General features: G+C 41.7%; 5 protein-coding genes and 1 long non-coding RNA gene across 14 annotated transcripts; all 6 read left to right on the top strand.

The window, feature by feature from the left end:
* Nucleotides 1–8,632: 8,632 nt before the first annotated feature.
* mad2l2 (mitotic arrest deficient 2 like 2) lies at nt 8,633–15,230 on the top strand. Its single transcript, XM_034206983.1, has 8 exons — nt 8,633–9,005; nt 9,355–9,473; nt 9,585–9,656; nt 13,000–13,100; nt 13,181–13,275; nt 13,638–13,711; nt 14,170–14,262; nt 14,379–15,230. The coding sequence occupies exons 1-8, from the start codon at nt 8,966–8,968 to the stop codon at nt 14,415–14,417; spliced, it is 633 nt and encodes a 210-aa protein (XP_034062874.1). The 5' UTR covers nt 8,633–8,965; the 3' UTR covers nt 14,418–15,230.
* A 634-nt stretch (nt 15,231–15,864) lies between these two features.
* Nucleotides 15,865–19,845, top strand: tmem82 (transmembrane protein 82). The gene is made up of 6 exons (XM_034206982.1): nt 15,865–16,149; nt 16,245–16,317; nt 16,475–16,670; nt 17,567–17,981; nt 18,670–18,857; nt 19,247–19,845. Exons 1-6 carry the CDS (start codon nt 16,056–16,058, stop codon nt 19,325–19,327), a joined length of 1,047 nt encoding a protein of 348 aa, XP_034062873.1. The 5' UTR covers nt 15,865–16,055; the 3' UTR covers nt 19,328–19,845.
* A 3,658-nt stretch (nt 19,846–23,503) lies between these two features.
* Nucleotides 23,504–48,822, top strand: spen (spen family transcriptional repressor). 6 transcript variants are annotated; one of them, XM_034206979.1, is made up of 15 exons: nt 23,504–23,938; nt 26,558–26,878; nt 33,256–33,870; nt 36,305–36,462; nt 36,572–36,772; nt 36,862–37,013; nt 37,128–37,253; nt 37,357–37,470; nt 37,557–37,670; nt 37,758–37,858; nt 37,974–45,765; nt 45,900–46,244; nt 46,336–46,530; nt 46,689–46,865; nt 46,981–48,822. In XM_034206979.1, the coding sequence occupies exons 1-15, from the start codon at nt 23,856–23,858 to the stop codon at nt 47,110–47,112; spliced, it is 10,626 nt and encodes a 3,541-aa protein (XP_034062870.1). In that variant the 5' UTR covers nt 23,504–23,855; the 3' UTR covers nt 47,113–48,822. The 6 variants fall into 6 exon arrangements, with proteins under 6 accessions (XP_034062870.1, XP_034062869.1, XP_034062871.1 ...); XM_034206978.1 differs by having other exon boundaries at nt 37,971–45,765; XM_034206980.1 differs by having other exon boundaries at nt 23,856–23,938; nt 46,707–46,865.
* Nucleotides 48,823–75,574: 26,752 nt separating this feature from the next.
* On the top strand, nt 75,575–98,473 carry epha2b (eph receptor A2 b). 3 transcript variants are annotated; one of them, XM_034206973.1, is made up of 17 exons: nt 75,575–75,737; nt 76,418–76,497; nt 78,050–78,698; nt 89,779–89,934; nt 90,117–90,476; nt 90,752–90,882; nt 91,017–91,188; nt 91,277–91,376; nt 92,068–92,123; nt 92,229–92,354; nt 93,045–93,230; nt 93,343–93,404; nt 93,531–93,740; nt 93,880–94,029; nt 94,164–94,357; nt 95,128–95,283; nt 96,682–98,473. In XM_034206973.1, exons 1-17 carry the CDS (start codon nt 75,578–75,580, stop codon nt 96,788–96,790), a joined length of 3,057 nt encoding a protein of 1,018 aa, XP_034062864.1. In that variant the 5' UTR covers nt 75,575–75,577; the 3' UTR covers nt 96,791–98,473. The 3 variants fall into 3 exon arrangements, with proteins under 3 accessions (XP_034062864.1, XP_034062863.1, XP_034062862.1); XM_034206972.1 differs by having other exon boundaries at nt 93,045–93,242; XM_034206971.1 differs by having other exon boundaries at nt 93,045–93,251.
* A 1,857-nt stretch (nt 98,474–100,330) lies between these two features.
* On the top strand, nt 100,331–112,858 carry LOC117540348 (ephrin type-A receptor 4-A-like). The gene is made up of 3 exons (XM_034206981.1): nt 100,331–100,416; nt 112,249–112,404; nt 112,587–112,858. The coding sequence occupies exons 2-3, from the start codon at nt 112,353–112,355 to the stop codon at nt 112,856–112,858; spliced, it is 324 nt and encodes a 107-aa protein (XP_034062872.1). The 5' UTR covers nt 100,331–100,416; nt 112,249–112,352.
* A 195-nt stretch (nt 112,859–113,053) lies between these two features.
* LOC117540352 lies at nt 113,054–118,838 on the top strand. Of its 2 annotated transcripts, XR_004568159.1 has the most exons (4): nt 113,054–113,149; nt 113,261–113,697; nt 114,245–114,474; nt 116,604–118,838. It is a non-coding gene; the product is annotated as an uncharacterized LOC117540352 (long non-coding RNA). The 2 variants fall into 2 exon arrangements; XR_004568158.1 differs by having other exon boundaries at nt 113,261–114,474.
* The last annotated feature ends 2,422 nt before the right edge of the window (nt 118,839–121,260 follow it).

The following is a 121,260-nucleotide window of genomic DNA, read 5'->3' as shown; positions in this document are numbered from 1 at the left end:
CCACTTTGAATTGCATAAGCTAAGTGTTGCTACATAACATACAGGGACAGCCTTCGATACAGCAGACAAAGTCCACATAGGCATTTGGATGAAAGCAATTTATAAATTCGAGGTTTTGCACTTTTCTGTTAAAATAATATTTTCGGTATTTAATTTATAAATGTTATCTGTGATATTCTTTAAGTTCAGTAAACAGAACTACGCTTCATAGCAGGGTTTAATTCAACAGAGGGTTCTTGGAAATACGTAGGCTATCAATGTTTTTTTATGGTATGTATATACTTACTCACATAACATCAGTGCTTGAATTGGAATGAAAAAGGTGCCAGTACTCTAAAATCAGCAACTTTTTCAAGTCAATTTTATATATACAGCCCACAAACAAGAATTTGGCTACTATAATGCTGGTGGGTTTGTCTCTTTACTACTGTATATTTTAGAAAGGTTCACTGTACTTAACATTTTTTATGATAGGCAGCGGATATGGCTAAAGCTCAGTAAGGTCAATATTAACTGAAAATATAGCAATCAAAGTCTAGATCTTCTGCTGAAGACACATGAAGCAGAGACCTTTCAGGTGAGAGCCCCTCTGGTGGTGTTCAACATTAATGACAAGGAAACAAAGCTCTGGTCAGAAGCATTTTTTATAAAAAGCTTTAACAAAATTAAGTATTTCTGTACATTTTGAATGCAATCTAACTTTCCAACTCAGAAAACGAAAAAGTGCCAAAAGTCTTCTCACATGGCTGAGCTGCTTTGCAATATACTTCACCACTGAAGAATACAAATATGTATAAAGTAAACTATGATGCAATCTAACTTTCCAACTCAGAAAAATGATAAAGAGCATGAACAAAGAACATGTAAAAACAAATGCAAAATTTGCACAATCTAAAATGAGAAACTGTAACTGCAAGTAACAAAGTCTGAGCCATGGTAAAGAGTTACATTGAACACCAAGCTGATCAGATAACTCCCTGGTTGGTCTGAAGTCCTTCTATCTCCAGGATCTGTACAAATCGGCACATTATGCCAAAAGTCTTCTCACTGGGTGAGCTGCTTTGCAATATACTTCACATTGTTAGAAAAGGCTCCAGAAGGCCTTGGGGACATCAGTATCAGGGGCTGGAGCTGGACAGGCTCTTTCATCAGCACTTCTCCTTCCCTTTGCCAGCCAGGACCTCACATACTATTCCGGATTGAACTGTCCTAGTGATGGTCCATTACATTTAATGAAAACCAGGCTGGACAGTCGGCTGACAGAGAGAGCATTCCTTTTTGCAGTAAGGATATCGTTCATGCAGCTGAATGCCCGCTCACACTCACTAGTGGAGACAGCGATGGTTCGGACTGCTTTCAGTAGAGGCTCCATGGCAGCAGGTGTACGGGATGCCCTGGTTTCCTTGTATTTGCGAAAGCCCTGAACAGTCTCTCTTCTGTCCACATTCAGCACTTCGCACAAACGTAGCACCTCCACGTCCACATACTGTACGTCTAACTCCTCTTCAGGCCAACTTCCAGGATGGATAACTTTCATGTCCTGGATTAGCTGATTGTCCCGGGCCTCCCGGCCATGTAATGGGATTTCTCTTGTGCTGACATGAGAGGAGGTTGTGGAAGTCATTCTGTGTCTCAGATTCTCTACCATACTGCGGAAAAACTGACCTGCATGAATCTGTACAAGCCTGCCATTCTCACGCAGGGCAACACCCTTGAAGGACTTCTCAGCTAGAGCTGTATGAACTGTAGTCATGTGTGGGCCAGGCATGGCGACCATGGATTCAAAAACTCGTATTTCTCGAGTTAAGAGCCTATCTGCTGTAGGCAGTGTCATCTCTCTTTTTTGGAGTTGCCGAGAGAGGTCGCTGAGCTCTGTGAGCGCATCGTACATCAGTCCCAGATTGCTGACAAACGTTGCAGATGTGAGCACATCATCCAGGCCCTTGTACTTTGCTCTGTCTCTGGAATCCCTGCTCGTGTCGTTTGCAGCATTTGTGAAGTGATCATGAAGCACTCGGTAGTTTTCCCAGACTGCTCTGACGCTCCTTTCACTTGAAGCCGCAGCGGATGGACAAAACACGCCCTATCACCAGGAGACGCTGTCCGACTGCTTGCGCACACTGCGCTAACTGCCTCTGATTTTTGGGGGAGGCATGGAACAAGGAATAGAGTTTGTCAAAAAAGATCTGGAAATGATTGAGCCCTGAGACCTCCTTGACCACATCCCCAACTGCCAGCTCTAGACGATGATTGGAGCAGTGCCACACAAACAGGCTTGGGAATTTACTACACAACTGGGTAGCAACGCCTGTTCTCTTCCCTAGCATGACTGAAGCCCCATCACATGCAAAAGAAACGAAACACTGACCTAAAAAGTCCTCGTTAAAATCTCTTCCAAGACACTCCATTAACGCCTTTGTGATGTCATCAGCCGTTGTTCCATCCAACTCGATCAGCTCCCAAAAAAACGTTTCGGGCTCAGCATCAGCTAATGCTGAGCGTAGACACACAACAAGCACCGTTTTACCACTAATAGTGGTAGATTCATCGACCAAAACACAGAGTTTTCTTTGGTTTTCTGTAATGTCTTTTGCCATTTTTTTCTTCAGCTCATGAGCTATGTGGTCGATGATTTCGCCACAGGTTTTATTGGAGTGCAAAACCCTGCCCACGTTCAGCCCATTCAGTTTCTGTACATTCAAATCAATTGGCATGTCTGTGAATGGCCGGCTATGTTTGCCAATTTTATATGCCGTTCGAAAAACTCTGATAGTAGTGTCTAATTCAGATTTATGCATAGACTGCACTTGATGTTGAATAGTTTCACGTGAAGCAGATGTAAGGATGTCAGCAGCTTTTACATGGGCTTGTGATTCTTTATGTTCTTTGATTTTTTTTCTCAGGCTAGCTTGTTGTTTGCCCTTGTCAACACCGAAATGAGACACTGCACACTCACCCCATTCAGTTGACAGTTTCCGTCCTTGTCCAGTGTGTATTCCCAACGATTTGACATCTCTGCATATCCGACATCCTAGCTTCTTATCTTTAAGAAGGAGCCATGCATTGGTCTTGCAAAAATATTGCACCTGGTCCGTTGTCCAGCAGTCAGGTGCATCGCTTTGCCCGGTGTTGGTGGTGGAAGTTGCGCCAGCAGCAGCTAACGTTAGAGGCTCTGGAGGAGGCGGCGGAGCTAGTGCTAATGCTAATGCACTAGAACTTGGAGCAGGAGGATCAACCAAAGAAAGCTCCCCATCAGACACAATTTCCAACACAGGCACAGCATTCTCTGTATTTGAAGTTTCTTCCGGCGACAACCGCTGTCTTTTTGCACTTTTATTAATCCACGCTAACATTTTAGAAATGCTAATTTGTGACGTGACTTGCTTTCCTTCTCTCGGGGGCGTGCCTGCTCTGTTCTATCACTCTACATAGCCACCCACTGGGTGGGAGTTGCACTGCATAAACACAACACACGTGCATCTAGGTATGTAAATTGTAAAGCATTAAAACATGGTTTTACTAACAGTTTTCAGTATGTTGTTACTTCGGCATTATTATTATTATTATTATTTTGAAACGTGTATTACTATTAAATCACGGTCAAATAGGTTAATTTTGACATAGTCGTTTCCACCACAGTATTTACATGGAGAAGATAAGCCCCGCCCCCTCTCCAGCACGTTCTGTTTGAATGACAGGAGTAAACAGCTGACAGCCGCTGTGAAACTCCAGCGGTTAGAGCGATGAGAATGTCCGTTCGGCACCTCATGACGCATCTACTGAGTACCGGGCGGCTGTATATATATATATGGATGTATAATAAGAACGGCGGGAGAGTGTTGAGTACTGGCACGGTGCATGAGTACCGGAGTACCGCCAGCATGCCGGTACTGAGCAAGAAGTGCCGGTACTCCATGGGTCAGAACCAGAAGTGCCGGTACTGCGTACCGGTGAGTACCGGCCCAATTCCAGCACTACATAACATACATAAAAAAAGATTAATGGAGCTCCTTTATAATGTGGCTAAACCACTTCGTATTCCAGAATGGCATGACTTTATTTTGAAGGTGAAACCGATTGATTTCCGCTAATATGATTCCACCTGGTGAATCTATCTCAGTCTATTGTGAAGAAACTAGGGCTTTTGGTAGCACTACACCAGGCATCCTCAAACTACGGACTCCGGTCCGGATCCGGACCGAACCACCACTGTCTCCGGACTCTGAGCAAATTATACTTTTCATATGTATTATCTCTCTGTATTATATGTGAGACATCGCCACAACGCATTCGCAACGAGTCAAAATTCTCCGCTATGTCCACTGCAAACAGCGCTCTGCATGTCTGACTGTTCCACTGTGTTCCACCTGTGTGTGTCAACGCTTTGGTCCAATCACATTCAGCATCCAGTCAGCGTTTTTTCCCCCCAAACAATCTGCGAATCAGAGGCACAGTAGGGCGGGTCTTCGCGGAATGCGGGTGGGAAAAATGTGTGTGTCTCTTTCAACCTGTCTAAGTCAGAGCGAGAATTAAAAAAAAAAATTCAGAGCGAGAGTTAACAGCTCATCTAGTTCCATCTGTACTGTAGCTAGTAGCCTAGTTTCACCTACCGGGGTGGCAACTGCCACCCTTAAAAATAGGCCTTGCCACCCCAGCTGCCACCCCAGTTGGCAGCTTTGTTTTGAAAGAAAAGTTGTGGCTCATCGGACATTTATGAGAGAAAGTCTCTAATGTCCGAGTGCAAGTGAATGCAGCACAAGATGCACATCATGTAACCCCTCCCCCGGTCCTGGCGCGAGCGTGGACATACGATTTGCGGCGATTTCATTTTGAACTGGACGGCGCAAAACGAGAAGCATTCGGACCCAAGCACTGAAGGAATGAGGTATTTGCGGTCTACAATGACAGAGAAGAGACTGTCAGTTTGGCTGTACTCAGCATTGAATCAAAACGCACTAAAGCTGTTGATCTTAATACGTTTGTGAGGCGTTTCGCTGAACAAAATGGTAATCGCCGCATTCAGCTGTAATAGACATGTCAACTTGATGCTCTGCTCACGGATGAGCATACACAACTATTAAGATGATGACCTTACGTGTGTAAATATATTTTTTTCTTTGAGGGGGTCTGCCCCCAAAAAACTGTTTTAAGTCCTGAGAAAGTCAAATAAGACGGTGTGTAAAACTACACTGCCCAGCCAAAAAAAAGTAACCACTTTGATTGAACTAGGCCAGTAGGTAAGGACTTTCCACTGGATAATAACTGAAGTATAAAATAATGCATGACTGAAGTGATGGAGACCATGTTGAAGCCAAACAAAAAGAGGAAATAACAGGTCAAATCAAGCAAATCCCCCTCTCAGATTCTACAGCAACCAGAAGAACATAAATACTGGCTGGTGATTTGATTAATCAGCTTTGTGATGGAATAGAAAATGCACAGTGCATTTCCTTAGCTGTGGGTGAGTCCACTGACACCACTGACAATGCTCAGTTGCTGGTGTTTGTGAGTTTTTATGATGAGGCAAAGGGGGAGTTTGTTGAAGATGTGTTGAGCCTGACGAACCTCAGTGGACACACAAGGGGGAATACATGTATAAAGCAATAATGGGAATGCTGAATGAAAGAGGGTGCAGCTGCCTTTATTCATAACTGCAGCTCTTACACTGCGACTCTGAGGGGTCAAGCACAGACACAATAACAATGAAAACTGCTGCATACAGATTATTTTTGTTTTTGCAACCTCGTGTTAAGAATCTTGTTGCAATTGTTTAAAAGTTTGAATGACCGTAATAAACGGACCTTTGTCTTATTGAAACATTTATTTTGGACCTTTAAGATTTGTATTTGAGTACCCCTGCACTACACTGTATAATAAAAGTTATTAAATATATTACACAGATGAATTGTCCAGTAGCCTACGGATGGCGTTTTTAAAAAAGAAAAGAAAACACTTTACTTGTGTTTTAAAAACGATTTGTTTGAGTTTCCTTCAAGTATTAACTTTACTGAATACCCTCTGTGATCAAGGTGTACCTGACCCATGTGACATTAACCAGAGATAGGAGTTGGCGAATCACTCTACTAGAGCTGGAATGTAACTAAGTAATATATTGTACCTGCTACATTAAAGTGCTGAACACATTAAAGTATTAATAATCAAATAATAATGCAGGTTTATAAATCAATTTAAATGCTAATCTTTTTTTGTGTAGAAACTATGTAATGACACTTCTACTCCACTACAATTCAGAGGTATAGTGTACTTTTACTCCATTACATTTATTGTATACCTTTAGTTACTTTATAACCAGCACGGCCCCCAGTAGACCCCCCCCCCCCCCCCCCCACACACACAACAACACATTAACACCTCTTGTTGTTAAATACCAACTAGGCCTATGTGCATTGTGCAATATGTGCAATATGTGCAATATATATATATGCCGTTAAAAATTGTGCAATACCTGGCTGCTAAATCCTCAGAACTGTTACAGGGTGTGTATTTTTGTCAAATGTGTAACTTTTTTATTATCTTTGTAAAATGTGTAACTTTTTTATTATAATTTCTTTTTTTTCTTTAGTACTTTTTTTTAGAGAGACAGCAAGCGCATTTCGTGGCATCTGCAGGCAGTGGCAAGTCTTTCCGGCATATGCCACAGAGGCCGCTACTCTGTGGTAGCTGTGGCAAGTCCTTCCGGCATATGCCACAGATGCCACAACTTGCCGAGGCATCTGCCGCTGCTCAACGGGAGTTGCCACAAGATGCCAGAGTAAGAGAAGGTTTACGGTAGCTGCCACTCGCCTTTCGTGGCAAATGCTGCTATTTAAACCCGTATTTATCGTGTAAAATGTCGCTGTTTTGGCATGACTTTATCGAACTGATCTGTACACAGGACTGATGATCTGTACACAGATGGTCCGATCTCTATTTTTTTTAAACATTATAATTTCTATTCAATTTTACTTGGAGCATGGTTTGCTAAAATAAACAAACATGCTATATTTATGATGAAATATTGGCGAGTGAGGGTTGCAACGCCCTTGGCAATTTTCGCTTCTTGAGGGGAGTTTCCACTGCTTGCTACGATAAACCAGGTGTATGACTAGTAAAGACAAATAATTAACAAATACATCTGTATTGATACAGCAACGTGTACACTGGTGTTATTAGACTTGGCTACAGACTTATGGCAGCTGTAACTGATTGCAGTTGCCACTGCTAGTGAGATGCTAAGGTTTACTTTATAAATTAGGCAAAGGACTTATATTTGCCCCATGCCTTCAGCAGCAGCAGGCCATTCATTTGATTTGATCCAGTTATGAAATGTCATCATTTCGACAATAAAGAAATGCTACATAAACGTTATCTTGCACGTTTTATCGAATCATCTCCGTTTCTAACTTTCAATATATTTAAAAAGAGATCTCTCTCTCATCTGCGTGCGGGGGCGGGGCCTCACAGACATGCTGCTGCGCTGTGCACACAGTTCTGCCGGTAATGAATATTAGGATACATTTTGTGAGGAAACTTTTCCACCAATAATTCCAATAAGTATTCCAAAAATGTATTCACTTCAGGTTTACGAAAGTAACTGTATTCGGATTAGTTGTTTTTCAAATGTAACGCGAGCTGAATACAGTTAGGCTACTTGGTTTTTGTATTCTGATTACGTAACGCCGTTACATGTATTCAGTTACAACCCAACCCTGTGTACAGATCATCAGTCCTGTGTACAGATCAGTTCGATAAAGTCATGCCAAAACAGCGACATTTTACACGATAAATACGGGTTTAAATAGCTGCATTTGCCACGGAAGGCGATCGAGTGGCAGCTACCGTAAACGTTCTCTTACTCTGGCATCTTGTGGCAACTCCCGTTGAGCAGCGGCAGATGCCTCGGCAAGTTGTGGCATCTGTGGCATATGCCGGAAGTACTTGCCACAGAGTAGCGGCCTCTGTGGCATATGCCGGAAGTAATTGCCACAGCTACCACAGAGTAGCGGCCTCTGTGGCATATGCCGGAAGTACTTGCCACAGCTACCACAGAGTAGTGGCCTCTGTGGCATATACCGGAAGGACTTGCCACTGCCTGCAGATGCCACGAAATGAGCCAGGCCCTACTGTTTTTGTATGCATGCTTAGGTAACATTTAGCTGTCTTTGGCTCTTTTTCTGCTGTAACAATGTACATTTCCCCTCTGTGGGACTAATAAAGGTATTCTGGTTCTGATTCTGATTTGTAGATATGGATTAATAATGTAAAATATAATCAACACTTAAATAAGGCTTTAATTACACCTGGATTAAATTCACCATCTACCCTGCAGTATACAAAGTCATTCAAACTAGCTGCACCTTTACCAGCTTTGAGAACTCTTTAATGCATCAATAATTATAATCAAAACAGATCATATTATTCTGAAATGGGCCAATCTGCAGAATGAGTACTTTTTATTTTGGTACTTCAAGTATATTTTGATCCTAATACTTTTGTACTTTTACTTGAGTAACATTTTTGATTTAGAACATTTACTTTAAAGAGAGTATTCGGACACTGGTACTTCTACGAGTACTTCTCCCTCCCTATGCTCCCTCCTCTGGTCACCAGTAGCTGGAAAGCCAATTGTAAACAACGAGTGACGTCAATTTAATGCGCGACCAAGCTTTAAATAAGGTGGAAAAAAGCCGCGTTCGAGTGGTGAAATCGATTATATCCTTAGTTCGAATTAACAACATACATTTAAATCATTATTAACCTTCATTTAAGCTTGGTAGAAAATAACATTTCCCTCCTCCCCCGCAGTGGTTGTCATCGTCTAGCCGGGCAGAGACAACAGAAGGAAATCTAACAACTTAAAAACAGCCTCGAGATAATGAAAGCTCCACACACTGGCGCTTTGCTATGGATAGCTAGCTAGACAATTAGCTTTTCGTTTCATTTTATAGTTTTTGGGATAGAAAACATGACAACTCTAACAAGACAGGACCTCAATTTTGGACAAGGTAAGACAAATTAACCGGCGGCATGAAGCAATTAATCATCCGTCCTTTAGTTGTGGCTCAGAGCCCAAAAGCCTCCACACAATTCAGGTGATATATTTGGCAATGGATTTTGAGCAAGCCAGTGAATAGATAATCAATTTACATATATATTTAGATGTATGGGTGTATACTGGATTATTCGGCTGTATAGCATAATGCATATCAGCAGTGTTTTTCTGTAAAGTCTCCCTTACTTGCTTAAGCACTGTGTTGCTTCTGAGCTAATGCGGCAACACTAAATTGGCAGGAATTTGCATTGAGTTTGGTCTTACAAGGACAAATGAAACGCATGGTTGTTTCTCTTTTCCAGTGGTTGCTGACATCCTGTGTGAGTTCCTGGAGGTCGCTATCCATCTCATCCTGTATGTCCGGGAGGTTTATCCATCGGGAATATTTCAGAAGAGGAAGAAATACAATGTACCAGTTCAGGTATACAGAAGACAATCATTGTAATTACTGCATGCTCACAGTTCTTAGGAATGCTTGTATCCTATTTGATCCCCAATAATGTTCTTCTGTTTTTGGTGTGTTTATCTTCAGATGTCATGTCACCCAGAGCTGAATCAATATATACAAGATACACTTCATTGTGTAAAGCCACTCATTGAGAAGGTAAGACATGACATCAAATCAAATCAATTTTTATTTATATAGCACATTTATAAACGATGTTTGGTCGAGCCAAAGTGCTGTACATATAATAAAAATAGCCTACAGTAGAGACACTTTACAGCAAATACAACAGCACAGATTGTTCAGAATATCAGTATGAGAAAAACGACACCCTCTATCCTTTGACCCTCACATCGTACAAGGAAAAACTTCCAGAGAAAACCCACAGTTTAAAGGGAACATGGGAGAAACCTCAGGGAGAGCAACAGAGGAGGGATCCCTCTCCCAGGACGGACAGACGTGCAATAGATGCCGTGTGTAAATCGAAGAGATAATACATTTTACAGCATAGGTAGACCAAATGTTAGGAAATGCATGTGTCTGTAATAAGAAGATGAATCCACGAGGATGTCATGATGCTTAAGACATGATGCTTTCTTAAGTGGGCTGGCTCCAGCTTATATAGCAGAACTCCTCCATCGCTACACCCCAGCCAGAGCTTTAAAGGTCCCATGTCATAGCCATTTCTACTGATCATAATTCCATTGTTGAGGTCTACTAAAATAGATTTATATTGTGCAATTTTCCAAACTCACATTGGTTTCTCATACAGCATCTCTGTATAGTATGTGTATTCACTCTCTGTCCTAAACGGCTTGTTGGAGCTCCTGCCCCCCCCTCCCTTAGAGCCCAGTGGCCGTCTGCGAAACCCAGCCCGAAACCAGCCGAGCACACACACACACACACCCGCAGCCTGGCCGGAGAATTCATATCACAAGTCACAGCAGCAAAAGGTTCTGACTGCACGGGTGGGTTGTCATGTCAATTCTGCTCAGCCTATCTCTCGATAGACCTTTTAACTAGTTTACAGAGAGTTAATGAGCATATTGGGGGAGGTGTAAACATCTGTGGAGCTACAGGAGATGTCTCTCCCATCTCTGGAGCTTAGAAAGCCAGTGCTCCCACAGTCGTAAACTCCCCTATCAGGCCATAAAACTTGACACTAAGTGCTGGAGCACATTCCTTAAAGCTGGCGTCACAAACAGGATTTGTTATTAACGTCAACAGGCAATAGGGTTAAATATCTTAGGAGTAAGGAAGAATTATTCTCTAACAGTACCCAGGAAAAAAAAGAAATCTCCAACGAGGCGTTCTGGGGCAGCATAGACAGGTATTTTCTGTGTTAGAGTTTTACTCAGGGTACACAGGGTGTACTTTGAGGGTTTGTGACTCTGCAGACCGTTTACATGCAGAAAAAGCTACATAACACACAAGGGGACGTGTAATAACCAGAAAAGCATGACATGGGACCTTCTCAGTGGATGTCTGCTCACCACCTCAAGCTCAACCTTGAGAAGACTGAACTGCTTTTCCTTCCAGGAAAAGATTGTCCCACTCTTGACCTAACAATCAACATCGGCACCTCTATTGTTTCCCCGACTCAGACTGCAAAGAATCTGGGTGTGACCCTAGATAACAAACTGTCCTTCACTGCAAACATCGCTGCTACAACCCGTTGCTGCAGATACACGCTTTACAACATCAGGAGGATACGTCCCCAGCTGACCCAGAAAGCGACGCAGGTTCTGGTCCAGGCTCTCGTCATCTCACGCCTAGACTACTGCAACTCCCTCCTGGCTGGTCTACCTGCATGTGCCATCCGACCTCTGCAGCTCATCCAGAATGCAGCGGCTCGTCTGGTCTTCAACCTTCCTAAATTCTCCCACACCACGCCGCTCCTCCGCTCCCTCCACTGGCTTCCGGTAACTGCTAGAATCCACTTCAAGACAATGGTACTTGCTTACCATGCTGCGAATGGATCTGGCCCTTCCTACATCCAGGACATGGTTAAACCGTACACCCCAGCACGTGCACTACGCTCTGCATCAGCCAAACGGCTCGCTGCACCCATCAGCAAAAACACGTGGGTTTGCTATCCTGGCTCCAAAATGGTGGAATGAGCTCTCCATTGAAATCAGGACAGCAGATAGCTTGCACATCTTCCGGCGCAGACTGAAAACTCGTCTCTTTCGACTCCACTTCGAGCGATAGAATTGCTAACAAAGCACTTTTATACTAATAAAGGACTGGCTTTTCTAAAGCCAGTTGAGTAGCACTTGAAATGTTTTTGCTCTATGAAGCCTGATGTACTTATATGATTCTGTTTTCTTCAAGGTTGTATCTTGTTGGTCGAACGCACTTATTGTAAGTCGCTTTGGATAAAAGCGTCAGCTAAATGCAATGTAATGTTAAGGTCTGCTGACCAGCTGCTGCTGATAGTGCCATAGACCAGGCTCAAAACCCGAGGGCACTGAGCCTTCGCAGCAGCTGGCCCTAGGCTCTGGAACAGTCTGCCCCTCCATGTGAGGTCGGCCCAGACCCTAGGGGTTTTTAAATCTACACTAAAGACTCACTTCTTCTCTCTGGCCTTCTAGTCAGAGCGGAGTACGACTCCTGATATTTCCCTGTGTTTTATCTTTATATTTGCTGATGTAAACTATTGTCTTCTGTTTGCTATTGTAGTAAAGTGTTTTTATTGCATGTACAGCACTTTGGCTCGACCAAAAATCGTTTTTAAATGTGCTATATAAATAAAACATGATTTGATTTAAGTACTAGTTACCACTGTTAAAAATATTATGTTAGTAATAGCCATGCATCTAAATTCTGTGTATAATAAGAAGAATATACTTCAAGTATTGAAAGTACTAAATGAAGAAAATGTCTCCCGTGGCTCTTATACAAATACATATTATATCTCTAGATTAATATCCAGAATATACATATACCAGAACATATCGAGAAACCTGTAGTTTGTAGAGGTTATCGTTAACTCTTATTATAAACCAATCTGTTGGGTATTTTGTCCATTATATGATTGAACAAAATAATCAGTTTGTGAAAATTGTGAGATATGCACTCAGAACCCAAAGTGACACCTTCACAATGTTTGTTTTATTAATTAATCAATGAAGGGCAAAAGCAGCAAATCTGCTAAAGAAACATTACCTAAACAATCAAAAAAGTTCATCATCTTATTGATTCATCTCCTAAGTCTTTCAGCAGTACCAACTGTTGGGTAGTTTAATTAACAACAAAACCTAATATTTTATTAATTATTATGTTTTTAAAAAATCTAAATTGGTAAGTAAAGGTATAACGTGGCATGAGAAGAAAATGCCCAAGGGAAGTACAAGTACTTCAAACTCATATAGAACAAGCTACTCCAGCAAATGTACATTAGGTACTGTCCAGCACTGATGCTGACGTGGTTAATTTAGGAGACGCCTGCCATCTCTTATCTACATGGATTCCCTGCTGAAGTTTTTCATTTCCCTCCCAGAACGATGCAGAGAAGGTGGTGGTGGTCATCATGGACAAAGAGCATCATCCAGTAGAGAGATTTGTGTTTGAGATGTCCCAACCTCCACTGCTGTCCATCAGGTAATTCCCTTTCTTCTTTTAAAAAAAAAAAATCAGTAGTCACACTAACACACTAACTGCCTTTGGTTTTGTTTTTACAGCTCAGACACTTTACTGTCACATGTGGAGCAGCTGCTGAGGGCATTCATCCTGAAGATCAGTGTGTGTGATGCTGTCTTAAACAATAACCCACCAGGTAACGTCACTAATGATATGAAGATTCACTTCTTTGAAGATTCTAAAAAAGTGATTTGCTCTGATTCCCTGACAAAACTCTGCCCAGCTTAAAGTGTTATCTGCCAATCTTGAAAAAGGAGGCAGGATTTGGGTGAACCTGGGGTGAATGATAAGCCTGTAAGGCATGGTTCAGGGTAGCAAATTCCCTGATCTAACTCTTCAAAAGTAGCATGCATTAAAGTAACAAGTCTAAGGACTAGAACGTCAGATGGGAACCAAGCTTTAATGTCAGTGTGTTGAGATCATATCATACTTTAATTGATGTTCCAGTTGGAGTAAATACAATTCCTACATTTCTTTTTGACTTGTTGTTTGTCACAGGGTGTTCATTTTCAGTGCTGGTACACACCAGAGATGCTGCTACTCGCAACATGGAGAAGGTTCAAGTCATTAAGGTGAGGTTTTAAAAAATGCAAACATACACATTAATAGAATACTTCATAGCCCCTAAACTGCCATGTGTATATCATTTACTTATTGACTGTTACCTTGAATTATTAAAAAAAAGTGTTTCTCTTGCATGCGTCCACAGTCAAGTAAAACTGCCTTTAGAACAAAACATCCATTTTCACATCCATACCGCTTATGCAGTATAATCCAAGTAACATTAATGGGAAAAAAGCATTTTGAATGAAATACAAAATACAATGTTTGACTGTGCCTCCATACAATTTCATTTGTCATGAATTTAAAAAAGGTATTCCTTTAAATAATGGTGTGGGATTGTGAATATAATAGTAGAGTCTGAATCTGTTTACTTTTTGCTCGTATTATAATCACCTCTTATAATATGGTAACACTGAACAATAATAATAATAAATAATCTGTCACATTTGTGCATTTCCCTCCTCAGGACTTTCCATGGATAGTTGCTGATGAGCAGGAGGCCCACATGCAGGAGCCGAGACTCATCCCGCTGAAGACCATGACATCCGACATAGTAAAAGTAAGCATCCCTCTCAATCAGTGCATCTGCTATAAATAAAGTTTTGTTGAAATGCATCCTCTTGAAATTCCCCAAATTGCTCTTATTGTTTATTGATTGCTCTCTATCTTTTACAGATGCAGCTCTATGTGGAAGAGAGAGCTCAGAAAACGTAGGCCTGGGATGATGTTAAACAATGATAAGAGTATAAAACACAGTCTATCGCAGCTGGAAACTGTCTAAAAGAAGACTTCTATATATAAAAGCGCTTTGAGGAGTCCCAAAGACTACAGCTGCCTATATAAATGACTCAATTTGCTATTTAATAACAATCGTAAAAAAACATAGATCATACACACACTGACATTTTATTCAGAATTATTACTGTTTCAGAGACCGATTGGATCCCATGCCACACAGATAAGCATGAATATGGTTGTTATGAATTGTGTTTAATGCTTTCCATGCACATCTTTAATGTGACATTATGATCAAAGAAGAGCTGTCACACCATGACGATAAAATCCCAGGGAAGATGGAAAACACCATTACAACAAATATCACCAGCATCTTCTACTGACAACAGGTATCAGTTCAACCCTCAGCTGTGTTGCATCTTCACTGTTTTGTCAGGGAATTGTTTTTCCCAAAGCTCCCCAGAGATGGTCTTTTCCCCACAGGGTGTTTGTTAGACCTTTATATCCCACTATAATGTCGCACTGAGTCATAGCAGGTCTGTGCATGGTATCTACAGCATTACAGACGGGGGAGGGATGCAGTGTGAGAGTCTTTGGTGGGTTCCTACGCAGTAACCGGGACCTGGGTGTGTTTACCCGTGCAACCAGTGGTTATGTTTACCCATTCTTATGTGATTCATTCAAAGTTGTTGTAAATGTTGTGTTAAAGGAACAGTTTTAACAGCTGAAAAATCTGTGAATTTATATGTATACAAATATGACATGGTAATAAAATATGTTTTTAAAGCACCAGCTCGAGTAAGATCGTTTTAGGATGATTCTTGGTAATATGCTAAAACTATTTTCCTATCTGGAATAACACTCGATAATGAGACACTGGAGACAATGACAGCAGGATGTTGAATGCCAACACATTGCTTTCTCTACAGTGCTGATTGATTATTACCTTTTTGAGTGAATTTAGACATAACTTGTACTGGACATTTATTTTATTAATCATGAATACTTTACAAACTGTGGGATAGAAACTTTGGGATTTGAGCCTTTGCAGACCATTTACATGCACACAAACCTGTAGAACAGATATCATATTTGAGCTCTGCATCTTTAAAGACAGGCATCATTTATTTTTCGGTTGATTTCATTTAAATCCCTCGTGTTGGAAGTTTGCCTTTTTGTTTTCATTCGGAATGACCAGCCTTGTGGTATTTCAGTCTCTATAAAAAACAAAACTGAAATAAACCTCCAGGCAAAATCATGTTTTAAAACAAGATCTATTAGATAAAGAAGTCATCATTGGAGCAATGCTTACAATGCAACTCACAGATAATTTGAAAACACCCCCTGCCATCAATGTAGAGTGTAAAGTATGGCGCAGTAAGCTCCATTATCTTGTAATGACTCTGAAGGCCTCTGCTCCAGCGATACTCCTGTGACCTTTGGTACACAGGACAGCGCTGAGGCAACAGAAATAAACAGAAGAGCTGAGCTGTTCCTCCACATGTTTGTAACCTGATCTGGAATACCAAAAACACGTCTGCGATTCAATTCACTTACATTTTCCTCCATGGATTATTTTGCTAAAACCTACTACGTTTAAAGGCCAAAGGTAGTACGATGTTCTCCTTTGTTAGATCGCTCATTCCCACTTCCTACTTCCTGCCGGCTTGGTTGACTCTTGATATAAATCCACTGGATAGTTTGCTTCAAGGTGAGTTTTATGTTCTCTGACGTCCACATTGCTGGAGTTTTTTAAACTGTATGTGTGTGTCATCAGTTAAAATGTTAATGTTACATGATCTGCAGGACTGGTAGGTGCATGTGGGATCTCTCTGCTATGCTCCCTCATAAGACTGCACTTATTTCTAGAAAAAGAGAGGTAAGGATTCTTAATATATCTCTTTTTGCTCATTTACATTACCCAACCATGCTTGTAAGATTTGCACCATTATCAATAATATTGTATTTAGTGCTGGTACAGATCTTGTATAGTTCAGTTTTATTTATTTCTTGATTTGATTTCTAACCTCCTATAGTAGCTGTGATAACAATGAAAAAGAAACTATCAAGAGGACACAGAGCCATCAAAGCAAAACTAAACCTGGACTTTTTGGGATGCTCCACTTCCTGTTTGTGACTGTGATGCTGTCTGTGGTGGGGTCTCGTGTTGCCTCCCTGGTGGTACTGGAGTTTTGTCTTCGAGCTGTGTCTGGACTGGTTACAGCGGGAAAGGTACGAAATTAATTATGTTGTTTAAAAACAAAAGACTTTTCCAGTCTTCTATTGCTCAATAATGCTGAGTTAAGAGGAGATACAAGTGAATAAGGTACAAAGGATAAACTAATACATGTATCACCATTAAACCTCTCTAGCTTTTAACTTACATTAGGACATGTTGAAAGTGTATGTTAAAATAGGCAATTGAGGCATTTGTACTTCATATATATTCAAAGCAGGAATCTGGCCGTATCTGGTGAAAATACGACATATTACAGTCAAAGGTTTTTACCAGAAGGAATTTTGTAAATATCTTATTAACAGAACATACTGTCAACACAGCCATAAAACAAAATACATTTTGCCACAGGAATTCTTTAGGGAAACAATGTTGTGAATCAGGCTATGCTTACATCTTTGGATCATAATTAGGATTGCATCTTGAAAGTTTGCTATGTAAATGCTGTAGAAGTGGAGATTTCTGTCTCATTTTGGGAAAGCATCCTAAAAAAGAGATTTCTTGTAAAATTCCATACATTTTCCAGGACATACAGGTGAATATTTAAAACAAATTACCATTCATATTTAGTTAACTTGATTTGTGGTCGTAATAAGTTTACTGAAATATTAAGTTAAATATAAGGCATTATCAAATACTAACTGTTCGCCAATTAATGAGGAATCTATAGACCCAAATTGACAACTCTGGTCCAACAAACAAAAGGTTTTTTCTACTGGTGTGAAAGAAGATAGTTATGGAAGCCAAAATAACCCAAACCTTAAAATGGACTAGTGCACCTTTACTATCCCTCCTGGAATGTATGCCATCTTGATGACTCTATCATCACAATCAGCCATCATCTCATTTGGAGCATACATTACTTCTGTTCATATGCTTCTTCATTCCCCAGGAGTACAGTAAATTCGTGCAGCAGCTGTTAATGCAGAGCCAGTTCTCTCTCGGCTGTGCCCTGACATGCAGTCTTCACTTTCTCCACGAGGGGGCGCCGCAGCGCTGGCTGTGCCTGCTGCTGGCGGCTGCTCTCAGCTGGTTTCTGTCCCGGCAGACCACCCGGCTGCTGCAGCACGTCACGGCTATGTATAAACTGCACAGCTCACAGCGCTACTGCGGCATCTGCATCGGCCTGCTCACATCCGGCCGCTGTGTGCTGCCCATGCTGTGCAGGGCCATGATCATCACCTTCTCTGTGGCTGTGGTGGCCGCCATATTAATCATCAATCAACACTTCCTGTCTGCAACTGAGGCCCTCAGGTTCTGGACCCCCCTCACTATCTGCTACACACTGCTGGTTGTGTACATGCAGGGTGAGGAACATGCCAAGTGGGAAACATGTCAGAGATTATTTTGAAACACTCTGTGGAGGAAATTAACTAAGGACATTTACTGTAGCATTATAGCCTCCTGTAGCCTACTTGAGTATTTCCAATTTCAGCTGCGTTCTACAGTTCTACACAACATCTCCATCATCTATCAATATTGGAATTTTAATTCCACTTATTTGACACTTGTAGTTACTACTTTTTACATAAATATGATGTCTTGATATAGGCTTTCAGGCTTTCACTCAGTTGTACACAAAGTACACAATTTACTCAACAGTGATGAGTTACAACATTAAAACAGCTCTTATATGTATTTGTTGATAATGTTCTATATTAATACAACACTTTTGAAAGAGCCATTCTTCACAATGAGTACTTTTACTTTTGAGTACATTTCGCTGATAATATTCGTCTACTTTTACTTTAATAACATTTAGAACTCTATTTGAATACTTGAAATTAAGTATTTCTGGACTGTGGTATTAGTAAGTTAAATTAAGTAAATTAAATTATCAACTCTTTCCTCCACTGTAAACACACATGAGACACTGATGAATCCGGCCATTAATGAAAAAATGCATCCATCATTATCTTCACACCCTGCTGCTGTATAGATCTACTTTTCATTCTCATTTTTACTTCCCCCTAATTCTATGTGTTGGTTCTGCAGAGGAGCAGCACCGGCTGCCCGGCAGCCAGGCTGTCCTGAACACGGTGGTGGTGCGTCTCGGGGGTTTGATGGTCCTGATGCTGACTGTTGGACGTTGGGCTGATGTTCTCCACATCATAATGTGTTTCCTGGGTGAGGCTGGCTGTCTAATCCCCACCATGGATCTGCTGGATGCCACATCCTCGCAGGTCAGTGAGTCTCCCTGGAAGCAGCGCACAGGGCTGAAAGCACTTTTTGTCCATCGGGACCCAGAAAACTGGGGCAGAATAGCAATGTGTTCATTAGACTGGGTCCCAAGATGAGGCTGAACTTCTCTAACTTGTATCCCAGGTGGAGAAGGTAAGATCTCCAAGACAGAATGAGGTCAAAGTGTTCTCAAACTCTGAATACTGAGCTTACTTTTCCTTTCACTGAGCTAGCCTGATAAAACAGTTAAGCATTTCAAAAAAGAAAGCATACACAGTCGATACAGTGATTATTAAAAATATATATATATATGGTTGGAGCCAACCCCATGAAATGCTCAATATAATGTGTGATCTTTTTATGAGTAATAATTCATCTGTCATATTCACAGGAGGAAGAGGATTACACAGAATACGTCAAAAGAGAGCATCACCGAAGACCAAAGGCCCAAGAGAAAGAACATCAGAGATAGGGATTTCATTTTTTTGTTGACTTCTTTTAAATTAAGTACTATTATTGCTGCATCCTCAATTCATTATTTTGTATTTAGATGTAATGTTTTTTCATTAAAAAGTCCAAGAAACATATTAGTTCAATTTGTTAAAAAAAAAGCCCTTATATGTAAAATATTAAAAATACCAACAGTATAATCTTACGAACATAACTTTCTTATCATGCATATCTTCCACCTATGCTGTCTGCTGTTCTCTTATAAATGTGATTTCCTTTATGACTCATAGATCATCAAACTTGCCTCAGTTGACAAACCTGCAGTTATGGATGATTTCATAGGAGTCTTTGTGACGTCTTTGATTAATTAATGCTGCAATCTTGGAGAGATGCTGCTCATACTCCTGGGGAGAGTCATTGTTCCAAATCTTTCTGTAGCCTGGGGCCGTTGTAAACCTTTCCACAGCCTACTGATAAATATATGGCCAAATAAGACAGTTTTACTTTATGTTATATTAAAATAATAAGCTAAGAAAACTAGCTGATCATTGTCATTGTCTCACTAATTGGTATGATTAGGGCATGCAGGTTTAAGAATGCATTTTATATTGCCTTTAATTAGTTAGAAACGGAATAAGAGTTTTTCTCTTTACCTTTATAATGGACACAAATAATAATAATAATAACTTTATTTTACTGTATAGCACCTTTCATACAGGGGATTGCAGTTCAAAGTGCTTTACATCAGTAAGAAATAAGACATCAAATCAGTGTAAAACAAGCAGCAAGAGCAAAGCATAAAGTGGGATAAAATAATTAAACATAAAAACATGGGGAATAAAACATAGAGAAATAGTGCAATGTCAATCACAGAGAAATAGTGCAGTATAATAGTGTAAAGTCAGTTAAATGCTTTGGTAAAGAGATAGGTTGTAAGCTGCCTTTTAAAAATGTCTAACAGATTGGCTTCCCTAATATTGTTGGGTAACGTGTTCCACAGTTTTGGGGCGTAGTTTACAAAGGCTGCATCACCGATCTTCTTATGACTCTTTCTGGTGACCTCTAATAGATAAATAGCTATATTCGATTAAATTAAATATAACCATAATATAATACAGAATGCAGACTACGCCACAGGGCCTATATCATGAATTTGAAGGTGGTACATCACACACAGCTCGCAGAGGAACCAACAAATATGTATTAGCATAGCACATGGATTTAAGGTCAGCACAAAACCAGCTCACAAAAATGTCCACAGCTTGTTATTTTTCATCTGTTTTCGCGTAAATCAGAGCTGCGAACGTTAATAAAAAATGCAGACAATAACTGCGCCACAAACAGCTCATGCAATGGGTAAGTTCTTTAATTTAATTTAATTATTTTTGAAGGTTAGCTACATTTTCACACAACCATGGGAATATAATATAATTCCGCTTTGACATGTCTCTCCGGAGGTTGTCTACTACAAAAGAAAAGCAAAATGGCTGACGACAACGTTAGTGCTATAAAGTCACACAAAATGGCGTTAGACAAAGAAAAGGCTGCGTTACTTGCTTTACATTTGAATACTAGCCCTTATACATACTTACGGACCAAACTAAAGTCAATAACCCGTAAATAATAGTTACTATTTTATACAGATACTTATTTCGCTTTATAGGCTACCATAGAAGAGATTTGTTTCTCTTTTACCGTCTTTACATGCATGTATTTGCAACATTGTCTCAACGTCGAAAGCTGCTGCCTTCTTGTAACCATTTATACACTGAGACCCACATCACATTATATCCATATTTGAAGCCGATGTAATGCCCAATAGATGTGCCTTTATTGAGAGCTGTGGACTGAAACATATTCCATGAGAGGGTTTTTGATTTATCATTCCTTATTCCTTGTCAAAAAAGGCGTGTGAAATTACAGTGGTCACATTAGCCTGACGGTCCAGTTCCCAAAATAATCCAGGTCTGAGAATCACTGCAGACAGAGAAAATTTAGTTTTGGTGTCTAGTCGATCCACCAAAATAGGAAATTGTACTCCCACAGGTTTATTAGGTTTTTACTGAATATAGTTCCACATCAGGACGAGTTCAGTAGACACAGAGAGTACGTTCTCCATGAGCACCCGAACATGGTGAAAATGCCCATTGAAATGACTGAGTACTTCAGCACCTCCTCATGATATTTCCAGACTTTTCTGTTCTCATCTGATAGGCACGCTGGGCGCATGCGCAGAACAGCTGTGCGTGTCCCCGGTTACCGCAGTTTGACGCATGCGAGCTTGTCACCTCAATAAGAATGCTTAATATAGTAACACAAGCAGAAAAATGCTGTTGTGTAGTAACAGAGGTTTTCTTAGCAATATTTAATTACATTTTTTTTTGTTTTTGCTAAACGTTACATTCAGCTCCAGCTATGTTGGACACAATGTACTGAGGTGTAAATGAGCTCAAACTGAGGTCACAGATTATTTAATTTACAGATGTAGTATCAAAGTAATTTCACAAAAAGCGACACCAGACAAGTATTATAAAAGCAGGGATAGTCTCCCAAGAAAAAAGCACACGCCGCTTTTATTTACCCCTCATCAATGTCTTTAGACCTATTGCTCATGTTACTTATTAGCTTAAAACAAAGCTCAGACCAGGTCAAAGCTTTTGACTTAATAGCCCTACATTTTAAAGCACACTGCTAGTAGTAGTAGTAGTAGTAGTAGTAGTAGTAGTAGTAGTAGTAGTAGTAAATTAGTTTAGCTTAATTTGTCCTGATTGAGCAGGTACAATGAGTAAAAAGTAGACAGTGTGAATCTCCAGTGTTTTATGAATACATTGTGGTGTTCCATTGCATTGGTGCATTGTCCTTCTACACATAGGCTACATTACATTTGGTGTAACTGCATTTTTTCGTATCAATCACACATCTGCTAAAAGTTCTTACTTTAAATGGTATATATATATATATATAAAATGTTATTTAACTTGTTTGTGTGCACCTCAGAATAAATTGAAAGTAGCCTATAGACTCTTGCTTGCTCTTGTAAAGCATGCAGTCAATTTGTTAATGGATAGATCGGTTTTGGTGATATTCACTAATTATAGGAAATGCTCAAATGTTGCTAAACTATAGTCAAATATTACGCATTTGTGATCAGAGTATTTCTCTGCACATGTTTCACTGTGGTAATATGTATATTATCAATAAATGAGGAGAGAAAAACACATATAATGCAGAAATGTTCAACGTCTCCTTCGGTTTTGATATACATAAATGTATAATTGAATGTTAAATGTTTGGGCCAAAATTGTGTTCAATAAAAGAAAACTATTAATAATAAATATTATAGGCTGAATTGGTTTTTACGATTTACCTTATCCAAGGGCTGCTCATTTAACCTCAGAGCAATATTTGAGAAATGTAAATATAATGGAGTTCATACAGATCTGAGTGATGTCACACAATATTGTTTTACATTTATATGTCTTTACTGGAGCCCATGAGGGCCTCAAATGAGCTCTTAATATTCAGAATCACCTCTTACAAACCCTTAATATCCGGTTTCCTGTAGGCTTTAGTTTCCGCTCTGTGTCCAAATATTTACAACAACCTTTTTGGACTCTGTTTAAATAGAGGTGGGTTAGCTCAGCACGGCATAATGTGTCACTTAAACCCTGCATGTAATATTCTTTTTCTGACATAATCTAGACAATGTTGTGTAATCTGGAGGCAAAAATAAAAGATGGGGCCTTATTTGTCATTAATCAATTCATTCATTTCTCAACGAGTGTTTTTGTTTTGGTTCAAAGAAAGCTGGAGTCCATCACAACACCAGTAGTTAATAATAATGTATCAGTGATATATAAATGAAGTAGGCCTACACTATAGAGTGACCCTGAATGCTCCATGAAAAATACAAATATTGGCCTATGACTCACCTGCTGTTTCTGGGCTTTGATAAACATAAAATGTTGCCTATAAGAATAACAACAATGTAAAAAGGAATATGAAAATCAGTGCTATTAACTGTATGCAAAGTGCCACACATTTCCATACCCATCTAGCACTGATGGAATCCTCCTGAAAGCTTCTCAGATGTCAACGCACCTTCATTCAACCAGGGGTTTTCTCACGCATGCGCATGGGCTCAAGACTATCTCATCGGGGAGAAAAAAAGAAGTTCACACACAAAGCCACGCCTGCGCGGTGTGCCCCTCATTACAAGCGAAGTTGCTGCATCTTTTTAGGAAGCTACATGCTTTCTTTCGACACCGAAAGGTCGCATGGTGTCAGGGACGCGCCTAGTCACGGGAACAGTCCGGAGCGCGTTCACGAGGTGCAAGATCGCGCTTTAACAGTGTAGGGGCCGTCAGTATCAAACAGCGTGCGGGGATCCAACCTAATGGTTTACATTGGTTCACAACGACCAGTCAATGATTTGCGCCGCTTATTTTTTTTCTTGCGCGGCGTTTATTTTGCAAACGTTTTCTTTTTTGCACGGCAAGGAACTGACATAGCAAACTCATCTGTATGATAGGGGAGCAGGAGCCCACAGTATGGTACGGGAAACCAGACATTTATGGGTGGGAAATTTACCCGAAAATGTGCGAGAAGAGAAAATCATTGAGCACTTCAAGCGGTGAGTAACACTAATGAGCGACGTGTGCTTGTGTGTGTTTTTGTGATGTGACGACGGGTGCATGGCCAGCATCTCTCTCTGTGTCACATTTGAGTGAAGTCGGGATAAAGCAGGAGGTTCCCCTGTAGCAAAGTCCCATTTGGCAACTGTGCTGTCAGCTCCCCATAAGCGACAACACTGTGCTGCATTTCTGATTAAAAATACAACGGCTAGCAGGCGACAAACACCCTCCTCGCGGACATATGGTTTTGCCATATTGACACTAACTTGTAGGCTTGGTGATAACTTCACTTGTCATTTCACGTTGTAGGGGTTTTCATTCACGCCATGGTAACCATTTCACTTTTAAGAAGCTTTCATTTCCACCTGGCTAACGTAAAGGAAACACGTTGTTGCTACAACAGTGTAAACAAACTTCAGCCTATACCTGGCGAGCTGCTAGCATTGTACAAACTCCATGCATTTCACAGTGTGCATCTCTGGCACACAGTATTAAGTCTACCGCCGTGTGTATTTATGATGCCAGAGAAAATCTGACCCGGTGTTTCACTTGACTCTCTAGGAGTTTGTCAGGTTACTGATTCCACAAACGGTTGTATGATTAGTTTGCACACTGTGTATTTATCTACCAAAGTGCACTGTAGCTGTTGCAAGAACCGAATTTTCCAAATATTAAGAGAAGTCAGTGAAAGCTAAAAGGTGACGCGACATCCACGCTCGCTGCAACATTGATGCAAACTGGCTGTGATTGAATCCCGTGTTAACTGATATGCAATATTGTAACGTTGTCGTAGGCTGCCTGCGACTTTGTGCGAGCACAGGAATCGGTATATTTTTGACACATTATTACCGCGTTGCTTCCCCCCCAGCTGCTGACTGGCACAGCCTGCAGCGTGATTTGATCTAAGGAAAATCAGACAACATATCGATATTTTAAATTACGATACCCTGATTGAGATCCACTGGTGCTTTTTGCACGGGCTATTGGAGCAGATTGAACCCGTGCACATTTTATGGGCTTTCGGCTCTTTGTTGTCTTCCTCGCAGGCAGAAAACAAATGTAAATATGAATTTTCGTGGGGCTGTCTGCGCGCTCTTGCCTCTCTCTTCTCGGCTGTTAAGGAAATAGCAGCCCACCTCTCCGTCAGTCCGTCCATATGTGCTGGAGAGCAGACTGCTGAACACCATCATAGTCTACATATGAGCAGCGATCTCTTCTGTGAAAGCGTCTCCGTGTGGGAAGCTGCTTAATTACAAACATAAATCATACATGTCTGTTTAACACAATTATAACCGATAAGCACCTTATGTTCCCCACAACGTTGCCACAGCATACGACTGTAAAATACACAAACTGATGATTATTCATTTGCTTTGCACTCTTTTGGTTTTCGTTACGGTTGTCTGATGCATGATTGAAGTACAAATATGATCCGCGTCTTATTCATGCAGCCGTCCACACAATAATGGGCTGGCGTTTTTTAATTTACATAAGCCCGTTCTATAATGTGCGTAACGTTATGTTTGGGGGATGGTGACTGGATTGCATGTTATTCCAATTGCGGAGGGGAAACTGTGTCGGAGGGTCTCTTTTAGCACGCCGCCTGAGCTCCAGCGTTAACCCAGAGGTAGCCAGAGCATGCAGGTGCATGACAGCCCGATGTGTGATAGAAGTCATTGAAGATGGGGGACGGCAGAATGAGTAAGCAGTGTGAACAGCTTTTCTAAAATGGCGTCGGAGGCTGTTCAATGTTGGGAACTGGCATGCCAATAAATGTATGGGCACCCTACTGTCTCTGTCGGACAGAGAAAAAACACTCCCGAAAGGTTGGGGGGGGGGGGGGACTCAACGCTCAAACAGAAAGCTTTATAACCCAAGAACTGAGCTTGCACATTTTGTATTTGGCCCATCAATTCAACCATCACTTAACGAGGTATATTGTCATTTATTAACAGACTTCTTAAGGAAACAATGGGATGACACTTACACTCATAAACTTTTATATATTGAGCAGTTTTTTAAGAGAAGGGAAAAGGAGGAAATGATAAGATGAATGTCAAATTGCACCAAAAGTGCATTGCCAATAGTGGAAAAACAGAATGAGCCATAGACATGCATAATGCATTGAGATTCTTTTTTTTAAACCCACACACAGCGAATCAGGAAATGTCACGTCCTTTTTTATGCTGCCCCAACCTCATCTGTGCGCTATCCAGCAGCTATAACCCTCCTCCTATACAACATGCTAATGTTAGAAAATATATGCATTTATTAACATGCAATGTGCCATGGTTTCAAGTCCAGTTGCTGGGTTACTGTTGCCTTGAGAGAAAGAGCAGAAAATAAGAGTAGCAGAGCCACCTTTACCTCCCACCTCTACACACACACACACACACACACACACACACACACACACACACACACACACACACACACACACACACACACACACACACACACACACACACACAAAATGACATTTGACAATTTTTATAATTTTTCAGGAAACGGCAATATTTCCACTAGTAATTAATTAAACTAAACACTGTATGGAAATTAATTCACACTAATGCAACATAACTGCCATTCAACACCTATCCCCTTGTTTTCTCTTTTAGATATGGACGTGTGGAGAGTGTCAAGGTCCTGCCCAAGCGGGGTTCAGAAGGTGGAGTCGCCGCCTTTGTGGATTTTGTGGACATTAAAAGTGCTCAGAAGGCTCACAATGCTATCAACAAGATGGGGGACAGAGACCTGCGCACTGATTACAATGAACCAGGCACCATTCCTAGTGCCGCGAGGGGGCTGGACGATAGTCTGTCCTTAGGCTCTCGTAGCCGGGATGTATCAGGGTTCACAAGGGCGGCAGGGGGAGCCGTGTATGGGCCCCCCACGTCGCTCCACAGCAGAGATGGACGCTATGAACGCAGACTAGACGGGTAAGTGGACAAAGTTTCTCTGAAGGCAGGGGGAACCATTGTTCCTGGTTTACACCTTACCTCCAAGCATCTTCCCACCATCTATTCATTTACTTGTTGAGGGGGGGAGAGGAGAAAGAGAGTGCGAGAATTAAATCGTATAGAGATCACAGCAGAGAGAGTGGTCAGCACTCCTGGATTGACTCACAGGTAGACAGAGATATTCCATAAGTGATAGCATATTGTGTATGTATAATTTAAAGGAATAGTGAATAGTTACATGTGTTGGAGATTACATCTCTTTGAGGTGGATGTATCATATGCGGAAAATACGGGGCAAAGATTGGATATCGTAAAATTTCCCAGGATTATTGGAGATTGCTGGAGAGAGAGAGAGAGGCAAAAAGAGAAAAAAAGAGAGAGTGGTCCAGCGTCCATCCATGGGATTCCCCTAATCTGGAGATACGCGCCCTGCTTGGTGGATTAATTTCACCTTTTTTTTCCTCCATGTAACAAAACAACCACATTATGTATAAGACACTATTGGATTTGTCAAATTTGGTGTTCAATTATCGTGCATATCCCACGGAGGTGTTCAATTTGGTCACAGGCTGGAGTCATGTGGATAACCTACACAGGATATTCCTCTCTGTTGGATTAACACTGCCCTCACACCGTAAGGATATGCTATCATGCTAAAGGTATGGGTTGCTTTCTTGGTTCTTTTGTTTTATTTTGGATTATATCTAAAATCAGGGCATTACCATTTGAGTACTGGGAGACCTCTACTGGTGATTCAACCCAGTAGAGACAACAGGAACATGTGAGCAAATTATTTTTTTTCCAGCCTTATTTTTGTGGAGATTATTTTTTACTTTTCAACAACTAAGACTCGCAGATTCAATGAGGACCAACATGGACTATGTTCGGATCGTACAAATTGAAAGAAGAATGCTGAAAATTAAGACTGGAAAGTTGACGTTGGAGATAACCTACCTCATGCCTGTGGATTACCTGCTCATTTCCTGAATGTGGAACTATAATTTAACCATGGATATAACCGCAAACAGAACAAAAATGAACCATTTCCTGTCTAATCTGATTTGGTTTCGACTGCATGCAGGCCTTTTCTGCTTGTAATAGAGATCGACAACAGACATGAACCTCCATGAACTACAAATGTTCTCCATCCTGGGAAAGTGCTTCTAAAAAATAAGAATTTGGATTACCATTAAGAGACATGTTCTTAATTCTTCATCGCCATGGCAATACATCCCTCCCTTTGCCAAAGGAATTTGACTTTACTGCTGTGCAGATTGCAACCAACACGGAATGTGCAGGACTTCAAGAATTAAAGACGCAAGACTTAATTTTTTTGTCACTTTCATCATTGCTGTTGTGGAATCAATGGCGCACTTCCTGGATGTATTTATTTTCTATTGGACTCGACTGCAGCAATGATATTTTTACCCCCACTTTTGGATTGTTATATGAACTCCAGTTGACATTATCCAGCATACAAAACATCCTAACCTGGATCCGTAAAAAGGCCAAGTTTGTTTTCATCATTTAAAATCCAACAGACACATATATCTAAGAACACGAGGCTCCCTGCCCGATAATGAGGATTACATTTTCTAACGTGAACAATTGTGCTTCAACTCTTTTCCATCTCCACTCAACATTTTTGCCCATTTTTTCTGCTCACAAAGTTCTATCTCCCTAGATTTTATTCGGAATTATAGGTCAAGTTACCACTCTCTCAAAAGGTTGGTATGTCCTGCCCTGTGTATTTTAGCTGTCCTCTCTAACCCCCCTAGTTTGAACCCTTGTCTTTCTCAATTTTCCCCACTAACCGAAGTAGCTGGTGCATAGATGCATTACTGTCTATATACAGAAATCTGTACCTTACCTTGTATCGTTTTCCTTTCTCTTCCTCTGAACTGACCACTTTTAACTACTGTAACCCCAGTCCTTCTTGATGAAAGATCAATATTTGAGCTTTTATTAATGCATATTAATCAAAGTAAAAAAAATCTATATAAAAAAACGGTCTTAATATAGCAAAATGACTGGGCTGTGGAAGATCCTAAATATTAAAGATTTAAAAAATGTTTTTACAATATTTGCAGTTAGAAGGCGCGGTGGCAAACTAAAGTAATAATACTTAGAATTAAATAGGAAAAGAAAATGATTTAAAGGTAAAAGGATAGAATTTAAAGATGAAAAAATTGAAATATATTCATGCAATGTGCCCATTTTCTCTGGAAAACAAGGACACAGAATTAAATAATCATTAAAATGATATCTGAATTTGCTTCCAATTCAATCTTTGTGGAGGTCCGTTTATGTCGTTATATATTGAGGAGATATAAGTCTTTCATAAAGCAAAAATACCAAACATTGCTGGATGTTCTTCTTTTGTATATGTTCCATTTCATTTCCAATTCAATCATTTTCAGGTTGAGGTTCTGACAGTTTGTAGGCAAAAACAAAAATATAACCTAAGGCCCTAGGAAAAAGCAGCGACCAAGCATTTTATGGACTTAATGATTGATCAATTTAATTAAAAATAAAAGCCTGCCTATTCATCAATAATGAAATAATGATTATTTCGAGGCTCAGGATCTTTTGTTCCTGCCTTACAGCTGCAGTTTTAAAACCCCTAGGTTTCCTTTTTTATGAGCAAGTTTATTTTGAATATTAAACCTGTCCAGCAGATTCAAAATATGATCTTAAACGCCTGAGAAATGTAACATATTTAAGATAATTTGATAGCAATTCACTCTTATTAGAGAGTTGACCATAGTCATTTTCAGGCAATATGCAGGTAGAGAGATTAAATCCATCCAAAGTCCCTGACTGGATTTAAAACGTCTCCATGTACGGTCGGCTGAAAAAACGATAATTGCTGTGAAATGGTAGAAATGTCCCAACGGTCAGAGATTTTTCTCGACCATTTATACTTTGGTATCTGTGCATTTTTTAATATCTGATTATATTCGACTGGTAGGCAATATTGCAAATCAATAAGCAGGAATGATTCATGGCAGAGCCGGCTTTACCGTATTGCTTCTTCAGTTTGATGGATTACCTTAATTAGGATTTAATTCACTGGATTAACCAAAAGCAGACCTTCCAATTTGGTTATTTTATTAACAAAATGTTTGTCAGTTAAGTTTCAAGAAACTAGACAAGAATATGTATCACAATCATGATATAAAATGACATACAGTGATGGAAGCCCAACCCAAACTCTGTGGTTAGTGCTTTTGCCTGCAGAGATAACAGGGTGCTCCGCAGCGGCACACTTTAACTGCTGGTTTGCACGGCAGAAAGATATTTAACATTAAGCTATTTATAAATAGTTTTGGGATTTTTGGGATAGAATTGATATGCATGTATTGCTCCCAGATGGCTTCTCCACATTGGAGGCCTTTTTAGCATGCTGCAGGAATGCATCCTTATAATTATGCTGTTCACGTAATCCCATAACAGTTGATTTGCTTAGCATGCACCAGAGCAGACTAATAATCAAACACTGATGGAAATTCTGCCAAAAAAAAAAGTCTAACTGAATTATTTTTTTAGCTCCATGAATTATGGAGAACCTGTTTTGTGTAAAGTGAAATTGAAGTGAAATTGAAGGCTATCTATTGAGCAGTGAGCCTGCGCCACCAAATTAGCATTTTCGAGAGCATCCGGGGGTCAAGGTAATCCATCAATTTCACAGCAGACATCGTTATACCATAGATGTTATTCATGAATCCAGCACACACATGATTAAATCAAATAAGCTGAAACAGAATTTGCCCCTGACCCGCTGTACTTATGTATAGTGCAGTGAAATACAGACATTGTGTGGGTCTTCTAAACTAATTTATCCTCAACATCCAGGAGACTCTATGCATCTCACGCCATCTTTTGTTCTTCTGCCCCATGGCAATTGCCTTTGTTAGAAAGGCTTAATGAAAGATTACCATTAATGAGCTTATAAATGGAAGTTGTTAGTGTCTATAGGTTACATTAATGTAAAATGTTTCACACGGATGAATATTTCACATAAAATAGTATAGAATAATTGCACAGTGACTTGCACTGAAAATGTATCGTAGACCTTAATTTGTCCTTAATACAAACACAAACCTGAAGTTTGAATCCTCGAAATGAATCAGATAAAGACATGGTTGTGGAAATGGTTAAAGGGTTACGTAGGTACAAAGGGTTAACTTTAGGGGATGAATGCAGTCCATCAAAGTCTTCAGTTACAGTGTGTGAATATGAGTTACACATTTGTTGTCAATTCTAAAGGTCAGGTTGGTTATTTATAAGAAACTCACCTTATGGATCATTTACCAAAATGCTTTTCAGGCATAAGAAGACACTTATGCCGTATATCTGCGGAGAAATGGCAGCAGCTTTTTGTTAACACCTTGTGCTGCTTGGTTTCTAAAGTGAGATGCAGGAAGCAGTTTTAGCTATTAAGAGTCATGTACAAAACATTCAATAATTATAGCTTATCTTTTGTGCGACAACCCATTTCCATATCAAATCAACTGGTATAAAATGTCCTATATAATCGAAAACAATTAATAACATTTCTAGTGGAAACACAACACAGCATCTTTTACAGTTGGAAAAGGATAAAACAAAAAAGCATAACAAAATGTAGCCTATGAAATATGTCTGATGGAAGTAATAAAGAGTATTTATGTGTTAAAAAAATAAGACCAAAGGATGCTGGTATCCGTTCTTCAAGTTATAAATATTCTCAGAAGTTTCTTTATGTTACAAACGTCTTTCATTCGTTAGCGACATGTGATGTGTTGCACACATGCAGTATGCAACACATCACACATCTATACACAGATGTAATCAAAACAATCTCTGATGGTCCAAATCAATCAAATATCCAAAATATGTGTACATCATCAAGGACAGTTAATAAACCCCTTCTTGGGAATTAGTTGGATTTCTTCTTTTCGAACACTTAATATTGAAATTAATTTCACTCTGAAACAAGAAAGAACATTATTATTTTTGTTGAAACTTAAATTCCAGTTTAAAGTAGATATTGACAGAAAATATAGGGAGCGAGTATGGGAGTTATTGAGGGTCTTAAAAGATCATAAACCAAGGAACATTAAAATACTAGCCCAACAAGATACAGTGCATCTTCATTTCATCAACCATAATAACATAATGGCTGTTTTGAACAGAATATTACCTTTGATGTTACACAGTTCAGGTTTGTTTACCATTAAAATCCACCACCGTTTTGAGTGTTAAATCTTTTCCATTCTCTTTTTTAAATTGGATGAAGGAGAAAACATCTTATTCAAAAGACCATTATAATGAGGGTATGTAAGGGTTCTTATATAAAACCATATTCCTCCCTGTGTTGGAACATCATGGCTAATGTTCTGATTATAATTTGATCGGAATTCAAACAGTGGTAATTGCTGTCCTGTCCCGCTCATTACTGGGAGTTGGGTAATATGACTATGCTATAATGACACAGCGGTGGTATTACCAAATTCAATTCTGATTGCTTTATTCAGAACGCGGATGTTCGGGTCTGTGCAGAGCGTCCTTGTTAGCATCGTTTCTAATGTGCACCTTCATAAAAGATGCTTTGAAGACCTTGTTTCAGGAGAACAAGTGGTGTCAAATTGTGTTACATTATAAACAAAAGGATTGTCATAAGTCACCTTCAGAAATCTTCAACAAAGCCTCCCAGATAAATGGATGTAAAAAGTGGCTTTTGTTGTAGTTGCAAGACCAGAATGACTTGACAATCTATAAAGGCGTGACTTTCTTTTAATATAAAAAATCTTTGTACGAGTCTTTTATATCCTACAATTATACTTTGAAATAAGCTATAGATTTATGTTATTTCAAACACTGAAAGCATGCTGTTTGCTAAAATATATTTTGGTTGTCCTTTGTTTATTAAGGTTTCAAAATACTGTGTTGCCTTTTACAAAAGGATATACAAGTGATGTATTCCTTTGATGCTTGAACTGAGAACATGATGAAGGATTGGCGTTCAAAGACAATACAGTTACCTACAGCACTTGTTGTAGAAATAATATCAAGTGGTTCATATGATGGCAAAATAATCTGAAACACTTCACCTTCAAGTCAAAAAAAGTTTAGAAATGCTCAGTTCATCATTTGTAGTTGAGTCGATAGGCTTGAGGAATGATCTCTCTAAATTCCTGAAAACTACCCTTCTCCAAACACTTTGTTACCCTGTCTTCCCATGTGTCTAATTAAGAAAAACCCACCAGAGACACCTGATAAATGTGTTTGTCCAATGTCAGACAGTGTCAGATGCTAGCAGCTGTCTTGAATGTAACTGTAATGTGATGTTGTTCTCTCTTCTTGTTTGTTAGGACAACTGAAAGTCGGGATCGGGCTTACGATCACAGTGCCTACGGACATCATGAGCGTCCTGGTAGCAGTTTTGAACGCCAGCGGCACTACGAAACAGATTATTATCGTGAGGCTAGAGAGAGGACTCTAAGCACAGCTGGGAGTGTGTCTGGTACCTCCAGCGGAAGCTGTACATCGGTGTCGCCCGGAGTCAGTGGAACTATCGTTAGCACTGTCGCTGCCAACACTGGAACAGTTGGATCAGCAGTGGCCACGACAGGGGGAAGTGGTGGATCTACGTCCAGCGTTGTGGGCTTCTACCGCGCCCACAGCGGGAGCCCATGCCGCTTCGAGACTCCAGAGCCTCGCTACGAGTCTCGTGCCAGGGAAACCTTTACTTTGGCCAGTGTGGTTCACAGGGACCTTTACAGGGAGGACAGGGGTCGGCACGGGGAGCGGTCGTATCGCCACAGCCGAAGCCGGTCTCCACACTCAACACATTCGCGAAATCCCTCTCCTCAGAGACTGGCGAGTCAGGCTACCCGCCCTGCACGCTCCCACAGCGGGTCAGGCTCCCACAGCCGCTCCTCCAGCTCAGACTCAGTCAGCAGTACCAGCAGCAGCACGAGTGGCAGGTGAGTGAAGCTGTTGAGATTTCTACCCTTGCGCGTGGCTGTTGTTTACCTTTGCGCATCCCACTCTGAAACAAGTGCTGGACAGAGTATTTATATATAAAAAAAGGGAACTCTGAATGCTGCTTCAAATGACTGTACACCTTTATTTCAGAGAATCAACCAGTGCTTCTTATACTTTTAATACTAATGTCGCCATCTGTTTATCATTTTCTGCTGCATACGTGTAGGATGGGGAATACATTTGGGGAGGAGGCTAAAAAAGCCTTAATGTCTGCACTCCCTGTTATTCAGTGTACATTTATAATATTAGGGTATACTCAGTACATCAAATTTCTAAGATGATCACAATTTACTTTTCAACGTTACTCTCAGATCTACAAAAAACGTAATATGGACTACTCAAGGAAAATCCTACAAACACTGTCAGGGAAATATTTGTTTGTACCACTCAGCAAAATCTTCAGAGGAACATTTAAAAACTCTAAGTCTGGCTGAATAAACAGGTGTGCTTTTCTCAAATGGAGACCCAATTTTAGAATTGATTTCTATATCGGGGAAATAAATAGTGTTCACAAAACGTCCCTATTTTTTAAACTTAATGGAATTTCTTCCCCATATTTTTATATCAACTGTATTCATTTCTGCGACTGTTTTTAAGACAACAAGCAACAACTTGCTGGTGCATTTAATTTTTTTTCACAGTTTAGTGCAGACTCCTATCAAAAATACTGTTGCTCGACATCTCTTAATACAGAAGCTGTGGTTTATAAAATTAACCGTTTCAAGGCATCATACCTCCTAATACTGTGTCATAATGTCAGAATTCACATCAATTGTTATATGGGCAATGGCGCCACCTTGAAAGATGACATCACTTACAAAGTCCATCGTATGTTTTTTCTAACATCTTTTTAAAAACAACTTGTTAATGTGTAAACCTTTGAAGCAGTGTGCACATTTCTACTTTGCCCTTTTTTGTATGATCACTACTGCATTGTTTCAGATGACTAATCTGTTTTTACAAGGCTGGTGGCTGGGTAGCTGATTGCTGGTGGGAGCCAAAGCCTGGAAAATGACCTTTGCTGCTTGTAACTGCTGCAATGGCACGGTTTTTGTCTCGCGATTTGTTCTGAATTGGTTTATTTCTACTGATCATGCTTTGGATTAAGTTTAGGTCTGCGTGTTTGATATTACATATGATGGCTGTGCGTTTTGTTACGCCAGTGAATCTGGCCTCTGCTGAATTTGACATGCTAATTGATCTGTTTTTGTATATTTGTTGTGGTGATATTTGCATCCAGATTTCCCCTCTAAGTGTATTGCTTTTTATTAGTTGATTTAGCTTATGGTAGACGATGAGTTGTACAATGTATGCATAAATAACCAAAGGTTAGGAAATTCAAATGTCTGCAGTGTGCAGTTTAGGAAACATAAGCAAGTCTGTCCATTGGATTTACTCCACTACATATATTCCCCTCAGCCCTCTCCAGTTTTTTTTGTATTACTGCATCACCTTTGGACACAGCAGAGTCCGCAGCTTTGAACAGCGTGCAGCGACACGTGTGGTTTGACGAGGTAGTGCTATGGGGAACATTTCAGGAGACGGCTGGTATATTTTTCTCACTGCCTACCTCTGTGTAATGGCTCCCCCCCTCCGTGAGATCCAGTTGGAACTGGAAATTTCTGGCCAGTGATGGCTGCATGCCCACTCCCACAGGCCAGGCTCCGTCAGCAGCACTTCCGGGAGTGTCTGAGCACAGGAGGAGAAAGTGAGAAGGAAACAAACAGCAGAGGGCCTAGAAAGCAGAGAGAAGCATGGGAATGAGGCGGCCATGAATTTGCCACTGATGGGCAAATCCAACCTTTTTGTACTGATAGCCAGATGCACTGAATAAATTGGGGAGGAAAATGTTCCTCTTCTGCTGAGAGACATTGTGCTTTTCACAGACACATTCATGATGCATGGGCTTTTATCAAAATGCATCACTATTTATTAAATCTGACATGTTCAAGTTAAATTGCCTTTTCAATTAATTCTGTAATCCTATCCCTTACCTGCAGATTAGTAAGAGAAAACGTATTTTGTGTGTCTACAAAAATCACATTTCTAACTTTTGTTATCCGCATTGCAATAAAGCATTTAGTATATATTTTCCAATATATTAATTATTTATTAGAGGCATAGCATTTAGCACTTGCAGTGTAGCACTGCAAAATAAAAAGATGTGCATCGGGTCTACAAATTATATCATTACATCTTACTATTTTTTTAAGGTTAAATGATCAATTACTACTTTCTTTTGGGTAACTTAGATGGACAACGGCAACAACAATTCGCAGTAACAGAGAATGACAATTTTATGATTTAACATCCATGATGATTAGACTATTAACTCTCAAAAACATCTAAGTGAATGTTCTTCCTTTGTTACAGTGACTCAAGCAGTAGCTCAAGTGATGAGTCCCCAGCACGCTCAGTGCAGTCTGCTGCTGTTCCTGCACCCTCAGCACTTCCTTTATCCTCTCTTGACAAGGATGAACCACGTAAAAGCTTTGGCATCAAGGTCCAAAATCTTCCTGTGCGCTCTACAGGTCGGTTTTATCCAGCAATAATAGTTTTTACTGTATATCTATTAAAATGTTTAAAAAATGTTTTACTTGGTATACACATTTAAAAGAACATTTGTTTGGTCTACTACAGATACGAGCCTGAAGGATGGTTTGTTCCATGAGTTTAAGAAACATGGAAAGGTCACGTCTGTACAAATCCACGGAGCTTCAGAGGAGCGCTACGGGCTTGTCTTTTTCCGCCAGCAAGAGGACCAAGAGAAAGCACTTGGAGCATCAAAGGGAAAGCTTTTTTTCGGCATGCAGATTGAAGTAACTGCATGGAATGGCCCTGGTACGTGCTTATCTTTACATATATTGCAACACAAATATGAATCATCAAAACGCACAAAGGTGCAAATGAGCTTTCAATGTATTTTTCAGAGACGGAAAGTGAGAACGAGTTTCGACCCTTGGATGAGAGGATAGATGAGTTTCATCCAAAGGCCACGCGAACATTATTCATTGGAAACCTGGAGAAGACCACCAGTTACCATGACCTGCTTAACATTTTTCAACGCTTTGGAGAAATTGTGGTAGGTCATTGGTGTGATGTGGTTCAATAAACGGGCCATAAAATATGCAATGCATCATTTCCAAAAAACTCATTTACTGACAGCATGTGTGTTTTTATTTTTTTATCTGCAAAGGATATTGACATTAAGAAGGTGAATGGAGCCCCACAGTATGCCTTTCTACAATACTGTGACATTGCCAGTGTCTGTAAGGCCATAAAGAAGATGGATGGGGAGTACCTTGGTAACAATAGACTAAAGGTGAGTCACGTTAAGTTATTTTACCAGTATTTCGGAGCACCATTTACTTTTGTACTGATGGAAGAAGTTATTGCTATCTGACATTTTATCGTTACTTTTTCAGCTGGGCTTTGGAAAGAGTATGCCTACGACATGTGTTTGGTTGGATGGATTAGCGTCAAACACCACTGAGCAGTTTCTTACTCGGCATTTTTGCCGCTATGGACATGTTGTCAAGGTAAGTCTGTTTTATTTCCCCACTCACAGTTGCCCATTGTTTACTTTCTGGCTCCTTGGGACTCTATTTTACTCTGTCTTCCGCAGGTTGTATTTGACAGAATGAAAGGAATGGCCCTTATCCTGTATAACAACATTGAATATGCACAAGCCGCTGTCAAAGACACAAAGGGTTGGAAGATTGGAGGCAGTAAAATCAAGGTAAGAAAAACAAAGCTTTGCTCTGTAATGTTCAGTATTCTCAATCTCAATAATCAAGAAAATGCAAATTAACCTATTTTTTTTCAGGTGGACTTCGCCAATCAGGAAAGTCAGATGGCTTTCTATCGTTCAATGCAAGCTTCTGGCCAGGATATTCGAGACTTTTATGACCTTATCACTGAAAGAAGGTTTGTGTATGTTCTTTAAGCAATACTATAATTGCCCAAGTTCTGTCAAATTAAAACTAATATTATTGATGCTTAAATATGAAAACTTTCTTTTTTTGTTTGTATTTCTTAGCAGGGATGATCGAAGAACTCAATATGAGTTTCAAGCAGAAAGACCACATTACGAAAATGTACGAACACCAGGAACATTTACTGAAGATTCACGTCGTAAATACCCTGCCAGAAGTCGTGAGTTTTTTACTGAATGGGATCCATATCAGGGAGATTACTTTGATCCACAATACTTTGAAGACCCCAGGGAATATCGAGAATACAGAGCTGATCCTTATGAGCAGGACATTCGCAAGTACAGCTATTTGCAACGGGAACGTGAAAGAGAGAGAGAGCGCTTTGAAACAGATCGTGGAAGGGATCATGGAAGGAGGACTGTTGAGCGTAGCCAAAGCCCATCTCACATTGCCTCTCGCCGTCCTGCCAGTCCTGCTGCATCTCCTTCGCTCTCCGAGAGGATACCAAGTGATTCAGATCGCCATATTTGCTGCCGATCTTCTGAAAGAAGTGGTAGCTGCAGTTCAATCTCCCCACCTAGGTTTGAAAAACTTGAAAAGGCACGCATTGAAAAGTATACTAAAACTGACAAACTTGATAAAGATCGAGTCTTTGAAGTTGAAAGAGGGAATTTGTTAGAAAAGGAGAAGCGGGCTGGACGTAAAGATCGTGGGGACAAGGACAAAAGTGATAAACAGAGGCTTAAAAAGCTAAAAGTTGCATCACCTAGTATCCAAGCATCTGAGACCGAACCTGAACTTGAACAAGATGTTGGCCCTGAGTCCGTTCTTCGAAGTAAAAACTGTAAAATCCCAAAAGAAGGCTCAAGCAAAGGAAGGTTAGACCTTCTTCCTTGTGTTGTGCAACTTACACGTGTTAAAGAAAAAGAAGGAAAGTTGATTGGCCAATCTGTCCAAGAAAAACAAATACAGAGGGGTGGTAGTGACAGTCCCAGGTTGGCATCACCTTCAGCTGACCAGAGAAGTCCTCCATTCCGTTTGGAACCATCAAAAAATGATGCCTCTAAGCATGGAAAGGTCCCCAGAGACAAACATATGCAGAGTTTAATAGAGGTTATTGACAAGGATGCTAAAATCAAATCCAAAAAACATGGAAAATCTGAAATGGGATTTGACAGTGGTATTTCTGTGGATATTGATCGTTTGGCTGCAAGGAAAAGGCGTTTTGAGGACTCTGGGAAAACTGATAGACAGAAGAGAACTATTGAGGAAGATCTTGTTAGACCTGGACTTCATAAACTATGGAGCAATGCTAAGGAGACAGATTTTGATAAGACTCTTTTGATAAAAGGGATGCATAAAAAGGAGCACCACATGGAAAAATGTGTCAGGATGGTTTCAGTTAGCAGTCCTAAAGATGGACAAGACTTTGAAAGCAGCTCTGTAGGCTTTTCTCTGGAGCAGCACTCTCGACTAGGGGAGGTGCCTGAAGATTCTACAGATCAGTCAGACTCTCCCTACCTTAAAATGGATTTAGAGGGATCTAAAAGTGAAAACAGCCCCAGTCTCAAAAAGATGTCAGATTATGTCAGTATTGATTTGGATGAATTAAAAGAACAACACAAACACATGTTGTCTGAAAACAAACAAGGAAGAGGGATGTGCAGAGACTCAGATGACGGAGATGAACACTTTGTCCACATTGATCAGAGTGTTTGCACAAAACAAATTGAACAAAGTCGATGGCACCATCCCAAACTTGTCGACCCTGATAAGTTAGTCAAGTTTAAAAACCCAGCAAGTAAAGACACTCATGACTTGGAAAATGATTATATTATGTATGATGTTCCAAAACCAATTCAGGATATGGCAAATGATGGCTTCTCTTCTAAAAGGAAAAAATTAGAGAATTTTGACTTTGAAATAGTCACTGCAAAAAGAGACCGCAACTTTTCAAGTACCCAAAAGCTGAATGAGGAGATTTATCAGAGTATCACTTCATCAATAGAACATGGTCACTTTTCTGCAAACGAGGACGAGGAAACTGCCCAAATTTCTTTGTCGGTTATAAAGAAAGATAGAAAATCTTCTCCAACAACAGATGACAAATATTCACACGCAGAGTCATTAAAAAACAGTCTGGGCCTGACAGCCACACATTTTCAGTCTTCTGACATTGATGTCCCGAAGCTTAAGACAACCTTGCTTGGCTGTGACGAGGAGTTAATGCAATGTTGGGAAAGACGAATAAAGTCTGATTCACTGAGAATGGAAATGACTTTTCCCAGTGATATTGCAAAACGTGAAACCATCCACAAACGCATTGGACAAGATTTAGAACCGGGAGAAGTGCAGTCTGATTCAGATGATGATGTAGAAATCAGACACATGTCTCCCAAGTCCAACAATTCCTTGTCTTATATCCTCAGGGAACGCGATGAGAGGATGACAGATCTGAAGCTTTCAGGGTCATTGGAAAAGAACAAGTTTTATTCATTTGCATTAGATAAAACTATAACTCCTGATACTAAAGCACTTCTTGAAAGAGCCAAGACACTGTATTCCTCCAGAGAAGATAATTGGTCCTTTCTCCCCTCACGCTTTCCAACCTCCCACAGCTGTTCAGATAAGGACAAGGTAGAGCTTGCACCCAGACCCATTCCTTCTTGGTATATGAAAAAGAAAAAGATTCGTACTGACTCCGTTGAAAAGCTGCATGATAAAAAAGAGGAACTCAAGCCACAGGACCAAGAGCGACAGGACCTGTTCGCTTCTCGCTTCCTGCACAGCTCAATCTTTGAACAGGATTCCCGTCGTTTACAGCATCTTGAACGTAAAGACCAAGATGTATTGTCTGGAGTTCTCAAACCTTTGGCAAAGCCAGGTGCTACTGAGGCACAGCCTGAAACCGGAGTAGTTGACATGCCACAAGAGCCCATAGTGCTTTTCCAAAGTCGTTTTTTGGAGCTTCAACAACAAAGAGACAAGGACCATCCACTCCCTGACATTGAGAATATCTTAACAGTGGAGATTGAAAGAGATGAAGTGCATAAGTGTGATAATGTTCTGTCTGATAAGGAATCTGAGCCAGTACTGAAGGTAAATGATACATCACTCAGCCCTACATTAACCTTGTTAACACCACCTTTTGTTCCTTCACCAAAAGAAATGTCTTCAACAGAAAAGAAAGACATATTAACTCCACCCTCAGATCAACCTTTGTCATTTGTCAAAGAAGAAAAAGTAGAGCCAGTTGTTGAGTTATCTTCAGCTCATTCTTTTTTTATGGAAGACTTGAAACCAGTTTCTCCTAAGCTAACAATCACCCCTCCACTTCTCCCTTTGGGGCCGGAAGATGAAATGGAAACAAAGGTAGAGTTAATTGAACCCAAAGCAAAAATTGGAGATAGTTTGGTGGTGGAACATGCTCCTTTTGTGGAAGTAAAGCCTCCCACTCCTGGTGCTTCACTAAAAGGTTTTGAGAAAGAGACTGGAGAGTGCCCTTTTTCTGACTATCCAAAGATTGAAGACAAATCTAAGATTATTAAAACAGAACCAGACAAACTGGAAACAAATCAGGAAACAAAACAATGTGAAGAATCTCAGAAAACTGAGACAGATAGTGACGCATGTATGCCAGAGCTTGAGGCTAAAAGAAAGCCATTACCAAACCGCAGACAGCCCAAAAATAAAAGGGCAAAACCACTGTCAGCATTACGTGCTTCACAAACATCCCAAATTGTTGCCACAGATAAGCCTGCAACACGAAAGAGTGAACGGATTGACAGAGAGAAACTCAAAAGGGCCTCATCTCCTAGGGCAGAAGTACCAAAACCATCAATTGAGTCCAGAGTCACATCCAAGTCACCAATTCATGCATCAGATTCTGAGCAAAACCTTGAGTCAAGTCTGATCCATGGCAGAACACGTCGCAGGAATGTAAAATCAGTCTACGCAACGCTACACGAAGAAGAACAAGCTGGCAAAGAGGTATTGGAGTCATCCCGCTCCATGCGCAAACGTGTTGCTGATAAAGAACCAATACAGCAAGATGTTCCAATACCAACTACCACTGCAAGGCGCGGACGCCCACCTAAAAAAGGCATCAAGCGAGGTGTAGATGTTTCACCAATTAAGGGGGAACAGCAGAAAATGATGGAAGATGACACAGAGGTCAAAGAGAATTCCACTAATGTAGAGGGATGGCGTTCACCCCGCACACAGAAAGTGCAACAAATACAACTTACTTCACTTAACAAGAAAGGAGGTAAAATAGACAAACAGTCTGGGAGCACTACAGTGCTAGATGGACAAGCTGATTTGGCAAGTCGGGAACTCAATCCTAAAGCTGATTCTGAACTGTTTGTGAAGCTATCTGAAAACTCAAGCTCTCCAGTGCACATAATTGAAAACGATCCAAAAGATTTGGTTGGAAATAGATCTACTGATGGGGACATTGAAAAGGAAGAAACCAGCTTTTCTGATAGGAGACAACTGCCTGAAAAGAGTGTTAAAATAAAAACATCAAGGCTGAAAAGAAATGCCAAGCAAGTCACTGAAGATAAATCACACAGCTTAAAAAACCTTGAGATCCGTGTTAGTGTTGATGACGTTAAAGGTTTACTTCGTTCAGAGGATGATGAGCCAGAGTCATTTGAAGCATCCACTATTACCGAAACCAAGATTGTAGTTAAACAGAATGAGGAAACAACAATCAAAGGGTTTCCAATAGAGTCTAAAGAACTTGATGCACAGGAACAGGAAGACTCCCTATCAGAACCTGAACTTCCTGATGATCCAGCAACTCTCTTAGCACGGCAGATGGAACTAGAGCAGGCAGTTGAAAACATTGCCAAACTTACAGTTGAGCAAACTCCTCGACCGTATAAGGAGCCATCGTCACAGCAACCTACCATATTGCCTCCTGTAGTCGTAGAACCAGAAGTCGAGGTTGAAGAGGAGAAGAGAGCTAATCCTGCAAGCGAGACTGAACTTGCAGCCGCTATAGATTCCATTACAGCTGAAGAAATATTGGCAGATGCAGATAGTTTTGCAGCTCCTCCTCCTTACAATGCACTTATTCCTACCCCTGAATCCCTGACATCCCCCTCTTCTAATGAGATTATGGAACCTGAAACACACATGGTGATCAACAGTATACTTGCTGCAGACTCAGATGAAGGTCCTCTGACACCAAGCCCAAAAGGGCTAATGGCAGAGTCTAAGGCAGCTGATGATACTCCTTTCCTTGAAACACCTAAAAAAACGGGCAGAGTTAAATCCAAAACCCCAAAGAAGTCAAGAGGTCGCAAAGCTGCAGCTAATAAGAAAGATACTGCTGAAGAGGTTCCACAAATAGAGCCCTCCCCAGTGAAGTTACCAGAGTCAATCTCAGAAGACCCAGAAACTATCAATTCAAAAGCAGCCACTGTTACAGCTGGGGCCACTGCAGCAGCTTCTGTGGTCACTGCCGTTGCAACTTGTAGGCGTGATGTGAAAAGTGCTATAACGGTAAAAACGCCCAAAGAGGCAGAACAGCCTGAAGTTGAACAGCCTGTACCCAAAGAATCTGCATTTCATTCAGGCAAAAGCAACATCCCCGGCAGTAAAAAGCATCCAAAAGTAGAAGAACTACCTACCCCTACTCTTGCCCCTGCGCGCCCACAACCTATGTCCCAGTTCAGTATACCTCTGTTGCGGCCTGCCAAAATGCCAATTTCGCCAGACTGGCCTCCTAGAATTGAAGAAAGTAGAATCTATGTTGCACCTCCGTGTCACGTTACAGTGGTAACTCCTTCTCCACCATCATCGACTGCATTTGGAACCCCTTCAACAAATCCCCCATTGCCTCCTGACACCAAGGCCTCAGATATTGACCCTAGTTCTAGTACATTAAGAAAAATACTAATGGAACCTAAATATGTGACTGCATCAAACAGCAATTCTATACCTACCACAATGGTGACATCTGTACTGTCGGTACCATCACGTATGTCAGAGAATGAAAATCCCTCTGAAAAAGTAGGTTCAAGACAGTTACATCATGAAGAGAGACCACCTTTACCCCCTCAGCCCATACACCACAAACCCTTTCCATTGTCAGAGTCCCAACAGAACTGTGGAGACAAGATCCAGCATACAGTTATTTCTCCTGTTACCTCTGTGATAAGTCGAATTCCAATGCCTTATGATACAGAGGAAACTCCACGGATATCTCTTAGCAACCGGAGCATTGGAATTTCTATTCCCAAGCAAAAGTTTAGATCAAACCCTAATGAGAATAATCGGTACCATGGCATGGATATAGTAGAAGATGGCACTAGAGCACGCTCTGTTGTTGAGTCCACTCCCTACAGTGCTAGCTCCAGTCCTGGCCTTAGGGTCAATACATCAGAGGGTGTTGTTGTTTTGAGTTATTCCAGTCAGAAAACTGAAGGACCTCACAGAATGAGGGCCAAAATTAGTCAAATTCCTCCAGCCAGTGTTGGTGATGTAGAGTTTCAGCAATCTGTATCAAAATCTTCAATAAAGCAGGACCCACTCATCACACCATCCCAGTCGCCTACCCCAAAAGTAGGCACAACACATACAGCTTACGGGCAAACAGGGGTTCACTTGACTGGCCAAGCGTATAACTCTCAACCTGTCATTTCCAGTAGGAAGCATGAGAGTATTGTGTGTGACAAATCTGATGCCCCTTATCACACAACAACCCAGGGGGGTGTTGTAAAGATGTACAAACAGCCAGTTAGTTCGCCTCAAGTCTTGATGTACAACCAAGCTGTGATACAGCAGCAGCATGGCAATAGAGGAATGGGGTCTGAAACTCTTCCAAAAAAAATTGACATTGGCAAAGCTATTCAGCAGTCTAACTTAAGCCCAGTCATGAGCCCACACCACCCATCACCATCTGGAAGCCGCATGAGCCCGAGCCCTAGCATCCCAACTGATCGGTCAGCTCTACACCAAAAGCAAGAACCCCAGTCCCCAAGAACAACTATTCAATCCCCTTCACACTTTGTCAAAGCCTGTCCTTCAAGCACTGCTCCTAGAGGAACCTCTGTTGTTCTTGGTCATGGCATGCCACCAATGTCTACATATCATTCTAGTATGCATCACCCGCACTCAGAACAGTCCTCCGTCATAATACAACCTCACAGTGTCACTCAGGCAATGGCTCAGGGAGCCAGGATGAACACCCCACCAATGTCTGCGATAAACTATGGAAGGCGAGGTGACTCCCTGTCTTCTTCCCACCAAGGGCAATTACAACGCTCAAACACATCGCAGCCTAATGTTATCCGAGATTTGGTACTGCAATCCCATTCAAGTCCCCAGGGGTCAGTATCAGGTGGGGGTGGCAGTAGTCTTAATGAAGAAGACAACAGACACTTTAACCAAGCCCTTAGGAGACCTTCTGTGCCCCAGCTCCAATCAGATGTAATGATGATTCACAGTGATCACCGGGTACTCCACCCAAGCATGCGCATGGATCAGTACAGAGACATGCACCATCGCCTCCTGATGCACCAGCAACTGGGAGAGCAGGCTGCTGTAGAAGCAAGACAGTCCTCAGATAGGACAACTCCTTCAGGTAAAATCTCTGGACATTCAAAGAGTCCTATAGTGGTGAAGAACATTGATATTTCCACAAAAGAATCTCTCAAACCACTAGAAGGAAAGGTGATACATCCACCCCCCAGCGAAAGTAGAATAAGGGGAGTCCATGCATCTTCTCCTGTCCTGGTGTCTCCTCACCCACATGGGGTTCAGCTGATGCATCCAGGAGCGACAGGCTCCTTTCCAATATATCGCGACATGCGAGGCTTTCCATCCCAGTTTCCAGGACATCCTTCATCTGGACACAGTCTGCCTAATCAAGGCATAACATCTACACAGGTCAGTAGAGGAACTTTTGTTACTGACATTTTTCAAATATTTCACTGTTATTTATTATGTATTGTATTGTATGGTTTTTAGAGCATGCTCATATACATACATTATTCCGAACTATTCATTTGTTTTTGTATCAGATTCCTCAGGAGCCTGAGATGAGTCACAGGGGTAAAATCTCTCAGTCATATGGGGGAGGAAGTGATTCCAAGCCGGAGAGTTCCCATCTCCGCCATGCTACCTCTACCGACCTCTCCCACATTTCCCGAATATCTCGGGATACAGTCTCCCCCTCATACCAGTCTCCCATGTCGTCTCCTATGAGTCTTACTCACAAGCCAGATCTATCTGTACAGAAAGGCCCTCCAGCCTTCCTGCCAACACCTCCACCAGTTGCACCTCAATCAAGTTCGCTATATCCACGGCCTGATTCTAAGCTGGAGCATTCGGGGCATCGTTCCATTGACATGGTGCAGCTTATGACGGTAAAACAGCAGATTAACCAGCTTGTCATTATACATGAAATATATTTTCAAGACATTACCAATGAAGAAACATGTGATTTTTTTTTTACAGAAATACCCTATTGTATGGCAAGGTATGTTGGCACTGAAGAATGACCAGGCTGCTGTCCAGTTACACTTTGTTTCTGGCAACACCATACTGGCCCAGCGCTCGCTACCGCCCACAGAGGGAGGCCCTTTTCTCCGTATTGTCCAGAGGATGAGGCTTGAGGCTTCCCAGTTGGAGAGTGTGGCACGCAGAATGACTGTGAGCAATTTCGTTTTTACTACCTCAGAGAAGCACGTTTTGATGAACATTTTGTTTAACAATAATAATCAAATAGAGACTTGATTGCACAATTCATGGATTTTGACCAATAACCTAACTCTGTCGGATGTGTTTTTATGTTTACATTTATGATAAAGAATTATCATTCATGGCAGGTGGACAATGACTACTGTTTGCTACTGGCTTTACCCTGTGGTCGAGATCAAGAAGATGTCCTTGGTCAAACTCAAGCCTTGAAAAGTGGCTTCATCACCTACCTGCAGGCCAAACAGGCAGCTGGCATTATCAATGTACCCAACCCTGGCTCTAATCAGGTCTGTGGTCATTAATACTTGTTTTCTTTTTTACTTGTATCTGTCTTTTACAATGACAAATCAAAAAGATTGAATTCCATCTCTCATCATGTTATTCTTATCTTTTGAATTACAGCCAGCCTATGTGGTGCAGATTTTCCCACCGTGTGAATTTTCGGAGAGCCACCTTTCGCGCCTGGCCCCGGACCTTCTCAACAGCATCTCCAGCATTTCCCCTCACCTCATGATTGTCATTGCCTCTGTTTAATTACCTCCGTTGTTTTTTTTAACAAAGCCAACACCAGCCCTTTTAACTCGTCCAGTTTTCTAAACTGGAATTGCCTCATATTTTTATGAGTTTGACTTAAAGAAAAGAAAATCTTATATAGCATGCACTCGCCTTTTCTTTCACTTCACCAAGTCCTTAAGTCAATCAATGACATCGAATTCCAAAAACTATACCTTTACAGAGAGGATCTTAAGGGTCGAACCGGGATTTTTGATGAGCATTTTTGATAACTCATTTCATTTTTTGCCATTTCTGGAGGTGTTGTGCATAGCTTTTCTAATTCATAGAATCCATACAGCTATGGATTGAGACCTTCCTATTGGACATTTTTTACATTCATGAAAGGGATTGTGATTTTTTTCTTTTTTTTTAAAAAGACAAACGACATGATAAGTCATTGCACTATGTTAAGGAAAAATGTTGAACTCTGTATAGATTTGAGTATAAAATTATACATGTAATGGAATTACTCTCGTGATCGGCCACACTTGCGCAAGAAAAAGATCAAGAATCATTTCAACCTGATCCATCATACTGCTTTCACTCCTTCACCATCAGCCAACTTCTACGTCATTTCCGGACTCAGCTCTCCATCCCGAGGGGACGTTTAGAGTTGTATAGTTTACGCTCAATGCCTCAACAGGGGACTACTATATAAAGATTATTTAATTTGTTTATTTTTGTTTGCAACTTCTTTAAGCCTTAGGGTATTGTGGACTATTGTGAAACTGTATATATTATAAATATTTAAAGACTGAGCAATGTGGAGAGACCAAGTGAATTATTTTACAAGACGGATCATCAAATGTTTTCTTTTTTCTTTTCTTTGGGAGGGGGCAGGGAGGGGAATAGGGGAAAGGATCTGTACATGATCCAGGAGTAATATTCAAGAAAAAAAAAATATTTTTATTGATTCTGTGCCAAAACGTCTTTTGCAAACGCTCAACACACGAAATGTATCGAGAAAAAGCGATTAGAACCTATTTTCATATGTGACTTTGTATTTTGCCCCTCAGAGGGCAGACTTGATTCCTTTTGTTTTTGTATTGGTCATCAACCCAACTCTGTTACTACAGTGCTTTTACATTATGAAGTTTTATCCTCATTTTGAAGGAACCATTATATTGTAGGGGTTGCATTTCTGTTCGTATTCCTGTTCTCCTCCTCCCTGATGTGGACCTTTACTGCCCCCTGCTGTCTGGAAATCATCCTCGCATATTTAGGACTGCATCTTGAGGTCATGTTAGCCCTGACTTCATGAAAGACTATAGCATGCTTTTTTTTCAAATTGTGAACTGAAATGATGAAGGCCAAGAATGTGTACTTGACATCATGCCGCTAATGGATGTGTTGATCATCTGTCTCCATCTCTCCCCATAACTGTCTCTTTGAGCCAAGCTGTAAATATTATTGTCCTTAATCTGTGCTCTTGTGTATTTTTCCCATTTATAATTGTCTTTTTTCAGGGTCTTTTTTTTGTTTTGTGCAACAAAACAAAGCAGTCTGAAAGAGACAGGAGATAAGGTGTGTGAAACCGATGCTGAAAGTAAAAACTGCGCTTGTCAGTTTTGTGGTGTAAATATTTCTGACTGCAAGCTGAATACTCTCATGGTTATGTTGAAGGCACTTATAATTTTTGATAAACAAATGAGAAGAAAAAAGAAAAAAAACTTAAAAAGGTGATTAATATGAAAACTGTCTTTTGATCAATCTTCATTTTGAGTGTACTTTGCTGTTCCTCCATGAGGACATTTTAAAACTGTAAAATAAATGGTTGTTTAACTTACTTCTGGCGATCATTAAATGGTCAGTCACTCTTGGTTTGTCTTTTCCTGACTTTAAAAAATGTAGTTATTTTGATGCACTGATTGAAGAAGAAACATTATTCCAGAATCAGAAAGAGGACTTATTATGCTCTTTTTCAGGTTCATATTTGTATGTTGTGCCTCTACTGTGACATGTTCCTATGCTTTAATGTTCAAAAAGGTCTTTATTTTTCTCACTGCAGTAGGCTACCTTTTTTCAGATCTGATCTGATTGGTTAGCTGACCGGCTCTGTTGTGATGTGGTCAACCGCATAAAGAAGTCCCGCCCCTTAGCCTATCACATACAACATTTTGGAGCGCTAGCCAATAGAAGCGCAAGTGTAACATTGTGATGTCATTATATGGGAGTTAAATGGAGGCATTTCAGGCAGGGCGGCAGTTTGTGGAAGAGATACTCCCTCTGGAGGTAACTTTGGGATTTTAGCCTTTGCAGAGCAATTACATGCACACAACACTTATATAACACACTTCAGGAAAGGGAGAACCTCAAACTGCATATTAGTCCCTTAACTGTGGGTAAATTAGAAGATTTTTGTTATTTCAGAAATATAAAATCAAGCTAGCTAATCTGATCACTTTCTAGAAGTCTCATGCCTCTGCAACATGTTGCTATAGTGAAAAATAATTCATATATATTATTGCTCCTCAGAATCAGTGCTGCAGTCCGTCCTGCCGTCAGAAGGTGGCAGTATCTCCCTTAACTGCATTGGAGGTCCAAGCTGTGACAGCTTTGTGAAGCTAATTCAGGCTTAAAAGTCAATTGTCATTTCAATACACTATGAAAATGATTTTGTTCTTTGGAACATGGGCCTTGCCTTATTCCTGTTGCAACTACTAATTCCGGGGCATAGTTAGTTATCTTTATATTTGATTGTGTCAAAGGGAAAGTGCACTGGAAGCAGAGAACCTTTACTCAGACCTTAGCACAATTATTTCTAACGCTAAACAATTTGGATATTGAATTATTTTTTGATTATGGTCTGCCACAGAGGGAATTGTGGGGGGTCTTGTATGCCTAAACATGCCTGTGTTTGTCAGGAAAGATTCTACTCTAAGTATTATGATGCACATTTTCTCAGCTGTTATGGATACTGAAAAAGTAAAAAGTCAAGATGATAAAAATAAATATCTACATATAAAAGTAAAAAGAGTGCAGATAAAATCATTATTAACAGCATCCAGGATTAGCTACATGTGCAAGCACTGCCAGATGTATTGTAATGTAATGACACAACATGAGTGTCACTAACAAATTCAAAGAATGTTTTTGTGTCTCAGTTTCAGAGTGGTATTCACATGGCTATGGAGCAAGACAAATGAGTGCCATGTCTGTCGAAATCTGCAGTTATAGATCCATCCCTGAGGCAAACAGCTCCATGGTCTCGGGAATTTTAAGACCGTGGCTTGAACATTTCCGGCTGTACCCGTCACATTTAAAAGTACACTATAGCCTACAGATTTAGCGGTGATTGGAATTCTGTTCGGGAACATTCAGTGGTCAGGATCTCTCATCATTTTTGGATGCTTTCCAACGTGTACATTTGAAGTGCAATTAGTTACAATCAAATGCAGGCAGCCTGGGAAAAGATACCAATTTACAGTTTATGATTACTAAGTTCTGATTAGTCAGCAAATATATATTTCTGTAACAAAAAAAACCTGCTTGCAATGCATTATGGACTTATTGTTAATTTTCATCCCACAAGGCTGATGCAGTAGATCAAGACTTGTCATAAAAAATGATGACATGTGGAAGACCAGCTGCAGCAGCGTATGCCGGGGATTGAGCAACCAAAGAAGGGTAAAAAGGCCTAAACTCGTGCTGAGCTCATTTCCCCTCTCCTGTCATTATGCCTACAGTAGAAAGAAAGGAGTGTGACCACGGAGAAGAGGTGAGGCACAAATGATTTATAGTTCCCCGACAGGCCAAGACCTGGAATGTTAATTGACGCCCTTTACGCAGCGTGAAGAAGCAGATCATATTGGGACAGTGAGAAGGCAAGACTTTATAGGAAGAAATCTGGCATACGTTCCTGCACGTTGTTCCATTTTCCTGTTACAGATTTGCAGCTCTTCTGAAATAACAGGCCCTGAGCGATGAAGCAAAGACAAAAAGGAGTCGTGTGCCGTAGTTTTTAAAGTAGATCTCATTCATATTTCTGAGCTGTTTTCCACTTGAATTCCTTGCCGCAAGATGACATTTAGAAATCCCAGTTTTAGCTCCAACATTTTAAGAATGTTGCAAATTCAGAGGTTGATTTTCTAGACTCTGATAAGTGCTTTGAGCTCCCTGCATTCCATGCTGGTGTTTGGACACTTGCATAAGAGTGCAGACTAAATCAAGTCAAAGGGATCATTCGATTTAAAAAAGACTTACTTTAATTACTTTACTGCATATTTCTAAGTGTTTGAGTGGATACCCATGAGGTTGACAACAAGCTATGACTTTGGGAAAAGTTTTGTAAACCACCACACACATTTGCAAACTTTGGTTTAGCCAATATTTAAAGAAATACAGCTATAAGAATATTTACAGAACTTCTCCTCAACAGATGGTTGCCAGGCTGCCTTTCTTGCCAGAAACCCACGAAGGCCTTAACCTTCATAACCAGAGGCACCACCTTGTGAAAAGTCCTGAGGTGCTCCACTAGCCTTTTCTTTCTGCAGAGCTTTAAGCCTGAAGCCTGATACGTGGTTGTAGATGACAACTTCAAATCATTTGGCTAAACTCCGCTTAGAGCTGCGTGGGGGAACTTTCATACAGCAGCTTAGCGTTTTGTTTAAGGTCAAAGTGGGGTGGTCAATTACAATTAAAAACATGTTACGATACTAAAAGTGCAAGTCTGCAGCTCATAATGTCTACACTCAAGGTTAATTTCCAAATAATGTCAACAATATGTATAATAGTGTTCAAGGATACAAACACATGAAACTTATATGGCACTTCAAACTTATACCTATCAATACAATAAAAAACAATTGGTTCTAGCACAATGAAGCCATACATTTCAAATAAAGAAAACAAGTCAGAACTCTCTGAATAAAAAAAACAAAACAATTATTTCGAAAAAGTAGAAACAGAGCTGTGAGCTTTTCATATTTAAAAATAAGTTTCATAGCAAGAGAAATGTGACTGTGACTGGCAGAAGTTTATGTCCTGGCTAAAATTGAGTAAGTACATGTGTGGCTGCTCGTTGGGTGTGGCTGGAACAGTGCTTGGTTTTAATAATGTTCGTAGTGGAGAAAGCTGAGCTGTAAGTAAGTAGAGCTACTTAAGTTATACCAGGGACAAATGCCTAATTTGTATATGATGAGAACTCAACACGTCAACACAAACTAAAATATATTTATCTATATTATACAGCATAATAACAAAACAAAATAACTTGTTTTAGTACTTTTAGACTTAACGAGTAACACCAAATGTGTCTGCATCTTCTGCTGTCCAAAAGGTTAGCATAATGTTATGCTAACTGTTGGTGCTAAGCCTTATCCTAAAAGAACAACATTTAGGGACATTTTAAACTTGTTAAGGCTTGTTAAGAGAGTTTGGTATAAAATGAACACCGTTCAACAAAAAGGAGAACTATGAATGTCACAAGGTTCTTGTTAGATAAATTAGCCAGTTAGCTTATTGTATTGTGCTGCAAAATGAATGCAGCTTTTACAACACCGGATCTACATTTTGTTTCATATGGTTCAGATATACAAACAAAAGAATAAAAAACAACTTTTTACACAAGGGTTTATTACCAGGGTTGCCAACTTTGGGTACCTGGCTGGAGTGAGATTTTGATATCATGGGTTTAATTACACATGCCAGCGCACTAAATGACTGCTATCGTGTCAGTAGCGGGACCTTAGCATATATATATGATATATATATATATATACAATATACAAATACACAATATTGGACACAGACTATAAAGGGCACAACGTTTCATTCATTGAAAGTCAAACACATGTTTGTTTCCACTGTTTTATTGTGTGCATAGGCCTGTCGCGATAAGCAATTAATTGACTTATCGTACGATAAATAAAAATGAACTCCATAACTTTTCTGACCCCGATAAATTGCCATTTACATGAGGATGTGACTAGCAGTTTGAAAGGATGTACTTGAATTATTATTATATATTATTATTATCATTATGTCAGTGGTCTAAAATGGTCATACAACGGTGCCGACAATATTATCGTTTATCGCAGTAATTTCCGGGAAAATGTATCCAACAAAATTAATTATCGTCAGAGGCCTATACATGAAACACACAGACACAAACAAATCTACAGACTTACTCCAAACTGTCAAATATATTAATTAACGCACTCTCACTCTCATATAGAGTACTACTCTTTGACTCTATTTTGGCCTAGTAGAACAATAAGCAGCAGACTTTTACTTTTTATCATTTCTACTGAATCTTAGATCTGTGCAATACCGGTCGGGCATTGACCAACCGGCTCCCACTGCTCTGCTGTCCGTTAACATTGTTAAGAGTGGTGGGGGCGTGGAGGGAGCGGATCTACAGCTTGAGCAGCTGTCAACTCAACATTGTAAATAACCAACCAAAAACGATCGCCGGTTCATCTTGTTTTCTTTGTTTTTAGCGTGAGATTGAGAGTGAAAGCGTGTGTCACACGCCAGATGCGTGAGAGTTGGCAACCCTGTTATTACTCTTAAACAAAGTGCTGATGTGAGCTCAGGGAAACGATAGTTATGTCTGTAACCGTAGTTACAGACGTAACTATCGTTCTATTTCGTCCCTACTGACCACCAGAGGCGGTGCTTTAAGCACTGGATGACTTATACCAACAATTTCATGGAGAATCCAAGCCCTTCCTCACTACTGGAAGCAGCGGAGCTCTGCAAAAGGACCACGTCCAAAGAATGGGGAGTGGCGACATTAACCCGATAAAACCTGGAGAATGTGCCAGAAGACGCCCACGACGCCGCGGCGCAGATGGTTTCCAGGGCAGAGGTTGTGTTAACCGAATATATTCCGTCTATTACGGATTTTTTTTTAACAATGACGGAAAAATCTGAAAGAAGTCCGTCATTTTGAAGAATTAGAACAAATTTAGAATAGTGCCAAAGTTTCCCCGCAGCAGGGCTCCGGTGTTATGCTGTTATGTCGTTTCCAGACCTTACTTTGCCGTACAAATCATTGAAATTGTCACAGTCTGCTCCATCATTCACCAGTAGTTTTCCATTCACCTGTCTCACCTGTTAACCACACACACGTTTTTGCTAACTCTCTTTCTCTACTGCACCCATTAGTTTCACTGCCAGTATTTAAACTCTCACCGGACACACACCCGTTGCCAGATCGTACTTTGCCTTCACAGTCTTTCACGCATTTGTTACCAGATTGCCTTCCCGGTTCCGACCCTGCCTGTCCCTGACCTGCCTGCTCTGCCTGTTCCCTGATCCTGGCTGTCCTTGGACTATCCTGCCTTGCCTGCTGTCTGACCCTCTGCCAGGCACTGACTCACCTTCTGCCTGCTGTCCTCTGGTTTGTTTGCCTGCACATAATAATAATAATATTGGGAGGCTGTTACTGTTCTGCTGGTATCCCTCTGCTCTGGTATTATTACCAATAAAGTACATTACCAATACTCCTTGGTTTCTCGAGTGCTGCATTGGGGCCTTCATCAGATTGTGACAGAACGATCTGGCCAGAACATGGACCCAGCGCACTCCTCTTCACCTAGAGACCGTTTCGAGAGAGTTGAGGACGCTCTCCAGAGGCAGGAAGCCTCGATAACCTCCCTGGCCACCGAGGCTCATCATGCAAACTCTACACAAAGATGTGTCTTTTGATCTGCCCAACTCACTGGACGGGCTGATTGAGCTGACTTCCCGCATGGATCGGCGCATCCAGACACGGAGACGGGAGCGACGGTCGGAGGGAGTTCAACATGCCTGGGCGCCCCGATATCCGGGTTCGACTGGGACTCCTCCCGTCACTCCAGAGCCGCAACCAGGGGGTGATGAGCCCATGCAAGTGGGTCGCACCAGCCTCACCTTGGAGGAACGGGAAGATCGCAGACGAGGTAACCTATGTCTCTACTGCGGCTGGGCCGGTCATTTTGTTTCTCGCTGCCTGGTAAAAGGCAAGGCTCAGCAGTAATGGGGAACATACTGGTGAGCCAAACCTCTGGATTGTTCCCGCTCAGAAACCATTGAGCCATGCCAGGTTGTTATTACCGGATAGCTCTCAGGCCCTTGCAGTCTTTACTGACTCTGGTTCGGACGCGAGTATTATGGACGAAGAGCTGCAGTTGGGAATAGACCGGGTTCCCTTATCTCGCCCAGTTCCAGCCAGCGCCTTAGACGGTCACCTGCTGGGGACAGTGACTCATCAGACTGTACCCGTTCACATATCCCGCTTATCCTGGGTTACCCATGGCTCCGCCTCCACAACCCATTGACTGGGAGACGGGAGCCATTTTGGGGTGGAGCCCCTCTTGTCATCAGATCTGTCTGAAACAGGCTGCCGCGCCTCAGCGTTCGGTGAACCCCAGCCGAGTTCCGGATGTTACAGGGGTTCCACCGGAATATTTGGACTTCAAGGAAGTATTCAGCAAGACGAGGGCTACTTCCCTACCACCACACCGGCCTTACGACTGTGCCATCGACCTGGATCCCGGCACCAGCCCTCCCAGGTTTCGATTGTACTCCCTGTCTGCTCCGGAAAGAGTTTCCATGGAGATTTATATCAATAACTCTCAGGCGGCTGGGATTATTCGCCCTTCCTCATCACCCGCTGGAGCGGGGTTCTTCTTTGTGGAGAAGAAAGACAAGACCCTAAGGCCCTGTATCGACTTTCGGGGCCTTAATGACATTACTATAAAGAATCGATACCCACTGTCTCTAATCTCCTCTGCATTCGAGTTGCTGCAGGGAGCAACCATATTCACCAAGCTGGACTTGCGTAACGCGTACCACTTGGTATGTATTTATTAACGATAAAATTGTTACTCTTAGAAACAAAATTAATGACCTCTTGCCTTTGACCAGTATAGTGTTATCAACAGCTCCCGGAAACGTAAATTCTAATATTATACTAGATAGTAAACTAGAATGCTTTTCAGCCATAAACCTTGAACAATTAAATTCAATGATTCTCTCTTCTAAACCATCAACGTGTATGTTAGACCCAATTCCAACTAAGCTGTTGAAGGAAGTTTTTCCATTAATTAGCACTTATTTATTAAATATTATGAATATGTCTTTATTATCAGGCTATGTTCCACAATCATTCAAAGTAGCAGTGATAAAACCGCTTCTTAAAAAGCACAACCTCGATCCAGAGGTTTTAGCCAATTATAGACCTATTTCCAATCTTCCGTTCCTCTCAAAAATTCTTGAGAAAGCGGTCGCAAAACAGTTGTGTGATTACTTAAAAAACAATGATTTATTTGAAGATTTTCAGTCTGGCTTTAGAACACATCATAGCACAGAGACAGCTCTGGTTAAAGTCACAAATTACATTCTAATAGCCTCTGACAAGGGACGTGTCTCTATTCTTGTTTTGCTCGATCTCAGTGCTGCATTTGATACTATCGACCATGATATCTTATTGCAAAGACTAGAGCACTTAGTTGGCATACAGGGAACTGCTTTAGACTGGTTTAGGTCCTATCTATCTGAACGCTCTCAGTTTGTACGTGTCAATGATGAATCTTCCACGCAAACCAAAGTTAGCCATGGAGTGCCACAGGGCTCAGTGCTCGGACCTATTTTGTTCACATTATATATGCTTCCGTTAGGCAATATTATAAGGAATTATTCTGTACATTTTCATTGTTATGCGGATGATACTCAACTATATTTATCAATCAAGCCTGATGAAATTAATCATCTAAATAAAATTCAAGACTGCCTTAAGGACTTAAAAACGTGGATGACCTTCAACTTTTTGATGTTAAACACGACCAAAACTGAAGTTATTGTACTTGGCCCGAAGAATCTACGAAACAAATTATCTAAGGATATACTAACTAGGGATGGCATTAATTTGGCCTCCAGTGAGACTGTAAGGAATCTTGGTGTTATATTTGATCAGGATTTATCCTTTAACGCCCACATAAAATCAATTTCAAGGACCGCCTACTTCCATCTACGTAACATTGCAAAAATCAGGCATATCTTGCCTCAAAACGATGCAGAGAAACTAGTCCATGCATTTGTTACTTCAAGGCTGGATTATTGTAACTCTTTATTATCAGGGTGTACCAAGAAGTCAGTCAAGTCGCTTCAGCTGATTCAAAATGCTGCAGCTCGTGTACTAACCAGAGTTAGGAAAAGGGACCACATTACTCCTGTTCTGGCTGCCTTACACTGGCTCCCTATAGAACACAGGATAGAATTTAAAATTCTTCTTCTCGCCTACAAAGCCCTTAATGGGCAGGCGCCATCTTACCTTAAAGAACTCATTATACCCTACTGTCCTACTAGGCTAGGGCATTGCGTTCCAAGAATGCAGGGTTGTTGGTTGTTCCTAGAGTCTCTAAAAGTACAATGGGAGCCAGAGCCTTTTCTTATCAAGCTCCACATTTGTGGAATCAGCTTCCAGTTTGTGTTCGGGCGGCAGACACCCTATCCGTTTTTAAGAGTGCGCTTAAGACCTTCCTTTTTGATAAAGCTTATAGTTAGGGCTGATTAGATTCAGCCCCTAGTTTTGCTGATATAGGCTTAGTTTGTCGGGGGACATCTTACTTTTTCCTTCTCTCTGTCTATACCTGTGTACTCTCATGTTCCGATTAACCCAGCTTCCCCAAATGTCTTTCTTTTTGGTGTCTATATACGCCGGGATCCGGAGTCATGGATGATCCTGCGCTCCTCTGTCCTGGATCGCGAGCCCTGGATCTTGAGTCGTGGCTGTGGTCCTGGATCATAGGTCCTGGATGGATATCCTCGTGGATTCATCTTCCTATTATACACACATACATTTGCAACATTTGGACTACCTATGTTGCAAATGTATTATCTTTTCAATTTACACACGGCATCTATTGCACGTCTGTCCGTCCTGGGAGAGGGATCCCTCCTCTGTTGCTCTCCCTGAGGTTTCTCCCATTTTTCCCTTTAAACTGTGGGTTTTCTTCGGAAGTTTTTCCTTGTACGATGTGAGGGTCTAAGGACAGAGGGTGTCGTATTGTCATACTGATATTTTGTACAAACTGTAAAGTCCACTGAGACAAATGTAACATTTGTGATATTGGGCTATATAAATAAACATTGATTGATTGATTTGCGAGGGGGATGAGTGGAAGACCGCCTTCAACACCGCCTCGGGGCACTACGAGTATCTGGTGATGCATTTTGGACTTACCAACGCCCCTGCAGTATTCCAGGCGTTGGTAAATGACGTGCTCCGTGACATGTTGGACCGGCAAGTATTTATTTACTTGAATAACATCCTGATCTTTTCCAAGACTCTGAAAGAACACGTGCACCACGTCCAGGCGGTTCTCCAGAGATAGAAGTGTGAGTTTCACACCTCCTCTGTCTCTTTTCTGGGATACATCGTGGGACAGGGGAGCATTGAGATGGACCCCTCCAAGGTTGATGCAGTCACTTCCTGGCCGGTTCCAGACTCCCGGAAGCGGCTACAACAGTTCCTCGGGTTCGCCAACTTCTACCGGAGGTTAATTCGTGGATACAGCACCTTGGCCGTTCCACTCACAGCCCTGACCTCCTCTAAGGTTATGTTCCAGTGGTCCTCCTCGGCTGAGGAGGCGTTCCAGAACCTTAAGGCCAGGTTCACCTCCGCCCCCATCCTCCGAATACCCGATCCTGAAAGACAATTTGTTTTGGAGGTGGATGCTTCTGATATGGGGGTGGGGGCCATCCTGTCTCAGCGAGCAACCAACAGCCAACAACTCCATCCCTGTGCTTTCTTTTCGGCGTTTGACACCAGCGGAAAGAAACTATGATGTAGGAAACCGGGAGCTGCTTGGCCTGGAGGAGTGGCGTCACTGGCTCGAGGGGACCAGTCAACCTTTCCTGGTGTGGACCGACCACAAGAATTTGGAATACATCCAGTCGGCCCGCAGACTGAATTCCTGACAGGCTAGATGGGGCCCTCTTTTTCACTCGGTTCAATTTCTCCCTCTCCTACCGCCCTGGTTCTCGGAACATTAAGGCTGACGCTCTGTCTCGTCAGTTTGGGAGGGAGGGAACATTCCCAGAGGCTCGGACACCATCCTTCTGACTCCTCAGCTCGTCGCCGCCCTCGCCTGGGCAGTGGAGGAGAGGGTCAAATTAGAAACATTAAAATAAATATATTAGCTGAAATGCTTTCTCACTTTCATCCCATTCAGCTAAACTGCCACATCCTATGTATGTATGGTTTATATTTAAAATACATTTAAATATTAAAATCTAAATCAAATATTTAATCAAAATGGTAAATCTAAATATTTAATCTAAATGTAAAATTGTATCTAAATGCCAAATTTAAATCTAAATGATAAGTCTAAATGTTAAATCTTGAAACAAACTCCTGCCTTAATAATACATTCTCCTGTCATTTCAGTTCCTGCCTCATTCTCACTCCTTGCAACCAACTCATTCCCCTCACCTGGTTTCCACAGCCCATTTGCCCACCTTGTGTGTGCCTCTTTACTTTTACAAAGTCAGTCTGATCTGCCTCTTTTGATGTCTGATTATTCTGCCTTCCCCTGTTTGGACTTCTTAGACTTCTTTTGCCTGATCTCCCAGTTTTGTACCTGATCTCCCCTTTACAACTAAGCTGAAATGTCCTTAATATACTGCCTGTTCATTGTCATGCTTTATGCTTGCCATGATCTCTCCAAAACCTAAATCTGAATGTTAAATCTAAATCTTAACAGACCAAACTCCTAAAGTGTCCTCTCCCTAAACAAAGGCATTTGTGAGATAATTTTTTTTCCACTGGCCTCAGCAGTCCCAAAGACAGCATTAACGCTAACAGGAAACATTTTTAAATGAAACAACCAACCACACAAAGTAGACATGGCTTATTTCCATGACAGAGTGATAAGGTCCTGAAAGACAGAGTGTGGTACTTGTTGATTGTGCTAACATGGCTGTTTGATAACGGTAAAATAAGTTATCAGAGTATATTTGAGAGATAAACATTGCCAGGAGCCTGGCTATGAATGCTTTAATATGAACATAAACTGTAAAGAAAGCGTGGAATGAGTCAGATAAGATACTGTATGTTTTCCTGTTGGATCAAAGCATTGCTGACAGGGAGAACATACAACGTTCATGTAGGTAAATACACACAGTCTCTGTCAAACGTAGAATTTTTTTATTAGGCACTTCCCACGGATTAATGCTATTTAATGCTATTTACCTTTCAATCAATTTTGTAACCCTGTAAAGAAGTTGTCATTCAAACAATACAACACAAGCTGACTTATAATACCCTTCTCCAGGCTCAATATGAAAGGTTAGCGTCAGGTAAACAACATTGAATGAAACGCAATGACATAATCACTCCACTTTACAAAAGACAAGCATTAGAAAAAGATCAAGTGACTGATGGGGTCACGGTACAAGTAAGGTGTGGACGGGTTATGGTGCAGCGATATGGCCTCACCATGGTGACTCAAACATAATAAAAAATAAATAAATTTAAAAAAACACCTTCCTCTGATAGCACAGATTAGTTTCTTAGCAGCATCTGATAATGTTATGTGTGAGCTTTCATATTCTGTCTCCATTGGTTCTTTTCGTTTCATAAAACATCTGCATTTCTGTTAGACAGAACTAATTTAATATGAGTTTTTCTTATCACTTTGTTTACATTCATGTAAATAGGAGCCAAATGTTGAAGCACCTTGAAATTCAAGTCCTTTGGGGATGCTTTAGTTCAGCCACAGACTATATATACCAGTCTACAAGATGCAGTCAAGCTATTAGCACGTTAGCAAACGTAATACATTATACTTTTAATCATTTCTTACAGCCAAACCTTTAACCAGTAACACGGTAAACTAAGCCCAGTTGTGTTAGAAAGTTTAAGTGAAATATGAAATAAAATGATGACTGGTTTATTTTTTATTCTGATTTCTTTTTGGTAGTTTTGAACAGTTTATTTAACTTATTCAACCAGATAGTCTAAACTAACTATGATGGAGTTTGTTAGTGTTCAGTTGCAAACAAATTAAGTCAATCAAGTGTGCTAACATGCTAATTAGCTTGGTTTGCTCTCGTAGATTCTTTAGAGCCTTGGTAAAAGATGTTGTGGCTGTAAACAGGAATGGAATGGGAGCAGAATTTCTGTGTTGACTTTTTTGAAGTATGCAATGCCAAAGATGGTTTTAAAATAATAGTGGATACATTAATATTTGTTGTTTTTGCGCATTGTCACCAACTGGCCATCTAGTTCCCATCAGCAAAAACACGTGGGTTTGCTATCCTGGCTCCAAAATGGTGGAATGAGCTCCCCATTGACATCAGGACAGCAGTAAGCCTGCACATCTTCCGGCGCAGACTGAAAACTCATCTCTTTCGACTCCACTTCGAGCGATAGAATTACTAACAAATAACTGCTAACAGAGCACTTATATACTAATAAAGGACTGGCTTATCTATAGCCAGTTGAGTAGCACTTGAAATGTTTGGCTCTATGAAACCTGATGTACTTATATGATTCTGTTTTCTTCAAGGTTGTGTCTTCCTGGTCAAATGTACTTATTGTAAGTCGCTTTGGATAAAAGCGTCAGCTAAATGCAATGTAATGTAATGTAGTTGCCAGCTGAGTGAACCCGGAAATGTTGAGTACACCAACGTTTTATGTTAGAAATGTATAGCAACTGCTGGATGCTTACCTTGTGTTAATTAAAAAGAATGGCATTATAGCCTATAAACAATAGTTAAAAGATAACTTGGCCAATCCAAACTATCCAGAGGCCCATAAATCTTCAAAATCAGTCCACCGATAGTACAAATATAAGTATTTTCATTTTTTTGCCATTTTTGATTGTAAATTGACTCCTCAATAACCCCCAAGATCACTCCAAAATGGTCCAAATCGGCCAAGCCATTCAAGCCATCTTCATAGGCTATAATGGTAATTCATGCAAATTACGCAATTTATGCTAATTGTGGAAATTGACCCCAATACATTTCTAACATAAAACTTTGGTGTACTCATCATAGGACAATAGGACTCTATGCACACGCGACTAATCAGAGGAGTTGCATGAAACCCTAACAGGATTTTTACCCAGTACAGAATTTATTTTTTATGTCCATGATGCCACGCAAATGCATTTTAAAACTGAAAGGACCTTTCCTTTAAGTGAAAAAAATGCATGTATTCTGATCTGTTAAGAAAGTCTTTCTTGACCAATGAAAATTAGGAACATATTTTTTCTGTAATCCTGCTGACAAAATGACAATCGAACACAAAAACCAAACCAAATACATTACCTCCTACAGTATGTACACACATGCACAGTAGTCATGTTAAATAAGCCTTTTTTTGTATGAGCATGGCTTCTTTAGATCGCTCTGGTTGATATATAACAGTGGGACTTTGTCCGTTTCTTGTTGCATGTCTTCTTTTCCGAGCAGCAGGGTTTGGGTTGTGATCTGGCTCCAGGGAGATGTGAAGTTGATTTGTGGTTCTTTCACTTTTCAAGGATAATAAAAGACAGGCTTGTGTGTAGTCCTCCATTTTTTCACCCTCCATCTATTCTGGAGTCTAACCACCCTCCGCCTCCATAACCCAATCTGTCAGCCAGTGTGAATGACTGTGAGAGACTTGAGATTTTGCTTCTGGGTTCTCGGCTGGAAAAACTAGACACAGGTCAATTGAGGTGGGTGTAGGTTAGAAAACAGTTTGCATGTGCCTGACTCACTCTGGAATAGGTTTCCAGGGGCGGGGTGGGGGAGCACAAAGAGCCATTATGCCAGTCAGGATGTGTTGATTGTTCAGCATGCTCCGCCTGCACAGCGCTCAGAGAAAATGATGCGGTTGGAATTTGTTAAGACTGGAAAATACGAAAGTAGAATTAAGGAAGAGATAAAACACAAAGGAAGGCATTAAAACAAGGACAGCTTGGATTCCTCCGCAGTGTCCTTTTCCTTCGCAACTTTGTTTGTGTTTGTTGGACAGCTAATTGTTCTGTTCTTGCTTTGCTGTTTTTTTTTTGTATCTCCTCTGTTAAGCATCCAGAGCACTAACAAACTATAAGCTGTTTACAATAATATCACTGCTGCCCTCAAACCGCAACCAAGTTTTGATTTATGAAAAATATGTGGTCTCACCAGAGATTAAGGCAGTAACCAAAGTCAAGTTTCTCATAGATGTATGTGGTGGTGAGAGACTCTGGGCCTTTTAAGTTTCAACTGGAACACTGTGACAATATTATTATTCCAACCTGGTCTCACCAGAATATATTAGTCAGCTATTTTGCATTCTTAGAGAAATATGTTCTTATTTCCAAGATTTAATCCATTTCCAAATTAATGTTAAATATCTGCCTTTAAAGGGATAGTTCAGATAGTATGAAGTGGGGTTGCATGAAGACCTTGTCCATGGTCAGTATATATACTAACTATATATATATGATTTACAGTAGATGGTAGTCAGCACATCCCAAGTGGAGAAACAGGCAGGAGTACGGACACCTAAAACAAATGGCCACCTAAAATAACAATATAAGCTTAAGTGTACGGTATATTTAATTCAGGCTGATCCCAAAAAAAACACTTCCAACTCGAATCTGCAACTTATTACAGTTGTGCTTATGCATAGGAATACTGAAGTTCTATGGTATAGAAAATGTGGTAAAAAGCTTTACTAATGTAAATCAGTGAAATTATTCTATAGCGGACACATACACTTATATTGTTTTTTTTTAGGTGGGCTTTCGTTTTGTGAGAGGTAAAGGATCTAATGGAAGATCGTACCTGACACCAGAATTACATCTGGGCAAATCAAGCAGCCTCCTCCGGAGCCAAAAGCTGAAGTCAGAGCTGCCTTAAGGTGCAGTAATGGCCCACTAATGGTTAGCAGATGCTGGCTCCAGAACATCTCTCACTATTGAAACCTATTCCCAGGAATACAATGTAAGAAAACGTTTTTCACATGGAGTAAGACTGAAAGTAATAATCCCTAAGATTTTTTGTCAAATATATGCCACAAAATAGAACAAACATTTAGATTTTTGGAATTTATGTCTCTCTGACTGTTAAATACAAGGACTTCCAAAGAAAACTCCCATCATAAGCTATGGATTATCCTGCATGAGTCACAGGGAAAGAGTTAAGAAAATACACGTTGTTGTTAATATTACCTTATGCCACTCACTTATTGAAGAAATCTCAGAGATGTATATCTCAAAACCTCTGCAGATTAAAATGGAACTATATCTGCATGGCTACACCTCACATAAGGGTATGTGATGAAAGAGGTTTTTTATGATATGAGTTACCTCAACTAAAGTCGCCCTTGGGACATTGATTATGCTATTGTCATGTTTTAAGCCTTGTTAGCGGCAACAGACTTGTGAACACCACAGGAAGAATTCCAATGGGTTTTTATTATTTAGTGATCCCCTAAAATATTCTCCTCTGCCATTGTGAAATGTCTTGATAGATATTGGATACATTGCCTAAGAATATACTTCTGATTCTGTCATCCCTACAATTTTCTTAAGCTCCACCAGCAGCTCAAGAAATACGTTTACGTAGGTCATAGGAAAGGTCTCGAAACTCTGTCTCTTGGAGACTGGGTTGCTAATAACACAATTGGTACAATCCCCTTTGAACATGTGAGCTAGAGGTACAGAAACAAAAATATGCACCTCAAATTCATAAGTCCTTGCTAAACTTATTTTCTCTATTAATCCCGTTTTACGCCCATGTGCTAGCAGGTAAAATTCAACCGCCTCACAGGTGCAAAGACAAACTTGAGTTGTGGTATTTGGTGTTTGTTGAAAGAGAAACAACAAGCAAGAACAGGCTTTTGGTGAAGCAGTCCTGACATACAGGAATTAAAATACGGCCATTCCACAAATAGCTGTGATGCGCATCTCTCTGCGCTTTTCCACTGCATGACCTAGTACCTTAGTGCGGTATGGTTCAACCCAGTCTCACGGCATTTCGTGTTATAGTCACGAAATTAATCTATTGATTCGTGTTCACCAACACGATTTTCGCACTTTTTTCGTGTACGATTTTAAAAGCAATGTATTTCTATTGGTAGTATGTTTCGTGCCTGCACCACGTCTTTTTGTCCGGTCGGGTCTTGGAATACCAGAAGCTGTGTGGTTCATAAAAACATTTTCTTACTCAATATCTTACCCTAAGCCTAAGCCTATCCCTTTTATTTTAAATTGTATAATGTCGGAGTTTTTTTGCCATCCGCGAGTAAAAGAAATGGGGCTCAGAGCCTCAGAATACTGAAATCTGTATTTTTTGTCATCTTTTTTTCCTTCTAATTTGTTATTATTTGGTGCAGGCACGAAACATACTAGGCTACCAATAGAAATACATTGCTTCTAAAATCGTTCTGTGTCAGAATACTGAAATCTATATTTTTTAAAAATCTATTTTTCCTTCTAATTTGTTATTATTTACATTGCTTTTAAAATCGTGTGACATGAAAAGAATACAAAACCAAAACATCAGCCGTTAGCTGTTAGCACTCACAGCTCCTCATATCTGTTCAGAAACTAGACAAAAGTTAAAGAAGTACAAACCACAGACTGTCTGTGTCATGGCGAATACAGTCGCTGGTTTATTTATGTCTGTAGGCCGTTGTTGTGAATGTGGACGGTCGGAGCAGCTACAACGTTAGCTTAGCCTGATCGATCCGATCTCCATTCAGAAAACAAGCATTTTAAAAGGTCTTTCGCCTGCCGTCTGTCTGCAGACCGGTATCAGTATGTTGTTACTTCGGCATCATTTTGAAACGTGTATTACAATTAAATCACGGTCAAATATGTTCATTCTGTTGTAGTAGCCTCCTTGCCAGCGATTCTCTCTGACCATGCAGCAGTCGAGAGTGTTTACGTCACTAGTTTAGCATATTCAGCCCGGTTGTTGGCCCGGTAAGAACTTCGATTTTGGAGGGCCAGAAAAAAGGTGTAAAAGTAGCCCTGAGCCGGAACTACCCCTAGTGGAAAAGCAACAAAAAAACGTGCTACGTACTGCAATGGAAAAGCGCCATAAAATGGACCACCTTCACCACAGCACCAGGACTAGAAGCTACCTCTGTGCCTGTGTCCAGTGTGACTCTTAAATGGCAAAGATGCAAGCAGGTACATGAATGCCCACGCCTGCACTGTACGTGCACAAACATGCAAGCATGCACACACACCCTGCATTCCCACACTTGAATCTATGGATGTACAGCTGCCGGAAGGCTGTCAAAACACTGCAATGTCAAAAACCTCTTTGACAGCGCTGCAAGTGAAAGTGAACATGTGTGTTCATAGTAATTTGCCATCTGGAAGGTCATTTTAGGTGTGGTTTATGGTGGCAAAGGTTAAAAAGACTGGAAAGTTTTTACGGCTTTTTGGCAGATAGCAGTTGCATGGCACCACCATAGTTTCTCTGTAAACAAGGAAGTAAAGTGATATCATCTCTTGTGCTGGCATTTTACATCTGCCCACACACAGACATGCCTCGTCTTGCAATATCACCTGATTTGCAACCGCAACTTGTTTTATTTTTGACTACTTTGGCATTCTCATTGACACACCCAGTTCTAGTTTTTGGAGGAGGCTGTGCGCTGATCTTCGGATTAGGGGAGCATTGGTTCAATCCCCACTGCAGTCAGCATGTCCCTGGGCAAGACACTGTGGGGATTGCCCAAACTATTGAGTGCATGTAAGTCGCTTTGTGTAAAAGCATCTAACAAGTGACATGTAATGTAATGTACTTTTTCGGACTAAATTAAAACTTAATTATATAACACGTATTAACATTTTTAAGGAAACAAAAGGAAAGGACTACTTTTACCAAAGGATACATTTATAAATGTTGCTAGATGCAAAGTAGGACTAAAACATTATCTACACAATGGGACAAAAGTACTCTTCACTGAAAGAAAGTAAACTATTACAACAACTACTACTCATTCTACTTCTACTACTGCTACTAGTTCTACAGCTAGTTCTGCAACTCAAATGTGATTGCTGCTGGCTATAAGTCATCAAATAAGGCAGCTTCTGTTTGGTTTAGTATTGTGCCTTCGGGCTTGCTTTACAATTCCGCTGATTTTAGCTCTAGCTTTAGTAAGAGACATTTTTGAAATGTATCATTTATCCTAGGTGTGTATTCGTAACTCCATATTTTGATCAGATGCACCCTTTGCAACATTATCAGGGCCATGAATGACCTTAAATAAGTGAAAAGAGTGCTTATCCAACGTTATGAAAAGTTTGCAGTTTAGTTAGCTATCACATTCAGTTATGTTTAGGTGCCAAAACAACTATATGAGTAGATGATAATCTGCATTTAGTAGATTTACTAGGCCCCTTCTAACCCATATCTATGAGGCTGATAACCACTGATAACGGCCATATAATGGGCTGAAATGTGTTCAAAGCTGGTGTCCATTTCTGATATTGTATCTCCCATTCACTATAACCCCAACCCCCCCCCCCCCCCCCGCCCTTCAGTTCCATTAACAATTATGTCTAAACAATTATCTTAAAATAATCCCATAGACATGAAGTACATTAAGCCCCTCTAATACACATGAAGCCAACTTCAAAATCAGCATGTAAGGACACACACACACAGCTGTCCCAACACTTTCATTGGCATAACAGGCCTTCGTTCCTTGGAGCCAGAGCTAGACATGCCACACATGCCTACCTCAGCAGCCCACACACCACCGTGGGGCGGTGGGCTCCTACCACCCGGGACAGGTGCTGCTCATATGGACATCACGGCCTACTGTGGGTGGGTGCTGCTCTCACATATCCAGGACAAAGCACTGATGACAGCTACAACTGTGAGATAATGGGGATATAATAATAAAGAGAGTGTGACCCAACATACTCTTTACAGTAGTAGAGATTAACTGCAGCCATGACAGAGATTTGTAAATCAGGCAAGACTTGATCAGAAGGAAAGGAAATGATGCATGAAAATGCATGAATCATCCTTGACATATAGCCTGAGAGTTATAGCTAAAGAGTTCTAGCAGGCAGTTTTTACAAGTTTATATTTTGTCTAAGCTTAGCAGACGTAATTCCCATATTTGGTGACCATACATAAGTAGTTGAATATGTCAGAATCTTGGCAGAGTCGTATGTTTGCCTACAAAGTATGTTTTGGGCATCTGACCAAGAAGGATCAAATGAAGCATGAACACTCTGTTCTAGGTTGTCAATCAACCTGTTGCTAATTGCTACTGGCAGAGAGTGTGGAGGGAGGAGGGGAACGGAAACGACAAGTGTTTATCTTACTGTTGATCTTTAAAATTACCTACCACAGATTCAACATCTGAGGCGCCATTTAAGGCAAGTCAACTGCAGATTATACTTAGTCAGCTGGACTGGGAGAAGCAATTTTAGATTTAGTAATTGAGCAGTCAGTCTCTGATGTGCACCCTGCAGTTGAACATTGGCTCACACAGACTGTCAAAGCATAACCATTTGCTGGGGTTTAATTGGAAGTGTAAAATTAACTGTGTAGGATCAACTCTTATCTTAGTTATTTATTTATCTTTACTTTTTTATTGCTGTAACATGAAATTCCCCAGATCAATCATTCCAGGAATTTCTTAACTATATGTTGTGTTAATTTGTAGACAATGTGACCAAGGAAGGGTGAGAGGAAGAGGAAGGTTGAAATCTCTCAAATGTCCATTTGATTTACAATCCAACCCTCCTTCATTATAATGAGCTTTGGTTAATTACCGAAAGAATGGCATCGGGGTTACAAGCGGACAAAATTAGAACCTGAGATCTGAGGCTGGCTTTGTACTAGAACACTTTCCTGTCAATAGAAACTATTTGAAGTGGTTTGGGCATTTATCAGTGTGCCTTCCTGGATGTCTCCCTCTGGCATTGCTCATCCAGACACATCAACGTAGATGGAGACTAGAACTAGGACATATTTTATCCATCTGATTAAGAAACACCTTAAGATAAGGAGGAGCTCGAGGCTCCAAGACAAATATGCAGCAGAGAAAACGGATGGACGGCTGGCCAAGGAAAGCATGTTTGAGGGAAATTAAAACGGGTCTAAAATAGAACTCTGTGGAACGCCTCAAAAGATGAAGACGGGAAAACAATAGTCATATAACATGAATTCACTTTCTGATCTTTTGGATCAAATGCGAAAATATGATTTTAAAAAGCAGGGTGCAAAATGTTGATGTTTATTTTTTTCTAATTTCAACCAATCTCATTACCAAGTAGTTATACACGGCTGCTTGGTCAGGACCCCTTGGTGTAATTTTCTAATGCACGTCAAAGAGTGCTGTGGATCGGGTTTGCATTGTAAAAAAGCCTGAAGTTAGACAGACTGGGGGAGTGGGAAAGAGACCGGGATGGTAATTTTGGCCTCTAGTTTTGACCTGAAAGGCATGAAGGCGTGCACTGATAAACCCCTGAATGTAAAAGCTCATATTCACACACTCCTTGTCCATTTCCTCCCTCCTTCCATCCCATCTGATACCAGCGAACCCAGTAGGGTCATCTGGAACTGAATCAACAGGTGGCTTTCAATGGAGGCTCTCCTCGGCCCCTTCAGGAATCCACCTCAACTTTATTATATGCCCTGTCTCCCTTTGCTCTCTGCTCCGTGCTTCCTTAAACGTCTACAATAGCCTTCAGGCTGGATGTCACTCGATATGGAAGGAGGAGAGGAAGGAGGAGAGGAAGGAGGCGCCTGAAGGAGCTGGTCATTCTACTTGGGTGAGCAAATGGGAACATCTGCCACTTCAGTGTGACCCTCGTCTCCAATAAAAAAACATTGGAGGCGTCGTCTGAGAATATGAGCATGTTCCAGCTCAGGGCATAGGAATGCTGAGATAATGTTGTGATAAGGAGTTGTATCAATGGTACAGTGCATCTTTTTCTGCCTTTTCCCCTGCAGGGTAGTTCCCAACTTTCCAAGGACAACTAGCTGTCTGTTTACTGGGAAGAGAGGGAGGAGGGAAGGAAGATAAGGAGGTCTAATATGAAATGAATATAGACATAGGGAGGGCCCGTGGGATTTATAATTATATAGAGATGCACTGATGAAGCTCTTAGTTACAGAGATCAATCTGAGACATGTCAGTCTGATCTCAAATAAATATCTGCCAGTAACCAAGAACAAAACATTTTGGTTGGACAAAGTCAATTAACAATCTCTTAAATAGATCAGTATAGCTTTGAGGTCGAACAGCCAACAGTCTCAAGTCCTACAGCACAGAAAATAAGAGAATTAGCTTTTATGGTTAACGGTACTTGAATAGGGATGTTATAAAAATGCCTTAGATAATGACTCTGGTTTAGATATGCTTCAGACAGTTTTATGTTTCCTGCTGTCAGATAAACTATTAATCATTACATTCAATAAGTATGTCGCTTTCAAGTGTGCTTCTGAAGCTGAACTACAAGAAAACAAACTCCTATTCCACTCCTTTCAAGTTAGTGATATTTCATTGAAACAAAAAACTGTTTACAGTCTATTTAGGTCCAAAATCTTTGATTTCATTCTTAGTAGCATACGCCTTAAGATTCAAACTGGTGACATGTCAGCATTTCATTCATATTTTGCTTACACATTTTCTACTCTTATACTTTAAAACTCTTCAGGGTAAAAGTATAGTTGCTTACTGCTTAGTCAATATGACTCAACAACATCAATCATTGAAACATACATTTTGCCTAGATTGTTCACATATTCTTTAGTTCTTTTCACCAACATTAGATATGTAACAGGAAGTTTATTTACAGGTTATTTTCATCTGCATAATTCGAAATGAACTCGGTATAACAAGAAAATGCTATTGATGTATTATGGGAAAGTGGGACCTATCTTTTTTGGAACTCGCTCTATACTACTAGGACTTTAAGTAGGGAAATTGCTGCATGTTCTGCTTTGATGTGTTTAAGCAGATCTTAATGGCGCATTTCCACTGCAGCATGTAGCACGTTTTAAACCAGGCTTGCTTTTTTTTTTGCTTTTCCACTAGGGGTAGTTCCGGCTCAGAGCTACTTTTTCACCTTTTTTCTGACCCTCCAAAATCGAGGTTCTTACCGGGCCAACAACCGGGCTGAATATGCTAAACTTGTGACGTAAACACTCTCGACTGCTGAATGGTCAGAGAGAATCGCTGGCAAGGGGGCTACTACAACAGAATGAACATATTTTACCGTGATTTAATTGTAATACACGTTTCAAAATGATGCCGAAGTAACAACATACTGATACCGGTTAGTAAAAACCATGAATTAATGCTTTGACAAGTCTGCAGACAGACGGCAGGCGAAAAACCTTTTAAAATGCTTGTTTTCTGAATGGAGATCGGATTGATCAGGCTAAGGCAAGCTAACGTTGTAGCTGCTCCGTCCACACTCACAACAACGGCCTACAGACATAAATAAACCAGCGACTGTAATCGCCATGACACAGACAGTCTGTGGTTTGTACTTGTTTAACTTTTGTCTAGTTTCTGAACAGATATGAGGAGCTGTGAGTGCTAACAGCTAACGGCTGATTTTTGGTTTTGTGGTTCGCATTGAAGATGGCGTCACGGCAGTTTTACTCAGCGTCGCTCCGCCCGCCAAACAGCCCATCGCCCCGCCTACACTGCGTTACTATAGTTACTATCCCAGGTACTAAACTGTAATGGAAACGCAGCTTAAAGTGAGCCTGGCCTACCAAGGCCTAACCATACCGTACTAAGCCGTGCTAGGTCCTGCATTGGAAAAGCGCCAGTCTACCGACTTTATGGAAATACTAGGTCACTGGAGTAGCAATTTAATTTCTCTTTGGTGAGTTGGTGGTTTAACAGCAATCGTGATAAAAATGTTTGGACAAATCATATACAGCTCTGAGATTAACCAACAAAAAAAAAACATGAAAGGCATGACAGGCTCAACTTCGGAAGTTTACGGGAGATTAATCTCTGTATCAGCTGTCACTGAATGTTTCCCTTCAACAACGGCCTCTTTAGCTGTTTGAAATACAAATGACCACACTGCAGCCACACATGGTTGGTTTACATTACAACTCAACACGTAGGTCACACATGCCCTCCAGCTTTCCACCCTCCCACCTCAACAAACCGGGGCCACAATACCACCAACATTCGCTCATTACCACATATATACATTTGTATGCATAATATATATACAATTTATAAACTTCTCCCTTGTATGTTGATTCGGGGGAAATCCAGCTGCCATGTGATTGATGTAAAAGTATTAGCAATGTGTGGTTTCAGGCTGTTAGGGATCAGGGTTGTACAAGGCAAGGCAAGGCAAGTTTATTTATATAGCACCTTTCAACACAAGGCAATTCAAAGTGCTTTAGGCAATTCAAAGTGCTACAAGGTAAATTAATATTTGCAGTAATCTTTATCTTTTCTGCTAAGAGTTCATGCTTAACGTGGCTGCCACAGGTAATTTGCAATTCATGCGCACAACCATGAACCTGCCCCACCCCCCCACCAACACCATCGCCCTTATCAGGTAGCAGTGAATCTGACAAGGCACATGGAACTACTTTCTCATGCAGATCTTGAACAGAGCTGGATCAACAGGATCAGGTGTTGTTTTCTTGGTTTGGAGGAGGAGGAGGAGGAGGAGGAGGAGGAGGAGGAGGAGGAGGAGGAGGAGGAGGAGGAGGAGGAGGAGGAGGAGGAAGGAGGGGGGGGTTATTTGCAGGAGATGGGAGCGTCAGGCAAAATAGCTAATCAGACTAACAGATGAGCCAATATCCTGTTCTCACATATGCTGGGGCCACAATTGCAGTGTGTTAGGTTGTGTGTCTGTGTTGAGGGGGACAATGGCCCTGCTGTTGGCCGACCCACCACTGCTGCTGTATGTCTTACACCTGTGCTTGGCAGGCCTCCCACCACCCCCCCTCCCTTTCCCTAACACACACATAACCCCAGCCTCAACACCACCACACAACCCAATCCACTTTAGTTCTCAGTTTACATCCTGCATTAGCTTTTAGTGCTGCACTACAAAGAACAATGCATATTCAACAGGCTTACGAGCAGGGATAATGCACCCCTCAGGCACGTCTTATGGTTTCATATCAAAACGGAAAAAGGGGACGATTTCAAAGGTTTCTTCGTTCCACTGCTCTGCCCGACTCCTCCCATCATTACCTGAGACAATAACAGAGTAGCAGACATCCCCCTTCCCAATAACTGAGGATGAGATGTGAGAGGATGAAGGGAATGTGAGGACGCTGGCTGCAGAGGCGACAGTGGGCGGGTGAATGAGTGGGTGAGTGGGTTTTAGGGATTCAAAAGCTCACAGAAAGCTGTGCATGGCGTTCTTCTGTGGCTTTTGTGTAACTGGAGTCCCAGAAGGCATTGGGAGGGGGGGAGGGGGTGAAGGGGAGGTCACAGGGGTCTGGGACACAGCCCTGGCCAGCACCTCCTTTCCCGCAGTGTCAGCATCACAGGTGTGTGAACGACACTGTGTGTGTGTGTTTGAGAGACAGACCCGTGTCCAATCAATGACACACTGTATTGTAATGATCTATTGTGGGGACAGGGCTGGTGCTCAAAGGTAAACACCGCTGGGAATAAAACTCTTCAGGTACAACCCTCTGGCTCCCTGATATATACAGCATGAGAAGGGGGGGGATATAAAGCACAGCATCTACTTATCGTTTCCATAGCCGTTGCTCAACATTTTGCCATAGTAACATCGGGCAACAAACACTGAAAGTATAGTCAGATAAAGCCTGACAGTAAATTCCTCTCTGCACCAGTTGCTAGGTGAAGGACTTTTCTTAATTCCTCATATTCATACTAGACTCCCCCACTCCCACTCCCACACACCCTCCTTGGAATGAAAAACCAGATTAAACTTTGTTTTGTTAATAAATTCACCACTGTCTATCTGCAGGGTTTGCGGGGTGCAACATTTTTGGGATATTTCCCATAAATGATGACGGCCTATCAGTAGGCCAGCTGTACTCTTGAATTCTGGTATTCAGAGTTGCTATTATGTGTATATGAATACATCTCTCTCCGCCTGTCACAATGACTCTACCTCTGTGTGTGGGGATGCTCACAACAAAGGGTCGTCAAGTAAAGCGGCTCCCGCTCCTTCTCTCTCCTATTCAATGTGGCAAACAATTCTAAATCAATATCTCCATGCAAATTATTGTGTTGCCCTCTTGCCCTGCAGGCTGCTTTACAGCCAGGTAGGCTAAACTGTAACCAGAGGTGCCTTCAAGTGCCCCCTGTAAACTCTACTTCTATTGGATTCAGCCGCGTTCACACCGCAGTACTTTTCCCACTTTAGAGTGGTACTGGAAAGTTACATAGAAAGTAAATTGTGCAGATTTAGTATGCATTACAATATTTAATTTATTATCAATTAATCAGTACTATACTTATTTGGACTAAACAATAAAAAGTGTATTCTTTAAAATGTAAAAAGTTGATGAAAGATTCATCACACCACCGCTTTCCAAAGCATCTTCAAATTGCTTCTGGTCAGTAACTATATGATATCAAAATAACTCCTCACATTTGAGAAAATTGAACTATTAAAAGACAAGGTTCCAAGGTTTTTTATTTGTCATACGACATAGTGTAGTTATGACGATGAAAATCTTAGGTCACAGGCTCCTCCAACAGTGCAACACAATAAAACAGAAACAGAAACATATAGTGCAATTAAATAGTAAATACAGAAAGAAAAATAGTTTTAAAAAAGTGAAATAGTGCAATAAGAGTCTATATGCAAGTTATTGGAAAATGATATATAAATAGATAAATAATTTCTAAGTAGCAGCCAGATGAATATTATGGATGTTGTTTCAACAGTTCAGGTGTAATTGCTTGCTTTATGAATTACTCAAACAATTAGAACAATGATAGGTGATCTTTCGATTGATCTGTAAGTTCTCTTGGAGTTTTTAACATTTGTTGTGCATAATACATTCACAGATTTTTTGTTGCCGAATCCAGTAATATTCAATAAACTTTATGTTTATAGTTAATTCGTTCCCACAATAAGGCCTGAGAAATCTTAGTAACTGGGTCATGATTTCTGGAAAGAGACATGAGCTTTGACACAGAATCAGAAATCCTTTGTTCCACAGTGGGAAAATTCAAATTAATTAAAATCGACAAAGGACATATTGGCCTGTTATATAGTTGATCATCATCGCTGTACCTGGAATTCCAATTTACACATTTCCCATTTTCGCGTTCCCAATGTAAAATAACAACATTTCCGACGGTCCCTGAAAGCTGCAAAAGTTTCTCATGCGCAGCTATCTCCTCCTCCACCCCCGCCGCTCAACACACACACGCGCACACACGCACACATGCACACACGCACACACGCACACACGCACACACGCACACACGCACACACGCACACACGCACACACGCACAAATACATTCCAGTGGTGGGCGGAGTCTGTGACGTGTTGCTGGCCCGTTTGTGAATGAGCTGTAGCGCTCGCGCACCTCTCGGAGTCCCAGCCAAGCCCACGAGCAGAGAGGAAGGAAAAGTTTGCCAAATGGATTTCTCTGCCGGATTAAGACCTTTGTTATTTTCATATGTACTCATTAATGGCATACTTATCACTCTTCAGACTAAAGAAGGTGAGTTTCTTCTTTAAATTGTTTGCCAAAAGTTGATTAAGTTAAATTGAAGGGAGCAACGCGTGCCATGCGGGGAACATCCTTAAAGGGACTTTAAAACCAGGAAACACAATTTCTTAATCTTGTGACAGTCGTGTAGTCTCTCTAAGTAGTATTCTTTAAACACCTTATAATAATAGAACAATGTTTCCTGTTGAATTTGCATATGTAATCACTAATCCGGTTAAACGTATAGCCTACTGCATGTGCGCTGCTCTAAACTTTGTAACACAAGCAGGTGAATTCCGGAAAGAAACTGCAATACATTCTTAAAAACTGTAAACCATATTTTTATCTTTTTTTTTTGCATTACATTTTCAAAAAGTGTATTTATGTTAATTGTATATCTTTTATTTGGACATTCAGAAAGTCAAATAAATGAAAGTTGATTCTAGTTCTTGAAAATGCCTCAGTTTTGCACAAACTTTGATAAAAATCATTTTTTTTAAAGTTAGCTTTGTTAAATTAGATATATTTCAATCATGTTGGGGTTATAGTGCAGAGTTTTAAAACAACTGTCATTTGTAATGTTTTTCTTTTAAAGAAAAGCAGATGATTCTTATCAGCAGTCAAAATGAGTATTTTCTGATGAGTTTAAACGTTTATTCCCATGAACTGACAGTGTTCTTATATCTCCACAGAGGTGCTTCTGGATATGAGGGCAACAGGAGGTGAACTGGGCTGGTTGACATGGCCCTTAGATCAGGGAGACAAGCCTGGGGTGAGTACCGCTTTGTCTTTTCCTCCAGCTCCCACGTTCCCACTTGGAATTTGCCTTAGGATATATGCATGGGAGAAAATGTACAGGAAGGGCCCCGGCTGCACTGAGAGCCTTCGGTGAAATGATTCTTTTTTTGACCATTTGACTTGTGTGGTTAGCCTCATGTGTGTACATGTCAGGTTGCTATACACTCTGGCAGTTAGAGCCTAATAGTTGCTGGAGTATGGATATGAGACGTATTGTAGGATCCTGAGGAGCTGCTGCTGAGCGCTGCATGTCTGGGCTACACCAGAGCTCAGGCAGACAGAATAGCTGCTAGCTCTGAATTGGGAATACTTGTGGCTTCTTGCGGTTTCAAGGCTTCAGCTCCAGAATTGTATGTTAGAGAGCAATTAACTTTTAAAGTTTGCAGCATGTGGTACCTCTTTTTGGAGGGGGAGGGTAGCTGGAGCCATCAGTCAGAGCTACCTTTCCCTCAAACCATCAGGCTATAATGTCTACGTTTAGAGATGCGTCTGGATAATGGCTACATTATTGCACCCAAATTCTGTGGTTATCTCCCTGCCAGAATACAGGAGGCTTGTGTGCCTTCTTCCATTTTGCGGTTTCAAAGTAATTGACCAGTCAGGCTCATGCAAATTCACTGTAAATAGCCTCATTTCAAGTGCTGATGACTCAAAGGCATGTGCAGACGTGCTGCTCAGTGGCTCACCCAACTTCTAAAAAGGGTTTCACTTCTTTAAATAATCACTTTGACATTTTAGTTTCACTGTTTGCGCTAATAGACATCAGGTGTTGTATTTTCTCGTTGGAAAAATGTTTGGGTTGTGCAGAGTATTCTCATGTAACTTCACATCACTTATCATAATTATTATTTCAAGTTTTTAAGAGCCCTTGTAAAAAAGGAGTTCACCAGCTGTTTAATAGAGGTGGTGGCTCTGCTGTTGAACATCACGTTTTACACAAAGCCACACACTCGGCCAACAAAGCACATTCCTTTAATTAATAGCCTGATGGCTACATGCAGAGAGCAAACCACAGGTTCTGCCCCTGTGGGGGCCAGTTGTTCCTCAAGAGCCAAGGTTATGTTAAAACATGCTGTCACTTTTTATTTTAAATATTTGTGGCAGCATCTTGTATGTGAGCTGCAACGCTATTTAGTAATGGTTAGGGTAAGGCATGTGAAGCTCTGAATTGGAAATAATTTGGTATCTTTGCAATGCCAGAAATGCTTTCTCACATTATGCCCTTGAGGTTTTCTGTATTGTTTTGCTGTAAAAGCCCATAAAGTCGAGTTATCATGTTGACAAAATGTGTTTTGGCTGTGAAGGATAGCTGAAATATTCGAGGGGAGTAATTAGCAACATGTATAGCCACGGGTTCCCCTACACATGGTCTGTTTTTGTTCCCAGGATTAGATTAGATTACAGTGCCATGGTGCTGTTTTATTTTTGCTTCCCTTATAGCCTTGGTTCTGCCCGGTATATTTAGGAGCTCCCAGGGGTCTGGGTTCGTAACTCTAACCCTGTTGGTTTGTGTGGTTTTGTTTCAGTGGGAGGTCACCCAGAGGACCCTGAACGGCTCTCAGTTCTACACCTACTCCGTCTGCAATGTTGCGGAACGTGAGCAGGACAACTGGCTGCGCACCACCTTCATCCAGAGGCGTCCATCGGCTTCGCGGGTTTTCGTTGAACTTCAATTCATCGTACGCGACTGCAACTCTTTCGATGCCACCTCACTGACCTGCAAGGAAACCTTCAACCTCTTCACATCCGAGTCGGACGCGGACGTGGGGACCACCTTCCGCAAGGGCCAGTTTAAGAAAGTTGCCACCATAGCGCCTGATGAGATCACCAGCAAAAATGACCTGCGCATCAACACTGAGACGCGAATAGTGGAGAACCTGTCGAGAAAAGGCTTCTACTTGGCTTTTCAAGACATTGGCGCCTGCGTGGCCCTTCTCTCAACCAGGGTGTACTACAAAATTTGCCCGGCCACAGTGAAGAGCCTCGCGTCTTTCCCGGAAACCGTGGCCGGAGGGGAGAACCAGGCGCTGAGGGAAGTGAGCGGCGTGTGCGTGGATAACGCCATCAGCGAGGATTTGCCTCGTATCTACTGCACTGTGGATGGGGAGTGGGTGGTACCAGTCGGACAGTGCCAGTGCAAACCAGGCTACGAAGAAGTCAAAGATGCGTGTCAGGGTAAGTGCTTGCAGTCGAATCGTTTGCATTTGTAAAGGTCTTCCTACCCCCAGGCAGTTCAGCAGGTTTAGTTGTTTAAGTGTGATTCTATAGCGGCCATTCCGCAATACACACCATACCTTTTTTTGCTTTAATTGCTACTGGTTGTAAAACAAGGCTGAATGCCAGAATGCAGAATTTATCATAGGTGTTATTATCATTGTTCAGAGGAATTCTCCCCTTGGCTAACACAGCTTCTCAGCAATGGAAGGAATGCTAAGACCTACTGGTACATGTCTCGGCATCATCCCTGACCTTGAACCGATGCCAATAAAATTAGCATGTGCTTTTGAGTTTCAGCTATGATTCTATAGGATTTGCATATTTGTGGAAATGTTTGTACACACAAGATATTGTGCTTCTGCTTTAAAATGATAAACCACTTGTGTAATCAAGGTTAAAATTGGGCAATGAGAAAAGCTTTCAATCTGGGTAACACCTAAAGGGTTTAATAGCCCAATTAAGTATTCGGTTGTGAAAGATATTTCTTATTTTCTAGCACAAAACATTATGTTCAAATTATATGAAAAGGGTTTTATTTTAGTCTTTGTTACCACACGTTTCAAGAATGTTGAAGTCATGCTGAAACACTCCTTCTGGTACACACTTTACAGCTGATTGCGTCAGGTTATTTCCGGATCTCTCATTATCATGGGTTTTCTTATCTTGATATGGGTGTGATACGTAGTCCAACCATAACTCAACCCTTTGACTTTGTAGCTTTGGCTGTGTTGTGTTTAAAGGTCCTGCTAAGAAGGCTTTGATTGTTGTGGGAAGGGCTGTCGGGGTGACAGAAAGTGATCAAAGACACCGGAAGGCTACTGTACAGTGATGGATTAGCATCTTCAAGGCTGGTCGGGTAAGTGGGATGGGGTTGGGGGGGGTTAAGGCGGAGGAAGGATGAAGCTGCTGAGCCTCACTGACTTTGTTCATCTCAAGCATCACAGAAAACGGAGAGGCCCTCTAAGTGCGCATCCCACCTCTGTTTTCATGAGTTTACTGAGCCTCAGCTTTGGTGGTGTATTGTGTGACTCTAGCGGGGCAGTGCACATACAACACAGGCTGGCATGCAAGGGCCTGTTGAGATCTGCTCCATGACAGAACACCTAAAGACTCCTATCCTCCTCCTCTTTTTTTTCTGGAGCTCTTGTTTACACGCACACACATGCCTTGAAACACACACCTTAATCCCACTGTGGAACACACACCTCAGACTGGAATTGTAAATCCCCATGCAGCGTGTTTATAATAGATTCACTGTCCCACTTATTTTCCCACCCAATAGCAACAGACCGATAAAAGTGATGAAGTTTTCTGTCAGGGCACTGTTTTAGCTGCGGGAAAGTGCCAGGTAAGATGATTAGGGCGGAGGAGGAGAGACGGGAAGGAGTGAATGAAAAGTCATACAAAAGCGACAGAGGTTGAGTTTAGCGCAGGGGTGTGATTTTAAAACAGAGAGAGGTGAGGAATGGAATGCAAAGGTAGGAGAACAATGAAGCGCTGTGTTTCCCCCGTGAGGCCGGAGGAGCCAACCTCCATCTCCACCTCCACCTCCTCTCCCTCTTGGTTGGTACATTCCTGGTTAGTTTGCTGAGGAGGAGCCTCCCAACATTACACCAGACCTGTGGAATTCCCAAGGGGGGAAGAGTAGCTCTGGGTCAAGGCCTCACATAAAAATTACTAAACAAAGAAAAAAAAAAAAAAAAACGACCAAGATGAAGTCAAATGAGAGGTCAGAGACGCATCAGGGTAGTTGCAGATGAAGGTGGAAATGAATCACAGGGCTGTGGTGCGGGGCCAAGATGAATGGTTCCAAAGGCTTAAAGTGGAATCTCATACAGACACGCAGTTAATCATTCTCCCGACTTCTTTCCTGTATTGCGTCGCTGTCCAGGGACAAACCACAAAACTCCAATTGTGGTGGTTTTTCTTACTTAGGTTGAAAGTTTCCATGTTCGGTGATGTGTTCACTCAGTTTTATTGCTACTCGGGCCCCCGGGACCTGTTAAAGTAGCAATCTGTGACTTTATCTGGTTTTTGTCTCTGTCTCCTCATCAGCGCTGTGGTGCTTTTGGCTGGGGGATCACTCATCCATCAAATTGCATTTTCAGGATCTTTTTTTCCCTTTTAAATCCAATTGAGGTTTCTGCTCTCGGTGGCCGTCATTGCTCATGTTGTAACTAGAGTCCGTCTTTGGGACAAACAGACTCTAAACAAAGAAAAACCCATCATTTCCTGTCAAACTTACCACAGTGTTCAGAGCTTAACTGGTTGTTAATCAGTCAGCAGTAGTCTTTTGCATTTCATGAAAACATTACTGACTTCTATAAAGGAGATTTATTTATTTTGGCTCTAAAATACACAAGCTTCAATTTCTAAACGAATCAGAAATAGCAAAGTGAAAGCTACTCACAAGATTTATGACTATTGCCACAAGGCCTTTGTGTTCTCTCAAATTAATTACTCTGAAACTCTTTTTTTTTGTGTATTTGCTTTCCTTTTCCCCATCCGCTCTGACTCCGAGTGATGGGGCACACTGGCACAGTAATACAACTTAATAACCTCTTTATTTTACATTCTTATGAATTCAAAAACGATCTTTCTATGCTGAAAGAAGTATTCAAAACATTTAAGTAAGAAGAAAAAAGCAATGATCAGTGAAGCTTGAATGATAGCTCAGAAGTTTTATCAATAATTATACAAATACCAAAAGTACTACTATGCATTATAATTTTGTAGGTTACTGGATTTATTAATGAATAATATATATGCAGCATTTTTGTTGTAGGTTCATACTAGTAATTTAATCCAAACCAATTCATCATATTTATAAATGAATGTATTTTGCATGAAAACAGCTGAATATTAACTACTTTTGCACAAAATGTACTTAAATGTGCTACAGTAGGAGCACAAGGCATTATACAACACAAGTATAGCACAAGAAAGTTCAACTTTTATAAAAGTTGTTGAATAAATAATAAGTAAATTACCCAAAGATATACATTCAGTAAATAACAAATAAATAACATGGTAGCAGTAGCCCTCAGTGTGTGGATAATTGAATTAATTCTCCACCTGCTTTAGATCAGGATGGCGTGCGTTTAATCAACTAAGCGAGGAAAAAACATTCTTTTTTTAATTCCGGAAAAAACTCTTTTCTGCAATTTAAGCGGTCAGCTTTTAAAATCAACGGCAGCGCTGCGGGTTTCCACTTGTGACTCACTGTTGACACTGGCACAGTTTTCCTCCTTTGCCTATCACCCATTTCCTTACCCATAATCCTCCCTGGCACAATAGAGCTGCATACCGTGTGTCACCTCTACAAAGGAGCATGGGCTGCCCTGGCTGGTTCTCGGGATTGTGTTTTAAAATGGCCTCATCAGCCGCTCTAAAGCCTCAACAAATAAGGCTTAATCCTGCATCACGGTTTCCACAAGGCCGGATAGAAAAAGGAGACGCAGCGTGATATATTTGGAATGCCGAGTGCACTTTTGGTGTCTTGGTGAAACATGGCGCGTCTCAGTGGAACAACTGTCCACTGAATTCCAGTAAAGTATTTATTCCTCTCGCCAAAGAGGTTCCAGTAAACCCATTTTCTCTCTCCCCCCCTCCTTTGGTCTCCGTCCCTGTCTCCAAACTCATCCTCAGCTGACGTAACAAATAGTTGGTGACTAAGTTGTAGTTGTGTGCCTGCACGCTGTGGTGAGCCATTTGTATGGGTAGTAATTGACTTGGGTGTGTTTGTGCTTTTTAAGTAACTACTGGTTTTGCATGCTTTTTGCCTTTGTGCCATCTCTTTTGCCATCCTCTACCTCCCTCCCCACATCCTGCCTGTCCCTGAAGAGCCTTTTTTATTCAAGCGCTAATTTTCCGCTTCTCATCTTGTATTTATTTGATAGTTTCTTATCTCAACACATGATTCCCGTCACAATTTTCCAGTTATTAATGCAGACATACACTGTCGCGCAGTCTGCCCCAAGTACAACAAACTGAAAAATACTTGTTCCTTCATGTGTTGTGTTCTTGTTGTCCGTGAAATCACAGAGAGACTGTTGTTGTTGGCTAGTGTGCGGGTCATGAATATGACACCAATAGAGTTTAAACATCCCGTTTCACATGGCCCTGATGGGACTATTTACACTGCATACAGTTCTCACTGGTAAATACATTTCTCTTCCACTGACTCGTAAAGATAAATAGAGGCTACATTGGAACAATGCTGCCAATCTGAGAGTTTTTAGTGCAGAAGGATGAAAAGAAAAAAACTACTAGCCCTGTTCACATAGTGGTTAAGGCATAAACATTTAGTTGAGGTGAAATGTAAACTTCAGCTGACAGCTTTTGTTTATGTTGGTGAACTTTATGATTGAGTTTCGGCTTTGGAACGCTGATTGTTCACTTGGAAGTACATCCTAAAGAAAGCTAAAGATCAAGTCTTTCAAGGCCAGTGGTCTTTGAATCTGCTGGTACCTGGAGCCAACGGTTAATCTTAATCACCCCAAGCCTTTTAAGAGCAAAGTCGTCTTGTGCAAGTTCAGCTTATCTGATGGAAAGTATACAAAGGGACGTGAACACAGCACCACACCTCAGGGACTCAGGGATTTGATTTATCTGGCTTAATGTAGATTTCACACAATGAAATGATCTCATGCTGAAGGATAGTGCCCACATTGACATTTTCTGCTCTACCGAATTCTCTTAGTTCTTTATCCCTTTATACATTAAAATAAAGAAAGTTGTAAATCTAATCGGACAACGCCGCTTATTTAGATGCACGGGCTGGATATAAACTCTCTTCTTCTTCCTCTGCTCTGGAAAGCCACCGTGATTAATTTAAGTGTGTGGATTCCTCAGATCTCGTGCCAAGGTAACGTCTGCCTAGCGGGCTGAATTGTGGGAGTTGGTTAGATAATGGGGGGGACTCTAAAGGCACTTTCAAGTGGTGTCATGCACCGTCTTGTTGGGCCACGTTTGGAGTGAACAGAATACTGGCAATTATTGTGAACAAGATGACAGGAAATGTAGCAAAGAGGAGATCTGCTGGCCTCTGTGACACTTTAATGTGGATTAGAGCAAATTGTACTGTTGTGGTTGAGCCTTTGAGGTGTCAGACTCTGTAGAACACGCTCAGTATGAACCATTCCATCAGATATATAACATTTAGACTCACCAAGCAGTGCCTGCATTGTTTATAGGGAAGGTTGACATGTTAATTCAAATAATAGGTTTTCAAACTAGAATAAAGCAAGAATGTTAAATAAACATAGCATGGGAGATCATTTTCAACTTGGCACAACATTAGCTTTAAGCTTTATTTATCTCTTTTGGCTTCTTGACAACCCCACATCTCAGATATTATCAACATGTAGGTTGGTATGGCTGGCTAACTTGTTAGCTTACAGTAACTTTGTTAAATCTGCACATTCAGCAAGCACAAGGCAACATATGCATTAATTTAGAGTTTGGTTAGTTGTCATCTGATGAAGTCCTATGTTATTTCAGCCCTGGTTGGCCTCATCTGGGGCTCGAGCTTGCTAGATGCTGAAATGTGGTAAACTGGCCTCTAACAGTGTTCAACAGAATGAGGTTTGAACACTGGGATGCCAAAAATATGATTGAAAAGGTAATAAAAAGTGAACTGACTCAAGGAATTTGTTTCATTAATACAACTACCAACTAATGATATATGTTCAGTAAAGTCTCCCATTCAGTGTGTGAATATATGCCATTAGCCTAATAACTGAGCCTCGGCAAATTGTTGGCTTTTTTGTGTGTGTGTTGGTCGCAGTGGGGAAGTTGGGACATATTTCCTCTTGGTGAAATTCCTGAGCCTGGGGGCTGTGTGTGTGTTTATGTGTGTGTTGTGATGGGGGACTCCAGAGCAATGTGAAGCACATTGTATTGTACTGCCAGTGTGTGAGGTCAGCACTTTCCTTCCCCCGTGTCAGTCAGTCAGTCCCCCCCAGCCCCAAACACCACCCACCCACCCTTCACTGCTAACAGGACGAGCTTGCAGCGGAAACCGGAGGTCACCTAATCCCTCGGTGACTCCCCGACCCGTTGGCTCAGGGCTTTCCATTGTCGCTCCACACTGAGCGGCCTAGCTCAGCCACTTTCCATTTTGTTGTCTTGCCTGATAAGTCATTTTGTTTATTGGTGCATTTGGTCCCATTTTGCCCCTTCCCTTTTAACCAGGAAGCAGACGGCTGTCGGCATGCAGTGTGGGACCTGTTGGCTCGCCGTGCTGCAGTTAAATAGTGTCACGTTTGCCACCTGGCTGTCTGGATTTGACCAGCCACATGGAGACACATGCAAATTGACTGCATGACTGCGGCCTTACCAATCCTGGCTGACATTTAAGTTACAGACAGACTTTAACGTCAGCCAGGACTGTTTTTTTTTAAGTATCTACTTTACTTTAGAACATGTTGAGTATGGTTTGTGCCTTCTTGACTCTTTTCACTCCCTGTATTCTCCTTCTTTTTTGAGAGCCTTAGTGGACAGAGGGAGTGAGAGGAGAAAGGGGATCAGGGAATTTATTGTGTTTGTTAACAACCCCTAGATGAAAGCCTGAGAGCAATTGTAAAACAGATGTAATGCCCTTACAGCTGCTCCATTGGTCAGCTAATCCTTTTGACTAATGTCTCCCTCCCCTCCTACACGCACACACTTCCATCAGCCTCTACACCTTTACTACCCCCCTCTCCCCCCTCCCTTACTCTACCTCGATGACCCCTGGCTCACGTTACCGGCTCACCTCCCCCATCAGAGACCCCCATTGTTCTACCACAACCCTACTCCCCCAAAATGCTAATGACATGTTGTCACCCCGCATACAAACAAAATGACATGACATATTGCAATTACGGGTCGGACCTACTCAGGAATGGAAAAGGGGGGGCAGGGGAGGAGAAGTAAAGTACAAGGAACCAGACAAAGCAATTACTCATTTGCCTCCATATATATTTGGGAAGCTGCCCTAATAAAAATTCCAAAATTATATTTATTTCTTATGGATGTATTTTTCCATTTTGTTGTACTTCTGGATTTAACCTCCCTCCACACAGGGCAAGCCCCCGGGTGCTGCTGCAACTCTTTCTCCCTCCTCCTCCTCACTGCGAACATGTGTTTGTTTTACTTGGCCACTGACTCCCTGTAAGCCATGCGCAGTTTAACTCACATTTACCCTGAGGCAGACATGACCTTTCTGCCTTTTAAAAAGCCCAGTGCCGGACTCGATTCGGGGCCCCCCCGACCACTTACTCCTCCAGTCCTAAGGGCGATTCTGTTGTCAAGCCACCATGTTACCCATTCATCCATCTATCCGATCATGCATTCATCACTGTCGCCATCTCATCCATCTTAACTTCTGTCGGGAGGTGGGCACTTGGGGGGGCTCCCACTCCAGAGCCACTCGGGGCTCCCAGAATGTAACAGGCCCCTGCACTCACTCTCAATAAACAAACACAGAGCCACTCAAGGCGCATGGGGCCTCTCAAATGACAAACAGTTCCTTACTCTGTAGCAATAGAGATGGGGGAAAAATGGCCAGGCTAAGTTTGTCAGATGTTTCAAGTCAGATGAGGCTGAGAGACTTTTGTTTATGAGAGGAAAAGCGTTCATCCAGGGAGCCCCCGCGGCTTGAGTTTAGTGCCCGCGTTCATGTCGGGTCGACACATTTTGGCTTCCTTTTCGGTTATTATTCTGTCTCAGGACTCTGGTAGTCTCTGTGCTGGTTCTTCATGTGGTCACGCTTCCCTGTGTTTCCATGCTTTGATTGGCTGCTCTAGGAAGGAAGGCTGCATCAGCCTCACACTTCCTGCTTCCTGTTGTGTCCAGCAACAATTCAAAGCGACCCCCTCCACCTTCTCCGTTGAACCAAGAAGTTTCCTCTCACTGGACTTTGCTCTTTTGTCGAGGAATCCTCTTATTACATGCCTCAGCAGCGAGTCATTTAGTTTCATTTTCTGTCAGTGTGACTCACCTAATCAAGGAACACAAACTCATTCACCTTCATAATGGAGCAATAGGCTGATAATGAATCTGCAGTGTAGCTGCTTTGCTGCACGCCTCCTGATGGGTGGTTTGCACTGGAATGCATCTTGATTATAGAGGCGGATTACAGTGTAAGGCCATCATCTCCGCAGACCTGACCACGATGCATTGCAGCCTGAACTGTAGCGCCAAAAAGAGGCTAGTCCTCCTCTCTTCAGTTGCCATGTGGCATTTCGGCTATTCCCATCTGCAATGCTTGTGTGTGTGTTTTTTTTCTTTCAGCACTTGAATGGCATGGCATTCTCCTTGCCTGCTGGTCAGTGGTGAATAGCAATGTTAATGGGTTAGCTGGGAGTCTTTTTAGTGAGGACTGGGAGGAGAGAAAGGAATTTGGGGATTACGAGGAGGAGAGGTAGGGGTATGAATCGGGGTTCGGGGCAGCAGCTGTTCCCCCTCCTCAATGGAAGAGTTCGCCCTGGCCTGTCCCTTTTTTCTTTCTACCCTCTTTTCTTCAGTCCTCAGCAGGATACAGTATTCCCCTCTTTCATTCTGGAACCTTCTGTTCCTTCATAGCACCTCTCTGCTGCCTCGCCCCAACCTCTGCCTTGTGGAGTTAATGAGTAGCAGTGGCTGTTAGTGAAACAGCTGGCCGACACAGAGAGATGCTGTCTTGAGGGGAGGATTGAGTAACATGCAAGCCTATTTGGACACTTTGGATTCTTCTCATGCTGAGTGTTTCATTTCACCATTGTTGTTGCACTCTTCAGTTAAAGCATACCTCCTTAGCAGCTCGGCCACAACCACAACGATAGATAAAGTTGAACGGAGTGGAAGAGACACTCATGGTCAATAGAGTAAATCCTTTTGATATGTCTTAAATGGAGTGGGAGCCGTGTACTATTCGTCTTCTCTGTGGTCACTTGTGGCTTCCATATGAACTTCATTCAAGTTAACCGCAGTGAACGTCAGAGATAGACCAAGACAGTATCTCTGAGTGAATCTGATATTGTCTTTGTCCTTGGTTTTGCTTCTCAATTTGCTTCTAATGGCGCGTTTCCACTGCAGGCCTCGCTCGGTTTGGTTAGGCCTTATTAGGCCCGGCTCACTTTAATGCTGCGCTTCCATTACAGTTTAGGAACTGGGGTAGTTACTATAGTAACGCAGTGTAGGCGGAGCCGTGACGTCATCTTCAATGAGTCAATGAGCGCCCCAGAAAAACAACACAGCCGTTAGCTGTTAGCACTCAGAGCTCACAGCTCTTCATATCTGTTCAGAAACTAGACAAAAGTTAAACAAGTACAAACCACAGACTGCCTGTGTCATGGCGAATACAGTCGCTGGTTTATTTATGTCTGTATAGGCCGTTGTTGTGAGTGTGGACGGTCGGAGCATATATAACGTTAGCTTAGCCAAGCTCCATTTAGAAAACACGCATTTTAAAAGGGTTTTTCGCCTGCCGTCTGTCTGCAGACTTGTCAAAGCATTAATTCATGGTTTTTACTAACCGGTATCAGTATGTTGTTACTTCGGCATCATTTTTGAAACGTGTATTACAATTAAATCACGGTCAAATATGTTCATCTTGTTGTAGTTGTAGCCCCCTTGCCAGCGATTCTCTCTCTAGTTTAGCATACTCAGCCCGACTCAGCCTGGTTGTTCCTGGCCCTAGAACCACGATTTTATGGGGCCAGAAAAACTGTGAATTAGGACCCGCTAGCCGGTACTAGGCCAAGTGGAAACGCAACCAAAAACGGGCCCCGCACGGCTCGGCACGCTTAAAGCGAGCTACCCGCTGCAGTGGAAACGCGCCATAATAGAATCCGACATTGAACCTTCGCCTCGGTCACTGGCATGAAGTTCAATCTCTCACAGATCCTTTATTTCTCCTCTTTATACCTTCTCTCTCTCTAGTAACTTTCTCTTTCTTTTCTCTCTCGGGTTTTGTCTTATCCTGTTGTCCTTTGGCCTATAGCTTGGCCCTCATTTGCATTGTCAACATCTCATGACATCTGTCATGAGCTATTTAAATGCTCTAGTGTGTGTGTGTGTGTGTGTGTGTGTGTGTGTGTGTGTAAAAAAGTAATTGGCAGAGGGACATAATCCCTCTTCTGATCTCAGATTTACCCATGTGTCCTCGCGTGTGCTTTGCATACATGTATGTGTGTTTAGTGCATACATGTGGGTGTGTGTGCAGTGCATACATGAATGTGTGTGGCTGCGTCTGTATCAATGTGTGATGGTGCGAGGACATGAGCAGCAGCCTTTGGAATGCTCTTGCAGAGTTTAAAGTAGGGGCGTCTAATATTCACTCTCCTTTATGGCGCGCTCTCTCGAAAAATGTCACACCGTATTAAGTTCATATTTCACCACCGCTAGATTCTCTACCTGGATTTCTCTTAGAGTTGGACGTGTGAAATTAGATGTCATCTAATCTGAGCGATACAGTTTCAAAAGTCTGCAGTCTGAGAAAGAAAAAAGATATAATGCACAATTAGGTGCAAACCAAAAGTCTGCTTTGGACATAGTCACTATTTTTTCTTTGCTCTTTCCTGATGTTCATTGCCTTTCTTTTAAAGCATTGAAGACTGACTTGCTGTCATGGAATGTGGGAAGACGGGTTGTGTTTGTTGTGTGAGAGATGCTAAGAAAGCAGCATCCGGAGGGGGTTGGTGGTTTTAACAGTAAAGAGTAGGAGTGCCGACTAGGCAGGGAGTCTGCGTTTTTGTTCCAGGGTTGGGTTCATATGAGCAGCAGCTGGAGTGGACAGTTTTAATGAGTAGAGTCAACACAGTGCAGAGCCTTGACTCTGTTTTCCCTCCCGTATCTCTGTCCAGATCCGACCTTTAACCTTAACATAATAAGGTGTCCACTCAACCTTGTTTAGTTGCGTGGAGGGTGATAAGTTCACAGCATTGCCGATCCCTCAAAGACACCTGAACATCTGGAAGAACTGGATGTGCACTTTGTTGAATGAGATTTTGCCTGAAGTCACTGTTGTCCTTGCTCACCTATTTTATGCAAATATGTGTTTTTGTGTATGCAGAATGTCAGCCAGGCTTCTTCAAAGACGCACCATCCAGTGACAAGTGTGAGCAGTGTCCTGCCAACACCCAGAGGCTGGACCCTGGGGCTTTGTTTTGTCCCTGCATGGATGGCTTCTACCGTGCTCCCAGTGACCCCCCTACTGGACCCTGCTCAGGTAACAAGCCCCTTGATCTCGAATGAGAACTTTGAAATAAGTACTTTTAGGAATATTCGCTTACATTTTGAGACTAAATAATGTAACTGTCATGTCAAAAGTAATCCCCCACACTTCCCTGTTTTTCGTCTTCCCTGCTTCTATTAAACATCTCGTCTGTTTTTCCAATCTTTGTTCATCAGGCCTCCCCTCCGCACCACAAGACCTCATATCCACCACCACCCAGCTCTCGGCTGGAAAACTCCTCCTCTCATGGAGCCCGCCTGAAGACACCGGTGGTCGAACCGACATCACCTACAGCGTTGAATGCCAGCGCTGCGAGGGCATTGTGTGCCAGGCCTGTGGAGAGAAAATCCGCTACGAGCCGGCCAACACCGGCCTGACCCAAACCAAAGTATCAGTGAGCGAGTTGGACGCTCACCTCAATTACACCTTTACTGTGGAGGCACATAGCGGTGTGTCGCTGTTCGCGAGTCAGGCATCTCCGCGGGCTTTTAGACCGCCATCTACCAGCGCTCTGACTACATCCCTGCACTACACAGGTGAGTGCTGCTGATATGAGGCAGTGGAGTGATGCTATCTGTGCTGCAGTAATGGCAGATGCTATCTCTGAGGCAGTGACAGCTCTGCATGTAAATTTGTGCTGCAGGAGGGAGATTAAATTAATTTAACTTAACTTCAATTCACCATGGATTGCAGATCAAACTAACCGATTAAAGCTTGTGAGCTCTCCGATTATAAGTAGAGAGTGAAGCTATATGTTTTAAGGTTTTTACATCACAGAGATACTCAAGTATTCTCTACCTTCTGTCTTCAGACCCGCCAAAGATTACCACCATGCGACTGGTGGAGAAGACTTCTACCAGCTTGTCCCTTTCCTGGGATGTTACACCCCGGCCTCGGGCCCTACCCCCTCCCATCCGCTATGAACTGACCTACCGCAAGAAGGTGAGTTCCTCTTGTTAATTTTCCTGCTATGGTAGAGTTGTACCACTGAAATACACATAGACAGGAGTAATTAATCTGTATCTTCAACATAAACCATCTTTGTTGACTATATCTCCCCAATTTCCCTTTTTCAGGATGATAACCTGGATGTTACTACCTACATTGTGCTCCTCCTGGAGAAGAATTCTGTGCAGATCATGGATCTGGCCCCAGGCACAGCCTACCTGTTCAGGGTGCAGGTCCTCAGCAGTGATGGCAGCCCTGGAGGCTCCAGCATGGAGGAACAATTTGAGACCTCTCCTGAAGGTATGTAGGAGAACCAACATGGGAAGAAGTGTTATAAGTTTGTTCAAGAATGGGATCGCTTACATTTCCTTTACTTGCCTTTCTCCAGGACGCCTAACTCAGACCAACACGGCAGGCATCCTTGGCGCAGCGGTTGGAGGAGCGGCCATGTTGTTCATTGTGGTCGTGGTCCTGTTCCTGCGCAGACGGTCAGTCCTCGCCCCCCTCTGCTGTCCTCTCTGTCTTTCTGTCCTGTTAGACAGAATGTGCCCTCCTACACTTGCTTTCTCTCTCATTCTTCTGCCCTTCCTTTGTGGGGCCTCAAGATGGCCTTTGCATTCACACTTTCCTCACCTCACTCTTTCTCTCTTCCTTTAGCCAACTTTCTCTTTCTCTTTATCTGGATCTGTGTCGCAGCACTCACTGGGGAAGAATTTACATTGAATGTGCTTTGTCACTGCTCAATGGTTATGTTCTAGTGAGTGTTGGGGCCTTTGAAAGAAAATTGGTCCAGGGTGGTACATTGTTGGTGATAAGAGGCGCTTGGTTCTTTCTGTACCAGACTACATGCACTTTGTAAAGGTGACCTAGGCCTGTACTGTAGTAGACTGTAGCATGTCTGGCGACCTCCCCCCACCTGCTTGTCTGTCTTTCAGTCTTTAAATCGGCCTGGCAAACACAGTCTATCGCCAGCCTTTATCAAAGTGCCGCCTTTGTTTGAATGGAAGCGTTGCACCACCAGTGTCGGATCCTTTTGAAAGCCTTAGAAAGTCTTGAAAAAATTAACAAAGGTTGCTATGTGCTATTGATATTAAAGTTTGCAAAGACCCAAAGGAAATGATAATGTGTTCTATGAAAGTGGGATATTAATTTGCAAATGGGTTTTATCTTTTTATGCAGGAAAAGAAATTCTCACTCCAGGCAAGGACCAGAGGACACCTATTTCTCAAGCTCAGGTAGGCAAAATAATCTTTCCGTAATCTCTTTATCTAATTTAATTAAAAAATATTTAATCTTTTTGTTTAATAGTTAATTAACAATTGATTTGTTTCCCTTCACAGAGCAATTGAAGCCTCTGAAGACCTATGTGGATCCACATACATATGAGGACCCCAACATAGCCGTCCTGAAGTTTGCCACAGAAATCCACCCCAGCCACATAAGCAAACAGAAAGTCATTGGAGCCGGTGAGTGACAACCCTGTCGAGACAGTCTTTCTGTTAGGCTTAACTCAAAGATGTTGAAAGATTTATCCAATCCTCCAAATTGGCTGTTTATATTGTGCGTTTTCCGAGGTTTTATAAGGCTGACTGCCATTGGTTACGTTTGCGAGATTAACATCTATCTGGCTGAGTTCTCACACAACAAGTTGAGACAATTTGTTGTCAGGCAAGTCTTGGCTGTGTGCTTTTGGCTCAAGGTGACAAGAACAATTACACAAAGAAAGTGTTGCAGAAACAGTATTCTGGAAGGATATCAGAGCACCTTCCTGGATCCCTGCCCAGATTTATTCGTGATACGTTTATTCAAGTGCGACCACCTTTACCCTTTCGACCAACAGTCCTTCTTTCAATATACACCCCCCTCCCCAGTTCCCACGACCATGCCCCCCCCCTCCTTTTCTCCTCATGTGACAGCTGATTCCCATGCCTCCACACCACAGGCCATCCACCAATTACACAACATAGCCCATCTTTCAACACCCAGCCAGAACACACCTCTTTGAGACAGCCTCAGGCAAAACAGCCACAGAGACTTCCTCGTTTTCCCTCTGTTGCACAGCACACCCCTGCAGCTAGTAACCTGAGAAGAGAAGATTCCACTGATATTTACTTTTCTTATTCAATTGTCCCATTGATGTTGTTGTTGTCCTTCAGGGGAGTTTGGTGAGGTGTATCGCGGCATCCTGAAGCCTCCGGGGAGGAAAGAAGTTGCAGTGGCGATCAAGACACTGAAGCCGGGATACACGGAGAAGCAGAGGCAGGACTTCCTAAGCGAGGCCTCCATCATGGGCCAATTCTCCCACCAGAACATCATTCGGTTGGAGGGGGTGGTCACCAAATGTAAGGATTTCTGTGAGTTTTGTAAGGTTTTTTTTTCTTCTCTTACAGTATTCTCACCTGATTTTGGGCCAGTTTGGGGACATGATATGTTGCTTTTTTTGTGTGTGTGCAGTCAAACATGCCATGATTGTGACCGAGTACATGGAGAATGGAGCACTGGACAGGTACCTCAAGGTAAGTCAACCACATACAATACCAGTGACATAGCATCACATTTTTACTTTACTGTACCATCATATCTGTTTCTCTTTGTTTTGATCACAAAACTTAATTTAATATTTGCTCCTTTTCTCCCATTAGGACCATGATGGCGAGTTTCCCTCCTTCCAGCTGGTGGGCATGCTGCGCGGCATCGCTGCCGGCATGAAGTACCTCTCTGACATGAGCTATGTGCACCGAGACCTAGCTGCCCGCAACATCCTCGTCAACAATGAACTGGAGTGTAAAGTGTCAGACTTTGGACTGTCCAGGGTGCTGGAGGACGATCCTGAGGGGACGTACACTACAAGTGTAAGTAGATGTATGACTTCCTGTTAGCTTGAAGCTAAATAGATTAGCTTTAAAATAGATTTAGACAGATCCAGATTAGATTAAGGACTTTTTTTTTTCTTCCTCAAGTCTCTAACTTGAAGCCTTTTTACCTGTACAGGGAGGTAAGATCCCTATCCGCTGGACGGCTCCAGAGGCAATAGCATACAGGAAGTTCACCTCAGCTAGCGATGTGTGGAGTTTTGGCATCGTCATGTGGGAGGTCATGGCCTTTGGCGAGAGGCCTTACTGGGATATGAGTAACCATGAGGTAAGTTTACAAATCACATTTTTCTCTGAGGTTTGTTGCTGTTAGAGCCACATTTTTATGTCAAAAGATGTTTTGATTTGAAGAAATATACCGGTGAGAGGATATCTAAATAATCACTTGAACATTTGTTGCAGGTGATGAAGGCTATCAACGAGGCTTTTAGGCTGCCTGCGCCCATGGACTGCCCCTCCGCTGTTTACCAGCTGATGCTGCAGTGCTGGCTCCAGGATCGCTCCAAGAGGCCGCGCTTTGGAGACATCGTCAACCTTTTGGACAAGCTGCTGCGGAGCCCAGACTCCCTGAAGACCATCGCAGACTTTGACCCACGGTAAGATTGATTTACATTCCAAACGAAGGGCTTCAAATGCAAGTTCAGCCATCAGTAACTAACACGATCAGCCTTTAGATAATTAAAACAACCGCGTGAACCAAACTTTTGCAATACTTTAAATATAAAACATGTATAGTCTTAATCCTGCTTTCTCCACCTATATTTCAGTTTTCCTTCAGGTTGGTACTGCTATCTATCATTATGTGGCATACAACTTTGAAAATAAGCACCAATGGTCCTGTAGTCTCCTTTTAACAAGCAAAACTCAGCTTTAAAAAGAGCTCTGTGGGCTTAAAAGGAAACAGCATTAGGGATATTGTAATCTGATCTCATGTCTTCCACACTCCTGTCTTGTCTCCATTGACTTGATTGTCGACTCGACAGTCTTGAGACTTGGATCTGCTTCAAAACAGCAGCTTCCCATTTACTTCTGGTGGTATTTAGGGGTAGTTCGGGGAAGGAAGGGAATAGCTTTAAGATGTTCTACTTAAACCTCATAAAGGACAAACTGACACCTTGCCTGCCAGGCTAATGAAATAAATGTGTACACTCCGGGCAGGGAATTACTGCAGCGCTGTAATGTAATTGTCTGCATGAATGCATAGTTTCCCTTTTATGCTGGAGCATTAGAGCAAGAAACGGTGAGAAAGTACAAAAGGCTGTCGTGCTCATACCTTAATCTGCAATTGCAGTCCTCAGTCAGCCGCCTTTATTGTGGGTAAGCCTGTTGATTAACATAATTTGGATCTACTTTTCTCGGCTTGCAGCATATCCATTCGCCTGCCTAGCACCAGCGGCTCGGACGGTTCCCCCTTCAGGTCGGTGTCTGAGTGGCTGGAGTCTATCAAGATGAGTCAGTACAGCGAGAACTTCGCCTGCGCTGGGGTCGTCACCATGGACCAGGTCCTGCAGATGAAGAACGAGTAAGTGTGGCATGATTTAAGATTTTGGTCACATCTCATAATACATTCTGATGTATTTATTTTATATACTTGTTAAGTATGTTTTTGGCAGGGAAGAGCAATATTTTGTTGTCAAATTATGGCATGAATGATTTCCAACACCACAAAGTCTGTTATGGACTTCCCCTCTAGAAGTTTATGTATTTGTTTTCCTACAATTCTCTGCACTTTAACAGCCAACAGAATAGTTTGCGCGCAATATAATGTCAAACCTCAGTTACAACTTGAGAAATGTTTGCATGGAAAAAGTAATGGAAGGAAGGAGAAGGAGTGGGCTCATTTGTGGTAAGCCGGTGGTGGTTGCCTGTGGTCGCTGCAGTCCTTATTCTTCTTTCCTCTTATCCCTCCCTTCACCCCCACACACACACTAGCTGCCCTGTGCATCACTTTTGCTTAAGCCCACAAAAAAACACCAGTTAGGGCAAAGGCCTTTTCGTGGTTTCTTCAACATTTAAGGAGGGGAGAAAGAGGAGATGATAGCCTGTGGAGCAGGGGCAGCTAGGTGGGATTAAGAAACTGAAATAGATGGATGAGATTTGAAGCCCCATAGCCGGAACATCTGCACTTCTAAGATTGAAGAGGTGCGCTCAGAGCGTACCCCATGAACTTATCCCAGGCTTCTTTAAGGCAATTGGATCTTCTCAGATGTGCAAGAGCGCTAAGGCGGCAATTTAATAAATTGGGCTCAACCTTTTTGAAAAAAAAGAGCTTAGTGAGGCACATAGTATACGGTTGTTTTGGGGCAATAATGAAGGCCAGAGGTTTTCCTAACCGCATGACCCCCCTCTTCTGCCATGGTATACGTATCTCAGTCGGTCTTGGGCGTCATTTTGGAAGATGGGGCAGACTGTAAAGCAGACGACAAATCCCTTTGAAGTATTTGTCATACAGAATGGTGTGATTTCATGGCCCCATGTTTCCATCTCAGGGCATCTGGTAGCACTCTTGGAAAAACCAGCAGTTATTTACGAGCCACCCTCTGCTTGCCAGACGAGTGATCATGGTCAACAGGGAGAATCCTTGTTAAGTAATTAAGGCTGTAATTAAGGCTTTGACTTTGCTGCTGCTGAGTTTCAGAGCTTTTGCAGGTTTGCATCATGTGCCTCGTGAAGGGCGAAACCCCCCAGTTCTTATCCTTTTAATGTCGAAGATAAATCGTAACCTCTGCAGACTTGAAGCTCACCCCCACCTTGCTGTGCTGGTTCAGCCGTGGAGCTCGAGGCTTGTATTTCAGCATATTGGATGATTGCTAAGACCTGATAGGCAGGAAGGATGTGCTTGAAATGTGTTGGAACGAGTCCAAGGTGTAAATCCATGTGCAGCTCTTCTTATATCCTGTCACGTCTCTTTTTTTTACAGGGATATCAAGAACATGGGGGTGAGGCTGCCTGGCCATTTGAAAAGAATCGCCTACAGCATCTTGGGTTTAAAGGACCAGACCAGCACCCTGAGCGTCTTTGCAGTGTGATCCTGACAACATAAAGGGAATAAACTCGGGCACTGAAGCCGGCAGCCTTTTGAACTCTAAGCTGAGCTGGAGCGACTCTGCAGGCGCGGCCTCGGATCAGCAGGACCAAGAGAACTTTGCCATCCAATGAGGCCGACTAAATCAGACTGACTTACTGTACATTTTTTATTTCCTCATCTTATCCACGCGGGAATGGAGCAAATATACAACAATAGATGTATCACGTAGACTCTGTATATTTAGATATCTATTTTTACTATACACATCTTCTGTACAGTCACAATTCATTGCTCATACATTTATTTTCCCTCCTTCATTTTCGCATTCCTGCTTCATAAAGATCAACAATTAAGCGAGTTCTGGGAACGGATAAAATTGCACCCTGAGCTTGTTGTGTTCAGCTTGAAACAAACAAGGGAAGCACAGTAAGTGTGATGGTGTGTGAGCAGTGGAGCCCAGCCCATGCTCAGGTTGCGGTTGGGGCTGATGTCATGGCGTCTCCCTTTTAATTGGCACTTTGGTCCATTTCCTGTAAGACCAATGAGGACGGAGCGTCGGGAGGGCTGAAATGGGCTTGAGCTGGCCAAGTTAAAGAGACGGTGCTGCTTAGGTTTATAAACACAGATGGACTTGCTGTTGTTACTGGCCTTCTGCTGGCTTTGTGTTATTAAGCTATAAACATATATGTACAGTAATGTGTTATGAAAAGAAGAAGATATATTTGAGGTACTCGTTATGTACAGATTACCAAACATTGGGATTATAATATTTTATGTAGCACTTGGATCAGAAATCTCACTGTCTTGGTTCTTCTTAGTTAGAGTTTAAAGGGCGAATACAAACACAAAATCCCAAAAAAAATAAATTTAAAAAAATGGTATAAAACCATGAAAATAGCAATCCATCAGTTTGTAGCGTGCCGGTTATGAAGAGGTAGAGGGTAAAGTTTGCAAAAAGAAAATGCAATGCCACTGGAAAAAATGTAATGAGGAGTTGTGGTTGAGATGATTTCATACTTAATAACAGAATGGTTTGCAATTTCAACGTCTCATATTAATTTGTGGAAAAATATCCAATTATATTTCCGTGGGACATGTTGATGGGATGAAACTATATGCTTTTGACAATTAAATGCCAAGCTCGCTCTATACATTCAAAGACATTCTTGAAGTGCCTGTTTTTGTAACATTAGTGGGAGTTTGCTTCCGTCACCTTTGAATGAGGCGACTCTCTCTCAGTGTATAGTGGACGGTTTCCCTAGTGCTCTTAATTGATGACTGCAAATCATTGTGTGACTGATGTACACCTTCCTTTACTTGAATTTTTACTGTGTTTTCAAATGTATCCATGATTCAATTGTAGCTGATAGACCCATCTTTGGAAAAGGGATTTTTTTCTTGTTTTTTTTAATGTCTGGTTTACTGGTTGCAATTACATTTTGTATGATTTTACTTTTTACCATATACCCAAACTGATTATTTTTCACTTTCCAAAGTCTCCTAACATTTTGAGAGTTCCTTCATCAAATTCCTTCCTTTTTTTTGCCTGTTGTTTTATACTGTATTTAATAGCCTATTTATTTTTTACTTGTATTTATTTATGCTGATAAACACTGAGCTGGGATTATAATTGAAGGTTGTGCTCTCATTCTTGATAATAATAATAAAAGAAGCTCTAATGTTCCATTTGTCTATTCCTTAATTATCCTTGCCAGATATTTTCTTCATTGCATTTTAGGAGCAATAAAGTCTTAAAATGGATTTGGCTAAGCCTGCTGTATGATTGACGCAGAGCAGAGGTATGCTTTATTTGTTTTAAACGGTGCCAGGATGTTTATACTTCCTCCTGGATATCCTCATAATGCTGCTCGATGGTTTAATTCCAGATCTGGAACCTGTAATAAACATGTGAGTGCTTCATTACCTGCAGGGGAAACAGAGGTCTAACAGTGGTGGAATGTAACCAAAATGCATTTATTCAATTAATGTACTTCAAGTACAAATGTATTGTAGTAGTGCATAATGCTTCTAATCTAACTCATCAAATAATCATAAATTATTTTACATTTGCACAGAGCTTTGTAAACTGTTATGATGAACTGAAAGATAATGTGTTCCTTTATGAGTTTGTCTTACTTTGTCAGCTAAATAAACTATTTAAAAATGAATTGGCTAGCTGGAAAATGCATCATACGCTGAAAACAGGGCGGTTTATTTTGGGTTATACTGAGAAGATAAATCTTTAGAGAATCATGGTTCTCACAGTCACAGGACAGCAACCCTGCTGCTAACATGAGGATCTTATAGAATATCATGCATGTCTGTAGATTAAACAATGCATAAAGGAGCTAAACTGTGCAAAATCTTTATCTTATAAGACCATAAAATCAAAGACCCTTTGTGCAGCAGTAATGGTAATTGTGAAACACTGATTGGCAACATCTTTCTGAAGAATGAGTATCTTTACTTTCCATACTTTAGGTAACTCTTTTTCATAATACTCCCAGTGTCATAATGATAGTTTCTTTTTTACATTAATATTATGTAATCAAATCAACCAGATATTAAAGCATAAGCTTAAAATAAACTTTTAAAATCTGATGTTTGTATTCATTAAACAGAGTCTGCAGGCTGTCTTGGGAAATGACCCGCTGCCTGACAATACTATTTCTTCTCCCATGAACTCTTCTGTTACAAAATAAATGTAGCCTTCATAATAAGAAATGTACATTTCAAGGTCCGTTTACTGTACATCGGTGTTCTTGCAGAATTATTTCATGGTAGAAAATATTTGCAATGGATTACCAAATAATGTTGTTGCATGAGGAGCATTACACAATAATATATATTTTTGTATTCTTACAAACTTTATAGTTGAAACTTGTTAGTCAAATGTATACAAATAAGACCCAAATGGTATAAACTATTTCCTGGAGTCTCGCATGTGTCAGCATTTAGACTGACCAAGATTTTTTAAACTTAACCACAAAGAACCCGTAAATAAACTTGGTGTAACGCCCACTTCTCTTATTACCTACATTTAGTTATTTTTCTCCCAGCACTAAACCAGAAGGGTCGGAGGTCAGACATTTCATTTGGGAACTTCCAATGACTGACCTTGAAAGGAATGCAGCATAGCATCGGCGAGCAGGAGAGCTTGTTAATGTCAGCGTCAAATATTGCTTCAGTGACATCACTGGCATGTCGCATCAGATTCCAAGACTCACACCTGTCGAGGACAAAAATGCTAATAAAATGTAATGAAATAGCTATAGGTGGAAAAAGTAGCCTATCAGGTCTCTTATTTTAAGCCTCCCGGAAATTGTTTGAAGAATGTAAGATATATGTTCTTATCGATATATTTTAAACATAAGTTTCCCACTTACAAAGTAACAAACAAACAATATCTGAAAAATCGATGCTTTTGTTATCAAAATTATGGATCCGAACCCATCCGAACTAGCCCCGCTCACGCGCCAGGCCACGCCGCGCGGGGGTCCTTCGTAGTATTTTCGGAGCCTGGCCTATTTTCATGTTTAGAGGAAACAACGGATATATTCACCCAAACATGTTTGACTCATACATTTTTGGGCACCAAAATCGGCGACTAGCAGACGTATCAGAAAGGTAAGTGTTGTTAGCATCTTACATTTTTTTACGTTGTTGGTTAGCTTGTTAACATGTAACTGGCAATGGCTGACAGAGCATTAGCGGTTGTCAAATATGCAAACATTTCTGGAAAGAGCTTTTGGTAGATTAGTGGAGGAAGCGCAGGTTCTTGTTAACATGCACAAACTCTACACTCTAACATGTTAGCTGTCAAAAAACTGTCACTATGCAAATGCTAACTCCTTCTTCCTGTGGGCCTATTTACCTGTGGTAATGTGTGGGCCTATTTACCTGTGGTAATGTGTGGGCATTTGCCTTGGCTGTTTCGAATTTGTGACGTAGCCTACCTAATCTAAATGTGCGTTATATTTTCAGATTTTATGAAAGAGCATTAACATACAAATATGTTTTTCAGTAGAGGGGATTAAAAGTAAGGTTACCATATTGTGTAAATACTGTTAAAAATGACTTGAAAGTCCTGCTTTGAAATTGTTACAGTATTTAAGTAAAAGTGAAGAAATACTGGCATTTAACTTTTCTTATTCCGAAAGTAAAAGTTTGGCAGATAACTATAAATATGCCTATATCAATTTTTACAAATTAAAATAATTTAATTTTTGCCGTTTATAAAGGTGGAGCTAATTTAATACTGCTCAGTAGTGTAATATTGAACCTAAACATCATCATCTATTAGCCTATTAGTTGATTGAATGTTGTGTTAATAATCTATATCTTCGAAAAGTAACTTTAATTTAAGAAAAATGTACTGATGTAAATATAACAAAAAGAATCCTCTATATATCTATATCTATATCTATATCTAGAATCGGATGGATGAAACCCTCTTTAATGGTTAAAATGTAGTTGAGGCAAAATATATAGTATAAACTGGAATGATATAGGCCTACACATAGGCCTACTAACATTAGCCTACATCCATCCATCCATCCATCCATCTTCTCCCGCTTATCCGTGGTCGGGTCGCGGGGGTAGCAGTTCCAGCAGAGCCATAAGCCTACATTTAGCTAAATGTAATAAGTTACATTCCACCATTCCATGTAATGTAAATGTTTAAGCCAGAGAATTCAAGTCCTAACATGCCCCATGCAGGCTCATTTTGTGCTTCACCTTGAAGCATCCGCTTTTCCTTATCTCACTTACTCTGACCCTGCAATGGCAGGGAAGTCCCTGGCGCCTCACATTTAGAAAATTATCAGCTTTAGTTGATTGATGCAAGCGACAAAGCCGTAAATGCATTCCTAAGATAACAGGCACACACAAGAAAGAGCAATGTCAATATTTAGGTATTGAATAAGTCTGCGGGTCAACAGAGAAGTAGCAAGGAGCAGGGCAACGCAGCCAGGGCATGAGAACTTGAATCTGACACTCAGTCCCTATGAGTCTTTGTCCTTGACTTGCAGCCCGGCTGTGTATTCTTGCCTGTGTTAAACCAATAGGACGCCTAGAAATAGTCCTGGCTTTGTGTGGCGACTGTAAACTGAGAAAGTCTTCCCCTATTTTCCATCTCCATCCATGCATTCCCTCAGTGTTTCGCAGCGTGGTGGATTTGTCTCTCTTCCATCCACGATGGAAAAAGAGGTACAGAGCCACACAGTTGGCCTGCCGACTGTGCTGTTTGGATTTATGCAAATCCACGTCTGAGTGTATCCAAAGTTACTGCAGGAGGGGTTTGGTTTATGTCCCTGTCGTCGGCTGTAACGTGATTATCCTCGCTCGGTGGGGGTTGAATGTGTGGATGTTTGTGTCTTGTCATTAGGACTGTAAATGACAGGGACTCATGGAGAGACAGAGAAAGTGTGGAGGAGGGGGGGTGAGGCCTGGTGGTGAGGGTATGGGGTGGAGGGGGTTAGCTGGAGATTTGAGCCATACCAGGGCTTTACTGCAAGCCACAATAGCATGTGTGGTGATTGTGTTGAAGGCTTGGCGTCCACAGCCCGAGCCTCCCCCCGTCGACTGTTGTGTGTGGCGGCTTTTGCTTTTCAGAGCTTTTTTCTCCTCCTTGTGGCGTGTTAGATGTCTTTGTTCTCAGGGCGAAGGTCAATTTAAAAAGGAATAAGGAAGAAGGAAAACATTTGGGTTCATGTATGACCTCTCCCTATACCGCCGCCTTTCCACTTTTATTTTTTTGTTGTTTTATGTTCTCCTGGCAGCTCCTCTCAGTGTCATGCGCATATTCAAAAACCGGCTACGCTGAGGAATTTACATCCTCGCTAATTTTAGCAATGGGTTCCTGACCAGAAAACACATCCTCCAATTTCTGTCTATATTGGTCTTCCTGCGTCTTTCCGTTGCTCTTTCTCTCCCCAGCACTCCAGGGTTGTGCAGATTATTCTCCTCCATGCTCCCTCACTTGTGCTGCTTTCACTGCTCAACTAAAAGATTGTATACGTCCTGATCCAAGATTACACTTTGAATAATGCCAAAGCTTCTCTTCAGGTTTAATCCACGTAAAAATAAACCGAGCTGCTGGAACTAAGTGCTTTAATAAACTTATTTAATTACATGGTGAGGAGCAGATAATTATTACCAGCATCTAGCATTTTCCCAAACCGTGCTGCTGAGATCTGTTTGATGTTAGCAGCAGGCGACATGCGGGGGAGAGCAGAGCGGAAACACAAGCCGCTGTTGACATAAGCCTTGTCTTTCTGCAGACTCTTTGTATATTTTGAAACGCCGGCCTAATTCACTCCATATTCCGGCAAAAGGCACAGCTGATGTCACTCAACACATTAGGATTCTCACAGCTCCGTCTTTACAAGGGCCTATCAAGTCTTTGGTGCTGCCGTTCGAGTCATGTCGAGAAATCAAAATAATCATTCTGCATCAGCTAAGTTCAGTTTTACTCTTTAGAGACAAAACATCCCAAGCTGAGTGTTAACTTACCACACCAATATCAGCCTAAAATAACCCTAAAACGATTTTTCTAAAATCTCTATGGTAGCTGGGTTGACAGTGCTAATTAGTCATTAAAAAGGTCACATTGTGGCATTTTAGCCGATACAGTTGTATTAAGTTCTGTACAAGCCAGTCTTCAGCAACAACTTTCTTGATTATATATATTTTTTGTTTCACTTTTTATTAGGGATTAGATTTTTTCTTATTGTATTTGTTGTTTTTTAATAAAATAAGAATAACATTCCAAGCATAACTTATCGTCTCTAGGATGACGTTATAAAAGACTAGAAATGAAGACAAAATGGTTTGACATTATAGGCTAATAAGAGCTAAAAAACGAATTTGACAGAATTAAAACCAGAATTTAGTACAAAATTATACCAAAAAAAGTACCATAAATTATAAGTTCACTATGTGGTCTATGCAAGCCAGAAAATCTACATTTTGATGGAAGGAGAGGAAGCACTGGGTGGACCAGTGGAGTAGGTTGAGTGGCTAGTGCTCTGATTGGCTGAGACATCCGTCATTTAGAAAGACATATACCCTAAACACCAGAGTCAAATACTGGTCAAACATGTGCACACATACAAGGAATTGTCAGTAGCTGTTAATATGCGTACAGAGAAAATAAATGTAGGAAGACACAGAAATAGACACATGGCTAAATGAAGATAAACAAACATAAACATATGGCTATTATGTTCATGTATGTTGGTACAGAAATAAGCTTTAACAATAACACACGTACAGTTTCTTGCACAGTATTTTTATATATATATATATATATATATATATATATATATACAGGTCAGATTAAACTGCATACTGTATAAACAGGATTGTGGCCTGGTGTTGTACAGAGTAGAGTATCGCCGGGCGAAGAATGTTGAAATAAGATAAGATAAGAACTTGAGTGATACCACATTGGGGGAAATGTACTTTTTACAGCAGCTCAGAAGATAAAAAAACAAAGGAAGAGGTGATTGAGTGATAAATAATAATAAAACAAGATTAATAAACAAGACTAAAGTACAAATAAAATAACATGGCTATATAAACTCATACAGATATGGCATATTCATTTGAACAAAAATAATCCATAGTCATGATGAATTAATAAAAGTAAAGGTGTTCTAGTTTCTCTTTTGCGAAGGTTTGCTGTTTTATGTGATAGTAATAGTTAATCCCCCGGGGTTTAGGAATTGAATATCTTTTGGACTAAATTATGATTTTGATAATGTCAACAAATTCTATAGAATTAGGTTCAGCCCAAGTGTAACATTCTCGAACATGAACATCATTTGTGGGGAAAAACCAAGAGTGTATTTCAACTCAAAAGCTAAAGTTTATTTTAATGAGAATGAATAGATCTTTTGGAGCCAGTGTGTAGAGTACATCATTGGTACTTCTACTTAAGCCAATAAGCTTTCAATTACTGTGGTGGTTCCTGTATATGGATGTGTTCTGGAGCGTTCACTTTAACCTTGTAACTGCATGGGTGGTATTTCCTGCATCAGTCCACATATGTGCCTCAGATTACATCGGATTAAATATACTTTTTTTCTCGATCAAAAGAAGAACCAAGCTTTGGAAGTTAATGTGACATTTTAAAAGCAACAGATTTCCCATAAAGAAGAGAGAAAAAACGCTGTCTCATTATTCTGTTTCTCTTACCCAGCATGATGCGTCTCTTTCTGCAACTTTATGGCTTCTCTTTTTTTTCAGCAAAGCTACTCTTTGTCTCAGCGCCGCCCTCTCTTCATTTCCGCCTGTCTGCATATGTTTTGGAGGCCATTAATCGTCCTCTGCACAACATGCACCCCAGCAGATAATTATGGTCATTAAACTAATTAGGGAGCACATGGAGAGGAGGTTTCTGTCGGCCCCGGGGCCTCCCACTCCTCTGCTTCTCTCCCAGGACGGCCGAGGTGGTCCGCTGAAACCCAGGTGAAACCTTGAATACAAAAAAAGGAGTGAATGACTTCAGCCCAGTTCCTCTGGGTAAATGCAATTTCCTGTTGGTGTAGCCTTGAGAGACTTTGCCAAGTTTGCTGCCAGCCAGAAATAACCAAAGCCATTAGCCAGCAAAAGGCCTCACCATTTTCACATCAACAAAGCAGCAATTTAGGTTGGTGTCATCAAAATATGTTTTCCTCAAAGCTGAAAGTGCTATGTTGGCGCTTCTGTGGCGGCACTCAGCGAAAATGAGAATAAGAGATCAGAAGTGGCAGGAATGGGAGGGAAGAGTGGTCAATCTGCAGACAGTGGTTTTCAACATGCTCCGTTTATCATGGGATTCTAGAGCTAATATTATGGTTTCATTGTGCCCGACACAGAGGGAGATCTGGCCCCAACACACAACACACACATGCGAACGCTTAGTTATTGAGACAAATGGAACTGAGACTTCCAGTTAGCGTGCACATGTGCAGGCAAGCCGCAGAAATTCCCGCACACTTCCTCAGAAGGTATCACACGGTTAGTCATGTGGGACAACTCACTGTCCTCCGCTGTTTCGGTGAGGTGTTTCCCAGTGTGGAGGAAACTTCTGTGTAGCAATGCAGTGGGAGTCACCGACTCATGAAGGAGACACGGGATGAGCAGGAGCTTTGATGTCAAACACTGATGGTTTATTTGGAGTTACGGCCGGAGAGTTAACAAGACAGGTGGTGTGTCACGAGTTGACACAGCGGTTGCCAAACCAATTCTGAAGAACTCTTTCTGTAGCTCAAGGTTTTATCTAGTTCGGAGTGTAATAATCAACATTCTTCATCAGTGAGACAAAACAATTATGGACCCTGAATCTGACTAGAGCTCTCGTCCATGGAAAAGAATGTGCTCCAGGGAACCTTCGTCCCTGAACAGTAAACTACCTCATGGCGGCTTGTGCTCCGTCATAGACTGGCAACAACAATGCGCCCAAGCTGCTCCTCCTTAAGAGAGATAGCAGCAATACCCAAGGCCGTAGACCTATGCCATGGGAAAGGAGACAGTGAGAGGAGAAAATTATGAACTGTGTCAAAGGTTGAATACCTAGGCAAATTATTCCCTAACACCCAGAAATGTTAGTATTGCGCTTGGCATGTGTTTCTCTGAAAGAAAAGCACAAGTGAAAGCCAGCAAAGAACAAGCAGCTCCACAAAGATGTTCTCCACTCGTGAATGACATGTAATAGTAACATGTATATCTTGTTATGACTCTGGAATAAAAGGAAAACATACAAAATTCTGCAGTTTCAGGATAAGATCACGTCTTGTACATTAGGGCTCCATCTATCACTTTGAACCATATGTCAATGATGTGAGCTTTATTCATTCACAGGCCCTTAAGCCTCAGAAGGTAGGAAATGTAGATGGAAGAAACGAAACATGAGAAATTGAGGAACTTATGTAGGAACTTGAATTTGAAAGACTTGAATTTGTGGTTTTAGCCACTGTAGCCGCAGCCGCTGCACAGAGGAACATGGCAAGTGGATAAGATGTTTTCTGTTATCAATTGGCTGCCCTTCCTAAGTGAGACAAATGTGCCTGCTTCAGAGACATAGTTATATTGATCTTCTTGTCTAACTGGCAAAGAAAGCAAATAAGCGCATTTCTCAAAACGTTTGAACATTGTCTTAAAACAAGGTACTGTGAAGAAGCTTCTGTGCTTTTTTCTTAGGCGACATTTGTTTTCCCTAAAACATATCACGATGACTTTTTGTACTCCTTTAAGGTCACTTTGTTGCCCATGCGTCTGTTTTATGGATAAGCCAGGCATAATGCAGCTAAGCCCTACTATTAAATACATTTTTCTTTTAAAAAGTTGCATGTGTTGGAACCTGATGTAAAAAAGGAATTCATTTCCCTCATTTTTGAAATCTTACCGTCAACTCAATATCTAATTAGCTTTGAAAGCACTTATCTGATTGTATGTGGTTTTTGAAGTGCAGTGGTGAGTGGTGCAATTTATAAAAAACTTTCGACGATTTATCTTTTACAGTTTGCCAATTCAGATCCAATTGGCCATGGGAAAGGTTTTTCTCTCCCTTTTCAATAAGACTGCCAACGTTTACGTGTTTTCCTGTCTGCTTTATTAATACATTGATCAGGACAGTGTTTCATTTAATTTCCTAAATGATCAATTAAGGTACATAAATGACACAAGCCTATCAGTTTGTTTAAAGGTGAATGTTGCTCCTGGGGTACATCAGAGGCTCAATCAAGTAAAGTGCATCAGGTGTGCCTCATGAAGTCCTGTTGGCAGGCAGGAGCTGGGCACTGATGGGATGTAGAAAGATAGGTAAGGCATTACTGCAGTTAATTACATTCTATAACATGAATGGTTATGGGTAGGGAGCAATAGATTGAATTGAAGGCAGGAACTTTTAGATGATGTATTAGTGGTATGTTCATTATTCTCTGGAATTGGAAATCTAGCTTGATGTATCTCGCCCTACACCCACCTGGACAGATGGTACGTTCCAGTTGTATAAACCTGATTCTTCTTTGTCATTGCCAAACGGTCTCATCTAACCTTTATAAGGTGACGGGACAACATCCTGAAACTTGAAAAACACCATATTTAAGTTGTTAAATTTCAAACAAATTTAAAGTCATATTGAATTTTGATGCCTTTAATTATTAATTATTTATTATTATTATTAATTATTTAATTATTGAATTGTATATCTGTGACAACCCTCTGGCTCACGCCACTTTGGATTAGAAGATTCTGCTCTATATACTACTCTAAAAATAACTGCTCCATAGCTACAGGTTCTCCTGATAAAGACATTGTTTTTCTCGTCCAAGGCTTTCTCAAAGTAACTTTCTAATCTAAATGTTTTAATGTAAACAGCCAAACGTAATCATTCTGCACCATGCATAATATATTTCAAAATCAAAAATGTTAACAAAGTATTTTGAATTCCAGAGTAAGACGGGCAATGGAAAACAAAATGAAACTTGTCAGGCCAACAGCACATAGCATCTTTTCTTCCAAACTGAAATACTGTCTGTGAACAGTATGTGGTTCAATACCAGATGTCAACAGGTCACATAAGGATGCTTTTTAAAGAAAGGATATCTATATTTGTATCATTCCAAAATAGCTTTGGTTACGTCCATTTATCATCAGTCCATTGCTCTTAATCCTGCCGAAGCCTCAGATTCTCTGAACAAGGATCAATGTTGAGCTTTCGTTATTTAGAAATGGCGCACTTAACCCATAGTTATAGAAACATGTGCCCAAGAGCCTGTTTTCTGCCAAATCAAGTATTTGATTGCATAACATATCTTGGAGCAAGCCTCAAATATAAGCAACTTGAATTTTTACCTTTTTCTTTTATCAGAATGGGACCATTTTAATTTGAGAAACTTGAATACAGTAGAAACATTATTACAGTCAACTTTAACCACATGTTACAGTTCATAATGCAGTATAAAAACTGTTTTGATCTTATTTACTTTCATACTAATGGGGCCATATTGCATAACAGCAGCAGTCCAAAAGTTCAAACCCTCTGATCTTTGCTTCCCATTTTATGTCTGAGGCTTGTGCCATCTGCCAAACAAGTCTTCATCAGAGCCTCATCAAGACTGATTGTGTTGTTGCATGTGGTCCTACAGCCTCAAGGAGAGCCACTGCAGCCTAACCATGTTAAGTTTTCAGATAGCATTTGGTTGTTCTTGAGGCCGACCTTTGGAGGAGCTTAATGGGAAGCTCTATGTGCGAAATGCAGAGCCGTGTGAATGTGAAGCAGGGTGGCTCTATTAAAAGCAGGGTGGTCTGTCTGCTTGACCTTGTGCGAGGTTTAAAATATACCTCCATCATTTTTAAATCACATCAGTGGGGAATTCCCACATTTTGACACAGACTGCAACAAATAGAAGTGAAAGTTCCCCAGAAACGGGATTATTTGCCATTAGAGAATCAAAGTAATCACACTGTAACATTTCATCATAACTTGACAGGTTAAACTGAGCAGTGTTTCATGTGTGATGTGCATAAATGCCACTGCTTGAGAATCATCCAGTATTGAAAGGCATCCAACTCCCTCTTTGCCTCAAGGGACCGCAGAGATGACTGCTGCTGAATGTCTGTGGCTTCACGGTGAGGAGCATCGCAACTACTGGGCCAAACACCCACATTCTCATCTGATGAAATTCAAGATTCATTACATGTGATAGGAGATCTAAGCAGACTAGATATTCAGTCACACATAAGGAACATAAGAAAGATGGTTTTTTTTGGATAGTTCATATTAAGAACTGCACAAATCAGGTTTGCACAACAACCGGTTTCTGCAAGGAGGAAAGACTTTCTCTTTCTGGACTGAATTATTGATAGGACACTTTTGCTACGACAATACATGTATTAGGCATCAACCAAAACACTTGAATAGTCGTGGCATTGATACAAAAGATATGTGATAGAAAAAAAGAACTGCTGCACTTTCTCTTTTTCACCACAAGATGTCAGACTGCTCTAACCAGCTCCCTCCTCTGTCTTTGCATAAGTTACTTGAGGGTTTTCAGGTGCCAAAATGTTTTGTTAGGTGTCACTTTTCCAGTAGTCCCTTTTAGGTCCCAAGGATGTCAGGTTCAGGTTGCTTTATTTGTACCCAAAGGTATAGTACAAAATCTAATAATCAGTTAACCAATAAAATAAATAAGCTAGAAATAGGAAACCTTAACCAAAGGTTCAACTGTTTTTTAAAAACTTTTTTCCAAGGTTCTATGGTTTCTTTATTGTGTTTTAGGGTTCCTGAGGATGTTTTAGGTTTTCAAGAGCTCCAGTAGTCCTGATGAACATGATCGGGGGTTCATGGGTTTCTTGGGGCAGACCACATTTTCTGATGGTGTTTTAGGGGTTCATTGAGACCTTTTTAAAGGAGACCTTGAACACTTCAAAATTTTATTAGTGCCCTGTCAAGGGTCTCCTGAAAACGAAACTTCAGCAACCACTTTCAGAAACACATGGACCACTAAAAGCAGCCTGCAACAGTTAATACCCCCTGGAAAGGATTTGTAAAGGGTCCTTGATGAGGTACCATGATAATAAAATGTAATGGAACTATGAATGGTATGTAATGTTGTTCTTCTGTTCCTAGTTGGGTAATGGTTGCAAAGTAACTTAAGGCCCCTAAGCGCTACCTTTTCTGAACATGGAAAGAAGTACAGGCATTAGGGCAAGAGTATACTTTTCTCTGCCAAGGGAAAATAAAATGAAAACTGTTTTTTACTGTTGTGAAAATAAGCTTTGTTCAACATGTCACACAGCTCTTTCTAATTAAGCTTAGATTTCTTTAAATGCTGATGTCAGCGCCCGGTGTTTTTGCTAACTTTATCAGCACTATCCTCCCCTGGCCATCAAACGATGTTTCTGTGCCTCCTTTATCTGGCAAATTGGTAGGATCAGAAAAAAGCTCCTCAAACATGAGGTGTCTTGGCTGCCATGGCAACAGGATTTTCCCCCGGATGGAGGCAAGGGCACTGTTGCCGTGGGTGATGTCAGCTAAGCCCTGAATTCACAGCGCGAGGAACCTGAGACAGAAGGGGACAGTGTGTGTGTGTGTGTGTGTGTGTGTGTGTGTGTGTGTGTGTGTGTGTGTGTGTGTGTGTGTGTGTGTGTGTGTGTGTGTGTGTGTGTGTGTGTGTGTGTGTGTGTGTGTGTGTGTGTGTGTGTGTGTGTGTGTGTGTGTGTGTGTTGTGTGTGTGTGTGTGTGTGTGTGTGTGTGTGTGTGTGTGTGTGTGTGTGTGTGTGTGTGTGTGTGTGTGTGTGTGTGTGTGTGTGTGTGTGTGTGTGTGTGTGTGTGTGTGGGTGTGTGTGTGTGTGTGTGGGTGTGTGTGTGTGTGTGTGTTGTGTGTGGTGTGTGTGTGTGTGTGTGTGTGTGTGTGTGTGTGTGTGTGTGTGTGTGTGTGTGTGTGTGTGTGTGTGTGTGTGTGTGTGTGTGTGTGTGTGACAAATATTGGCAGCGGGACATGCACCGGTGACAGGCATTGGACATAATCCCTCTTCTGATCTCAGATTTACCCATGTGTCCTCGGGTGTGCTTTGCATACATGTATGTGTGTTTAGTGCATACATGTGGTGTGTGTGCAGTGCATACATGAATGTGTGTGGCTGCGTCTGTATCAATGTGTGATGGTGCGAGGACATGAGCAGCAGCCTTTGGAATGCTCTTGCAGAGTTTAAAGTAGGGGCGTCTAATATTCACTCTCCTTTATGGCGCGCTCTCTCGAAAAATGTCACACCGTATTAAGTTCATATTTCACCACCGCTAGATTCTCTACCTGGATTTCTCTTAGAGTTGGACGTGTGAAATTAGATGTCATCTAATCTGAGCGATACAGTTTCAAAAGTCTGCAGTCTGAGAAAGAAAAAAGATATAATGCACAATTAGGTGCAAACCAAAAGTCTGCTTTGGACATAGTCACTATTTTTTCTTTGCTCTTTCCTGATGTTCATTGCCTTTCTTTTAAAGCATTGAAGACTGACTTGCTGTCATGGAATGTGGGAAGACGGGTTGTGTTTGTTGTGTGAGAGATGCTAAGAAAGCAGCATCCGGAGGGGGGTTGGTGGTTTTAACAGTAAAGAGTAGGAGTGCCGACTAGGCAGGGAGTCTGCGTTTTTGTTCCAGGGTTGGGTTCATATGAGCAGCAGCTGGAGTGGACAGTTTTAATGAGTAGAGTCAACACAGTGCAGAGCCTTGACTCTGTTTTCCCTCCCGTATCTCTGTCCAGATCCGACCTTTAACCTTAACATAATAAGGTGTCCACTCAACCTTGTTTAGTTGCGTGGAGGGTGATAAGTTCACAGCATTGCCGATCCCTCAAAGACACCTGAACATCTGGAAGAACTGGATGTGCACTTTGTTGAATGAGATTTTGCCTGAAGTCACTGTTGTCCTTGCTCACCTATTTATGCAAATATGTGTTTTTGTGTATGCAGAATGTCAGCCAGGCTTCTTCAAAGACGCACCATCCAGTGACAAGTGTGAGCAGTGTCCTGCCAACACCCAGAGGCTGGACCCTGGGGCTTTGTTTTGTCCCTGCATGGATGGCTTCTACCGTGCTCCCAGTGACCCCCCTACTGGACCCTGCTCAGGTAACAAGCCCCTTGATCTCGAATGAGAACTTTGAAATAAGTACTTTTAGGAATATTCGCTTCCATTTTGAGACTAAATAATGTAACTGTCATGTCAAAAGTAATCCCCCACACTTCCCTGTTTTTCGTCTTCCCTGCTTCTATTAAACATCTCGTCTGTTTTTCCAATCTTTGTTCATCAGGCCTCCCCTCCGCACCACAAGACCTCATATCCACCACCACCCAGCTCTCGGCTGGAAAACTCCTCCTCTCATGGAGCCCGCCTGAAGACACCGGTGGTCGAACCGACATCACCTACAGCGTTGAATGCCAGCGCTGCGAGGGCATTGTGTGCCAGGCCTGTGGAGAGAAAATCCGCTACGAGCCGGCCAACACCGGCCTGACCCAAACCAAAGTATCCGTGAGCGAGTTGGACGCTCACCCTCAATTACACCTTTACTGTGGAGGCACATAGCGGTGGTGTCGCTGTTCGCGAGTCAGGCATCTCCGCGGGCTTTTAGACCGCCATCTACCAGCGCTCTGACTACATCCCTGCACTACACAGGTGAGTGCTGCTGATATGAGGCAGTGGAGTGATGCTATCTGTGCTGCAGTAATGGCAGATGCTATCTCTGAGGCAGTGACAGCTCTGCATGTAAATTTGTGCTGCAAGACTTCTACCAGCTTGTCCCTTTCCTGGGATGTTACACCCCGGCCTCGGGCCCTACCCCCTCCCATCCGCTATGAACTGACCTACCGCAAGAAGGTGAGTTCCTCTTGTTAATTTTCTGAAATACACATAGACAGGAGTAATTAATCTGTATCTTCAACATAAACCATCTTTGTTGACTATATCTCCCCAATTTCCCTTTTTCAGGATGATAACCTGGATGTTACTACCTACATTGTGCTCCTCCTGGAGAAGAATTCTGTGCAGATCATGGATCTTCACAGCATTGCCGATCCCTCAAAGACACCTGAACATCTGGAAGAACTGGATGTGCACTTTGTTGAATGAGATTTTGCCTGAAGTCACTGTTGTCCTTGCTCACCTATCTTATGCAAATATGTGTTTTTGTGTATGCAGAATGTCAGCCAGGCTTCTTCAAAGACGCACCATCCATGTGTTCTGCTTTATCGAGTAGGCTACATTTCCTCATTTCAAACAGATTTGACGAAATCTGTCAAAACTGAAACAACTAATCGCTATAAACTAAAACTCACTTTTCACATGTGGAAACCTGTACTTTGACAGTGGAAAAGCTGGAACAATATATTTTGTACACACTGAAATCTTCACTTTTGACATCAATAGTAAGTAATCTTTGAGTTTATCCATCACCGTAAGTAACATATGTCACAAAACAAATGTTTGTGTTTCTTTGAGGAGAGAATCTAAGTCTATCACTTCTTAGCCATGAAATGCCAGGATTCCATTTTTTTTAACCACGTGTATAGATAGTTAGACAGATAGATAGACAGATAAGTAAGTAGATGGATTCAGTAGAAATATACATTTGATTGATAGAAACAGTTGATAGATAGATACAACAATTTTAACTTTAATATAACACTGCCAAGTAGTACTCTGTGCATTAGTAGCAGCAAGTTAACATTGTTGTATAGCATGGTGCCTACAATTGAATTTGAATATTAAACATGTAGCTTCACCATCAAGCCCTCTATCCACAGTGAGATTGTCCTATATATAGTAGAGGGAATAGAGAGGGAGGAGAATAGAAAACAAATAGATGGGTGGAGATTCAAAGTCGTCAGCAAACATGCATTCATGTATTCTCCCCTATTTCTCTCTCTCTTTCTCTCCCCTCCCCACACTTTGTCACTCTCTCCTCCTATACAGAAAAGTCAGCCAATGCATCAGCCTGCCGCTCATCTGCTCTCACTCCCCCCAGCCTCAGATCCTCTCTGCTCCTCCGCTGACTGACACTGCCGATACCTCTCTCTCTCTTCCCTTCCTTCCTCCCCTTTATTCATCCCTCTCACCTCCTCATCCTCAAGCCACCATGGTGAACGGATAACCTCCCAGCCGTCCTGACACCATGGGTGCCTGCCTCTGCAAAGGTCACAAAGGTCAGTCCACCTGTTGTATGTGTGTCCCAAGTCTATGTGTCTGTCTGTTCTGATCATCATGCAGGAAGTGTTGATAGCATTCTGAAAACATTTGAGGAGAAGTTACATTATGCTTTCAAGGGGTAGCTCTGAAAATCTGAATAATTAAAGTAACAAGAACCCTGAGGTGTCAACAACCACCATTTCTTTTTAAATGCAAGTGTCTGCAGGATGAAACATTTAACCATACATTGAAGAATTCAGCCAAAAAGCTTGTTTTCATCAGTTTTTATTTGTGCAGCTTTTTTTGATCAAAGTGCAGAGATTGCTTTAGGAATTAGACTTGAGGAAGGGGGGGGGGGGGGGGGGTGTGAGGTTGATAATAGGGATTGTGGGGATCAGCGGAAGACAACAGTAGCTTTAGGATGTGATGGCTCCATCCGACGCTCATCTCCAACTTGTCGTGACTTGAAAATGCAACCTGGCTCTTATTTGTCCTTGCTCTAGGTGGAAATATATTAGTGTTTGTTTTCCGGATAAAAAAACAGCAGGGTGCCTCTCAGGAATAACACTAACATGTATTTGTGTCCTCAAAGGATCTAATAAAACAAAAAACATAGTTTTAAGTGTACCAGCTGTCTGATATACCTTAGTGTGTGGGTGTTTAACATTCATGTCACATTCTCATACATTTAGCTTAGCCTGTGATGTTTTTCTCACCTTATTTTGTCTGCTAAAGACTGCTTTTGTTCAGGAAAGGTTCTGATTCAAACCATTTAGAGGGTGATGAGAGCAATGCTTTCAAGCTGGGAGGACAGAGGGAAAGCAGCTGTCAGACAGACAGCTGAGAGAACAGCAGGAGTGTGTGTGAGTATGTTCATGGTTCAGGAATCATGATGGTTTTCTTGACCTGCTAATATCATTCGATAAGACCAGAGACCAGATCGTGACATGGCCATTTCTACTGATCATAATTCCATTGTTGAGGTCTACTAGAATAGATTTACATTGTTCAATGTTCCAAACTCACATTGGTTTCTCATAGAGCATCTCTGTATAGGATGTGTATTCACTCTCTGTCCTAAACGGCTTGTTGGAACTCCTGCACCCCCCTACCTGTGAGCCCACTGTGTTCTGATTGGTCCACCACCGTTACAGCGGAACATCAGGGATTATGTGTTACAATGGCGTTAGTTAGCAACCAGGAAATGACACACCAGTAATGACAAACAGATGAGAATGCTGGCGTGGGGTCTGGGTGCCGTGTTGGCGGGACGTTGCCGGGGCTCGCTGCTGCACCCTTTGAGGCTCGAGGAACGGACAGTGTGAGCTGGATTACTGGTGTCGTTTCCTGGTTGCTGCGTGGGGTCTGCGAGATAGCGAGACACCACAGAGCTCAGCCTGCGCACACACATACACTCACAGCCAGGCTGTTCGCCACACAGTTCGCCACACACTCACAGCCTGAGAAAAGATAAGGCTGAGTGAGTGTGTGTGTGAGGAGCTCCACTGATTGGTTCATTTGGACCGGGCATGGTTACGTCACCATACTCAGGAAAAAGAAAGATCTCCAACGAGGCGTTCTGGGGCAGCATAGACAGGTTATTTTCTGTGTTAGAGTTTTACTCGCTACAGGGTGTACTTTGAGGGTTTGTGACAGACCGTTCACAAGCAGAAAAAGCTACATAACACACAAGGGGACGGGTAATAACCAGAAAGCATGACATGGGACCTTTAAGTAAATGGAGGGCTATCAGTCGCCTTCTGTTTGCTGTCGCGTTTCCATAGTGACAGCCAATTGTCTTGACGACACATCCCAGGGGAAACCCCAGGCGTGTGTTTGTATTCCTGCATGTAAATGTGTGTGTGTGTGTGTCTGTCAACTGACCTGTCTAATGATGTTAACTCTTCTTCCCTCTGAGCCTACGCTTCATTTCCTCTTGTCATTAATTTGGACCTCATCACCATCAATTAAAAATCAAATAAACGGAGAGGCTTCAGTTGTCTATTTGTCTCTCATCCATTAGATATGAGCCTCGCTTGACCCCTGGCCATTAGAGACAACTGGGTTTGACTTTAAAGACTCCGAGACACACTTAACGACACAGTTAGAACACGGATCTAACACAAGCGTGTGTGTGTGTTTGCAGAGCTCCACTATCCCATGACGGTTCGGCAGGATCAGACTGTGGAGGGTCAGCCATCATCTGTCGAGGTGAGTCACATTTACTGTAGATAGATTTTTGCAGATTTAAACAGAAAGCTACACATTTTGGCTTTTACATTCTCCAAGCCCCAGAGTTATAACAGTTTTAAAGGGGCCCTATGATGCACATTTTCAGGTTAATTTCTTATTTTGTGCCTCTACTGTGACATGTTTACATGATTTAATGTTTGAAAAGCTCTTTATTTTTCTCATACTGCCTGTGCTGCAGCACTTCTTTTCACCCTCTGTCTGAAACCAGAGCCCAGTCTGCTCTGATTGGTTAACCGCGTAAAGATGTCCCGTCCCTTAGCCCATCACTTACGATGTGTTTAAGAGTTAGCCAATAGAAGCGATTGTGTTACGTAGTGATGTCATGGAAGTAAACAAAGGAGTCCTATCGCAATGTTTAAGGTAGGGGGGAGAGTGTGGGAGAGAAACTCCCTTTATCGTGAACTTTGAGATTTTAGCCTTTGGACAAAAATCTATATAACACACAAAGCATAGTAGGGCCTCTTAGAATAGCTATTTTCGAGAAAAAATATAGTCCCTAAAAAACTCTGATGCTGAGTTCTGTGAACTATGCAGAGTAATGGGTTGGCAATTAAAAAAAAACTACAAACGCTTTAATGTTTTTTAAAAAGACATCTATTAAAGGTAATGTGTGTGCTTTGGATGGCTGTGGTCGGGTCGAAACAAAATGTTAGTTGGTTCAAATAATACAAGCTATCTCAGATCAACTTATCATGTAAAAATGATTGCAAAACCAATATCGATGCATTATATCCACAGCTGATAGGGAACAAATGTGCATAAACATATATGAAATAACTAACTCAAAAAGAATACATGTAAAGATTATAGTTCTAGATTATAAATCAAATGTACAGATGTTGGAGAGAATGTGGTGAGCAGATCATAAAACACAGTCATATTTTGGTCATGTAAAGCTATTAGTGGTTTCTGGGAACATTTTATGTAGAGAACTGAAATAACTTGTTTTTCTCTCCAATAATCCTTGACTACAGTACACTATTATATAAACTCCATTCATTTAAATTGTGTTGGGGTAGAGGAAGAAACTTGCACAAACAATATCTCAAATCTGGGAAAATAAAACTAAATGACTAATTCCATTAGAGAAAATATGTTTCTCTGTGATAAGGATGAACTAACCCTTTCAGTGTTTGCCTGCACAGTTCTACTGATCGAGTGAAAGTGAAAGTATCAGAATGATCACATTATGGGCCTGCATAAAGGATATGAAATTATTTTAACACAAACAGCATGGCTCAGATTAACTTGCTATTTAGATGATTATCTGCTTATTAATGAACATGTTTACTGTACAGTGAGATGAATGCAGCTGTTTGGCTCTATTTTACGGTGTATATCTTTTTAACAAACAACATGTTGAGTCTGTTCCTCAGCCCGGCACCAGCACAATCCCCATGCTTGTTTCTGGAGTGAAATTACCAAGATTATGCTTTTTCTCTATATTTGTCTATTCACAATAGTAACATCACTAGAATTCTACAAAATATTTAATATTGAACTTTTTATCCTTGTTACTTTAGGGTAAATTTGTATTTACAGTTGACTAACATTTACCATAATTTGTACTTTTACCGTGCTTCGCTACATGTTAGCTAATGTCATGTAGTTTATGTAGGCCTAAATCCTTCACAATTCTAGTGTCTCCATAAGTATTGAATCAGATACTGGTCATATGCAGTGGCGGACTTGCCATCGGGACGAATCCCGATGGGCCGGTACTGAAGTGGGTCGGTCGGACGATGTGGGCCGGTCGGATAAGTCACTAGAACCCCCCCCCGTTGACAATTTACTAGTGGTATTTACTTGCGGTACCGAGGTGGGCCAGTCTGATAAGTCACTAGCATCCACCCCCCCGCCCCGTTGACAATTTACTAGCGGTAACGAAGTGGGCCGATCGAGAGTCCCGGGCTGATTTTTAGCCCCTGGTCAGATGTATATGGTTCTTGTATAAAATGATTTATTGTAAGTAAAGAAGAACTAACAAAACAGTAATTGTTTGAATTTACAAGTTTGATGTCAATCTACCTGTAGCTCATATTGCTAGCTAGCTGGGAAGCTACTAGCAAAAGAAACTATAGGTTACTTACGTAACCCCAGTTCTCAGAGTAACATGAAGTGAGATGTCTCACTATGGGATGCGCCTCATCGCGGAGCAAACAGAAGCATCAATCTCATTACGCCAATCCTGATTGGCTGGTGATCTTGACGTCAACGTCAGGGAATCACCCCCTATAAGTAGCTTGCGCCACGACGCATGCGTCATTCAAAATAAGCACCTCTTCTCGTTTCACCATAGCAAGGAGGGCCGTCTGGTGAGACATCTCACTTCATGTTACTCTGAGAACTGGGGTTACGTAAGTAACCTATAGTTCTCATTTATAACACTCCGTTCGATGTCTCACTATGGGAAATTGTAGCTCCCGTATTGCCAGACGAGCTTATCTCGAAAATCACCAACCAACCAGAACTTAACAGGTAGAGTCCCGACTCAACAAGGTGCCCAGCACTGCTCGGGCCACGCTTGGAGCGGAGACGTCTAGCCTGTAAAAGCGGACAAAAGTGAGCGGCGAGGACCAGCTCGCCGCTGCACAGATGTCTTGGATGGAAACACCCTTGAACAAAGCCCAGGATGTAGCCAGGCCCCAAGTCGAGTGAGCCCGCAGACCCGAAGGTGCTTGCAAACTCTGACTCGTATAGGCCAAAGCAATTGCCTCCACAATCCAGTGGGAGAGCCGTTGCTTAGTAACAGGCTTGCCCTTGTGAGGGTTAGCCCAGGACACAAAGAGTTGGTCATTAAGACGAAGCTCCTTTGATCTGTCCATATATGTGCGTAGAGCACGGACTGGACACAACCGATCCTGCTGCTGTTCCCCGGAGGAAACCAGCGGCGGAGGAAATGCCTCAATGTCAATTGGGGTACACGAACCAACTACCTTTGGTGTAAAGGCAGGGTTGGGCTTCAACAACACTCTCGTTTGCCCTGGGGCGAACTGAGTGCATGAAGGATGTACAGACAGCGCATGAATATCACTGACCCGCTTGGCGGATGCCAGGGCCAGTAACAGCACTGTCTTGAGTGACAGATGTTTCATGTCAGCTCCTTCCAGGGGTTCAAATGGGGTCATTCTGAGCCCATTTAAAACCACTGCCAAGTCCCATAAGGGCACCAGTGACCTGGAGACAGGGAGGAGCCTGCGAGCTCCCTTCATAAAACGGCAGACCAAAGATGTTGGCTAGCCGTCTTACCCTCAAAGCCCACATGGCATGCAGCAATAGCAGCCAGGTACACCTTGATCGTGGAGAAAGCTCTGTGTTTATCGATCAAGTCCTGTAGAAATTATAAAATCACCCCGACAGGACATTGAAAGGAGATGTGTCCTTCTTGAAGGCACCACTCCTCAAACACCCTCCACTTACTGTCATAAAGAGACCTGGTGGAGGAAGCTCTCGCACTCTGAATAGTGTTTATCACCTTCTGAGGGAGTCCCACTGTATTCAGATTGTACCACTCACGGGTCAGGCCCATAGTGCCCTGCGCTCTGGGCGTGGGTGAAGGATCGCCCCCCCCGCCTGAGACAATCTGTCCCTGCGTAGAGGGGGCTGCCATGGCTGCCCGCACAACAGCTGATATATCTCCGCCAGCCCGTACGTTGCGGGCTAGGGCGGAGTTGGGGGTATCCGAGCCAGGGGTGGGAACGCGTACAGAAGACCCGGAGGTCAATCGTGTACGAGTGCGTCCACGCCTAACGGTGCGTTATATCGTGCATTAAAGAGAACAGCTGTCATTGTGCATTTTCTCTTTATGCGAACAGATTTAACGCGGCTCTGCCGTAACGCACCCACAGCGGACTCACGATCCTTGGATGTGGAGTCCAGTCTGCATAGAGTGGTGCACCTCTGGACAGTAGTTCTGTCCCAAGGTACATCACTCCTGGTACAGGCAGAAAGCGTTTTAGGGTGGGGAACACCGCTAAAAGCTCCGGGTGATTTACGTGCGCCCGCTGGAGGTCTCTGCTCCAGAGACCCCTCACCGGGCGACCTTCGTAAATACCCTATCAGCCTGTCAGACATGCGTCCGTGGTGACCACCTTCCGTGAAAGGACAGCACCCGTAGGCGCGCCCCATACTAGAAAAGTCGGGTGCGGCCAGTGGCGTAGTGCCACTACGCATTTCATAATAACCAATACTCTCCGCACGCCGTGGCGCGCGGGGTTTAGTTTTATTATGAGACCCATGTTGAGCAGGTGCTTTACGAGGACATTTGTCTGCGTAATCTGACTCTGCTCGGCGGGCATTATAGATAAAACCCTCCTTTCTAGGAGAGAGAGAATCTCTCTCTCCAGAATATGGGTTGACTCTCCCCGGGCTTGTGAATACAGATAGCCCGAGAAGCGAGGGGGGGTGACGGTGACTTGGAGTCTGTAGCTCCGTGTAACTGTCTTGAGAAACCCAAGCAGATGTCGTGAGCATCTCCCGCTGCTCCTTAGAGCCAGCTGAGATGTCACGTCTCTTCCCCTCTGAGTCTCTATTTGTTGTGTTATGGGGCC

The sequence above is a fragment of the Gymnodraco acuticeps genome, unplaced genomic scaffold (assembly GCF_902827175.1).
Source record: "Gymnodraco acuticeps unplaced genomic scaffold, fGymAcu1.1, whole genome shotgun sequence".
NCBI classification, from domain to species: domain Eukaryota; kingdom Metazoa; phylum Chordata; class Actinopteri; order Perciformes; family Bathydraconidae; genus Gymnodraco; species Gymnodraco acuticeps.
This window is presented reverse-complemented; position numbering and strand designations above follow the sequence as displayed.

Bases quoted from the DNA above. Each gene is read 5' to 3' on its own strand.
- mad2l2 (XM_034206983.1), top strand. From the start codon at position 8,966: ATGACAACTCTAACAAGACAGGACCTCAATTTTGGACAAG. The intron at 9,657-12,999 runs GTAAGACATGAC...TTTCCCTCCCAG, and splicing joins TAAAGCCACTCATTGAGAAG to AACGATGCAGAGAAGGTGGT. The intron at 13,101-13,180 runs GTAATTCCCTTT...TTGTTTTTACAG, and splicing joins CCTCCACTGCTGTCCATCAG to CTCAGACACTTTACTGTCAC.
- tmem82 (XM_034206982.1), top strand. From the start codon at position 16,056: ATGTTCTCCTTTGTTAGATCGCTCATTCCCACTTCCTACTTCCTGCCG. The intron at 17,982-18,669 runs GTGAGGAACATG...TTGGTTCTGCAG, and splicing joins GCTGGTTGTGTACATGCAGG to AGGAGCAGCACCGGCTGCCC. The intron at 18,858-19,246 runs GTCAGTGAGTCT...TCATATTCACAG, and splicing joins TGGATGCCACATCCTCGCAG to GAGGAAGAGGATTACACAGA.
- spen (XM_034206978.1), top strand. From the start codon at position 23,856: ATGGTACGGGAAACCAGACATTTATGGGTGGGAAATTTACCCGAAAAT. The intron at 36,773-36,861 runs GTACGTGCTTAT...TGTATTTTTCAG, and splicing joins AACTGCATGGAATGGCCCTG to AGACGGAAAGTGAGAACGAG. The intron at 46,866-46,980 runs GTCTGTGGTCAT...TTTGAATTACAG, and splicing joins CCAACCCTGGCTCTAATCAG to CCAGCCTATGTGGTGCAGAT.
- epha2b (XM_034206971.1), top strand. From the start codon at position 75,578: ATGAGCTGTAGCGCTCGCGCACCTCTCGGAGTCCCAGCCAAGCCCACG. The intron at 76,498-78,049 runs GTGAGTACCGCT...GTTTTGTTTCAG, and splicing joins ATCAGGGAGACAAGCCTGGG to TGGGAGGTCACCCAGAGGAC. The intron at 91,377-92,067 runs GTCAGTCCTCGC...CTTTTTATGCAG, and splicing joins GTCCTGTTCCTGCGCAGACG to GAAAAGAAATTCTCACTCCA.
- LOC117540348 (XM_034206981.1), top strand. From the start codon at position 112,353: ATGGATGGCTTCTACCGTGCTCCCAGTGACCCCCCTACTGGACCCTGC. The intron at 112,405-112,586 runs GTAACAAGCCCC...TTTGTTCATCAG, and splicing joins CCCTACTGGACCCTGCTCAG to GCCTCCCCTCCGCACCACAA.